Source organism: Onychomys torridus, chromosome 6 (genome assembly GCF_903995425.1).
Source record: "Onychomys torridus chromosome 6, mOncTor1.1, whole genome shotgun sequence".
NCBI classification, from domain to species: Eukaryota; Metazoa; Chordata; class Mammalia; order Rodentia; family Cricetidae; genus Onychomys; species Onychomys torridus.
This window is the reverse complement of record NC_050448.1, coordinates 127,740,273-127,847,455: the sequence shown is the minus strand read 5'-3', so window position 1 is coordinate 127,847,455 and position 107,183 is coordinate 127,740,273. Positions and strand designations below refer to the sequence as shown.

The window sequence follows — 107,183 nt, the reverse complement described above, 5'->3', positions numbered from 1 at the left end:
CATCTCTCCCTCCCCATCGCCCTGCAAGCCACCCTGTATGCACCTTCCCGTTCCTTCAAATTCATGGTCTCTTTTCTTCATCAGTTGTTATATCGTATTTGTATATTCATATAGACGGTCCTAAATATAACCTGTTCAGTCATATAATGTTACTTGTGTGTGTGTTTTCAGGGTTAACTGTTTGGCACTGCACAACCAATTGCATCCTTACTTTTCAAAGTGAGGAACCCTTTAGAAACATAAAGGGCAATGGCTGGAGACTCACTAGCTTTACGCTTGTGACCAGGATTTTACATTTTAATTCTCTAGGCTTGAGGGCTAAGTTTTACAAGCTATTTGCCTTTACCAGTTCATTTCAAAGCTTTAAGTTTGTTTCTGTATTTACTGTTGTGATATTTGTCTAATTTGAAAGGAAGCTAAAGGAACAGCTCACTGTTAGAGCACTCAGTACATTTAAGGTCCAGGTTTGAATCCCAATACCCAAACTAACAACTAACAGGTTGAGAACAGGCCCAGTTGATTTGCAGTAAATTCAACAGGTATTCATATACATATTTGCAAATCTTGGGTGTGGTACTTTGAATGTAATTGACCCCCATCAGCTCATAGGGAGTGGCACTGTTAGGAGGTGTGGCTTTGTTGGAGTAGGTGTGGCCTTGTTGGAGGAAATGTGTCTCTGTGGATGTGGGCTGTGAGTTCTCATATATGCTCAAGCCATGCCCAGTGTCTCAGACCATTTCCTCTGAAACTGTATGCCACCCAGTTAAAGGTTTTCCTTTATAAGAGTTGCTGTGGTCATGGTGTCTTTTCACAGCTATGGAAACCCTGACTAAGACATTGGGTTTCTAGTGATGTCAAATTTAGATGTCAAAACTTAACCCACCTTGGTCTCCACCCACAGCTGTCTTCCAGAAGTATTCCCCACCTTGAAGACCAGAAGCATCTCTTCATATCTGGCAGACCATCTGGTCACAAAAGCCCACCAGTTCTATCTGAAATGTGCCTCGAATTTCTCACTCCCTTTCCAGCCAATTACCTTTCATCTTGATTCTGTGGACCCCTCTGTCTCCCACTTCCTCCCTCACCCCATCTGTCTATTTGTAACACCTGAACCAAAACAAATATGCTGCAAGCAGGTCCTAGCCTGCCACCACTTGGTTTAAGAACACTGGTGGCCACCTGTCTTAGAGTACAGTCAAACTCATCCCATGCCCTCCAAAGCTTCTGGGTAGTCTGCCCGTCCACCTCCTCTCTGGCTGTCTCACCTCAGGTCCTGAGCTTCACCCGTGCACACTCCTTGTTTTCCCTAGCACTTCCTAGGTAGGATCCCTCTGTGGACTAACTCTTCCACAGATATTCATGTCTGAAATTCTTTGCACGGCTCACTGTCTCCTGTGGTGATGTGGCTCTCTCTATTCATATGAACTGTGTGGGCACCATCCTGTTGGTGAGAGGAGGTAATAGGACCTTTAAGGCCTTTGGGGAGGAGGAGTTGCTAGGGCTGAGGAGTGAGCTCAGTCAGAAAAATGTTGGCCTTGTGAGCTTGAGGACCCATGATCAATCCTTAGAACCTACACATAAGAATGTCAGGGTCGGGCGGTGGTGGCACACGCCTTTAATCCCAGCACTTGGGAGGCAGAGGCAGGCAGATCTCTGTGAGTTCGAGGCCAGCCTGGGCTACCAAGTGAGTTCCAGGAAAGGTGCAAAGGTACACAGAGAAACCCTGTCTCAAAGAAAAAACAAAACAAAACAAAACAATGAATGTCAGGCATGGCAGTTCACTTGGGGAAGTAGAAACAGGGTGGTCCTGAGCTGGATGCTCAGCCAGTCTAGCATAATTGGTGAGTTCCAGGCCAGTGAGACCCTGTCTCAAAAAAGAAGTGGATGGTTTTTCCTAAGCATTAAACATCTGAGGTGGTTCTCTGACCTCCTTGTGCACACATATACCAACACATACATGCACAAACACCACACATATACAAAAAGAAGAAGAAGAAGAAGAAGAAGAAGAAGAAGAAGAAGAAGAAGAAGAAGAAGAAGAAGAGGAGGAAGAGGAAGAGGAAGAGGAAGAGGAAGAAGTTGGGGTCTAGAGAGGTTGTTACTGGTCCTCCTACACTACGTTTTCCTGTCTCCATGTGTGATCTCTCCTACAAATTCTATGCCACTGTGCCATCTGAAATGTCCACATCAGACTCAAGCCGCCCCCAGCATCATGTAAGAAGGAGTAGCTATGAGTTACACAGCCTTGGATATTTTGTTACAGTGACAAAATACACACATAAATGCCTCACTTTCCTTGAGACTTCTTTCATGAGACATTTTGTAGCCAATAGAATTATGACATGCACCCAGTCAGTTCCTTCTTGCCTATGGAGCAGCTAAGTGCTGCCCTCCTTCACTGGTGTGCTTATTCCTCCTTGCAGGGGAATCTGCTCCTTGAGAGCAGTTTTGTCACTTGATGTCTGCAGCTGATTGTGGAACGAATGACAAAACGGTGGGAGAATGAGGTGGAGGCTTTGCCGCTGTGACACGGGCTCCTTTTCTACCCTGACCAAAGCAGTCCAAGGGAGAAAGGCTTTATTTGGCTCACGGTTCCAGGTTCCAGTCCATCATTGTGGGGTGGTCCTAGTCATATCCACAGTTGAAGGGAGAGAAAGTTGGGGCATGGCAGCTGTGGTGACACACCTCTAATCCTAGCAGGGTCAGCTAAGGTCCCATAGTAAGACCCTGTCTTTAAAAAATAAAAATAAAAAAGACAAAAAGGGCTGGAGAAATGGCTCTGTGGTTAAGAGCACTGACTGCTCTCCCAGAGGACCCAGGTTCAATTCCCAGCTCCCACATGGCAATTCACAACTGTCTGTAACTCTAAGAGCTGACACCCTCACACAGACATACATGTAGACAAAACACCAATGCACATAAAGACAATTTTTTTAAGTCAGAGTGAATGTATGTATGCCCCCCCCCACCTTGGAGGTGCTTCTCCCCACCTAAAGTAACCCAGTTAAACTCCCACAGGTGCTGGGCCCACAGGCCGACTGTATCTACGACCCGCATGAACTCTCCCCAGGTGACCACGGCAGCGGTTCTCAACCATCCTAATGCTGTGGCCCTTTACTACAGCTCCTCATGTTGTGGTGACCCCAGCCAGAACATTTTTGTTGTTACTTCTTAACTAATTTTGCTACTGTTATGAATCATATGTAAATATCTGTGTTTCGACCCCTGTGAAAGGATCCTTCGCCCCTCCAAGGAGTCGGGACCCACATGTTGAGAACCACTATTCTAGAATGTTCTGCTGACAAGCAAGTACGGCGGCACAGCGGATTCCCTCTGTGTTTTATGAAGAGAATGAAAAACTTAGCATAACCTGATGAGGCTATTGGGCAGAAATACAAAATCTCATCCTTTAAATCTCAGAATAAAGATACAATTACAGTTTAAGTGCACAGTAAGGGAAAGACGCCAGCAGTATAGTATCGTCAATGGACATGGAGAGTGGTGGGAGGCCCGGCTTCCTGGAGGAGGCTATGTTCCACAGGAGCTTATGAGAGGCTGTGGAGAGTCCCACGAACTGAAGAGGTGAGGCTACTGAAGGAGAGAGACACCAGCAGGCTCCTCTGGCCGCCTAGTGTTTCCCCTCCTGCTGAGTGGTGAGGGATGGGACAGCAAACAGCGGTCCTCAACAACAGAGGGCAACATCACCTGCCTTCCACGGCCCCTCGCCCCAGGCGAAACCAGAAGTGGTTACCTTTGTCCCTGGGTACCTACCTCTGACTTTTCTTTACCTTATGGATTTCCAAGAGATGGCGTATGGAAACCCAGGCTGTCTTCAAACTCTCCGTATAGTGAAGGCTAACTTTGAAGCCCTGGTCTTGCTTGCCTTCACCTAAGTGCTGGGATAGGGCACCACACCTAACTAATTGGTTTCATAAATGCTGTTTTTGTTTTGTGTAGTACTGCGAGTTGAACCTGGGGCCTTATATGTGTGACACAAGAGCGCGCTTTTGCGCGCGCGCATACACACACACACACACACACACACACACACACACACACATTCCTCCAGTTTGGTTTGTTGTTTTTAATGCAGTGAGGAACTGAGGGCCTCCACTTACTCAAACAGGCCTCGGCTGGGCCAGCCTTTCACAGTCAAATGCAGTTTCCCTGCAGGCCTGCGCTAACACTCACGTGCTTTTGGATGGTGGGAAAGAGCTTAGTTGATTTGCCTTCAACTAAGGAAAGGTGAGCGGTTGTGTAGATTCATGGTTTGCCTTCAACTAAGGAAAGGTGAGCGGTTGTGTAGACTCATATCCTACTACCTAAGCGTCTTTTTTCACCTATCTCTTCCGAGTTAAGGAGGAGCAACACATCCAGTGTTTTCACAGTGCCGCCCATTCCTTCAGTAGAAAGGGGAAGCTGTCAAAGGCACTGAGTTTTTATGGGCTACTAGGGCAGGTAGAGACCCCAGGGCAGCGCCGGCCGGTTGCCAGGAGGCAGCCTGGAGTGGGAGCCACCGCCCCTCTTCTTTTTGGGTGACTCTCCACCCCTCTCGAAGAGCTGCGGCGGCGGTGGGGGTTGGGGACTGGCCTGGCGTCCCGGAACAGCTGCAGCGGGCGCTGGGCCCGTCTGGAATGCGGGAGCAGGCTGCGCACCAGGACTTTTATGGAAACTTGCTGCTGGCGCGCCGCGGCCAGAGGGCTCGGGGTGGCTGGAGCGGCGTGGGCAGCGCGCAGAGCCGGACGCGCAGGAGCAGCGGGAGCAGCGGTGCGGCGCCCCGGCGGCAGGCGGGTAAGAGGGCCGGGTGGGGAGGCACGGCGGGGCTCCCGGCCGGCGGGGACTGCGCTCGGCCGGGCCGGCCTGGGCTGCGGGGGGCGCGCGCGCGGGAGGGGGGTGTCCCTGACCAGCTTCTGCTCCACCTGCATCTGAACGGCTGAGTCTGGGAGAGAGCGTCCCCAGGCACCCGAGCGTGTGTCCACTCCTCAGCCGGGGACCCTCAGGGTCCGAGCGGGTGAGTTCACTGTAGCACCCAACACGTGCCCACCGCGGTCTCCTCCAGCACTGGCTGTGGTTTTAAAGAAATTGCTGATGGGTCCCTGTGGAAACTGGGGAACCAGGGATTTATAGCTTGCCATCCCGGGTCTCCAAATTGCTCCCCATCGTCAAGACTGGGGTATACTTGGGAGTCAAGTGAAGACACCGTGTGAATAAACTGTGAGATGCTCAAGTGCAGTGTATGCATATATATGCATACACACGCGTATGTTTGTGTGTGAGAGAGTGAGAGAGTGAGTGAAAAATGATTAAGTTGAGAGATTAGGTGATTGCTCAGTGTTTCGAGCATTTTATTTTTAAGGCCACAATGTGGTCAAGGAGTTGAGCGTAGATAATGTGGTAAAAATAGCATATGGTACGCCCTCACAAAGTGATTGCCCTTGGAAAAAGACAGGCAGGCAGAGAAAAGGATCCACTGACCAAAGTGACGGACGGTCATTCCTCAGCCAAATTTTGCTTATGAGTTTATACAACAAGGGCCTATTGGGCGAGTCACAGCAGAAATATGTCTTGATGAAACGAACTCACATTTTTAGATTTGCTTGGTCACACGAAATTGAACGAACTACATACAATTTTCCCCAGTATTATTGTTTTATAGGTTAAACTGCTGCTACAAAACAATTCAAACTGCATCTCTGATTTTTTTTTTCGTTTTGGGGTGTTTGTATGAGAAAAGTACATAATTAATTTAGGGGAGTCTTGTTTTCTTGGGGGGAGGCTGAGGTATATACAGACTGATGCAGTTGGTTCCTGCTAGGCAAGCGATCCTGCCACTGAGCTGTTGCACATCCCTTTTTTGTTTTTGAGACAGGATCTTATTAGGTTGGTTATCCAGGCTAGCCTTGGACACACTGTAGTATAGACGGAACTGTGATCCCCTGTCTCAGCCTTCAGAGTAGTTGGAATTACAGGCCTGTACCCTCAGACCCAGCTCAACATTCTCTTGCCTGAAGCTTCTGAGGAATCATTTAAAGAGAAATGTGTGCAATTTTGAACTTTACCTGCAACAGTTGACTTAGAGAGCAGAATGCAAAAACGGCAACAACATTATTTTCAATCTAGTTTTCCTTCTAGCAGCTTTTGATGCAATCCGGTTTTAATAGATTTAATAGATTTCCAGTGACGCTGAGTGATGAACAATTTTTTCCTGCTTACCTTAAAATGGAATCTGTGCTATTTTAGAAATTTTGACATGTAAGGCTGATCATTGTCAAAATGTATGTCATCTTGAGAAGACTATATTTAGCATCAGCCGAGGAATGCGTTATCTGGGTTTCACTTGAAGCTTTTAGGTTAGAGCTTCATTTGTGAGCAGCATGGAAACTATGTGTGTACATTTGGGTGAGATTAACTGCAGATTTAGTTCGCTTAGAACAAAGTTTCTGAAATGATAGTCTCCATTTGTGGGGAGAGAGGTCTGTTATCTTTGAAACCCCTAAAAGAATATAAAGTATTTAAAAACCATATCAATTATAGATGCCTACAAGAATGAAGATAGGGTGACTATGAAACAGTGGAACACATGACGTACATGTACGCGTGTTCATAGAAGGCTCTCGGGGTCCTTTCTTTATGTGGCTGTACACAAAGCGTCTTGGTTTCCTTTATAACTCAGAGGGGATAGCTTGCTTCCGGCCAGCAATGGCAAGTTTCTGCTCGTGTGTCCACTCTGCGTGATCACCTGTGTACTTTCTTTCATAGTCTCTTCTGGTTTGACTAGTTACATAGTGCATACATTTGAAATTGCTACTTTTTAAATATCCACAGTATAGTGTGGCTAATCTCATGGTAGTGTTTTTATTACTATTATTTTGAGTGCTTTGATTCCATGTATGTGTGCACTGTGTGCATGCAGTGCCTACAGAGGTCAGGAGAGGGCGTCAAAACACCTAGAACTGATTCTCTGCAAGAGGGGCAAGAAGCTCCTGGTAATGTACATTTTGGTAATGGTGCTATTTTGGGGACAGAAATCAGTACGTTGCACACCCCTGGCCTGTACCTGGCTGCTGCCTGTGGCAGTGTGCTTTCTACACTTTAAAATGGGTGAATTTAAACTCAGAAATCTATGTTAATTATACATCATAATTGTATCAAAAAATAAGATGCACACATGCACATACACACACAAGGATGAAATGATGAGGAAAGCTGGGCGTAGTGGTTGACGCCTTCAATCTCAGCACTCAAGAGGCAGAAGCAGGTGGATCTCTGAGTTTGAGGCCAGCCTGGTCTGTACATTAAATTCCAGGATAGAGAGACATTGCCTCAAAAAAAAAAAAAAAAAAAAAAAAATTCTTGTAGTGTTAGGGAGTGGGGAGAGGAAGCTAACACTCGTGGACTGACTGTGTCAGTTTGTTACTCAGAGCAGGAGATGACCGTGAATTGGTAGCTAAAGCAAATCAAATGATTTTAACTGGAATTTAGAAAGCATGGGAAGGGATTTCAGCAAGGAAAGTCCCTTCTAGAACATCTACTCCTTGTTCCATTTATTTCTAGTGGTGGTTTTTTGTTTGTTTGTTTGTTTGTTTATTTGTTTTGTGGCCTCTAGAGCTTGCTCATTGTCTCAGTTCTGTTAACTCAACACAGCCTGGAGTCAGTGATCTGAGGAGAGCCTGGATTAGGTTGGCCTGTGGGAAAGTCTGGGTAATTACCCTAACTATTGAAGCAGGAGGGCCCATCCATGGTAGGCAGCATCAGCCCTAGGCAGGTGCCCCTGGGCTGAGTAAGAATGCTAGCAAAGCATAAGTCCTCAGTAGTTCCTGCCCTGACTTCCCTCAGTGAGGGTTTGTGACCTGGACAGGTAAGCCAAATTAACCCTTTCATTCCCAAATTGTTTTCAGTCAGAGTGTTTTATCACAGTAACAAAATGAAACTTAAAATGGCCATGAAAAGGAAGTACTTATTATTCTACCCAGCTACCCCACTTACTTGTTAGTCAGAATTCCAGGTCTTCCCATCCAAACTGTTTTCCATTTTAGATAGGGTAAAGAAGCCCAAACCTCTCCAGCAGATACCACAACTCCTGAATGTCCTGAAGGCAATTTCCTGTCAGGGTTTCTGATTGTGATGTTTGGTTGAGTATAAGCCTAGCCCATTTTATTTTCTATTATCATAGGTGAGTAGTTATCTTGAGGCTCCTTTGGCAGAATTACTCACATGTTGTTTAGACTGATCGTGGATTCTATTGTCCTGTTCCCTCTACCACCTGTCTACTTGCTCAAGTCTGATGTGAGCTTTTCCTGTGTCCTGAGTATCGTGAAAACACTGACAGCATTGGGGTTTGCTTACCATGGCTCCAGAGTGGTAAATACATGGTAAAAAGTATCACACCATGTAAAGGCCGGGTTACAGTTATTACAGAAGAATGTTAAAACAAGCTGCAATTGGTTTTCTGGGGGGGGGTTGGACATTCACTATTTTACTATTTTACAATATGTCCTAATTCACATTAGCTGTCAATTTGATGGCCTAGAGTCACCTGGAAAGAATATTTCCTCGCGTTAGTCTGTGGACATGTCTGTGCAAGATTGTCTTAATTGATGTAGGAGGACCCAGGGGGGCCTGGGCGGTATAAAGCTAGCTGTGATGGAGAGCTGAGACCAGAAGGCAGCAGTGTTCCCTCACAGTTTCTTCCTCCTGCCCAGCTTGAGTTCCTGCACTAATTTTCTTTAGTGACAGTGACCCGGAAGTGTAAGCTAAGTAAAAGCTTTTCCTGCCTGCATTGTTTTTGGTTAGTGTTTTATTGAAACAACAGGACCCCAGAATGGTAAGGCCTGGTTTCCTCCTTTTGAGCTGTGATGAAGAGTATGGCAGGTTTTATAGGTAGCCTCATTTTACTTTATAATTGTTCTTTTACCAAGAGAGGGTCTTAGCTATATAGTCCTTAACCAGCCTTGAACTTATGGTTCCTGCCTAAGGCTTCTGAGTGCTGAATAAGGAAGGCATGTGCTGTCCTACCTGTTTGTAATTTTTACTAATTAAATCTGAAACGGTTATATTTACATTTTTTTCTTTTTCTTATTTGAGCCAGGGTCTTGCTGTGTAGCCAAGGCTAGCCTGGAGATAATGGAAATCACCTGCCTTGGCTTCCCAGTGCGGCAGTGACAGAACTGCAGAGCCCACAGCTATCTAAATGTGTGGGGTTTTGTACAAGTGAAAAATGATGACACATTTAGTCTTAAATTTTGTGACATTCAAAACAATTTTGTTGTGTCTTTCAGAGTTAGGTTTTAACATTTATTTGTATATAGTTAAGTTTTTCATTGAAAAGTTGAGACAAGCCCATCTCAATACTGGGAGGATGAAGGAGTATTGAAAGACCAGGCCTAATCTACAAAATGAATTCAGGCCAGTCAGTGCTACAAAGTGAGACCATGCCTCCAAAATAAATAAATAAAGACAGATAAATAAATAAATAAATAAGGAAAAAAGTCAGAGGCCAGCCTGGCTGACAGAGCAAATCCCTGTATCCCTGCATCAAAGGGAGGTGGGGCCCTGAGACAAAGGATGTCCGTGGCTGCCACTGTCTGGACAGTTTTGTTCTCCTAAGGTTATTAGCAACACAATCATAGTACTAATGGACAGCTATGATTTCAAATTCTTTATGTGCGTTCTCTGCTGTTCTTGAAATGCTCTGGTCGCTTATCTAAAATGTGAAGGGGATGAAACAGAGAAAACTGAGAGGTTAAATGTAGGTCCGATGAGTCTGGAACAAGAGTTGTTAGAGATGGGGTGGGAGTGAGGTTCAGTGGTGGAGTGCATCTGTGGGAAGCCCTGAGCTTACACAGCCTAAGGAACAGTGACCACAGCCGGGCAGAGGGCTCAGTCAGTGAAGCACCGGCTGTGCAAGCATGAGGACCTGGGTTCAAATCCCCAGAGCCCATGCAGAGCCCATGGGAGCTCACATCAGTACTCCCAGCATTCCTGCAGGGAGATGGGAAGCAAAAGAAACCAGCCAATCAATCCTTGAAGCCCAAGGGCCAGGTAGTGTGGCACATGCAGCAGCCAATAAGAAAGCCATCTCAAACAAAGTAGAAAGGGAAGGCTGCCCTCTGACTGACACACAGATGCTGTGGCACAGACAAGGCTGAATTCAAACACACAAATATATACACACACAGAGCAAGATATATAAAAAGTGACGATACACCTAGTGTTGTGACTAATTCTCTGAGGATGAATTTTATGATTTGTGTGAATGGGTATATCTGTGTGAGTGCAAGTGCCAGCAGAGGCCAGAAGAGGGTGTCCTTACCCAGGAACTGAGTCACAGACAGTTGTGAGCTGCCTTATGGCTGCTGGGAATTGAACCTGGGTCCTCTGGAAGAGCAGCTGAACCATTTCTCCAGCTCACATTCTTGATAGTTCAAGGGGCTTGCTGGCATTTACATTTGGAACTACATAGGTGGCACTGTCATGCTGCTGCTGCCCCTATGTGGCAGACAACGACATTGCACCTGTCTGTTCAAACACAAAAGTCACTTTAACACTAGCATCAGATATAAAGTCCTGTGGTATTTAGTTACTGAGCATAGAAAGGAATTTAAACCAATTTCCATTTAGCATTCTAAATATAGTGAGTAGTTCTCAGTCTCAGATTTTACTTTCTAGAATGAGAATTGACTTGATTTGATAGGATGCTCTTTGCTGCAGTTTGGTGCCTCTCAAAAGGTGTTCTCAGAACCCTGTACTGCAGGGTCAATGACACCACCGTTTCCCAACTATTTTCTTCATAGATTTCAATTAAGACAACATATCATAGTAATTCAATGTAGAAGCAGATATAAGAATGTGTTTCTTATTAAGTGTTCAAAACTATAAAAAAAGACCGCTTCCCATGCTATCTTTATTTTGGAAAATAGTTACTTTCATGGTGTTTTATGGTGATAATAATGTTTGTAATTTTATTTCAGTGAACGAATAAGTATATATTTTATCATATTTGTAGATAAATGTATATAAATGAAACTTATCCAGCATCTCCAGAAACAAGCCTGTACTTGAACCCTGAGCCACAGATGTTCATACTCCTTCATGTGGAACTTCATTGTGACATCTTTATAGTATTAATGTATTTTCTGATCTCAGAACAGAAACTTTGGCTGGAGAGATGGCTCAGCAGATAAAGGTGCTCACTGCCATGCCTGGGGACCTGACTCCATGCCTGAGACCCACATGGTAGAAGAAGAGAGCTGAGGGTTGACCTTTGACCTCCAGATGTGTCCTGAGCACAGGCACGACCACAGGCATACACAAACAAGTGAATAAATGATTTCTGTGAGAGCCCTTTTTTAAATATATTTCTGTGGCATCCTGTCTAGACTTTGAAATCTATGAGAACAGATAGCTTATCCTGTTTGGCATTGTATAATAGGACCAAGGATTGATCCTAGCATGTTGTAAAAGATGCTCAGCAAACATTTCTGAATTTACATGTTTATTTTTTTTTAACAAGATCTTTTTTAAGATTTATTTATTATGTATACAGTGTTCTGCCTGCATGCCAGAAGAGGGCACCAGATCTCATTACAGATGGTTGTGAGCCATCATGTGGTTGCTGGGAATTGAACTCAGGACCTCTGGAAGAACAGCCAGTGCTCCTAACCGCTGAGCCATCTCTCCAGCTCCACATGTTTATTAATTTTTTAAAGATTTATTTATTTTATGTGTATGAATGTTTTGCCTACATGTATGTCTGTGCACCACGTACATGCCTGGTGTCTGCAGAAACCAAAAGAGGGTGTTGGATTCTTTGGAACTGGAGTTAACAGATGGTTCAAGGTAGCAATATAGGTGCAGGGAACTGAACCCAGGTCCTCTGCAGGAGCAGACAGTGCTATTAGCTGCTGAGCCCTCTCTCCAGCACCCATGTTTATCTATTTTATCTTTTAAAAATCACTATGTCTTGAAAAACAAGACAGTCATTGTCAGTGGGAGTGGGGCATGCTACAGTGTGTGGATACAGGTCAGAGGACAACTTCCTGGAATCAATGTTCTTCCCACCTTATGTGGATTCCAGGACTGGAACTCAGGTGGCCGTTACCCCCGAGTCCTCTCATGAGCCTCCACCTTAGCCAGTTTCCTCATGTCTTGGTTCTGTAATATTCATCAGCTTTAAAATTATAAAATGGGAGCCTCTTGGTACACAGCACACACGTCACGTGGTTTGTTTCCATCACTTAGCACACAACACACACATTGTTTCCATCTTCTTCTTAGCACAGAAGTTCTCAGTCTTTCCTGCCATGCTTGTTTGTGTTTGTTTTATTTTAAATCCTTATATTTAAGCCGGGTGGCGGTGGCAGTGGCGGTGGTGGCAGCACACGCCGCCTTTAATCCCAGCACTCAAGAGGCAGAGCCAGGTAGATCTCTGAGTTTGAGGCCAGCCTAGTCTACAGAGCGAGATCCAGGCCAGGCTCCAAAACTACACAGAGAAACTCTGTCTCGAAACACACACACACACACACACACACACACACACACACCCTTATATTTGTGCTGGGTGTGGTGGCACACTTTTTAATCCTAGCATTCAGGAGGCAGAGGCAGGTGGATCTCCAAGACCAGCCTACTCTACATGATGAGTTCCAGCAGAGCCAGGGCAATGTAGGAGACCCTGTATTTTTGTCTTTTTTTCATTGCTTATTTTATAACATCAAATGGACCTTAGCACCTGTTTTGAGTGGTTAACTTAGTCTTTTCCCTGGCAGGGACATGATTGGATAGGAGGGTGTCCTGCACACATCAAGTGAGCATATGCTGTAGTAACTGGGTAAGATGGAAAGTGTGTATAAGTAGAGGCATCTGAAGAATTGCTACGCTGAAATACACTCTATACAAGATACATGAAACAGACAGTTTGGTTTAAGACAAGTTGACCCCTTGTTGGAACCTGGGTATGGTTCTGTGAGGATTCATATCAGAGGTTTCTAATTTTATATGCAGAAAAATTTCAAATATAAAGGTAAAAATTATAGGCTTATAGTGTATAAGATGTTTAACAATATATATTTAAAACTTGTCAGATATACCTAGAAACCTAAGCAGATTTTAAAATCTTATACTAAAGGAGGAGAAACCATGTTTAAGAGTAACATACAGAATATCAATTTTATTCTTTAATTTTGGAAAGTACGTCATTTGTAAAGAAATGACTTTCAAAAGGTCTTGGAGGCAGGTTATTGGTTACTGAATGTATTTTTCAGGATTGAGGAAGGAAAACGTGGAGTCTGGGGTAACCTGCAAGAGGCTCAGTGAGCTGAGGACTCTTCACTCTGGCCCATAGGGCACTATGTTGCCATTACCCTCAGGGACAGACCAGAGCCAAGGAGCACAGAGAAGGACTGCATGAGAACCTGGACACAGAATCTGACTCCAGAGACAGATCCGAAGAACCACTGCTAAGCATTACTGTGGCACTTCTAAACTCTGTATACTTGCAATTGTTATACTGGACTTCCTATTAGTTAACCATTTTAGAGAAGCTATATTAAACAGGAGGCCTATAGCAGTGAGGTGACTATACTTTCATGGCATCTTGGCACCAATTGAAAAGGAATTGATAGTATGAGAATAGTGGCAGATTCTGGAGGAAAATAAACTGCTAAATGAGTACTATCAATTTATAGGATATGTATGAATAAGTATTTCTGATAAGCATGGTTATGTTGGATTAAGAAGCAGTTCCTCTGCAAAAAAAAGCAAGTTCCTCCTCGTGACATTGGCTGTAATGTACAGAAGCAGAGAAGAAGATGGCAAATGAGTCAGATTGTCACAGTACCTCACTATTGACACATGAATGTTGTACCAAAGTTGTCTGTGGTTAATGTGTGATGCTTGTAATTTGAGAAGAGGGCCCCAAAGATTGCTTTAAAAATCCTGTACAGGAAGTTTATGATGAGAATGGGAGCTGAGGGCAATAGAGACGGCTCAGCCAGCAAAGCATCTGCTGCACAGACCTAGAGGTCTGAGTTTGGACCCCTAGCTCCCACATAAAAGATGAGTGCAGTGCTCATAACACCCACAGCCCTAGCAGGGAGCTGGTGGGTCCCTGGAGTTAGTTCACTGGCTGGCCAGAATTCAGTAACAGACAGTTCAATAAGAGACTGTCTCTACTTCTAAACACAGACATGCGTGCATGTGCATACACAGGCGTGTGCACACACAAGCCCTCACACTTACATGTAGCCCCAACTCCTACCAATCCCTCAGACTTGTCAGTTTTTGCATGGGTGTTGTGAAGATTTCCATGATAGGATTTATTTTCATTGTAGTTGGAAGGTGCCTCCAGAAAGCACCTGATTCCCTGTAATCTAGGCAGGGAGCACAGAGTGTGCCAGGAACAGAAGGAAGAGCAATGCAAAACATAAATGCAGAATGCAGGTCACTAGGCGTCTGACTATACTGCCTTCTCATCCTGTCAGAGCTGGATTGGAGCCTTATGAAACTGTTCAGATAGAAAGTCGACTACTTACAAACCTGGTTCCAAGGCATTGGTTAAGAATAGGAGGATGGGGACAGTGTCTGTCTACTCAAGGTTTCATTCCTCAGCAATCCTAGAGGAAGCCCAGCATAGGGTAGATACTTAACAAGTACTAGTGTAACAAATGGAACCCTAATTTCAATGCTATCATTGAATGATGATTATCATGTTATGGGTATAGTGGCCATGCCTATAATCCCAGCATTCAGGAGGTAGACTCGAGGGGATTGAAAGTTCCAGGCCAGCCTTAGCTATGTACTGAGACCTTGTCTCAAACACAAAACAAACAGAAAAACCCTCCTGCAAATCAGCAAAGACTACAGACATTTCAGTAAAGAAGATCTGCCCGTGCAAAATGAACATATGGAAAATGTATCATGCTATCAGAGAAACGCAAATTAAGAGATAGCACTGAGCAGTACAATGATCACAGCCCAGAGCACTGGCATCAGGGGCAGAGGGAGAACCACCCAGATTCTTCTACATCACTCATGAGAGTGCAGCAACTTGTCCCACTTTGAAAGTCAGTCTGCCATTTGACTATGAAAAACACATTCTCACTTTGCCATCCGACAGTCATGACTCAGTATTCTGAAGGATTTTCAGTTTTGTCCATGTAAAAGCCTGCACATGGATGTTTAATATCATTTTTATTTACAATTACCAAAACAGACCTAGCCAGAATATTTTTCATTGGGTAAATGGACAATTATATAATGGGCTATTATTATTTAGTGGGATTAAACGTGTATACCACTTGAAAGGGACAATTTTAGAGGCTATATTACAATCAAAGTGTGTTCATATTTAAGAGTCAAATTACAGGAAATAAAAGGATGAATTTAAAGGAAATGTGACCAAGCAACCTCCATCTCTCTGGTGCTGACAGCCTCGTCTACTGAGTAAATACAGAGTACACACTTTTCAAGTGCTTCTGCAGGCTTACCAAGCTCCTCTGGGCTATACATATTCTTGAGCCTTCTAAAGGTCCTTTTCTGTACCACAGATCTTAAAGGAGCTGAAGACTATTACAACTAATTACTTATTTGAACTTCTGAAGGGACATTTATAATTTAAAAATGATATATTTCTACATAAGTATATAAATTCTGTTTATAAATTTATATTGATAAATATGTAATATATCAAAGGGAAGGTTATTGAAATTCTTCTACAATATTAACTGGTTTTTTTGTTTGTTTGTTTGAGACAAGGTCTCATTTTGTAGCCTTGGGTGACCTGGGGCTCTTTATGTAGACCCGGTTGGCCTTAACTCCAAGAGATCTGCCTGTCTCTGCTTCCCAAGTACTGTGATTAAAAGTGTTTATGCTGGGGCTGGAGAGATGCTCAATGGTTAAGAGCACTTCCAGAGGATCTAGATACAATTCCCAACACCCATATGGCAGCTCACAACTGTCTGTAACTCCAAGATCTGATACCCTCACACAGACGACATGCAGGCAAAACATCAAAGCACATAAAGATAAATAAATTAAAAAGAAAAAGGTGTGTGTGCTACCATACCCAGTAATGTTGTTATTGTTATTTTACAGGTACAAATATATATAAAGCTTCAGTCCCAAACCACATAGAGCAAACATGAATGATGTTTCACAAAAGGCAGAGGTAAGTAAATCTCAAAAGCTCTGTGTGTGTGTGTGTGTGTGTGTGTGTGTGTGTGTGTGTGTGTGTACACCGAGGAGAGGAAAAGACTTGGAAGGGGAGGTAGGAAGAGATGAACAATGTATAGTTGACTGGAGGATTGTGGGAAGGGTCGTATTTAGGTGTTTGTAATTGGTAACATCAGGATGTACAATGAAAGTTTGGTTCACACACTGTTTGGGTCAGTACTTTAGTTGAACTTCTGGAAGGCAGTGCCGTGAGTGACAAGGCTATCATATTACATAGAGTTTTAAATACATTGGTCTTAGAAATGATGCCTTCAATGTGGTTTTACTGAGGCTGGGACCTTTGGAGGTGATAATTCACTCTGAATAGGAGGACTCTTAGCATCTTCAAGCAGCTGCAGCAAAAGTCCTCTTAACTTCAGCCCTTTTCAGTTTCTTGGCTGTAGTGACTGAGAATTGAGAGATCCCCTGATGCTGACACTCAAAAGTGACAAGCTAAGAAACCTGAATGGGCCAGTGATACACAGTACATAACCGTGAACCAGATCTGTCACTGATCGGCAAGCCGCTTGAGCTTGTTAGGAGAGTTTGGCATTCTGACACTGGAGAATCTACATTCCTAGTTTTAGATGAGGAGAAGCCATTGTTCTAGTCTCAGTTTTCCCTTCTTTAGGGTTTTCCTTTTAGAGCCTATTCCACTCAGTCAGTGTGGCCACCCTGCACACTTTAGTGAGGTTTTAGGAAGTTACACATGGACAGCACAGCATGAAACATGACTCACCTTCAGCTTCGACTATCTTATCTAATAGAACAGCAATAATGCTATTTGTAATGTGGGCTTTACCTTGAAAGCCCAATCTTGTATTTCATTTCCAAATTCATATACTTTACTGAGATTGACCTTATTAATTTGTGTGGGAGGGAGTGATGTCAATCCTCAATCTGAATCTTTTTAATTAGAGCACTTTTTTTTTTTTTTTTGAGCAGAGGATCGAACCCAGGGCCTTGCGCTTGCTAGGCAAGCGCTCTACCACTGAGCTAAATCCCCAACCCCTTTAATTTTTATATTTTACTGGCCTTCAGCCTCAGTAGAATGCTACCTCTAACTGGGGTTTCATTTCCAAAGAAGTTTTGATTTAACAAAACTTCTGTTCTCATATCTACTGTAACTTCAAATTAACTTTTAGAGAACATCTAATCAGGCTGTGATAATCCAAATAAAGGTGTGAACTTGTTTCTGTTTGTTTTGATAAGTATTTGAATGCGTCTTACTCTTACCTCTGCCTAATTTCTTCTTCTTTTTAAACTTCCTTCTCTTTATTTTCATCTAATGAAGATTCTGCTTTCTTCATCTAAACCTGTCCCCAAATCCTATGTGCCAAAGCTGGGCAAGGGTGATGTAAAGGATAAGTTTGAAGCCATGCAGAAGGCCAGGGAAGAGAGAAATCAGAGGCGGTCTAGAGACGAAAAGCAAAGAAGAAAAGAACAATATATTAGAGAGAGAGAATGGAACAAGAGAAAGCAGGAGGTCATTTTATTTTATTTTGTTCTTGTGAAAACATTAATTTTCTTCTTTTTAATGGATTATCAGCACTAACATTTCAAATAAACTATAATAAAATGTTTGTCTATATTTTTAACCTAATTTAAACTGTGTATTATCAGCCCCTTCTCTGCAGTCTCCCCACTGTGCATCAGCCCCTTCTCTGCAGTCTCCCCACTGTGTGCATCAGCCCCTTCTCTGCAGTCTCCCCACTGTGTGCATCAGCCCCTTCTCTGCAGTCTCCCCACTGTGTGTATCAGCCTCCTTCTCTGCAGTCTCCCCACTGTGTGCATCAGGACCCCTATTCTACAGTCTCTCCCCACTGTGTGCATTAGCCTCCTTCTCTGCAGTGTCCCCACTGTGTGTATCAGCCCCCTTCTCTGCAGTCTTCCCACTGTGCATGGTTGACTACAGGAAAAGAAAGCTTTAACTAAATTTCATTACAATATGTTTTTATAACTATTCTCTTTTATAATTACTTGTTCTTATTTTCTTACTGTACCTCATGTATAAGTTAAAGTTCATCTGTAAGACCTATGAAAAATTATTTTTCTTATTTGAATATATTATGACTTAATACAAGAAAACACAGCATGCACAGGGCTCAGAGTTATCTGTGCTTCAGGAATCCATTAGATATCCTAGTGGGCTCTCCTGCTTCTGGGCGGCTACTCTAATATAATCTAGTCTGATGCTGGGACATGTGTTCATATTAATTTATTATTTAACTATTACATTTATTAAAATATTTATTTTATTATTATAAAATTTTTTTAAATTAATTTATTTAACTACCTAGATTAAAGAAATGCTTGCTTCTGATGATGAGGAAGAGATTTCTGCTAAAATAGAAAAGGCTTATGTCCCAAAGCTAACAGGTAAGAACCTTGAGGGATAAACATAAAAGGGACTGCAAGAGAAAGAAATAGCAAAATAGACAATATGTTTTGTGTATTCTTAGGGACGGTTAAAGGTAAATTTGATGAAATGGAGAAACACAGACAGGAAGAACAAAGGAAGAGAACGGAAGAGGAAAGAAAACGCAGACTTGAGCAGGATCTGTTGGAAAAGAGGAAAATACAGCGTGAATTAGCAAAAAGAGCCGAGCAGGTAGATGCTAAATGCTACATTGGTGTTTGTTTCTGGACCTAACAGAACAAATGAGAACTAATCGGGATGTTGCCTAATTAAGATTTTAACCCAATATAAGCTTATTAATAGTGGCTAGCCTGAAAACATTGTAAGGGAAAATATTCAGTATCAGATGCCCAGTAGTATAGGCAGAATTTGCCTACCTTAGGAGGAGGATGATATGGCTTTTGTTATAAATGATCTTACCAACTGTTTCTACATTCCTTAAACTGACTATATTCCTAACTTTCCTTGGTATCTTTGAGATTTTACAATGATATAAGACATTTTCACACATAAACTATTCATAGTCACAATGCACAATTATGGCTTTCTAATGGCAATATTTATAATTGCTACCCTTTATAAAACAGAGTTTGGTAAAAGATTGTTTATTTTATGTGTAAGACTTTTGCTTCTATGTGTGTCTGTGCACCATGTGCACCATGTGCACGCAGTGCCCACAGAGGCCAGAAAAGGTCACTGGATCCCTTGGACCTGAAGTTAGAGACAGTTCTGAGCCATCATCATGTATGTGCTAGGAACCAAACCCAGGTTGTCTGCAAGAGCAGAGGTGTCCTTAACCACTGAGTTGCCTCCCCAGCCCCTTACAGCAATATTCTGAGTGCCTTAAATCGGGACGCTGTGCTCCTTTGAGCATCCACCCTTTCTGGAGAGGAAGTGCTAAAGAAAAGTGAGCACACCCTATACTTACATGCCTAAGAATCCATTAACTTCAGTTTTGCAGATGACCTCTTCTGTGACACAAACTACTACTTATTTGGTAGCAAATGATGATATATGCCAGATTAAATGTTAAGAAGAATGAGAACTTTCCTATACTTTATGGTACCCTTATCTGAAGAAAGGATGCCATATACTTCAGTGTTGCCTCTTCTTGTTATTAAAGATGAGCTTTCATTCTGTACTGAAACTTTATAAAAAAAATAGAATTGGGGTTGGGGATTTAGCTCAGTGGTAGAGCGCTTGCCTAGCAAGCACAAGGCCCTGGGTTTGGTCCTCAGCTCCGGCAAAAAAAAAAAAAAGAAAAAAAATTATAAAATGAGAACTATTGAATTTTTAATTATTGTCATACATGATTACTATAAATATATGTTTGTAGACATGATTTAGGAATACAGTCATGTTAAAATTTTAAAGTAAATGAATAAGGCTAACATATATAACACATGGCGTCTTGCACAATATACTGTGTATGCATGCAGAATTGGTCTTCTTTCACTCTTCTATACTTCCAAAGCACTGGTATTTTCTATGCTTATGACCTATGTGAAACCCAAGAATGGAGTGGCAGGCAGTGGTTTCTCAAAAAGACCTGTGAGTGAGCTAGAGTAAAGACTGGATGCTCCAAAGATAAATGAACATGATCATGAAAAAAGTCCATAGGGCTGGGGATTTAGCTCAGTGGTAGAGCGCTTGCCGAGCAAGTGCAAGGCCCTGGATTCGATCCTCAGCTTAAAAAAAAAATAGGGTGCCACAGAACCCTGGCTAATGATGTGTTAGCCCTATAAGTTAAGGATACAACAGCAATGTAGTAATAGTAACTTCTTCTTCTTCTTATAAATGTGTAAAGTTTAATTTTAAAACGTAACTACATTTTCTACTCAAATTTAATGACTTAATGCAGTGTAGTGTAATGTTTGTTTACAGTTTACTTGTACAAATCACTATGCAAGAGGGTTCCTGAGATGGGAATGGTTAAAGTGATCACCAAGATATTACCACTTTAAGACTGTAGAATCTTACAAAGAATTAAAAAGGAATATACCTTGTGTACTAGATACCAGAATAAAAAAATGTGTGGGAAAATCCCGAGGATGCATTATCTGGCTAACTGAAGATACCCCTGATGGACAAAATTAAAGTCCATCCATTTAGGGACAGATATTGGTGAGAAACAGGATCTTGAAAAGAGGCAAGGAAAGAAATCAGGGGATGAAACAAATTTGTTTTCTATAAAGCAAAAAATAAAAAAGCTTAGAAATAGTTTTTTAATGTTAACTTGTGAAGGCCAACAGGAACTGAACTCTGAACATCTGTTCCCCTGGACTGTACTAGTAGCATAACCCCCTGAAAGAAATTCATCACTGTCCATGTTTGTTGAAAAAATACATGATTCTATCTTTTGTTGCTGTGTAGTGGTTTAAAGTGAACACAGATAAAACAATGACAACAGAGGTCTAAGCAGACAGAATGTGAAAGCCCTGTAAGTGTTCTGTCCACTTTAGCCAAGACAAGAGGCCCTGGGAGAGGTCTAGGAATAGAAACCTGGGTTAATGAATTGTTTTTCTTTCCTGCATTCTCAGGGTCTGGCTTCTCACATTTCATGGACCTTTTTTATTGAGGAATTACTTTGATTATTCATTGGAAAACAACTTATTCTGTAATTATCTTATTAGAGAGCCATTAAATTTTACTTAGTATGACACATCATTGAAAAAATTTTATTCCATTTATATGGCAAGTCAGTTTAATGAGTAATTCTGTAATAAAACAAATTATTCTGATAAAACTATTATTATTAAAATTATTAAAATATAAGGTACTTTAAATTTTATTTTTTATTTGAGACATGGTATCACTGCATGGCTCTGGCTGGCCTGGAACTTGATACATAGATGAGGCAGATGTCAAACTCACAGAGATCATCCTGGCTAAATGTTCACTCTAAGACAGTTCTTTTTTGTTTTGTTTGTTTGTTTTTCAAGCTAGGTTTGTCTGTGTGGTCCTGACTGTCCTGGAATTTACTCTGTAGACCCCGCCGGCCTTTGTGACACTTCTTTTCTGTTGTTTGTGTCCTTTTCCTGCATCCTTAAAACCACCTTTCTTTCTTTCTTTCTTTCTTTCTTTCTTTCTTTCTTTCTTTCTTTCTTTCTTTCTTTCTTTCTTTCTTTCTCTCTCTCTCTCTCTCTCTCTTTCTTTCTTTCTTTCTTTCTGTCTGTCTCTCTCTCTCTCTCTCTTTCTTTCAGCACTTGTCTAAGACACAGGCCTGCCCACCAAGCTAACCTAATGATGTTTCTTCAGAGAAATGTGCTCTAACTTTACATGATGGCCTTTTCCCAATTCAATGTGGCCAAAATAGATAGCAGAATTACCCTCTTTTCCAATCTAGCTGATATTTCTGCCACACTTTATTATTGTATCAGTTACATTTTTGCCAGATATTTTTTGATAAGAAACAGGGTCATAACCATTTGATTGCTTATGATAGATTTTTCCTTCTCCTATTGCAGGGGCAGAGGATGGAGGGGCATTTTAGTGTATCTCAGTTTAAAGTGCTACTAAATTAAAAATTGTTCCTCGTAAGCTCACAGTCAAAAGTTGAAATTTTACCAGAAGACATGGCTAAACTACTTTTCAGTTGTATGTTTAAAAGCACCAAACAGAAAATTCAATGTAATATAACGATATGAAATTCTCATTCAATAGATTGAGGACATAAACAATACGGGAACCGAATCTGCATCAGAGGTAACAGACGTTTCCTTTAATGAAACATTCACTGAAAATTACGTGATTCACAAATTATCTTGTAATCCAAGAAGGACATGCAGAGGCTTTATTTCACTCTTGATTATAAATCTCACAATAACAAAAGTCAAGAATGTTCTGTAAAGGCAAGAGCATACTCTGGCACTTTCAAACACTGCAATGTGTTTAAAGAAAAAGTATGCTTCTGCCTGCACAGTTGGGTCATGAGGACAGGGCCCATGAGGCTATGTTTCCTGAACTAACATCTGAGGCTGTTGAAAGCTGAAACTTTGAAAAGGCAGTTTCCATTCATCATTTGCCTTCTTCCCTCAGAGTCCCTAAGAGCTCAGTTCTGGTTTTCACATACCAGTGGAGAGGGTAGTGTGTATCATGTGAAGGACTGTCCAATAACCACAAAAACAGACCAATTAAGTAGCAAGGTTAAAACCCCACCAACCAATTTGATGGTGTGCCTAAAATCATACTACAAAAATTGGAAAAAAATTTTACTTTAGGAGCATGTGTTACAGTTTATAATTTTTACTTTTGAAAAAAGTTCAGAATAATGATAAATTTGTAGTAAAAACAATTAAAATCTATTTTAAGATAATGCATTTTAGCTAGGTGTAGTGGTGTATAGCTTATTCCAGTACTCAGGAGGCAGAGGCAGGTGGATCTCTGAGTTAGAGGCCAGCCTGGTCTACATAGCAAGTTCCAGGACAGCCAGGGCTATACAGAGAAACCTAACAAACAAACAAACACACAAAATTTGTTTTAAACTTTAATAGTATAAAGCCTTTACAGCTTTATCTATACTATTTTAGTACATCACTTGGTGAATATTCAATGGCTTTTCTCATTGAATACTACTTTATTAAGTACTGCAACACTTGGATAGAGAAGCAGATTGTGGAGAAATCTTGGCTGTATGTTTAAGCCAAACTATCCACCATCAAATTGGTTTGAAGTATGCTCACATGCACATTACCTTTTGGGCAATTAATGTACAGATTGTCTAAAATCAGGCAATGTTACTACAGACTTCCAAAACACAGAATGTTTCTTGAAACTGCCATCAACGGATCTCAGTAAACTTCCTTAATGCACTGTGAGTTCAGAGAAAGATGTATTTAAGAGTTAACTAGTTTAAAAATAAGGTTTTTTTTTTATCCTTCATAGCCTTGACAGCAATGTAAGTCACCACTTATGGAGGTGAAGTACCCTACCACCTACATTTTTATTAAGAAAATGGATGCTAATTGTTTATCTTATATATAGGAAGGTGATGACTCACTGCTTATAACAGTGGTGCCTGCAAAATCATACAAAAAATCTGGAAAAATAAGGAATCCTGAGGACCCGGAGAAAGAACAAAGGAATGAGAGGCTTAATCATGAAGAAGATGAAAGAATAAGATATGAAGAAGACTGCCGATCTCTCAAGGAAGCAAAATGTCTTTCATTAGTCATGGTAATTTTTTTTTTTTTTTTAATAAGAACAAATCCAAAGTTTAGTTAATAGCAACTGTCCTTTGGGTAACAAGATTGTTTTCATAGGATGATGAAACTGAGGCCAAAAAAGAATCACATTTTCCTGGAAAATTGAAATTAACTTTTGAAGAACTGGAGCGACAAAGACAAGAAAATCGTAAGAAGCAAGCCGAGGAAGAAGCGAGAAGGCGCTTAGAAGAAGAGAGGCGTGCCTTTGAGGAAGCCAGGAGGCACATGGCAAGTGTATATGTACTAGCTTTGCCTTTCACCGGGAAGCTTTGCATGAGGCTGACTGCAGCTCTCTCTACATGGGGAAAGCTCATTTCATTGTCTTATTTTTCCAAGTACTATGGCTTAGATCCAGGGCCTAGTACATGGTAAACAAATGCTCTACCACTGACCCTATTCAAATCCCAAAGGCATGGCTTTGAAACTATAGATATATTTAGATACAATATATATACCTATAACTCACCTGTATTTTCTTTGAGCTTTAACTCTGGGGAATTTTGTCCAACATGCTTTAAATTTTTATTTTAGTACTGTATACTGTATTACTATATAGATATCATTCAATGCATCTGGTTTCTCTTCATGTGTAAGTTAAGCAGTATATTTAAGGGTGTGGTTGCAGGACATTTCCAAGTCAAATTAGTCAAATTATGAATTTCATTTGAGGAGCACAGGTCTATAATTCCAGCTGCTTGAGAGGGTGATCAAGACTAGCCTTGACCACAGAGTCAGTCAGAGTTAAAGACCAACGTGGGTAACTTAGTGAGTATACTCAGTGATAGTGCACTTATCTAGCATGCATAGACTAGAGATTTAATCCCCACTAATTCTCTATGATAAAAAGAAAAGGAAGCGTGGATTCCAGTCTTATTTTGAGAATTTGAAAATGAATAGTTATCATTTCAAAGTTACCACAACTTTCTTTAGCAGCTTTCATTAATAAAGTTATGAGGATTACAGCTCACCATTTCAAAATTTCTAGACATTTATTTAAAATGTTATTACTTTTGGCCAGGTATGGTGGTGTATGCATTTAATCCCAGCATTTGAGAGTGGGGGGCAGACAGGTCTCTGTGAGTTCCAGGCCAGCCTGGTCTGTAAGTAAGAAAGACTCTGTTTCAAAATCAAATAAATAAAAGGTTACTCATTTTTAGATAATACATGCACATTTTAATATAACTGGTAATCATCTAAGTAGTTAATAATAGGTTTCAGTTAATATTTAGATGAGCAAATAATTGTGAAATGAGTTTTTATATAAAATAATACTAGATGGCAGTCTTTTATTTGATTAGTACGGAAAATCACCATAGTTCAAAGTGAGGAAATTTTATTTTTCTTTCTTTTGAAATTTTTTTGAGTCAGGGTTTTGCAATAGCTCTCTTGCTGGCTTGGAACTCACTATGTAAACCTGGCTGGCCTTGAACTCATAGAGATCTACCTGCCTCTGTGAAAGCTGGGATTAGTGTCTCAGCCTCTGCGGACACACACACACACTCTCTCTCTTTCTCTCTCTCTTTATGTACGTATCTGAGTTCTAAATACAAACCACTTAAAATTTATGACAATTAAGTCAGATGAGCCCTTTAAAATTTGTTATGCAGTCTCTTTTCAAAAGCTTGAGAAATTTTATTTAATTGAATATTTTTATTCATAACTTCTCCACATTTAATTATTTGATCATATAGGACATTGAAAAGGAAGAGCATTTGGCTAGGCATGGTGGCTTTTAATCTCAGCACTTGGGAGGATGAGGCAGGTAGATCTCTCTTGCCAGCCAGATTTACATAGTGAGTTCCAGGACAGCCAGGGCTATTTAGACCCTGTCTCAAAAAATCAAAAATAAAGATACAAAATAAAAAGGAAGAGGCTTTGGAGGTATTCTGGGAGCATAGAAACACTCTGTCAAGTTGCTAACCACATGCCTTTAACTGGCATTTCTGTCTCAATGAATCTCAACTTTAAGTAATGCATAGTTTCTTTATTAGGTAAATGAGGAGGATGAAAACCAAGATACAGGAAAAGTTTTTAAAGAATATCGTCCTGGAAAACTCAAACTGAGTTTTGAAGAAATAGAAAGGCAAAGAAGAGAAGATGAAAAAAGAAAAGCGGAGGAGGAAGCCCGAAGGAGAATTGAGGAAGAGAAGGCGGCATTTGCTGAAGCAAGGAGAAGCATGGTAAGAAGTTAACAGGATTTGGGGATTCAGCATGTGTGCGCATCATCATGTGTGCACTTGTGCAAGCTATGAAAAGCCAGCAACCACCTTGGGTGTCATCCTCAGGAATGCTGTCCTCTTTAAGACTGGAGTGGCTAGCAGTCTGAGGAATCCTGTCTCCGCCTTCTTAGTGCTGGAATTAGAGGTGTGCACTTCGTTCACATGTCTTCCGGGATTGAACTCAGATCCTCAAGCTTGTTAAGACGAGGACTTTACTGGCTGAGCTATCAAGCCCAGCCGAGGGATTCAGCTTTTAGAGGATGTAAATGAAATGATTAGACAGACTCCGAGGAACACCCTATCGTCTCTGAAATCTGTAGCAAGCATTTGAATGCCAAATAGGGTTTAAACACCAGGCACCAGTCAGCATTTTCTTCAATTGTGTTGAAGGGGTTCTGATTACCAATTCCATGCCTGGCATGAAGGGTTGGGAACTATCGTCCCTCTCTGGAAAGATATGTATTCTAGACTAGATCTGAGCGTCAAGAAAAGAAAAAGCAGGGAATTTTCCCATGTAGTTCCCTCCTTCCTGTTCCTTCTCTCCTTCCATTCCTTTCTCTGCTGCCCCTCTCTTTTTATTCTTGGCAGTTTTATCCCACTCCATTTATTTTAGATGACCAAAGCCATTTAATCATAATTAATCTAACTCTTTAAAATACACATCATTCTCTCTTATATACTAATACTTCATTTGTCACAAAAGTAAACTTTCCATGCCATGTTAATATTTGTAAAATGGCTATCTGATCAACCAGTTTACCCATACACTCAGATCAGAAACTCGGGAGCCTGAAACTTGGGCCTTCACCTTTTCATTCATGCTTAAGTGGCTATAAACTCCCATTTATTCAACCCCCTGACTTCCTGTCCCATCTTCATGCTGTAATCCATATCACTGTTGCTATTCCTTGCCTGGGACCAAGTACTAATTGCTTGCTGCCTTGCCTGTGAGTTCAGGAGAGGTCTTACTCCATGTTCATGTCTGCAGGCAGGCTACAGTTCAAATCAGATATAGAAAATGGCTCAGCTGGGTAAAGATATTACTAAGCCTGATGACCTGAGTTCATTCCTGAAGAACTGCATGCTAGGAAGAGAGGACTGACTCCTGAAAATATTTTTTGGACACCTGCATGCCCTCTCCCCAAACCCCCGTTAGATAGAGCACTAAGTATTTCCAAGTTTCATTTAATCCTGTGAGAACTGTAAAGTTGTCACAAGGTGGCTTAGAGAGATAAGTGGCTTGCCCAAGGTCACAATCAAATTAATTACGCATAAAAATGTACAAAATTATGAAAAAAAAACCGGTCTGTTAATTGTTCACATTTCCAATGAATTTCTTGTAGCATACGAAGCAATAGGCTACACCATGACACTTTTTTTCAGGTATGACATCATTTATAATCTTATTGGAAATATTCTGAAGCCTGGTTTCTGGCTTTGCTAGCTGGTATTTCTGTTGACATTGGACAAGTTACTTTTCAGTTAGTTCCTCTGGTTCCTCACATGTAAAGCAAAGATATGTATCCTAAGCTGTCTTACATGGTTACAGAGTTGGCTAAATATATGTATCTATAAGTGGACCCGGCAGTTCTAAGAATATATTAACTATTATTTCTTTAAAACATCTTGGCAGCAAAACTTCTGCACAATAAAATTATGGCTTAAGGCTTTTTTTGTTTGTTTTTCTGGTAAAAGTTCATGATGATCCAGATGTAACCAACTCATTAAGACAAGACTATGACTTAACTAAAATGTCCTATTTCAGTGACTAGATTTGGAGATTCACTTCAATCCAATTGAAATGTTCTCAAGGTGATTAAAAAACACCATTGTATAGGTTGGGGATTTAGCTCAGTGGTAGAGCGCTTGCCTAGCAAGCGCAAGGCCCTGGGTTTGATCCTCAGCTCAAAAACAAAACAAAACAAAACAAAACAAAACAAAAACAACCAACCAACCAAACAAAACAAAAACAACCAACCAAACAAACAAAACAAAAACAACAAAAACAACAACAAAAAAAACCCATCAGCGTATAAAGTTTTTTGTTCATTTAAATGGAGAATAGATGTAGATGGTCACCATTCTCCACACCAGATACCCTAGTCTTACATTTTTGATAATACTCCCTTGTTTATTGGTTTGAGTTGTGAAACAGCTTATGATTTCTGAATTTTTAGATCAACATGAAACTTTTATTCAAGAAATCTGTTTCTGAAATACTTTTTAGTATGCACAATTCTGAAAAAAAGATAAAATATTTATTTTAAATAGGTATTAGATGGTGATTCTCCAGAGATATATAAAACAGTTTCTCAAGAATCTTTGATGCCTGGAAAACTGGAGATTAATTTTGAAGAATTATTAAAACAAAAAATGGAAGAAGAAAGACGACGAACAGAGGAGGAACGGAGGCATAAACTAGAAATGGAGAAACAGGGATTTGAGCAACTGAGACAAGAAATGGGAGAGGTGAGGTGGAAGAATATTCATTTAGAGATCTAATAGTTTGTTTCCCTTATATTGTTCTATTGTGACCTTTATGTATTATTAACCACATAAGGCTATCTGACATACTCTTATGACACATGTGTGTGTGTGTGCGTGTGTGTGCGCGCATGTGTGTCTGTGTCCAACCTGGTAGAATATAGCTAGGAATGTTGCCTGAAACCAAACTGAAAACTCACTTAAAATATTGAGATCTTTTTAGTTATTGATTTGTTGTAACTAAATTGTCTGTTTCTCCTGTGTGAACCTTGTAGGTAAGTGTCCTGATGCAATGTCAAAAGATAGTAAAAACTGAGATTCAATTCCCAGTACCCACATCGGTGGCCCATAATCATCCGTTAACTCCAGTTCTAGGGGATCTGATGCCCTATTCTGACCTACACAGGGCATGTATCTGGCATATACACATCTTACAGGCAAAGCATTTATACATGTAAAAAAATAAGATCCAAAAAAATTGTAATCAATATTCTATTTAATTGTGGGCCCAAAGCACAGTAGTATTGATACTAGCAATTAAGTATGCCAAAGAAAAGTTTTTTGTGTTGTTTTGCTTTCCGAGATAGGGTTTCCTTGTGTAGCCTTGGCTCTCCTGGAACTTGCTGTGTAGACCAGGCTGGCCTTCAATTCAGAAATCCACCTTGGGAGCCTATCTGGCTGCCAAAGAGGAGTTGTACAGAGCTTCCTTTATGTGAAAGGTTGGAAGTTCTTAATTTTTTTCTTATTTGAAACTTATTTTATGCGTATGGGTGTTTTGCCTGCATGTACATGCAGCACCACATGCAATCAGTGCCAGCAGGTCAGAAAAAGATGTCAGATCTCCTGGAGCTGGAGGTAAAGGTTGTAAGCATCCATGTGGGTATTAGGTACTGAACCTAGATCCTCTAGACTAGCCAGTGCTCTCTATCACTAAGCCTTCTCTCCAAACCCAGAAATAAAACTCTTAAAACATAGTATGTATAGGATTCCGTTTGACCTGTGTCTTCCAGACATCTATTTGGCTGAGAGGGGAACTATTGTAATTTGTTGATATTCAGTATATAGAAATCTTAATCTTTTGAAGGAAGAAGAAGAAAATGCAAGTTTTGGATTGAGCAGAGAATACGAAGAATTAATCAAATTAAAAAGAAGTGGTTCTATTCAAGCTAAAAGTCTAAAAAGCAAGTTTGAAAAAATTGGACAGTTGTCTGAAAAAGAAATACAGAAAAAGATAGAAGAAGAACGAGCAAAGAGGAGAGCAATTGACCTTGAAATTAAAGAGCGAGAAGCAGAAAACTTCCATGAGGTACATTATTGTATTTGTTATAACCTTGATCTTGAGTCTTAGTATTTACAGTTCCTTATTGGTATATATGTAATAATCTGGAAACTAAATAGCAAAAGACCAGTTAGTCCAAAAGGATGAGGGAGGAATGGATAGGGTGAAAATGGGAGAAAAAAAGGTGGAATAGTAGCAAAAAGAATTTGGAAATAAGCAAAGCAGCGTGATGGTTAGGCAAGTTGTTTTGGGGACACACAAGGGTCTGACTAAAAACAAGCTATTGTGCAGTTTGCTACTTATTGCTGTGCAATTCTATGGACATAGTAAACTCAAGGTTTGCAGGGCTCTTTCCACAATGCCTTGTGATCCAAGTCATAGATGGCTCAACCTTAGCATTCTAGACTGCTGAGGCTTTCTTTGCTCCTTACCTCTTGTGTCCTATCTCTCTACACCATTGCAGACTCCATGGTTTAACCAGGCACGCTGTATCTTCAATACCTGCTTTTGTTTCTGAAATGCTTTCTGCAGGGAATGTTTTACCTAATTATCCTATGGAAATAATGTTCAGCCTTTGAGGTCAAAGCACTTTACAGGAACTGTAAAATGACCTTATAATAGAAATCTTAAATACTATTACTAAAAAATTCTAGGATCATGATGGAGGAAGTAGAAAACAGTCATAAAGGCAGGACCAAGGGCTAGGTAACAGGTAAACCCAAGTCTTGATTCTCCTTCCATCTCCTGAGCACTGGGATTACAGGCATGCACCACTACGCTTGGCAAGACCTAACTTTTAAGAAAAAACTGGGTAAGTTTTCTTCTAGATAGTTGTTGAGGACCTCACTATTGTGCCACCATCACCAGGGAAACCAGCTGATTTATCTGGTCTGGTGAGGTATTAAACTGTGTTCAGCAAAGTAAAGGGAGTGTGCCACTGGTTCTGAGCTTAGTAAGAGGCAAGCATGTGTATGTTGTAAAATTATGGGTAACAGTGGGAAGTAGCAAAATAGCCTAGTTATGATTGGAGAACACTAATATTTACTGGCCACGTGGTACAAAAAAAGTAAGTTAAGAGACCACGTCTTAAACAAAACCCCAGTCTACCAAGCAGTTGCTCTTTTGTTAGTCATTATGAAATCAGTAAGAATAAAACCAGTACACTTGCTGCTTTACTACTTCTAGCTCTTGGATGTTAGATTAGCGTTCTCAATTGTTTCCACTGAAGGATGTTTAAGTCTATTCTATCCACCCTGGATTAATGGTCATTAAGGGCCTTTAAGAACATTGGGTAAAGTGTTTACTTCCAGCGATGGACTTCCCCTCTAATTCTCCCCCATCCCCATATCCTGTTCTCCTGCTAAGAACTGTCAGTATTCCTAGGGGAGTGGTGGTGCACTCCTTTTATTCAAAGGTAGATTTATGCTTTTAATGTCTGAATTCCAGGGTAGCCAGTAGAACTTGTCTTGGGGTGGGGGTTACTAATTGTCTTCAAAACTAAGATTCCAGACTTCTTTTCGAGGTTGAATTCACCCATTGTAACCTTTGATTAAAGAATCCAATGTCAAGGTGGGTGGTGGTGGTGCACGCCTTTAATCCCAGCACTAGGCAGGTGAATCTCTGAGTTTTAGATCAACCTGTCTATAGAGAGATTTCCAGAACAGCCAAGGTTACACAGAGAAACCCCGTTAGGGGTGGGGGGGAAATCAAGAGTCCACTCTTACAGCACTTTACATCACCTATTTGGCTAACCAATTAAATGCCTTATAGTATTTTTGTCTTCTGTATCCCAAGATGGCATCAAAAGATACCACCTTCTCATCTCCACTTTCATGAAGCCTTAGGCCACCACATGCAGGTATAAAGAAAAGGATCACATTTGAGGACTCATGCATGTTAGACACTCATTCTGCCAATGGAGCTACACTCTCAGCTTGGTCTTCTAATGTATTACTGTATCCCAAGTGAACAGTTGCTTTGACATCCTGGTTATTACCTTATGACACTTGTTCCATTTATTTATTTTATTTTTAAGATTTATTTACTATATACACAGAAGAGGGTGCCAGATCTCATTACAGGTGGTTGTGAGCCACCATGCGGGTGCTGGGAATTGAACTCAGGGCCTCTGCAAGAGCAGTTGGTGCTCTTAACCTCTGAGTCATCTCTCCAGCCCCATTCATTCCATTTATAACATGACTTTCTTAGTAGGTTCCTTTCCCAGAATACCAGCCTACTTTCCCAAAGGTTCTAGGAGTGATAACTGATATTTGACTGTTTGACATTTTTTAGTCAGGAACAATTCTGCTTAGTCAAACCGCATTTTCTAAATGCAGTTTTGAGGAAGCAATGGGAAGTAGTGAACTTGCACAAACTTTTGTGCTAAATCGTAGAAAGGAAATTATATATCCTATTAGGATTCAGTTAAAACAGTAGTTAATATACTGGCTTAAGTATTCACATATTTGGTAAGATCTGTGATAATGAAAGCAAATCTCGATCATGCAGCTCAGGCTGGCCTTGATTGTTCTCACTTTCACTTCTGTGGTGTTGGGATCATGCTATGGGCCCTGTGCATACTAGGTAGGTGCAGTTCCCACAATCACAGCTATCACTGGTAAGTAGTCAACATCTAAGGGTAAATAAGCAGCAAAAAAAAAAAAAAAAAAAAGTACCTGTCAGCTATCAAGTTATCTCATGTTCTGGGATTTCCCTGGGAAACCAAGAAACTTCCAAACTGATGAAAGGATGTACATGCCCATGAGCCAAGGTTTTCTTATAGAAGTAATTAATCTATTTTGTTTCTTAATTTCCCTTTAGGTGGATATTTTACAACTGCCCCAGCCCACAATTCCCCACAGTACTATAACAAACAAGGAATTTTTTCAGAGACCAATGAAGGCTTTAATTTATGGCTGTGGATATAGCTTAATTGGTAGTATATGTAGAGTATTCAGGAAGCTCTGGCTTCAGCCCTTGACTGGAGGCCTCACATGCTGAAATGGCTTGGCAGTTAAAGGAACCTATTGCTCTTGCATAGGACTAGGTCTCTCTTCAGGGCACCCACAGAACAGTTCACTATCATGTGTAACTAACTCCAGTTCCAGAGAATGACACCCTTTTCTGGCCTCCACAGGCACTGCATACACATACAGTACTGCAGGCAAACAGCCCTACACACAAACTGTTAAAAGAAAAGCCTTAAAGGTAACCTTTGGAACTAGTCTGGTTTGATATAATCTTACCAAAGATTACAATTACACCCACACCTCTTGATAGGTAGTCCTGCCCTTTTATTTTCCTGGCTTCCAAAGTTCACCTTTAAATAGATGACTCAATTTAGTCACACTTCCCACGTATTCCAGATGCTTCTCCATTACCTTGTTTCTTTCCTTGACATAATTTACATAATTTCACTTCTAAAATGCCCAGAAGCAACAGAGTATCTTAGTTTCTTATGTAGTAGGGTGAAGAAATACTTAAGAACTTGCATTTTAAAGTTGCCACTGTATATGATACTCTGTGAAGAGGTGTGTGTACATAAAAATGCAAAATAACATTTTTACTATTAGCACTATTAAATGAAGTACTGAATGAGCTGGACACAACAGGCCAGGAGTCCAGTAAGATGCTGACCTTTGAAGTGGAACTAAAGTATTAAAAAATAATTTATAATACTTTATTTCTAATTTATAAGTATTAACCCACTTTCCCTAATGTTTATCCCTAAATATCTAAACAGCTACAGTATCACACAAAGCAAATTAAACATTAAATATTTTGTCCCTAAATATTAATGCATTAAGTTCTTGGCAAGCAACTTTTATTTATTTTTTATTTTTAAGGAAGATGATGTTGTAAAGCCTGCAAAAAAAAGTGAATCTCCCTTTACTCATAAAGTGAACATGAAAGCCAGATTTGAACAAATGGCTAAGGCAAGAGAAGAAGAAGAACAACGGAGAATTGAAGAACAAAAGTTACTACGAATGCAGTTTGAACAGAAAGAAATTGATGCAGCACTACAGAAGGTATGCATCCACATTAACAGACAGTGAGACAATTAAGAAATTGTCTTCATAGCTTTCAAGCCATTGGAATGGTTTAGAAAGTAGTTTATCAATGAAACCCAAGGCACCATGCATGCTAGCTAAATGCTCTAGCAATGAATAGTATCCTAAGCTTTTTTTTTTAATTGTCGAACTTCTATTACTAAAAATAATGACTTGATAAATGCACTTATTTTAATATAGAAAAGAGAAGATGAGGAAGAAGAAGAAGGTAGCATCATTAATGGCTCCACTACTGAAGATGAAGAGCAAACAAGATCAGGAGCTCCATGGTTCAAAAAGCCTCTAAGAAATACCTCAGTTGTAGACAGTGAGCCAGTTAGATTCACTGTTAAAGTAACAGGAGAACCCAAACCAGAAATCACATGGTGGTTTGAAGGAGAAATGCTGCAGGACGGAGAAGACTATCAGTACATTGAAAGAGGCGAAACTTACTGCCTCTATTTACCAGAAACTTTCCCAGAAGATGGAGGAGAATATATGTGTAAAGCAGTCAACAATAAAGGCTCTGCAGCAAGTACCTGTATTCTTACCATTGAAAGTAAGAATTAATTGGCTTTTGACCTTTTATTTCATTAAGAAAATAAATAGCAAAGAAAAATATCACTCTTCTTCTTCTCTTTTTTTAGTGGATGACTACTAGGCTTCCTTCTCTTCTTGGAACTCACTCTCTCAAATCTCTTGCTACATCTCTGTGGAGGGGCCATGAGGAGACCAGAGGTGCCACTCTGTTGACTTAATACCCTTCCCCAAATCTTCAAAATAGGAGCTCATCCAAAGACTGCTTTTTCTAATGCACATCATCAGGTTACCATGTTGTGCCCAGTCAAAATTCAGTTGACAGGGAAGGGAAATGTACTTATTCTGTGAGAATCTAAAACAAAAGCTTTGTATTTTCCATATTTATAACAATTATGCTTGAAATATACATTGTATGCATGAAAGAATAAGAGTCTTTACATCTAAAATTAGCCAGAGGAGAATAAAATTGGAACTGATCAGTCTTTCTCTGTAGCATGTAATTGCTGTGGATTCCAAGTCTTTATGAAGCAGATATACTGAGAAAGGTGGACCATTGCAAAGAAAAAAACCAAGGGGGATATTTTTCAGAAACTAAATTAAATTTGATGGAAACCAAAGCTTACACAGTGTTCCAAGATGATAGTTATTTAACACATGCGTTTCAAATGTGTAATGACCACACTTAAGTTTATGCTGTGACCTGCCTGAACAAATTATACTTTAACGAGAAAATATTAGTATTCCATGCAGCAACAAATGTTTTTAACATCATTGAAGGTTTTAAGACCTAGGAGGATTAGATTCAGAAAAAAAGTGATTCATTTTAAAATTCTTGCTTTAAAAATACGTCTGTAAATGTCTGGAAAGACAGTGCATGCCTTTAATCCCAAAACTTGGGAGACAAAGGCAGATGGATCTCTGTGAATTCAAGGTCAGCCTGGTCTACATAGTGAAACTGTCTCAAAACGACAAAGTCTGTAAATAATTACAACTATTTTGTGTTCTATTATTTGGTTATTTTATATTTATATTCAATTTCCTGGAAAACAATTTTATTTTACATTGTGAAACTATAATAAAGTTACCTGTGCATTAAAAGGTCTTTTTCCTTCTTTGAAAAGCTGTTCAAGAGTTATCTGCTCTTTTAAGAGTAAAGAACTTCTTATCATTACTTAATTCTTTTTAATTAAAGGCAAGCCACCACCAGTACTTTTCTCACAGTGAATCTTTAATGACAGGAATAAAAGAGAAAAATTTAACTCAGCATGCATATCAAAGACACAAAAAGACAAAAGCACTCAGTAGTCATCACTGTACATTTATTTTTTTAAATTAAGGAAACCATAAAGAATACAAAATTACAATATCATGTGCCCTTTTACATACAATGTCATTAAAGCAAAACTCTAAACCAGTTTGTAAAGTATTCAATTTACCTCAAGTCCAAGCTGCATCTCCCTAAGACACTGTTCCCATCACAGTAGCCATTTTAAGCCAATCTTCTTTTAACACACGGGTAGTTTCTGTAGAGAACACTTTTCTCAGGACGAAAATGCATTGAGCATGCATAAGAAAATATATATATTTGCAAATACATTAAAGAGTTTCTTTAGGGTATCACTGAAGAAAATAAAACCCTGGGATTTGCTTCTTTAAAGTACCAATTAAAAATTCCTCGACTAAAGCCGACTGATCAAACAAAAAAAAGGGGGGGGGGAGGGTTAATTTTGGTCAAATTATCTCTAAGTATTATGAGGATGCATTTTAAGCCAGGCAGAATTTGAAGAAATAAAAATGAGACATCTCCAGTGAGCAGTTAATTCTACATCAATATTCTAGATGACATATAACTATTTTCAGGAAGAACTGGTTGTACTGGCAAAGCATTCAAGTGAATGAAAGCTTCTGAGAGCACTCACTACTCCTATCTAAACCCACTTTAATGAATTAACTACCAGGATATTTGTTTAAGAATACACTTTACAACTAGTATCAAATCACTAGTTTAATATTAAAAGGATTCTCATTACTAAAAAACAAATACACGCATTTCTGAAACAAACATCAAAGAAAGCAAAGAATTCTAAGTTACCACTTAGAACCTGTAACTTGATTAAATATTTAAAAAGCCTGTAAACTTGTTTAATAAGTATTAAATGAGTTTAATTTCAATCTAGACATTCAACTTTTCTACCACCCTTAAAATCTGCTGGATTCAATCAACTGGCTCACCTGTTCTGCTTTCCAGTTACTTCAAGGTTAAGATTGGTGCTATTTAAATTGTTAAAGTACCAGTGAAGGTTCATGGTAATGAATTAAAACTTCTCACAAGATAGAAACAATCCTCAGTATCTATAATCATTCATCTAGATTTCCAAACCCAAACTACAACTAACCAAAACTTCACAGGTTCTAAAGAGATCTACTTTCAACATACTGACCCAACCTCTCTCTCTCTCTCTCTCTCTCCCTCTCTCTCTCTCTCTCTCTCACACACACACACACACACACACACACACACACACACACACACACACACAATATGTGTGTGTTCAATAATTTAAATTTAAACTTAACAGTTCATGGAACATTTCAGTGAATAGCACTTTAAAATGAAAAGTGATCAAGAGCAGGTACATTACACCCTATACCATATTATGTATGGGAATACATTTCATATTTCTCAATTATCATTTGCCAATTTTACCTTCTACATTGAGCCCTTCTATGGTCCATGCTCATCGGCTCACCAATGGCATACACTCAAAGGATTCCTCTTTATGGGTAACTATCTCAGGACCTGATTTTATGAGCTATGATTTGGTGCTTGCAGCATCTTCAGCACTGTGTGTGAAAATGAAGGCAGTATTTTTGAATATTTTTCTTTGTTGTAAAGATAAGCAGGAGTTTTTTAATAGGATCAGCACATTTTAGAAACTGAATAAAAACAAAACTGATATAGTGCTGCTTTAAGACAGTCATCTTAAGTCAAAATACGTACTAGTTAAACATCATTCCTAAGAACACAAACATTTTAAACTGGCAGAAAGTAAATGCAGCGTCAGTTATTAAAATACAGTAAATCAGAAACTGGTTATGCAGACTATGAAAGGTTATTTGTTACACAGTTAACATTTCACTGATGCACATGCCCTTTTCAAAACTTACTGCCAGTATTCCTTATTCTTCCTTAACAGCAAACACAAGACATGAAAACAGAACTGTCTAGGAAACTAATCCAAAATGGTCTTACTGAATTACTATACTTTAAAGCAGTAATAATAAAGGAAGAAAAGTAAAACAAAAACCCCATAGGTTTTGATGACAAAGAAAAAAATGTCCTGTCAGTAACACAAACAGGCTGTGAAGGCTGTTGAAATTTCTGACCAAATGATTTTCTAAGTCTTAACTATTTAACTGTTCTTACTGCAACACTTCTATAACTTGGAAGAGGGGGCACAAAAAGATTTGGATGTTTTTTTCAGTTATAGCAGCAATCTACTCATTTTATTTTAATGAAAAAATTAAAAAAAAACATTACCCAAAATTATAAACAGCTGCTTGAACAACTTAACAGACTTTCCACTAGAATGGTAGCATAAATAACAAAATACATTTGGGGAAGCAGTAGCAGATTGCTTTTGAGTACACAACCACAAAAACCTCACAGGGACAACATTAATGTACTGATATATTTATATATACGTCCTTAGGTTGTGCTTACCTGTTGCTTTTTGCAGCAGAACCTAAGGTGGAAGGTCTGGGAAGGCACTGTGAAGTATAAATAATTGCACTGTTTGCAATTAATAAAGATTTTAAACTTTAAATGAATCAAAATCAACAGCCTCCAATTTGTGAATTATGATACTGAATCCAACTATTTCCTTCAGTTTAATTACTAAATGCACCACTTCCCTAGGTCATCTATGCAACAACATCATGCAAAATACTGAAATTGTTCATGTCAATACCCTACACTTAACTATTAAACTTCAGACTAGACTATGTATCCATATCTAAATAAGGGCAAGGGAAGTCACTCTAAGTTACATAAAACAAACATTTCAAAACATCCACAATGAGCTGTACTGTTTTCTGTCCTATTATCTCAACATTTTTGTCTTCATATTTCTTCCTTTAAAGTATATGCAAAATAAACGGTGCTCCCCACAGATAACAGAACTGACGTATTTATAAAAAGGTGTTAAGTGCTACATTGCTTATAATTTGCAATCTGAAAAACACTTCTGTCTTACACATTTTAAGTTTTTCATATCACTATAAAAGATGCACATTTCACACTGAAAATCGGCATTTTGGGAGCACCGACAGATTAATACTATTCAACTTTGTTAATGATCAATTTTCTTTAGCTATTAGCTAAAGCACATCAAAAATACTTACCCATTAAGCTCACTTAAAAAAAAAATACAGAACTATGTATTATTCTGTTAAAAGGCAGTTATGTTTTCCCATGATATCAGCACTGTATTCCAACATAATATTCACACAAAATATAGCAATGGCATTATGTGGAACATCGACAAAAAGATACTGTTGCAGTTCATCAATTTGTCATTCTGATGTACTTACAGTGCAATGCTCCTTGAAGGAACACAATCAAGGATGATACACAGCACAGTCCTCCTCACCCCTACAGAGCTAGTTCTATACTGGCTGGATCAAACCTGCACTTCAACAGACAATGGCAAGACAGACTGTATTTGCATGTAGTCTAATAGATTAATATGCAAAGAGCCAACAAATATGCAGAGTAAAACAATGGTTTTCAACAAAATATCAGAACTTCAGCATGAATGTTAAAGAGTAATAAAATGATTCAAGTACATAAAAAATTATTTTGATTCAATGACTGGACTTGTACAATTACAAGACAAAGCTTATCTATACTGCAAAAAGAAAAAAGCTCGAACGTTTTCATACCCCAAATGTTTCAATGGCAGATGCAATGTAGCTATACTTTTGCATACTATTCACTTTTCTATCCTAAATTTAGAAAGAAACACACTATTATATACATTGAAAGAGTTGCTTTACATGAAAAAACAAAAAGCTTCTTAGAAACTACTCAAACCACTGTCTGAAAACTGTTCAAAATTAGTTATGCTGAAACAGTCTTGGAAATAAGTGAAGAACAGAAAGGTTAACTGTTGTAGCAGCAGTACAGGTCTGAAACAGTGCTCACATATAAAAGGAAATTTCACTGTTAATGCAATGGAAGTATACTAAAGATCATTGTATACACATGCAGTTTTTAATGAAACAGAAGGGGAAAAAAAATGAAGATATCAGGATTACTTGTGCTGAAATAGCCAAATACAACAGAAAAGATCCTCCAATCTACCACTATACTGCAAGGGGGAAAAACATGCCAGTGTTTAAAAACTCAGTAATTCATGGGGAAAGCTTATATATTTGTGTATATGTATCTTAATTTATTACTGCTAAGAAATTATGAATCCTTTACCCACATATCCAACTTACCGACACAGGAGGTTTCATATCATTTATTGTAAAGCACAAAACAGGCATTTTAAAAGTGAAAGTATACATTGAAAAAGTACATTTATATCACAAAGCATTGACCACATAATAGTTGCAAATACATTTGCTGGAATGTGTACATCTACACTAAAGACTAAAAACAAACCAATTTTCATTTCTACACAGAAATATTAACCTCCTATCAGTAGTGATAGATATTTTGTACATTTTCAAAATAAAAAAAAAAAAAAAAGGAGGGGAAAACACTACTTTAAACCAAAACCAAAATTAAGATCTTCATCAAGTCGTCTGCATCCATATATTTAACAAAGGTTTTTTTCCCCCACACAATGAAGCAAATACTGTATTGTCCACTTCTTATTATTGGCCCTGTGCAGAAGAGATACATAAGAGATACACAAAAAGTTAAAGAAAATCCTTTAAATGGAGCTAATTCAGGAGTGAATCCTTTAAGAAAGAAAAACTGGTTAATATAAATGATGGTGGCTTCTTGCATGATTTGCAAATCCCTGGGGGAAGAAAATTTATTTTTAAAATCAAAGGCATTATAAGAATAGCACTCAGATGCCAGAAAGCATTATTAAAAAAACCAAATCCCCAAACACACAATATCGTAGTTATACTTTACCAAGTAAAAAGTAAAACATTCCCAAACAGACAAACATGCAGAAAACATGGTTGGAGTGAAAAACAAAAACAAAAACAAACAAACAAACAAAAAATCCAAAAAACAACCAAAAAACCAAATTAGCAAGTGTATTATACCTGAGGTGCTGGAGGATGCTGCGGCATTCCTTGTGGACTTGTCTGGGCATAGTATGCTGCTTGCTGTCTATAGTATTCAGCCCAGGCTGCACTATAATCTGGCTGACCACCTGGTGGGGCCCCAGTAGGAGCAGGAACTGCTTGACCTTCAGGAAAACAGAGGAACTTTATTGCTAAACTATAATTCAAAATCTCATAGTACCTTGCTTCTTGTAATATTCCTCTCAAGCCTTTGAATAATCTTGTGTCTGCCCTTGTTGACCTAACCCCCCCCCCCCTGAATTTTAATACAAATTTCCATCCACTGTACAGCTTATAACCACAGGCATAGAGGTTCTTGTTTATCTTAAATCAGGGTTTCACCTATGCAGCACAGGCTGGCTCAGAACTTGTAATCCTCTTGCCAACTTCCCAAATGCTGGGATTACATGTGTGTATCACTGCCCCTTCAGTTACTGTTTATCTTAAGTATGCCTTAAAGAGAGAGGGAGGAGGATGAGAAAAAAGTGCAGCACACAAAGAAAAAAAAAATGCTATTTTTTATCTTGTTCACAAATTTCAGTCTTTTAGTTCACCACCCTATCCATAAAAACAAAACAAACCAAACTCACATAGCTTTAAACAAAGGCAAAGATTGACATACTCTTTGACAAGGAAGGAGAACAAACTGTTCTTTTGTTCAATTGGTCTGTGTAGCCTTGGCTGTTCTGAACTCAGAGAGATCCGTCTGCCTCTGCCTTTCCAGTGCTGGGACTAAAGGAGCATGCCACCAACATGGGGGTTTTGTTCTGGTTTGTTTGAAACTGAGACAGGGTCTCACTATCCAGCCTGTCTGGCCTCATCTTCAGAGATGTACTTGCCTCTGCCTCCTCAGCTTGAGCCACCACACCTGGCTTTTATCCATTTTGATCATCAGTTATACTACTGGTCTACACTACAATAGAGAAATACTGATATTTATAAATATTTAATATTTTATAAAGATATTTATAGAACATACACATATGTCGCAACACAAAAGACCTATTATGTTCAGAATAAAGTACAGTCTTGCTAAAAATAACATGGCAGCTGATATAGAGAAGACGACCAATGAAACATGTAAAACTCAGCTTCCAAGAGTAGTTTTGATTCTGAGAAGAGTGACCTTTTGAATTATCAAATGACAAAGATAATCATCAAATCATAGGAATACTGGACAGATTCTGTAAACAAAAACAGGCTAACTGCAGAAGACAGTTTCTTGATAGCGACATTACAATAGTTAAGTACAGAGGGTACATTATTCAATATGTTTAAAACAAACTGGTCTACAACTTACTTTTTTTTTTTTTTTGGTTTTCGAGACAGGGTTTCTCTGTGTAGCTTTGCGCCTTTCCTGGATGGAACTCGCTTTGGAGACCAGGCTGGCCTCGAACTCACAGAGATCCGCCTGGCTCTGCCTCCTGAGTGCTGGGAATAAAGGCGTGCACCACCACCGCCCAGCTACAACTTACTTTTTAATGGCTCAGGCATAAAATATAAATGAAATACATTTGGCTGAACACACTGGCCAAACCTGTGACTGGTGTCCAATTTCCCAATTTTCTGAAATGGCCAAAGCAAACACTAAAGAAAGAAGTCAAAGGGATACCTTTTGCATTCATAGCTTCAGAAAGCAGCCTCACATTGTAAAACTGCTCACAGAATAAAGGCTAGCCATGGGAACAAAAACTCAGATCTATGACTCAAACTTAAAATGGGGCGGGGGCTTGTCTGGGCAATGTAAAAACATTTCTAATATTACAGAAATTCTTATTTTCACTTCTTAGAGTTTAACATTTGGACCTTATAAGGAGATACAATTCAAAATACGTTTCAATAATTTGAAACAGGGTATTAAAAGCATGCAATATCCTTTATAAACTGTCCATGTGAGAGCAAACCTGGTTATGCACAATGACATAAGATACCGATGGACAGACATATAAAGCACTCTTCATGCTCCAGGTCTCACCTGTCCCCTGCCTTTTGCATCACCCTGCCTCCCCATGCCCCACCCTTTAGTCTCTCTACCTGGCCTATGTCTTAAAAGGACACTACCAGTTATTGACATGTAGCTTAATAGAAAGGTCACTCCATCCTTACTTGCGCAATTATCTCTTGACAGATCTGCCCTTGTTCTACAGCTACGTCTTCTGGGCTTCAAGTTATTAGTTGCCTTCAGAGTCCACCATCAGTCCTTAACCGTGTTAAGTAAGGGCTTTAAAAAATAGTTTTGTATATGGTTTATGTGTGTTCGGGCACACAAACCATGCATGTGTGTGTAGATGTCAGAAATTGTAAGTATATGCCTTCCTCAATACTAGGTCAGTTTTTTGCACCAGTGTTTTTACCCACTGAGCCATCTTGATGTCTTACAAGGGCTCTTAAAAACATTACCCACAATGGCTCCACTTACTCTCCTCCAAACAGGAATTCCCTTACCTGCAACCTCTACCACTGCATAGTCTGCTCTTCCTCAAGACTTCAAACACCTTTTCCTTCAACCTAGAATATCATCTATAAGAATCTTTGGAGTTGCCAGGCAGTGGTAGTGCACGCCTTTAATCCCAGCACTCAGGAGCCAGAGGCAGGCGGATCTCTATGAGTTCAAGGCCAGCCTGGTCTGCAAGGTACAAGGCAAGTTCCCAGACTTAACACAGAGAAACCCTGGGGGGAGAGTTGTGATAGAAGTAGTTTTTGAGTGCTATTCTCAGGAAATTCAGATGTTTTAGTAGAGGTTTGCTACTGAGATGATGACAAATTTATAGTTTATTAACAGTGTTTTTTGCTTTGAAGAGTAAAAGGTAGAATTAGGGTTCTAAATATGTGTGAATAAATTGGGCATGTTGGCACAGGCTGTAATATCAGCCCTAGGGAAGTGGAATGGAGAAAGGAGTACCAGAGTCCAAAATCATTTCAGCTACATAATAGCTTCAATCGCATGCGCAGCCTGTGAGTTATGTGAGCTTTTATCACAAAAAACCCAACAGCTCTGCTTGCTTATTAGTTTGTGAAGAAGGTACTTGGGAAAGTAAGAAAAATGGCTTTGGAGATAATTCACACACCTACACTAGTGACTGAAGCCAGAGTCCATGCATGCTAGACAAGCATGCTAATGAAATGAGCCTTCAAGATTCTTTTCTCCCCAATTTTCTTCTCCCTTCTTCCATTTCAAACACAGAAAGACTTAAAGCTGGTCAGCAAGCTCCTTGGGAACAGACTTCCAACTGAGGCTACCAGGACATGCAACTTGCATGTTTGGCTTTAAGATGTAGTGGGGATTTGAACCCAGGTCCTTAAGTACTCTTATTACTCATCTACTCACAGCCCCTAAACTGAACTTTTTGCGTTAATCACTTTATCTGTGATTATCCTGAAAGATATTGAGAACAATACATTCAAAAGAGATTATAAACATTTGTAAAAAGAACTTTTACAGGGAGAATTAGTTGTTCTATCATACAGTTGAAAATATTATTTAATACGTAACTAAATTACCTAAATAGTGTCTTTCAAGAACTATGTGACAGAAAATTGCTGTCTGTTTCGTCCACAACATTAAGGTCCCCCCAAAATTATTACAGAAAAGTACAAATGAAAAAAAGAGGCCCCCAGTCATTTACTAAAAAAGTTACTTTTGTGTCACAGAATTGTATGTAGGAAGTACTATAAAGTAAAACACTAAATCCAAAGTGAGTTAAAATGTCTATGTTCAATAAAAGCTACAATTAAGACTTTAAGCATACAGAATGAAAAATACCTAAAAAAAACTTATGTCATGTTAATTAAACAAACAACAGGACATAAACTGAGCAGACAAACTCATTCCACCCCAATTATCTACGTCAGTTAGCAGGCCTGGGTTTTGCCAAATCAATAGACACATCTGGCACATTACACACGGTGAGAACACAAACTGGAGTTAGTGTACTTCAGCCTCATCATGCTGAATTCCTTATTTAAATAAAAAAGTAGTTATTATTTCAGCGGAGTTAGGGTGGCTATCACAGAATGAGTAATACATTTAAATTCATTCTCTAAAGTATCCCAGTTGAAATAACAAATTTATTTAATCATGCCAATCACACAGAACACTCTTTTAAGGTTAAAAAAAAGAGTAAGCTAGCACATCTGCTATCTCAGGAGTAGGACACCACATCACTTCTCTCAACAGGTGTTCAAGTAGAAAACCTCTGGAATCTGAGAGCAGCTTTGTAGAAAGCTGTATCTCCATCTAGAAGCACTTTGACACAGTCACTTCGGCTGTGTGGGAAATACATTAAACAGTTGTCAAATGCAAGTTTCTTCTTAAAGGCCATCATTTTCCTTTTCAATGCATGCAGGCAAATGTTTAATATTCAAGCAATGCACTTCTTGTCACTGTGGGCTAATTTCCCGCTCATTTTAGAGTAAAACCAATGATACCACATACAACTGCTTTGCTTGGGCTTATTTCATTTAGACTACTACATAAAAGTATAGTAATAACTAAAGCCAGATATTATTTCCCAGTAAGAAAATTTCTAGTTTTAATTACTAACTTGCTGACAAATGCATTTCCTTGCCATATAAGCACTACTTATTTCCTAGAATGCCCTTAATATGCTATAAGTCCAATGATTTTTAGAATGTCACCTTTCTTGTTTCATATTAATATTATAAAGTATTAAAAACAGAAATGTCTTTTTAACCAAAATCTAGCCTTCTAATGTGTATTTACTAAATTCTTCAATTTAATTAATGAAATTAAATATACAGCATACCCATTTTCTTGTAGTACTCTTCCCAAGCTTTTGTATAATCAACCTGTCCAGCTGGAGCTGGATTCTGCTGATCTCCTTTTTAAGAAAGCAAAACAAAACAAAACAAAAAACAAAAAAACAAGATTTAAGTTTTTGAAGGCAATTTTTGTTCTGCACCACCAACATGGGTATAGCACTGCCTACTACGGAGCTGTACACTGGAGTGCACTAGTATGGGGACACACAACAGTAGGCACAGAAGAAGTGCACAGAGAAATTAGTGACATGGGCTACTAAGTAATCACACATGAAAGAAATCTAGGACATGAGGTTTCTGGCCATTGTTATATATGAAGAATTAAAAAGCTGAAATAGTTTTGAAGCATTAGAATAGAATTTGAATGTTTAAAGAAAAAGCAGTTATGTGTGGTCCTGCATGTTTATAAAAACTTTTCTAGATTGTTTTATGTTCTGTATGATTGTTTTGCCCACATGCTTATTTGTGCATTGGAGGTGTCTAGTGCTCTCAAAGGTCGGAAGGGGGAAGTGGGTCCCCTGGAATTAGTTATAGTATGAATCACCATGTGGGTGCTAGGAATCGAAGCTGGGTCTTTTGCAGGAACAAGTACTATTAACTGCCAACCACAAAACATACTTTCTAGTTCTATTTTGGAAAGGGTTATGATCGGTGACACTTAAATATAGCAATCAGTATACTCAATCTGGTTTCTAAATTCTATCCTTGAAAAAAAGAGTGAATCATTTATTGGAGCTCAGAAGACAAAGTATCTTACTGTGTTAGGTACTAAGGAAGCACCTGATGAATGTCAGAAGACACCAGAGCCACCTTGAAGATAATCCCAACCACCCAAATCTAGGACAATATAATAAAAGCAGTTAAAAAAAAGGAAAGGAAAGCTATTCCTTGTAGTAAAACAGCAACTAATGTACAATGACAGCACCAACAAAACAGTTATAGTAGTAAAATGCACCAAAAATACTAGCTAATTCATACAGTAAGTGGTGGTATCTTAAGACAAACAAAACAAAACAAAAACACAAAAACAAAACCCATGGCAGGTAGCAGTGTGACCAAGTGATCATGGTAAGTCCAAGGGAGCTAAGATGATAGCTACCTAACAAGTGAGTTATACTCTTACTGAGACATAAAAGACTAACAAACTGCTCCAGCTTGGGGAGACTTAACAGACCTAAAAAATACGTTGTCTGTTACTAGGAAGATCTTGAGGAAAACTCTGGGACAACTGGTGAGTATAAGCAAAGGCTGTGTACAGCAGTGATGTGTCAATGCTGAGTACCTGACTTCAAAGACCGTGATGGTTAGTTATGGTTTTTGGAATGAGTACATAGTATGTATGAGGATAATATGATTTCAAGTCTCCAAGTAGTTTTCAGTAGTTCTTTTTCAGAATAAATAACAGACCTATCAGGGTAATGGAATAAATAGGGGGCAAAACAGTAACTGTTTTGGTATTTTGGGCACCATTTCTCTAATTTTTATTAACCATTTCTCCAATTTTTATTAAAATTTGTTACTATTTCAAAGTGACTTAGTATGCTTACCCACAGTCACAAGTGAATCTTCAAAATCTTAGGTCTAGGGATCTAACTTAGTGATAAAGTGTTAGCATAGCCTGCACAAGGCCCTGGGTTCAATTCCCAGGACTGAAAGTAAAAGAAAGAAAATTTTGGTATGACACACGAATATATTTCATACATAAATCTAAACACAAGCTTTAGAATAGAAAATAAAAAATTTTAATTACCGTAGTTACCTTGTCCGTTAGTTTGGGTTGTAGTTGGTGCACCTGTGGGAGCTGCAGGCGGGGGCTGTGCCTGCTGTTGGTAATAGTGAGCATAATAAGCAGCCCAGGCTGCTGAGTTTGGATCTGTTCCTGCCTTAGCTAGAATTTAAAAAAAGAAAGAAAAATTTCAAAGTTTATATGTAAACTCCAAAATCAATCTTTTTCTGGGGATCCCTGGCAGACTGAAAAATTAACAACAGCAAAATGGAAACTTTCAAAAATTATCATTCTTAACACTTGGCTTTTAGTTCAGAATCTTGAGCCTCAGGTAATTTACCAGATTACAAAACTAGTGAATGGTGGAACCGGGATACGAAGGGATCATCTTTTGGCTTCAAATCCAATGGTATGTCTCTCAGTCCAATCCTTTATCTTTGCCCCCCCCCCCCCCCCAAATAAGTTTAGCTGCAAAGAGCAATACTTCCACAGGCTAATTTGTTCAAGAAACAGATTCTGTATTTCACAAAAGTCAAAATTACTGCTGTAATTCATTTTTCCATAATCTTCAGGATATCCCAAGCACATTTGATATCTCTCCTGCAAACCCATTTTTGAAACCGCGCCCCATGTGTCACAGGCTGTTGTCCAATGTCTTACCTTTTCTGCCTCTACTTCTCCAGTGCTGGGATTACATGTGTGGCCTTTGCTGTCAATGTCTTTCATTCATGATATGGACCGCTAGCTTACCCTTTTGTGTGTGTGGGAGCATGTTTGCTCATGTGCACAAATGGGTATGGAGGACAGAGATTGACTTTGGATGTTCTCCTAAATTGCTCATCTTTTTTTTAAACATAATTATTTTTCCTCTAATTATGTGTTATGTGTGTGTCTACACAATGTATAGGTTAGTGAAGAGTCTAGAAGATGGTGTTGAAACTCTTGGAAAAGGAGTTCTAAGTAGTTGTGAGCTGCCTGATCTGAGTGCTGGGAACTGAACTTTCATTCTGAAAGAGCTGTAAGTGCTTTTAACTGCTAAGCCACCTGTCTGGCACCCTTCCTCATTTTTTTGAGACAAGATTCTTCTTGAACCTAGAGCTCATTGCTGGGATTCAAGACTTGCGTCACCTCCGCCAGGCCTGGGCTATACTTCTAAGAGAAGGTGAGGGCCACCTTGAGCTACAGGCTAAGATAAGACCTTGTCTCAAAAAATGCAGAGACAGAAACATTTTTCTTAATAGATTGTGTCAGTCTTACACTGTGCCTAACACTGTTGAAACACAGCAAAGGTGACACACATAAATGTAGAATCAATAGATAATTCAAGACTGTAACCATAAGTAGTAGGCGACCAGTACAATGCATTAACAGTAGGTTAACTTCTACCTGGGTCAGGAGGAGCTGGTTGCTGCCAATGTGGATATGCATTTCCCCATCCCTGGGGAGCATATGGGGCTGGAGGACCACTGGGGAAAAAGAACAACAAAATACAAATACCACTTACCAAAAGCCAGAATCTTAAAAAGAAAAATAAGTTTTACTTATTTTAGGTGTGTTTTTTTGCCTGTGTATGTATTGCAAGTATGTACAAAAACCATACGCATGCCTGGTGTTGGAGTCGGGACCAGAGTGATGGATAGACATGAACTACCGTGAGGTGCTGGGAACTAAATCCCACCTCTCCAGCCCCCAAACCTAGAATCTTTAAGGGAAATCACAGAACCAACCAAATTTAGTACTTACTGCGGAGCTGGGCCAGGTGGTCCTGGATTGTAAGGTGCAGGGTTGTATGGTCCCATTGGAGTTCCAGGCCCTGGAGGCCCTGGAGGCCCATGAGGACCTGGAACCCCATGGGGTCCATGGGGTACAGGTGGCCCTAAAGGATTTACTGGGCCCTGCAAAAAGAAAAACCAAACTAACAAAAAAGACACTCCAAACATACAAAATACACTCGGTATAAAAAGGTCAACCTACTTTTTCATTTCTACTCTTAAATAACATGTTTAAATTTACCTTCCTCTCCTTTATGTTGCAAAAAATAAAATATCAGATTATGACAGGTAAAATTTATTAAAATGAGCACTGGCAAATTCCCTTTAGCTTTTACTCATTTTCAAACAATGCTATTTCTCATTTTTGTTTTTGTTTTAATAAGACTGCCTACTTCTTTACTTTTCTAGTGTCAGACAACCTTTCGACAATTCCGTTTCTCCAATTGTACACTGTCTAAGGAACACAACATATAACTCTCAACCTAAAGTCTCCTGAGCAAACTGTTCTGTCATAGGAATCACATTTAAACCAGTAATTTAAATTACTCTCCCCAGTTGCGCCCACTGTAACATTCTAAATAGCATGCAAATTTCCTTTACACTTGATAAAACACATCAGGACTATTTATTTATTTAAGAGACAGGGTTTCTCTGTGTAGTTTTGGTGTCTGTCCTGAATCTTGCACTGTAGACCAGGCTGGCCTCGAACTCAGAGATCAGCCTGGCTCTGCCTCCCAAGTGCTGGAATTAAAAGGTGTGTGTCACCCCTGCCTGGCAGGGTTATTTCATATAATCTTTTCACAACACTTTTACCACGTTTTCCTTTATTTGGAGATAGGGTCTTACTACCTAGCTTTTGCTAACCTTGAACTATGTAGATCAGCCTATACTCAAGAGATTGGTTTGCCTCTGCCTTCCAAGTGCTGGGATTAAAAACATGTGTTATTATACCTGGCTTCATTTCTTTTCTGATAGGCCACCCTGCAAAATCTAAAAGAATCATTATATACAAATTTCCTAAAACATGTGTTTTTTCTTTTTACAGTTAACAACTAAAGTTAACACTTAGAAAAAAATGCTTACAATTTTTAGAAATTATTTTAAGGGCTGGAGAGATGGCTCAGCAGTTAAGAGCATTGACTGCTTTTTCAAGAGGTTTTGAGTTCAATTACCAGCAACTAACTGGTGGTTCACAACCATCTATGAGATCTGGTGCCCCCTTTTGGCATTTAGGCATACCTGCAGGCAGAATGCTGTAATACATAATAATCAATTATAGGCTTTCTGGGAACTCAGCTAGGGGCTTCTAGAAGAGCAGGGCTTTTAATTGCTGTGATATCTCTACAGCTGCACAAAATGCTTCTCCAATAAATATTTCTTTTGCGTAAGAACATGCACGTACCACACAGTGAATGTGGAGGCAACTTTGGTAACTGGTCCTCTCCTGCCACCATGAGCATTCCAGGAACCACACAAGTTCTGATGGCAAATCAGTTCCTTTTTATATTAAGTCAACTCAGCAGCCTGACAAAATACCTAAACTGTATTTGGTGATCAATTTTCTCACTATTGAGGCTTACCATCATTTATTTCAATCATTTATGCTTGCTTAGTTAAGCAGCAAACCAAACTGTCAGAGTAACCTATACTGTTTCTCAACGATCCAACAGAAACCCTGACCTAGGTATAGTAGGCTAAGAAAACGATCAGATGGGCATAGCGGTGTGTGCCTCTAATTCTACTACTGAGAGGAAAAGATAGGCACACCTCTGAATTCACGGCCAGCCTAGTCTACACTGTCTCAAAAACAAAATAAGAAAATAAAAAACCAAAATGTGCTTGACCACTTTGGTGTCAACCTTTGACATTACTTAACTTACAAACATCTTCAGTTTGAACAATCAATTATTAAACTCAAGACATTTTTCAAACTTCCTTTGTGTCCACTTATAGCATTCAAGGAGAATCCTATCAGGAATTTTAAGATACTTTTATTCCTTGATAACTTCCTAACTTTGATATTCAATCTGTATGCCTAACCTCCCCCTAGGTGGTCCCACCCTTTGGGTCCTATTTAAATAACTCATCAACCCAATCGTGTTGCCCCTATATGCACCCATAGGATTATAACTTAGAAAGCCCTCACATCTAAAAATTTTGCATTGTCCATTATAAAGTCATAGTGGTCAAGTCTCTATTTGTTATACCACCAGAAAATTTCCCAAATCTGACCATGTACCAAAATCACTTGGAGTATCTTTGCTTCTTCGTTTTATTGGAGATGGGGTTTCTCTGTATAGCCCTGGCTGGCCTTGAACTCAGAGATCCACCTGCCTCTTCAAGTTCTGGGATTAAAGGCATGTGCCACCACAACCATGCAGAACAGGCTCTATCCTACCCTCATTTTATTTCTGTGTAAGGTGCATGTCTATGGAGTATGTTGTCTCCATGTGACTTGTTAGTGTGGGTGCAAGGGCACATGTGCTTGCAGAAGTCAGAATCACTGACCCCATTGTCATTCACTGACTGGCCTCAGTGAAAACAAAGCTCATTAATTTTGCTGGGCTACGTGGCCAAGGAGGACCAGAAGAACCATCAAATTAGCCTATATTTCTAATCTCTGATGATAGGCAGTCAGTCCCAAAGCCAGAGATTATAAATTACTTCAGTAGAATGGGAGATTAAACATTTTAACTCACTGGACTGACTAAGCAGGGAGGGGTAGTTTGGGCCTTGGAAATACTGAATTCTTGTAACTAGTTAAGTTCTTCAACTACTGTTAACTCGAACACTAGCTCTGATCCAGGGACACTCACTAGGCACACTCAAATGGGAGGTGGCTCTTAAGACTTGTAATTGCATACTTAATCAAGTTACTCATATTTCTGGACATCTTTCCTATGGTGTTACATGCACATGTGCTACATCTCCAAACTTGTATATTTCCCCACAGTACAGGTGAATTAAACGCCAGGAACTATGTTAAATGAGAACTTTAAAGTATACTCACCCCAATCTTCTCTTCTATGAGTTGCCGAGCATAGTCTATTTGCTGTGGAGTGCCACGAATTGTAAATAACTTCATATTGGGATCTGCATTAGGTGGAGGATTTCTCTGAAGCTCTATTCTTGCACCAGACTGCTGGCTTATGCTTTTTATGGTTTCACCTCCTAAAATCAAAAGATACTAAGTTTTCCACAGTTCAAAGGATGTAAGAAATAAATTTTAAAAAAGTACCTATTAAGTTTGGCCATTAAATAAAGTTTGGTAGTGTTCCATTGGACAATACTTGTTAGGATTTTCTGCTCATTCTGTTCTTCCATCTACAACTCATACCAAATACATTAAAATCTATTTAAATATATACACACACCCTAGCTTGGGTAGAACAGAAAATATTCAGGAAGCAGCTTTTGTAAGTAACAAAAAAATTAACCTAAATACAAAAGGAAAAAAAAAGCCATTTCAACTTTTCTTTGATAATTAACTGCTGGTCCCCTTTCCCTAGAATCAAATGAAACACAAACTGCATTTTTAACATACAGATTGTTCTTGTTTTAGTTGCCAAGTAAGATCCCTTTCCTACTAAAAAACTTCCAAAAATAAAAATAAAGTGACACTATTTGTTTATAACAAAGTGTCAAGAAAAACCAGTTATAGTAAACAATGAATTTAAAATTCATTACCTTTTCCAATTATCAATCCAGTTTTCCCAGTTGGCACAATGAAATTAAATTCCTGTAGTCCACCAGGTGGTCCCATATTCCAGTTGCCTTGACCTCTACCTCGTCCTCGACCACCAGGTCCAGGTCCACCAGGATTACCAGCCTAAGGAAGGAAAATTAAAAAACAAAATGAACAAAGAAACTCTAATAAAATTACTAGGTTTGTTTCCCAACTTTCATACTTCTCAGCAACCGAGTTAAAAGATAAGTTAGCTGACAAAAATATCCAATTAAGCAGTAATTTTCATTTACTCATTTGCTTGTTCATTTATTTGTTTATTTATTTATTTCCCAGCAGGGTTTCTCTGTGTGTAGCACTGGCTATCTCCTCACAGAATTGTGACATGTATTTAAAAAGGCTCCCTAGCTGTGATCTCTGTGAACACTCTTCATCTGCCCCTGCTGTTCCCTGTGAGCCTGCGCCTCCCCTTCATGAACACTTGTCCCTGTGCTGTCTTGCCTGTGACTCTGACACAGCATTGACATCATTTTCCTGCAGGGTTTGTGGCTACCCTAAGATGTTTACCGTAAAGCAATGTAAATGTTTTGTCATTTTAATAAATCAACAGATTCTGATGTAATATGGAGGAGCATTTTTCACGTAAACAGAAAATGTTAATTTCCTCTCAAACCTGAACGCTCCGCAGAAGGTCTGTGATGATCTCTGCAGCATGCTGACACCTGTCTGGAGGTCCTGTTATCTGTGCTATCCTATCAGGTGTTGTTCCATCGTCTAAAAAAAAAAAAAAAAAAAAAAAAAAATCAATGAACTATGACAAACCAATTATGAGCCAAGGTTAACAGCTATCAATTCTCAGAACATTTCCTTACTTACCTGGCTTAAACTGAATCCGAACACCAGCATCATTTTGTATTTTTTTGATCATTTCTCCATTTCTTCCTATTACAATGCCAACAGCAAATCTTGGAATGGGGACCTTAAGCAAGTAAAAGATGAAGTATATCAAAAAAACATTTCTCAAAAGTTCATCTTCGGGGTTGGGGATTTAGCTCAATGGTAGAGCGCTTGCCTAGCAAGCGCAAGGTCCTGGGTTCGATCCTCAGCTCCAAAAAACAAAAAAAACAAAAACAAAAAAAACTTCATCACACCATAAAAAGTAAATACAGTATATGATCATGTCAAATAGTAACAAGATAAAAAATACCCCAAGGAAGAAATTGAGAAAAGGGACATATAATGTTATGAGAAGTCCACCCAACTCAGAACACTACTGCACTCACAGATTAGGACACAACCACTCCTGATTCAGTATGTTTACTTACATCTATCCCTTCATTTCCTCCTATTCTTGAGCCATACTCATTCCGCACTTCTCTGAAACCACCTTGATCACGAATTAACTCTAATACCATTTCCTTGGCTTGCTAAAATAGAAAGTTGTCCAATTTAGAAAAATTCTCAAAACATTTTAATGCTTATTTTGTCTACACCCTCAGCAGTTTTATATGTAAATGACAAAGTGAGGTTTACCTGAACTTTGTATGGGTCACCGGTAATCCTAAGAGGTTTATCAGCACCAGTATTTTGAGGCCCATCTTGAATCATTACCATTTTAACACCAGCCCGTTCCTATTAAAACCATGAAAATAATACAAGTTAACAAAAAATAGTAAGTGGCTTTAAAAGACTTATAACTTTTGCAATATAATAGTACCTGAAGTTGTTTAATAGTCTCTCCCCCTTTTCCAATAACAAGTCCCGCCTTGCTAGCTGGAATCATGATTTCCTGAACTGCATTTCCAGGTCCATCACCATGATGAAAGCCAGGGGCTGGTCTTCCCTTTTCAACAATCTGGTCCAGTAATCTTTTTGCTGATCTGTTAACAAATTAATATTCAAATGAAAATGTGTACCATAACCAACCATACCTAAAACTGCAATGTAAACAGTCAAGCAGTTTGTTCCTAATCAGGTATGTGTTATACAGCAGTTCAATTTGGATGTACTTCCACGTTGAGAGGCAAGAAAGAAAGCAAAGACAAAAGCAATGTGAAAGGAACAGTAATGAAGTGACCCTAAGAAAAATAGACAGTAATTTAGTTATAGGGATGATGTCTTGAAATAGGAAGAAATGGTCTGAGGCAAATGAATACAATGGAAACTGTTACATTTCAGTGTAGGATGAGGTAATCATTTCTCACAGCTTCTTAAGTTTTCAACAAATAAGCTTTCAAGTGGGTGTAGTGGCTTGAATCCATGAGCCCAACAAAACACTTTCTTTCTAAGCCGTTTTCCTTGGTCATAGTGTTTTGCCACAGAACAGAAGTAATCAAGACACTGAGTGGTGCTGGGCAGTGGTGGCACACACCTTTGGGAGGCCGATAGGTGGATCTCTGTGAAGTCAGCCTGGCATACAGAGGGAGTTCCAGAACAGGCAAGGCTACACAGTGAAACCCTGTCTCGAAAAACCAAACCAAACCAAACCAACCAAACAAACCCAGGACAAAAAAGATAATTAAAGAAGATTTGGGTAGCATTTTAAGTGACATCATTCAACTTATTTGTATGCAAGCCAATTCAGGTTTTAGTAATTTTCTTGGGTCTGTGCACACAACTCATGTAATGTGTGTAGGCCAAATTACAACCAGCAGTGCCATTCTGCATAATATGCACCCTTTGAGACAGATCTTCTCAATGGCTTTGAACCCATCAAATAGCGTAGGCTGGCTATCAAGCTCCCCAAACCTGCTGTTCCCAACACCCGAGCAATGAGAGTACAAGCTCCTATTATTACCAGGCCAAGTATTTTAGTTTTAGCTCTTAGGCTCAAGCTCAGTTCTTCCTACTGGAACAGCAAAAGCATCTGGATGTCTGAGTTACCACCTCAGTCCCTATTCTGAACAATTTTCTGTGTCGTAGAGGTTAGATGATGAACCCTATTCAAAAAAGGCATGATACAGAAACTTCAAAATGAAACTTTCAAGGCCACCAGCCGAAGCTGGTGCAGAAGTAATGAAAACAAAGTTTAGTCTTTACATCATTACTTTAGGTAGACTTAACATTTTTAAACTTACTGGACAGATTCAGGTGTTCCGGTCAGCATACAAGACCTTTCTGGAAGGCCACCACTATCTACAATTAAAAAGCAAAGTTTAGGTCAAGAATAGATTTAAAAGTAGCATCATCATGTTTAGAAACTTAAAGAATACTAAAGTTTTCTTGCCACTCAAAAAACTTCAAGGGCTGGATAAAGGAGTCTGGGGACAAAACAACAACAAAATACACAAACACACACACACAAACAAAAGAATGTTACCAGGAGCTATCTGTATTTTGCACCCAGATTCCTGCTGTATGCGTGAGATCTGTTCGCCTCCTCTGCCAATTACTAGGTAAGGGGGAGAAAGAGAAAAGTTACTATTTAGTCTAAATTTCAGAAGTATGGTTTATGTTTCGAAAATTTAAAAATGGTGTTACTTACTAAATCCAACCATTCCATCTGGAACTTTGTACTCTTCTGTCATTACAGACCTGCTAAGAAGTAACAACAGAAACTGACATTTTCTTCAAGGAAAGATAATGTATGCTTTTACAGAAAAGGTAATTTAATAAAACCAATCTTAACGTCTCATAATAGCTCAAACTCAGGTTCTTAAGGGAGGCAGCATGTCTAAGCGAGCAAGAAAGTGAACTGATGATCTGTGAAAGAGTTCGGAGTGAGTGCCACTTTATCATTCATTTTACCTTGTTTTTTCTAAAATATGTCAGTTGCAACCTATTTTCTGAATTATCAGTTTCTACTTGAAAAGATGATTCTATATCATCTTCCCAACAGAACAGAAATAAACTATACACACAAAATTGTATGTAGACATTTCCAATATAAACTTGGTTGGCTGCAAACACAATTCAACTAAGACTAAAAAACAAACAAAACAACTTCGACTATACCTTTGCTGCTGATGCATCGGAGGTAACTGTGCTCCAAAAGCTAAAAAACAAATTCAAACAAAAATTCAAATCAAGTTTACTTAAATATTGTAAATTCCTTCCTTGATGCATACATTGGAGAGAATAAAAAATTTCAGACTATTCAAATCATCACTGATGGTGGCAAGAGAGCCAAGAAAGGGGCAACTACACTACCAATGACGCACAAAACACTTTTCTTTCCAGTGGCACATGCATATGTTAAATTATGTATATAATTCAGTGTTTATACATACGTGGCCACAATGAAAAGAGAATCACTATTTTAAAAAGAAAAAGGCATACATCTGTAAGCAAATTCTGACTGGACATTATTAACACCTACCCTGTTGGGTGTGGCAAGGCACACCTTTAATCCCAATACCAGGGGAAACAGAAGCAGGTGAATCTCTGTGAGGTCAAGGCCAGTCAGGGTTACTACTATGCCTGGCTCAAAAAACATAAAAATTCCCTAAAACAAAACCCTACAACCCATTCAAAAGTAGGAGCAACTGGCCGGAAAGTGGCTCAAGTGGTAAGAGCACATAATGCTCTTGTGGTTCCCAGCAGCCATGCTATCTATCTTCTGGCCCCTGGGTATCTGCACACAAGTGGTGCACATAAACTCACATAGATGTGCACATATATACATAATTTTATATATAAATAAATACACAAATAATTTTAAAAATAGCAACAAAACCTCAGCTTAAAATACTTACAGTCATTTTGGGGAGCAACTTTCTTAGCATCTGGTTGATCTGCAAAATTAAATGTCTTTTACTTTTTGTCGATTAAAAACAAAGCTCCCCCCAAGCAAAAAGCCAATGTTTATTAAAATACCTGATAATGGTTTACCACTTGAATCACAACTGCCACAATTCAACCTGACCCAAAATTCTAAAACAAAAACCCAAAAACAAACAAACAAAAAATCCAAAAAACAAAAAACAACCCACAAAACCTGAATTCTTTCATTTTCTTTTTGTTTAAACAATGCACAGACACTTTAAATATTTTAGAACATAAGACAAAGTAGCTAAATGCTGGTGAATACCATATGCTAAAAGCTAATGATGCTTCTTCTACTGTAAGAACTGACAATTGGGATAACTATATAAAAATCTGACATATCAAAAGATGAGTACATCTGATCACAAAGCTTTACCAAAAAGGAAAGCTTGTTTTACAAGACAGTTTCAATCTAAACTGCTCTATTATTCCCAAATGAAAACATTTCACTACATGACTTTAGCAAGAAACAAAACAAAACAATAAACCTCAAAGCAACTACATGATTGCCTATCTCAAATACACAAAACTCACATTAGAACAGACAGCCTGTAGCTCAAAGCACTGTTATTATTCTCCCCACTTCAAGGCTTTTGTGTAGCAAAAATTTAGACACATAAACCAAGAGAGAGTTGTGTCCACTTAAGAATCCACTGGTTCGTTCATTTCACGGTTACATACTAAACACAGGTAATAAATAAAAATTCCTGCCTTTAAAAGGAGAGGGCATTCCCTCCCAGTGTGTTGTACTGCTCGGATTTGTCCAAGAGCCATCTACACATAAAATAAAAAGAATACATTACACACAACATCTGAAGCATCATTAGCTCATTTTTCTTGCATATTAAAAACCTCACTTGCAAATATAAACACATGTACACACAACATCTGAAGCATCATTAGCTCATTTTTCTTGCATATTAATAACCTCACTTGCAAATACAAACACACTTAAAAGGAAACTAAGTATTTCCACTCAGGGCTACAAATACATTTCTATATGCTCAATCAGAATCCTTTATAAAAAGGGCAAAAACAGTGTCAAAATTTACACACACACACCAGAACAGAAACAAAAAGTACACACTTCTAAGTGTCAATTTCTTTAAAAGTAAAAAGCACTATAAATCCACCGTTTTAATCCATGTTTAAAGTTAAATCTGAAACACAAAACAAAGCACTAAAATAATATAAAAATGGGAACCCTGCAGCAAACCTTAGCCTTTAAAGTGAATTTTCAAGTAAATGAATGAAACAGCATATCAAAGACTCATGCATAATTGAGAAAACTCAGGAAAGTGTTTCCTAAACAATTTATACTTCGTTTATTTTTAGCACTAACAAGGTATCTGTGCAAACTCAGGGAAACCATAACCCTAAAACAGGGAAAAAAAAAAAATGAACTCTTCTATTACAATACTTTCTGCTAGACTCAAATTATACCTACCTTTTCTTCTGAGACCAATATACAGTAATATTCTGATAAGTAACTTCAATAAATAAGATTGAAAAATCCTATCAATTGAACCCTTGGGAGAGAACTATATTTCTGGCTATAACTTACCTCCATCTTCTAAGGGTCTCTTTTGTCCCCCATAACCATAGTCATTTGAATTCAATGATGTACCAGCATCACCCCCAATTTTTGCTGCAATCTTAAAAAAACAAAAATCATCAGAAAGGTTACTATACTAACATGTTTATGTACTACTTAACACTAAATTTCCTACAACACACTGTTCTTTTTTAAATACATTATAAACATTCACTTGTTAAGATTAATTCAAACCACCATTAGTACCTTAAGGAGCTAACAATCATGGTCTGGTATTAAGTTCATGATACATCTCCATATAAAACTTAAAAAAAAAAAAATTAACAAAGTAATCACCAGGGCATCTCTAGGAGAGAAGCAAGCTTTGAGGAAAATCTCGATCCTAATTCTATCTTCTCCATGTCACATTACCTCATTCAAAGGATACATATGGTTAGTGGGACAATTCTGAGATGCTAAAACACTATGCTGCTAAATAAGATGGTTAGCAGTCAAATTACACGTGGTTACATGAAACAGGGCTACTACAAATTTGCAACTTCTGTAAAATAGGCACTGGATACAAAAATGTACAACAAACAGGAAGAATGTAAACCATCTCAAAGAAACTATATTCAACACATACCAAAATATAACTGAGTATTTGGAGTTAAAGTATATAGTTTATATTTCTCTGAGCAATGTTCTTTATAATAGATGCAGAAAACTGGGCAGTGGTGGTGCAAGCCTTTAATCCCAACACTCCAGAGGCAGAGGCAGGCTGATCTCTGTCAGTCTGAGGTCAGCCTGGTCTACAAGACAGGATCTAAGAAAGCCAGGGCTGCCAGACAGAGAAACCTAGTCTTGAAAAACTAAAAAAAGGCTGGACGTGGCAGTGGCACTACCTTTAATCCCAGCACTAGGGAGGCAGAGGCAGGCGGATCTCTGTGAGTTCAAGGCCAGCCTGGGCTACAGAGTGAGTTCCAGGAAAGGCTCCAAAGCTACACAGAAGAATCCTGTCTCAAAACAAAAAACAAAGACAAGACCACAAAAGGAAAAAAATAAAAATAAAAAACCAAAATTCTGAAGACTGGTATTTCTAAGACACTGATGCGGAGCTAACCCAATTATCAGTTTATTATATCCAGGAAACTGGGGGAGGGTAAGGGTCTCAGGCCTTAGATCAAAATGGATCTCTGTTAAGTCAGTATGGACCATATCCTATATGTCAACTTATACCTCCCAGGTTATTAGATTTTCCTCTTGTCTACAATCTAATGTTCCTAAGTCTACAGTGGTACAGTGTTGATCAATGTCACTAATCACCTGTCATTTCCCCACTAAAAGCCTATTTCATGTGTGGGTCTCTAATCAATCCATCCCTCCCACCCCCGTTTTTCTAGACAGGGTTTCTCTGTGTAGCTTTGGAACCTGTCTTGAGCCTTGATTTGTAGACCAGGATGGCCTTGAACTCAGAGATCCACCTGGCTCTGTCTGCCTCCCAAGTGCTAGTATTAAAGGTGTGTGCCACCACCACCCAGCCTAATCTCTTCTAAGCATACCTGTAAACCAATCTTTCCTACCCTTTGATCTCAAAATACAGCATTTATAAACCTTACCTTAGGGATTTAAGTGTACTGTCTGGGACTGACAGGTACTGATGTTAAAAGGAAGTAGTCCGGTAACAGAGAAGATACTGACTTAGAGGAAAATGGTGTAGACTGCGACTACTCTCTACAGTTAGCTTTTATAAACATCTATAAGAAAGTACACTTAGGCATATTCCATCCCTGGACTAGCTCTACAACTATCCAAAAGTAAATCAAAGTTAGTACTTCGTTCATTGAAAAGAGCAAAGCTTTAAAAAACTAAAAATATGGTCTCACTCTGTAGCTCAGGCTAGCCCTTCTTGTCCCAACTTCTCAATTGTTGGAATTATGACCTCTACCAACAATAAATTTTTAGTAAGCATATATTAAGTGTGGGTAATCTCTTTGATTTTAATCCACAGGTATAATTCAAGCTTCCCACTTAGATTTTTGCACTTTCTTACTGCAAACGAAACCTGCGCTTATCACCTTCCTCGCTGACCCATCCTTACACATTTTGGAGTTGAAGGACTCTCAAAAGATAATGACCTGAAAATATCCATACTTCCCTTAGTCGTCTGAAGCTGGAGGCACAAATCTACTTCTAGTGCTTTCTGGAGTTGTGTCTTTGTTAAATTTCCTCAAGCATTCTGAGTTTTGATCATCACAACTTCACAAATGGGAAACTTCACAACACCTCCCTTATAGGATAGCTACGAAGATTATGTGAACCGACTCTGAATGTTTAGCACATCCTAACATATACCATACTCTCACTAATTCATCATAACATGCAATTCACTCAGGAGGCAGAGGCAGGTGGACTTCTGAGTTCAAGGCCAGCCTGCTCTACAAGGCTACACAGAGAAACTCTGTCTTGGGATGGGTAAGTGTGTTGGAAAATTAACAATGTTTTTTATCCATCCTCAAAGACACAGTTGTACTATAATTATTAAAAATGTGCTTCCGACAGTCATACTAGTACAGGCCTCCAATTCCACATTCAGGAAGCTTAGGCCCAAACAATGACTTTTCCTCAGAAAAGTCTCGGAGGGTAACAGGATAGCAAGGACACCTCTGTATCTCTAGGAGTCACCATAGCCACAGACCCTACACCCTAAAAGAAAAGTATTTTCCAAACAAAATCTTAGCTGGGCATGAGTGGCACACACCTTTAACTGCAAAGGCAGAGGCAGGCCTGGTCTACACAGTGAGACCTTCATCTTCTTACTATCATAACACACTAAGGATATTTACTGATTCAGCTGTACCTTACACAAGGCAAGGTCCCGAAGGAGTTACTGCATACTCAGAACATTGCAAATCCAGGGGAGATAGACATTACAGTAGACTTATCACAAGCAATGCTTGCTAGCAACCAAAGCTGCTTCATTTTGAATCTAGCTGTAGTTTTTCTCATTTTCAATCCTATGCTCCAGGTGACTTAACTCTTGGGCTGTCATTCCAGAAACACCCAACCTTTGGTACAGGCTGTTGCTGCTTTTCTATCCTGGCCAAACTCTCACTCCCCAATATTTACATAACTGTCATGTTTATTTTCTTACTAATCAAAGCATTAGCTATTCTGTTCATTGGCAAGTGATTCCTGGATTATCTAACACCTTAGAAAACAATATGTATTACATGCTTAAAAAAAAAAATGTTCCAGAGCTAAGTGAGTGGAGCATACCTGTAAGCACTAAGGAGGCCTAGGCAGGATGCCTTAAATCCCGGGCCAGTCTGTGCTTTAAAAACCCTGCATCAAAACATTCTTCTCAGAGGCCGGGTAAAGAGACTCTAAGCCTGCCCACCCTCATTTGACTCAATTTGACTACATGGTGTGAGGGTCAACTCCCCCAAGTTATCTTCTGACTTCTACACACACAACATGACACTCATTGAGCACTCTCCATGAATAAAAACCTAAACAAATATGTACTAGATAGTTAAACATGCTAGGTGAGTAAGAGAGACTAGTAAATCTCCCCAACACGTGGTTTGCTACATCACCGTAGATCTGATAAACTTTGACCAGTAATCTTTCAGTCCTGAGGGGAGAAAATTAGGAAATAAACTAATGTAGAAAAAACCGACTTTAATAACCACTTGCTTAACACTATTATAAAATGTCTAACAACTACAATACAGTGCCATAAGAAGATTTAAGCTTACATACAAATTCCGTAACATACTTTTGAGACAAGCAGTCCTTTAGTGGTCAGGGCTGGCCGCAAACTCTAGAGATCTGCCTGCCTCTGCTGGGACTAAAACCGACCTCCATCGTGCCCGGCAAGGCAACATTAAACATTCTTAAGCTACAAAGAAACCACAGGGCTACCCGAGAACATACAAATTCAGATTTGAAAAGTAAATTTTTTCGAATAGAAGCGCTTTTGTTTTTCAACTCTTTCCTCTGGGTAAGTGGTGCCTTCAGGGCAACAGTACGCCCCTACGTAACACAAAGAGGTCGCAGGTTTCGATTGGGGAGAGGCAGATTCAAACCGAGAGCTCAGGCAGCAGGGGCCCGAGGCCATTTTGAGAAGGAAGAAAGGATTGGTGGAATGACACACAAATCCCGCCCCGAGGAAGGACGCCCGGGAGGTCTCCCTGGTAAACGGGAAGGTGAACGCTACCTTACGGGGAGCGAGAGCTCGGCCGAGCGGGAAGCGGTGAGCACCGCCGGGAAGGCGACCGAGCTCCGGACCCTGCCACACTGCCGCGTACCACGACGAGCACTTTGCAAAATGGAGAGACTCGAGGGGAACGGGGCTCCGCGTGCTTCGCGGAGGCCGCGGTGCGGAAGTGGAAGCCCCGCGGCCACCGCTGGGGAGTGCGCGTGGGGAGGCAGGCTCAGCCCAGACCGCAAAGCCGGGCTCGGCCTCCAGGGGCTGGGACCCCCGTGACAGATGGCCGTCCCAGGCCGCAGCCCGGAGGCCAGCAGGGCCTAGTCCAGCGGAGGCGCTCGGGAAGCCGCCGCGCGCTGCACGCTTACCTGCCGGGCTCTCTGCAGGGCATCTTTGAAAGCGTCGTTCACGCCGCCGCCGCCGCCGCCAGCTGAGCCAGACGAGGGCGGAGGCACTGTTGAATAGTCGGCCATGCCCACGCTACAGCCGCCGCTGCGTTTCCTCGCGGAGGTCCCCGCTCAGCTAACTGCTAAGAAAGAAAGAAAATGGCGGCCGTCGAGGCGCTATCACATTCTTGTGCGACCATCGTGCCGTAAAGGGGCGGCGACTAGGAGGCGGAAATCCCGCGATGTTTCAGAGCTAACGCGCCGCGGGGCGGGGGAGGCGGGGCGCGTGCGGAGACGGGACGCCAGGTAGAGACTATCTCGCGAGACTTGGCGAAGATTCTGCGAGAGTAGGGCTTACCTTGGCGCCTGGCCTCCGCGCGTTGGAGGGTTATTGTTCCCTCGCGCTGGCCGTGCGGGCTGCCCCCGCTGCGGCGCTGGCGGCGCGGGCTGCCCCCGTTGTGGCGCTGGCTCCTGGGTTGGGGACACCTGGAGGGCCGAAGCGTAACCGAGACCCGTGGCTGGCCCACCGCCTCGGAGCTCGTGTCCTTTTCCTGTTTCCGTAGTGAGGGGCTTGACGCCGCCGGGCGTGGACGTCACGCAACAGTGTCGCGCGAGCGCGCGGCCGCAGAGCCCGAGGGCCGCGCGGGTGTCCGCGGCGACGCTGCGGAACCGTCTGCGGCCCGGCGGGAGCCCAGCATCCTTCGGGGTGCTGAGCTGCCGCCGCCTGGGACTCGCAGATACCGGGTCACACGTGGGCATGAGCTCAGACCGCGCGCGGGCCCCTAGTTCTCGAGCTGATTTCTACCTACCGAGTGTCTATGTAAAACTATGTGGGTGAGCCGATGGTGAAGCTATGACCGCCCTTTGTCCTTTAAAAACGTGAGTGTTGTGAAGTGCGGTGTTAGACACCTGGTGGTGTGTGGTTTGGGCCAAGCTGGCTGTGTCCCTTAGAGTGAACCGTGTGGTGTTCTTGACCCAAATTGACTTGACTTCGTTTTCCCCACCCCCTGCGGGTACTCAGATATAGTTTTCTGGATTCGATGATTTGGGGAAGTAGTTTCTAATATTTACTTTATGTGCCAATAACTACTCATTTCTCCAGACCGTTCCTGAGCTTGCCTAAGACGGTCGGCCTAATGCTAACAAGTACACACGTTAGCTAAGGAAGAATGGCGTTTTGTATGGTATTTCCCCTCCCCTCAGTCTAAGAAGCATTTTTCTTATCACCAGCTTTAGAATGAGAGGAATATATACTTCACCTTCCTGATAACCGGAAACTAATGTGCCCATTACTTCAAGACCAGTTATAGATCAGTTGAGTCACGTGCTTACAGATAAAACCGGTGATTTTCTTTTCACCAGCTCTGTCTCAGCCATTTTATAGCTCAACTCATCCTTTTTACGTGTGTTCTTAGTTATCTCAGAATGTTCGTGGATTTGGAAAAACAGTAAAGATATTGGGCTACAGATTTAATCATACCAGGGTGTAAAAACTCTTGAAAGAGTTGCTAAAAATTTTTTTCAGTCGTATTTTAAGAAAGTTTGCCCAGCAAATATATTCACCAGTAATTATTTATTTCATTAATTAGGTTTATCTCAATTAAATGTTCTGATTAAAATAAGAGTATTATTTACTCTCTTCCAACTTAATCCATATATACCATCATTTAGTTTTTTTTCTAAATATTGAAAGGGCCTCCGTTTCTAATTTTTGAAAACATATGTACTGGAAATGTGGATATTTAGGAATCGAATATGTTGGAAACAGTGTAGACTAAGATTTTTTAACCTCTGCTGTTGAGATTTTGAACTGGATAATTCCTTCCTGTGTACTTTGAGTGCTACACTATTTAGCAGCATCGTTAGCCTATACTTGCCCCTAATGCCAATCACATCCCTCCCATGCACCACCAGTTGTGATAACTGAAAACATCTTCAGACATTGAAAAGCAAAGCTATTTGGTCTCTGAGAGCCATCGGTTTCTTTGACTTGTGTCCCTGCCTTTTCTCTGGGCACCGGGAAGACCTTACTGACTACACTGCCAATGTATGTTCTAAGGTCAGCTACTTTTTTACCTCTGCTGCTTCCAGCCTGGCCCAAGTTAACATTACTGTGTTCCAGACCAAAATGGCGACACTTTAGTTTTGATCTTTCCTGTATATTTCTGTGATTCATTTTTTTAAAAAGTAAGGAATTCGTGGAGCTGGAGAGATGGATCAACAGTTAAGATCACTGGCTGCTCTTCTGGAGGACCAGGGTTTAGTTCCTCCCACCCATTTGGTAATTACAACATCTGTAATTACAGACCCAGGGGAACTAACACCCTCTTCTAACCTCAGTGAGCACCAGACACACACATGATACGTACACATACAAACAAAACACTTGAACATGTATAAAAAAAATCTTTAAAAAAAATTAGGAAACTTTGTACAGATACATATATAATATATAAGGATTCAAAAGTAATGTACCCAGTGTAGAGGAATACCATCCAAGGACTATACTATATCTGCCTTTTTATAGCTAAAGTGTCTCTTCTTCCTGACTATTGTAATCCATCATTTCATGATTTCTTGAAAACAGTTCTCACCAAATACCTCCAATTACACTTTAAACCCTTTTCCCTAGAAAAGCTCCATGTAACTAGTTTCTCTATACATTTCTTCCTCTTCCTCCTACTTTTCTTCCTCCAGCTTTTTGTCCACTTTGCTATCCAAGAGTTTCCTGCCTCGGTCTTTATTCTTGCTTTTTCCTCTGCTGGGTGTTCTGTAGCCCTTGGCATGCAGGATTGGACTGCCTCATCCGGCCTCACGTCTTGGACCACTCTGATGGCTCTTGTCGTGGCATTCTGCAACCACTAACATACTACCATGCCTTACCGCATTTGTCTGTGTTCTTTGCTTTTTTCTCTTAAATTAGAATGTAAACTGGAGAGCAATGACTTATCAGTTCCTAGTACTATGTTGACAGTCTGGTTATTTGTTGAGTAAATGTTGACCCAAAACTACATTTTTAGTTCATTTTTTGATCTTGGGGTATCTGTGCCTCAGATTTCTCGCCTACTTGGTGATCACCCTCAGAAGAATTTCTGAACTCTTTAGTAATCATATAGTACTATGTAAATGGGAGTTGGTACTATAAAATATGTTAATTCTTCTGGTATTCTCAAGATCAGGAAGGAATTCCATGGATTATAGTACACTTTAAATAGCTATGTTCAAATAATCTTGGTAAAATTCAGGATACATATAGATTGGCTCATCAGATAAGAGCTCTTGGTGCATTGGTCTGAAGATGAATTCAGATCCACAGAACCCACATAAAAAGTTGGGCATAGTCACTCACAGGCCCCTAAAACCATATCTCAGAGGTGGGAGAGACAGGATCACAAGGCTTGTTGGCTACCCAGCCTACTTCTAGATTGCTTGTCTCAAGAGAGTAAGGCAGAGAGCAGTAGAGCACAATACCAGATGCCCTCTTCTGACCTCTGCATGTGTGCATTTATACACATGTGCATGTATGCAGAATTTTAAATTAAAAGTTAAATACAACAGGGCAGAAAAAGAGCACTTTAATAACCAGTGTCTGAAACTGGAGGTAGCCCAGTGTAGTAGAAAAGAATCTGATCTTGGTCCTAATATAGTGAATCTAGATTCAATAAGCCCTTTCATATACAGAGAAGTTTTGTTCTGGGGTAATGTGTTTTTGTTTGTTTCCTGTTTGTTTGAGACACAGTCTCACTATGTTAGGTAGGTGTGGCTAGTCAGGAACTCAGTATATAGACCAGGCTACCCTGAATTCATCCTATGAAAGCTGCCAATTGAGTTCCTTGCTCCTTTAGTTCTGAACCACTTTTGAGTTAAAGCTGCCTAATTCATGATTCACTATCTGCTTATGTAAATTAAAATTTTAAAGTGCCAAAGAGCTTTTCTTCTATCCATGTTGAAGATCAAAAGCAGGGCCTTCTGTGCAAACAGCTACTTTTATCACTGAGCTATATCCATATAGTGTGCCAAAGTTTATTGTCAATCAGAATCTTACCAGTTTTCTAATTTAAGGTAGAGTAGTAGTTTTTCTTTATTGCAGAAATATTTTAATACAATAAGTACAGTTATAAAGTCACATTCCTAATACATTATGTTCAAACTATTAAAAATATCATTTTGACATTTTCATACATGTATTTTGATCATATTGCTCGGAGTTATACGTATTTATTCAACATCTAGGATTTGAACATTTGGTTCTTAAAGATGAGTTCTAGCTGTACTGCTTAAGGAGGCAGCATGTAACTAAATCTTTTTTTTATCTGAACTTTATATGAAAATATTTTTTAAATGCCATAATATTTGAGTCTAGAAAGAACAGGCAATTTAAGAGAAGATTTTAAAATGATTATAAAACTTTAATTTTAAAAAAGGACTTTCCCAAAGGTTCATGCCTTAATATTTAGGTAACTATGAGTTCACAAAGGCTTGCTTTTGTAATCAGGACCTCTATTTTTACTTTATAACATTTCCTCCTGGAAATAGATTTAGAAAACTGAAGATCTTAACCAGAGAAAAAACCCTTAAGAAAAGATGGGTGTGTGTGAGGTTTAAAACTCACTTGGGAAAACAGTTTTGTTTTTAGTAGAATTTTATTTCTCTGATGACATTTCCATTTCAATTTATAGCTCTGATCATTCTGGAATTTGCCTTCTGATTCTCTTATGATTTTATATTGTTTTATATTAACAAATGATTTCAATTTGAAAATGTATTTAAAGAGACATACTTGAGAGGAAAATGGAATTAAACTTTTTATACAAAGCATCTGAAGTTACTGTTTCCTGTTATTTATCATAGTCATTTCTTCAGCCATTTTGCCTACTTGTAGCAACTAAGGATATAAATACTTTCCTTCAGAATAGAATGGTAGTCTTTATTGTCATTTTTATTTTTTCTTTTCAAGACAGGATCTTGTGTAGTCCAGGCTGACCTTGAGATTGATAAGATTGATATCTAGTAGGTACTCAGTAATATTTTTAATTTATTCATAAAAGAGCTGGGCATTGTGCTGGAGTCTGGGCATGCAGAGTAAACAGTAAAAATGTCATCTTCATGAAGATACTCTTACTCTACAATGTCAGTGAATCATGAGTCATTTTGTGGATTCTCTATTTCCTTTCATACAGGTATTTCCGTCAGTCCAAGTAGTAACAGTCTGTAGTTCAGTAGACAGTGGATTGAAACATTGGGATGGGAAAAGCCTAATGATCAGATAGATCATTCATCTCGCGTAAACACTTGTCTCCTAGTTACAATATTTAAAATAATTTCGTCACTGCTCATTGTTGTCATCTCAATTCTTAGGCTCTGTTTTTAATCCTGAGTAAAGAGCTCTGTCCTGGCCAAGTCACAAGTGGGGATTTCCTGTCAGGTCATGCTGGCCCCAAACTCTACATGCTAAAGCTCTAGTACTTCATTTATGGTCCTGTTGTCTCGAGTATGAACTTCTTTGGGCATTGTTTTTGTTTTAGTCAGTTGGGGGTTATAAACAGAACCAAAGCATATATGTAATGAACTTGACTTTCCCTTTAAACATCTTAGTATCTTTGATGAGTATCAGTTGTGCCCACCTTTGTTGAGCCCAGAAACCAGCATCTGATACCCTTCCTAATCTGCACATTTAGCTTAGAAAATTGTGCAGAATCTATTTAAAATTTCCCATTTGACTCTTGATATACACATCTTACTTTAGGTCCTATAGTTAACCATTTCTGGTCATCCATTCAACAAAAGTTCATCAGTGTGTTGTGCAACAGTTTTGTTCCGGCATAGAAAGTGGGATGGGGGGGAGGAAGGACGAGGGAGGAGGGAAATCCATCTGGGAGATTGCAGCCCAGTGGAGAAGGCATTCATTTATACAGTAATAAGTGATAGCTGATTTTGGGTGCCAAATGTGGATTAGGTGCCTACCCTCATTCAGGGTCCACAACAGCACAGTCCTCAGATGCTTCCCTCAAAGCAGAAATTATTAAGCTATGTGGATGGTTTCTGGAGTAAAGGATAACACACTTGCTTTATATATAACAAATACTGTGTTAAAAGCATACCATTTGGTACAGGGTTTGTAATATTGCTGTTGCTCAGAATTCTTGTATTTTTTAAAGCTGGTCATGGGTCATTGGTAGTGACTCATCATTATACATTTAAGCCTCATTTCTTGCCAATTCTGTATTTATGAATCTGCCTTCTTCACAAAATTTATTTTTAGCCTCAGATCAATACCCAAGATGGTTTTGGGTAATTTGAAGATGCACATATACAGAGTAGCAATGTGAATCTAATGAACCAGCTAAAGTTGAACAAGTAGGGCTTTACGTTCTTTAAAAAAAAAAAAATTAGCCATCAGTGTTGGCGCATACCTTTAATCCCAGCACTGGGGAGGCAGAGCCAGGCAGATCTCTGAGTTCGAGGCCAGCCTGGTCTACAGAGTGAGACTCCAGGACAGGCACTGAAACTACATACAGAAACTCTGTCTGGAAAAACAAACAAACAAACAAAAATATTTACTTAATTTGTGTGCATGCACATGTGCCAGAGGTTAAAATGGAGTCCTTCCCTCTTACTCTCTTTTTTTCTTTTACTTTTTTGAACTGTGACCCCTTACTGAACCTGGAGCTTGCTGTGGAAGCCAGACTAGCTGGCCGGTGAGCATCAGCTATGGGAAGTAGCACAGGGATTAAAGATGCACACAGCCTCGCTGCCGTTGTGTGAGTGCTGGGGATCTGAGCTCAGGTCCTCATGCTTGCACAGCACTTGAGCTAGCTATCCAACCCAAGGTCCTTTGCATTCTTGTTTTATCTCTAAGTATGAGGTTGTCATATATAACTAATGGAGAAAATGTTAGGTAAGTTCATTCCAGCATGACTTACACTGCTATTGGCTATGAGTGAATGTCAGTAAATCAACAATATAAAATAGGGATATTTAAGTAGGAGTACATATAAAAAAGAGGCTGTGTAATGGGGTGGTTATGAAAATATGACCAGAGGCTAGCAGGAACCTGTATTTCCTTTGGGGATAATGACTCAGAATTTGCTAACTCAGCATCTGCAGCAGTGTTACAGAAAGCAAATTTGATTTGGGGGAAATGGCTAGTCATTTATGTTCAGGATTGATGGGTTAGGCCAAAATTTGCCTGTGAAGCAGTCCTTCTCAGCCTTTTATTGTAGATGTAACTGTTAAATAAGAAACAGAACAATTGCAGAGTTAAAAACCACGAGGTCAGAGCAAGAGTGGAAAACCTTACCCTTCACTGCTTCTGCTGTTCTTCCTCTCCGCCAGAGACCTACTTCTGTGTGTCCTGTCTTTTTTATAGACTTTCTGTACTGTTTTCTCATTGGTTGTAAACCCAGCCACATGATCTCCTCGTCACTGCCTGTTTGTACAGACCTCCAGGTCTTCTATGGTTGGTATTGAGATTAAAGGCGTGTGTCTCCATGCTGGCTGTGTCCTTGAACACAGAGATCCTGCCTAGCTCTGCCTCCCAAGTGCTGGGATTAAAGGCGTGCATCACCACCGCCCAGCTTCTGCTCTGGCTTGCTCTGACCTCAGGGCAACTTTATTAACATACACATAAAATCACATTTCAATACAAATAAAATATCACTGTATTTTATAACACACTACCTTTTGAGAATAGCCCAGCTTATATCCCAAATACCTACATACATATATATATGTATGTATGTATATGTGTGTGTGTGTGTATGTGTGTGTGTGTGTGTGTGTGTGTGTATCCCCTCTGACAGGCATGCCCAGACTGATAGTTTATAATATAAAGTATATTTTTAAAAACTTTTGCAAAATTTAGGGGGGTTTTGTTTGTTTTTAGTTTTGTTTAGTGCTTTTTAAAAGACTGCCCTGTCCCTTCATGAGAAATAACTTGTACATAGTAAGAGACAGCAAACATTTTCTTGTTAGTGGCCAGTCAGTAAATATTTTAGGCATTATCAGCCATCTAGTCCTGGCTTTAACTGCTCAACTCTACCATTATTTGGTGAAAGCAAGGATAATAAGTACCTTATATATTTACAGTAGAAACCTCTTGTGAGCCAGTGACTGTGCCTTCTATACGGTTGTCCACAGACAACCATTTCATCCAGTGGAGTCTCATAAGTATTGTATTGATATGCTGACTTGGTCCAGATAACCAAAAAGACTGTTAATTTTTTTATTACATTCATTTATGTGGTGTATGTTTATATGCATGGGGCCCATAGCATGAATGTTGGAGTTTTGTGGGAGTACTGTTTCTTCTCTCGTGTGAGTTCTGGTGATTGAATTCAGGCCGGCAGCCTTGGTAGCAAGCACCTTTACCTACTGAGCCATCTTTTAGACAAAAACCAGAAGTTTGAGCTCATTGTATTTGGAATTAAGCAATCAATTATCCAGTTTTATAGTAGCTGGTGAAGACCATAGCATAGGTTTGCTCATTTATATGAATATCATAATGCTTATTTTGGTAGCTGTCAATAAATCTTTGAAGTCTCCTAGTGGCATCAGTTTAATTATGCCTGCATGGACGTAATGTAATTTGTAGTAAAATTTGGTACTGATTTAAATTAAAGTATTTTACAGTTGTAAATACATAGCAAGCTAAACATCCTGCAGGTCAGTCAGTTGGTCACAGTGTTGGCCGAGACCTCTGTGTTCCCATGGGCAACCCATCTCCATCTGCCTCTCTTCCTGTCTTAGACATTCCTGTCGTTGTACTACACAGTTCTCTCTCTCTTGGTTTTACAGGACAGAGTTTCATTGTGTAGCCCTGGCTGTTCTGGAACTCAACTCTGTAGACCAGGCTGGCCTTGAACTCAGAGATGCCCCTGCCTCTGTCTCCTGAGTGCTGGCGCCACCACTGCTCTGTGAAGCTACAGTTCTCACTTTGTGCACAGCCACTTAATTCCTTCTCTGCCTGTTTGAGAGGGGAAATATTCTAGAACTGAAGAAAGTAAAAACCACACCAGTGTGTTTCCTAGTGTTAATTTACTTTGAACATCATGCAAGTATTTCTTGCTTAAGCATATGAAGTTTGCTTGATTTTGACTTGGTTCTTTGTTGTGTTTTATTTTGTTTCATTTGTGATTTTGTCTTCTCCCTCACCCCCATTCCCCTTTGCCTTGAACTGACAGAACCCAGGACCTTGTTCTTGCTAGACAAGTACTCTACCACTGAGTTAAATCCCCAACCCGAGCATGTGTAAATACAGTCATTACCACTACCTAAAGACAAAGCCCTGGGTTTTGCTTTAAACAAATGATATGAAACATCTACCTAAGGATGGCAGGCTGTCTGAAGAGATGCTGTGTAAGTGTGGATATACACTGATTACAAAGGTTTAGCCCCCCCAAAATATATGAAGTATCTTGTTGATAATTGTATGTGGATTACATGTTACAGTGATCTTTTAACATACAGTGTTATAAGCACATATCAGTGTATAAAGACATTTAAAATTATCTAGAAATCTCAGTTTCTTTTGGCCACCTAAGTTGGTGTTTAAAATAAGTGTAAAAACAAAACCAAAAATGTGTGTGTGTGTGGTAAATGTGGATGTCTTTCTCTATCACTCCCTTATGTTTTAAGACAGAGAATCTCACTGAACCTGGAGCTGGGCGCTAGCTGTTTTAGGTAGGCTGACTGGCAAGCAAGCACCCAGAATCTGCTCTGCAACCCCTCCCACACTCCCCAGCTTACAGATACATGCCACTGGCTTTTATGTGGGTGCTGGGGATCTATCTGCACAGCACTTTACCCACTGAATCCCGCCCTGTGGCCCCAGGAACTCGATTTATAATGTGGATCACTTATAAGATGCTAGAACTCCTTTTGTTTTGAAGTTCCTAGTAAACTTTTGGTAACTTCCTATAAAAGAGAGTAATAAAGAAGGGGAAATTGTATTAGGAAACATTTAAATGTCACAGTTTGAATACAATCTGTACTCCCCAAAAGAAAAATAAATTTGGGGCTGGAGAGATGGCTCAATGGTTGAGAACACTGACTGCTCTTCCAGAGAACCCTGGTTCAATTCCCAGCACCCACATGGCAGCTCAAAACTAACTCCAGGCCTTCTGACACCCTCACACAGACATACATGCAAGTGAAACACCAATGCACATAAAGTAAAAATAAAATAAAAATTTAAATTAAAAAAGGAAAATAAATTTATTCCCATTAAAGAAATTTTTGAAGCAGGAAATATTCCTGATTACTGTTGCCCCATAACTAGTAGATTTTGTTTGTGTCTCTACATAGCCCTGGCTGTCCTGGAACTCAGCTATTTAGATCAGGCTGGCCTCAGACGCACAGAGATCCGGCCTCCCCATCCTGAGTGCTGGGATTAAAGGTGTATGCCACCGTTCCTGAGTACTCTATTATTTAGTAAGCTTCTTAAAACAATTTTATTTTTACCTTGTTTTTAAAAGGCTTGTTCTTTAAAATTTTTTAAATTTTACTATGTGCCTTTTTTGAAGATAATTAAATCAATCAATGTATATATTCTATTACACTTTGTATAGGGCAGCATTTCTCAACCTGTGGGTCATGACCCCTTTTACAGGGGTTACCTAAAACTATTGGAAAACACAGATTTACATTATGATTTACATTTGATTTACATTATGATTCTTAGCAGTATCAAAATTACATTTATGGAATAGCAATGAAAATAATCATGGTTGGGTCACTACAACATGAGGAACTGTATTAAAGGGTTTCAGCATTAGGAAGATTGAGAACCACTCTCATAAGGAAAGTATTATAAAATTGAGCAATATCATAGTATTAAAGACTAAAAATTTTGGGAGTTACATAGCTATGGTGGTAGATGACTGGAAATTTTAGACAAAAGAGATGTAGTCCCTGGAGAACTGCTCCTGATAAAATTCTGTCTCCTGTTAACTGTTACAGGTTTGTTTTATAAGTGCTTTTTGGGTGGCTAAAGAATATTAATAAAACTTTTATAAAAATCAATTTGTCAAGAAAACCAAAAAATAATTTCACAGGCTTCAAAATAAATTGTCATTTAATATTTGAATGGCCCAACAATTGAACAGAATTTGCTTTCTTTTTCTTTTTTCAGCTCTGGGGATAGAAGCTAGAGCCTCTTCTATGCTATGCAGGCTACTTGACCTAGCACTTAAAAAGCACATTTATGTTTGTGTACATGTGTGGGTGTGTGCCACCACGTGTTTGTGGGAGTCAGAGAACAGCTTGCAGGAGTTTGCTCTCCATAGTGTGGGTCCTGGGGATTGAGACAGGTTTTCAGGCTCAGCAGCAAGTGCTTGTGCCCGAAAAGCCAGTTAGCTGGCCTTAAAGTAGCATTTTTTAATATTACTTTATTTTATTTTTATTTGTGTTTTAATTTTACACATCAGCCATGGGTTCCTCTGTCCTCCCCCCACTCCTGCCCCCACCCCTCCTTCCCCCCATCCACTCCCCTCCATTCCCATCTCCTCCAGGGCCAAGACTCCCCTGGGGATTCATTTAAACCTGGTGGATTCAGTGCAGGCAGGTCCAGTACCCTCCTTCCAGGCTGAGCAAAGTGTCCCTGTGTAAGCCCAAGGTTCCAAAGAGCCATCTCATGCACTAAGGACAGGTCCCGGTCCCACAGCGTGGATGCCTCCCAAACAGTTCAAGCTATTCAATTGTCTCACTTATCCAGAGGGCCTGATCCAGCTGGGGGCTCCACAGCCTTTGGTTCATAATCCATGTGCTTCCATTTGTTTGGCTATTTGTCCCTGTGCTTTTCCAATCTTAGTCTCAACAATTCACGCTCTTACAGTCCCTCCTCTTTCTTGACAATTGGACACCTGGAGCTCCACCTGGGGCCTGGCTGAGGCTCTCTGCATCCACTTCCATCAGTTATTGGATGAGAGATCCAGCTCGACTGTTAGGGTGTTTGGCCATCTGATCATCAGACTACGTCAGATCAGGCTTTCTCTCGACCATTGCCAGCAGTCTACAGAGAAGTAGCAATTTTAAAACAAGGTTGATGTTTTATTTAATTACTTATTTGTGGGGTGTGTGTGTGTGTGTGTGTGTGTGTGTGTGCGCGCGCGCGCGCGCGTCCTGAAGAGGATGTCAGATTCCTTGATGCTGTAGTTACAGCTGGTTGTGAGCTGACTAATGTAGGTGGTGGGAAAGAAACTCAGGTCTTCTAGAAGACAGAAGTTCTCTTAACCACAGAGCCCCCTCTCCAGCCCCTGAAGTAGAAGTACCTTTTGAAGTTGTCAAAATAACATTGAGACTTTGAAGAATGACCATTCTTTTTTTTTTTTAAACCTGACCAGTCTCTTTCTCTGTGGAGTAACATTGTGATCTTTTCACCTGGATTTTTTTCCTGATAGAAATTTTAAGCCTTCTCTCTTCCCGCTCTTTCAGAATTTATCAGAATTTCAAGTCATTGCTCACATTCTCTTCTTCCTCCTATTTTTTTCCAAAAGATTGAGCCCAGGGCCTTCTACCATGGAGCTATATCCCTAGCCCTTATACTCTGAAGCCTTTTCGAGGCCATCTAGTCAGCCCAAAGGGAGAATAACAGTATCTGTGAAAATAGTATCTCACTTCCATGGTTTTCTCATTCTTTTAAATATTTTTTTTTAAAAATATTTATTATTTATTATCTAGCAACTACATGGTGGCTCACAACCATTTAAGATTTATTTATTTTTAATCACGATGTGAATCTATGTGTAGATATGTGACAAATGAGTGCATCTGCCTGTAGATACCAGAGACATCAGATTCCCCTGGTGTTATGGTCAGCAGCTATAAGTCACCCAGCATTGGTGCTGGGAATCATTGACCTCAGGCCCTCTGCGAGAGAGTAGTTTGTGCTCTTAACCATGGAGCCATCTCTCCAGCCCCTGTTTTCTAATTCTTAGGTCATTCTGATGAGGCAGAAAATGTTAGCCATTGTATAAATGAGGGACTCAGAACCTAGATAGATACATGGTTTTTCTAGAACTCACATTGGAGACTAAGTGGCAAGGCTAAGTATACAGAGCCAACTCCTTTCCAAGTTTCTTTTTTTAAGAATTTTTTATTTTTATTTTACTTTATTTCTATTTGGTTGTTTTTCTACACAGGGTTTCTCTGTGTACCAGCCCTGTCTGTCCTGGAACTTGATTTGTAGACCAGGCTGGCCTTGAACTCAGAGAGACCTGGCCACCTCAGTCTGCTAAGTGCTAGGGTTAAAGGCATGTGCTACCATGTCCAGCTTAATTTTTATTTCTATGCATATGAGTGCTTTGCCTAAATGTATGTGTGTGCACCACATGTGTGCAGTACACAGAGGTCAGAAGAAAGTGTTGAATTCCCTGGACCTGGAGTTACAAGTGGTTGTGAGCTATCATGTGGGTACTGGAAACTGAATCTAGGTCTTCTGCAAGAGCAACAAGTTCTGTTAACCACAAAGCTGTCTCTCTAGACCCTCATTTCAAATTGTATGCTCTTGTATATTGCAGTTATCTCACAACCCATATAACAACAGTATTTTTAAAAAATTATGTTCGTGAGTATTTTGCCTGCATGTATGTATGTGCACTACATTCATGTCTGGTGCCCATGGAAGTCAAAAGGAAGGCATTGGATACCCTGGAACTGGAGATGTGGATGATTGTGAGCCACCATGTAGGCTCTGGAAATCCAACTTGGGTTCTTTGAAAGAGCAAATACTCCTAACCACTGAGCCATTTCTCCAGCCCCAGCGGAGCAGTATTTCTCTGGTGATTAATTGAATTGCTTACTTGTTTTGTACCACACTTTATTGAACTTAATTGTCAACTCTAGACTTAAAATGTTTATATTTGTGGAAAGATGAGAATGAAATACAGTTCTTCCAGAATTATACATTTCTTCTCGACATGGGTGATTTTGTCATTGTGTGAATGTCAGTGTGTCAACACAAAATGCCTGTGATGTTACTAGGTGATAAAATCTTACGTAGTTGCTGTGGTCTGTGTGATTCTATCTGTTGACTGAAGCATCCTTGATGCATGACACCCAGACAGCAGAATGAAAGAAGTCAGTGAGCACTGCTTGCCAGGCTGTCTGTCTTTCCAAAAGTGTCACAGTGAGCCTGGGCCCTTCAAAAAGTGGGATACCCAGTCTTCAATTAAAAATGCCAACCCATCTTAGTACAGTCCTGTGCTAGGCCAGAGAACCAAGAGAGCCTTTATTAGATGGAGTATAACCCTCTCCCTAGTATCTCAGTAACATTGTTTCCTCTGACACTCCCGGTTTATTTATTGTATACTCCCCATGGGAGTGTGCAGAGCACCGGTGGTGTATGTTCTGTAGCACTGGGAACAATGGAAAACACAACGAGCATTTGAAGTATTTGCTAAGCAGCTCATATCTTACGGGAAATGTAGACTTTTAACAATTATTCTTTTTTGTTTTTGTTTTTCAAGTCAAAGTTTTCTTGTAATAGCTCTGGCTGTCCCGGAACTCAACTTTGTAGACCAGGCTGACCTCAAACTCACAAAGATCTGCCTGCCTCTGCCTTCCAAGTGCTGGGATTAGAGGCGTGCACCACCACCACCTGGCCAATTACTTTTTTTTTTTCCCTGCTGGTGCTGGGAATTGAACCTAACAACAACCACATTTTTAAAGAAATTTGGAGTACCTGCCAAATTCTATAAACAAATGTTCATTAGATGTTGCTAACAAGGACTCCAGACTACTTCAATAACCTAAAGAAGGGCATTTGTAAATAAGGAGAAGTTAGGATTTCTAGAATAGTTTACTTTTTTTAGATGGATTGCCTAACCTGCTAGCATGCACGCACACACATACACACACACACAGTGAATCTCTTTAAAATTTTGATTTTTCCAGCTGGGCAGTGGTAGCACACTCCTTTAATCCCAGCACTTCAGAGGCAGAGGCAGGTGAATCTCTGTGAGTTTGAGGTCAGCCTGGTCTACAGAGGGAGTTCCAGGACAGCCAAGGCTGTTAAACGGAGAAACCTTATCTTGAAAAACCAAATAAATAAATAATTTAAAATTTGTTTTTTTCCTTTAAAATAAAGCTGTAAGTATAATCATGGCAGAAGTTATTGATATTTTAGCCATTATGAAAGTCTGAAGGTTGAAAATTTGGAGTCTGAGTTTCAAACTTAACAGTTCTCTTAGTGTTTATGGGCTTTTAAGGAAAGTATAAAATGTACATGTAAGATATAGTCATTATTAGATGGCTAGTAGTTTTGATTTTATAGAAGACTTTAGATACCCCCCAAAATGGGTGAAATAGCAGAAGACACAGCCCAGAGTTCTTTTTTATGCTAATATTGAAACAATGTCTACTTAAGTATTGTTATCATACCAGCTGGGCATCATGGCCCCTGCCTGAAATTCCAACCTTCAGGAGGCTGAGGCAGCAGGATCATTGAGTTCAGAGCCCACTTACATTACGGAGGGAAACTCTATCTTAAAAACAAAACAAAAACTTTTGAAAGAATATCATAGCTTGTTGTTAGACCATAGTTATAGAAAAGCTTTATGGAAATTTCTCTCGTTTAAATACCAGACGTGTGCACACAAATAGCATAGATAGCAGAGATCATACGAAAGCATTTTTATTCTAAACTGCCATTATATAATTGCTGTTATCAGAAAGGCTTGGAGGAGTTCCTCTGTGTAGGAAGAGAATGGAATTCAGATATACAAATCTGGAAAGGGTCCTTGGCTTGCGGCATGATGCATGGGGAATGTCCGACTCCTTGAAGGGTCAGTGAAAGCGGACTGATACTGTCGCAGAGTGGTTTGTGCAGTTTATATGTCATAAATTTCAGTGTTCTCAAGAGTTTTTATTTTGGGGGGTTTTGGGGAGGTTGGTTAAGACAGGCCCTGGATGCCCTGGAACTCGCTCTGTAGACCAGGCTGGCCTCCAGCTCACAGAGATCCAGCTGCCTCTGCCTCCCGGGCCTGGGGTTAGTCTGTGCCACCACACCGGCTTCATCTGTAGCTTCCTTCTGCTTGTCTTCTAACCAGGAAGGACAACTCTGAAGGGATCCGTCATGACTGAGCTGTGTGGAGGATAGACAGAAATCAAGGCTGGGAAGATCCTCTGTCTCCAGAATCAGTCATACATATTTTGAGAATATGTATTTCTATGACCCCACCTACTCAGGAGGTTGAGGAGCAAGGAGTTTGACTTGGGGGCTTCTGTTGTTGTTTTGAGGCATGGTTTCATGTAGCCTACAATGGTTTCAAACTTGCTATGTAACCCAAGACTGGATTTGAACCCCTGATTGTCCTGCCTCTGTCTCCCAAGTGCTGGGATTACAGGTGTGTACCACATCTGACTGACTCTAGGACCCTGAGACCAGACTGGGTAACACAAACCCCTGCTTATAAATCAATAAATCAGCTTTAAAGTATGATGAATACTACCTGTGTAAAGTGCTTAATGATTTTGACTTTTTAGACAGGGTCTCACTGTTGTAGCCTTGACTAGCTTAGAAACTAGCTGTGTAGATCAGGCTCACCTCAAACTTAGAAATCTGCCTGCCTCATTCCTTGGAATGTTAGGATCAAAGGTGTACACCATCACCATCATGGTTTTATTTCTAACAAATTCAAGGTGTGTAAGCATTATTTTAACAGGAATATTTAGAAAGAGCAAAAGATAACCTCGTTTGCATTTATATGTGTGTAATTTTATAAGTAAGAGTATTACACATGGCATGATTGTTTTCTGAAAGAAAGTTGTTGATCTTCATATAATAAAATCATAAAAGTAGCTAACACCTTTAATCTTCACGGCGTTGATGATATTTAAATACACTGCACATCATATTTAATCCTCATGGTAGCTCTACAAAGTTGATATTGATATTAACCCCAATTGACAGATAAGGAAACTGAGACACAGAGTTTAGATCCCAGGCTATACAACTGGTAAGTGGTATTATCAGAATTTGAATCCAGAAAGTCTTGACTCCAGAATCTGTGCTTTAAACAACTATTTTAAACCATTGTAGATAGTCCTTAGTGCCACCTTGTATTTCCTTCCTTCCTTCCTTCCTTCCTTCCTTCCGTCCATCCGTCCCCTGGGGATTAAACCCAGGGTTTTTTCATTCATGGGAGACAAGCATTTTACCACTCACTGAGACCTACACCATTCTTTTTTTCTTTCCTTTTTCCCCCCCTTAAGTTTAGTTTTGCCATGTAGCCCAGGATGCTTTGCAACTCATTCTATATCCCAGGCTATTCTAAAGCTCAATAGTAATTGTCCTGCCCTTAGCCTGCCAAGTTCTGAAATTACAATACACAGCCATACCTGGCTACCTTGGCAGATTTAATGACTATTGGACATACTTAGATTTGAGATTAGGTATTCAGCCATCAGAAGCACTAGGAACACAGTATAAAAGAGCCTAAAATTGCTTATTCTTGGGTAGGAAGTGTGGGGAACTGGAAGTCATGATTTTCTGATACAAATTCATTATGAGAAACAGGACTGAACATGACCTGGTACTAGGTAATTTGTTCTCAAGTATTTGAGATTATCTGGATTAATTAATAATTTATTGAGGCAGGGTTTCTCTCTGTGCCCAGACTGGCCTCAAACTTGCTATCCTCCTTCCTCTGCCTTCTTAGTGACCTAATTTGAAATTAATGTCTTCTAAGTAATCCTAGAAGTCAGCCTAGTCCTGCTAGTCTCTGTGATCTACCATAAACTGAGACTGATTTGTGACTTAGAAAAAAAAGTTAGTGTTTTCCTCTGTAGCTCAGGCTGGCCTCTAGCTCACTGTGTGTGTACCTAGGCTGACCTTCAGCTGCCTCAGTCTCGAGTGCTGGGGTTTGGGCATGAACCTTCCCAACAGCTGAAGCTTGTTTCTGTTTCGTAGAAGAAGATGGGGTCAGTGGACTGATGTGTTACATTTCTATGTTTTTGGGGTTTGTTATCTTCTGTGTACAAACACTTTTTCTATGGTTATCAAAACATAATACCCCAAGCAAGGAGGCGTCATAAAAGACAGAGTGGCATTCCCCTTAACATGCTGTTGTGCACAGAAACTTGGTTGCTGTTAACCTGATAAAACAATCACATTCGAGCTTTTTGACAGACTTGGAAAATTAATTCATGCTGAGTACTGAAATTACTGGTGTGAGACATCTGGCCTCGCTATTTTTAATAAATAAAATAAATGGTGTGTTACTAGTTAATAGTAAAATAAAAATCTTAAGTGCAAGCCCATATTTAATACTTGGATAAGAATCTGTTAACCTTTCATTTGAAGGGGAAAAGTATGTCAATTCCAATTGTAGTTTCTCTTCTTTTTGTATTCTCTCCCATAGCTACACACCTCTAGAAGCAAGTGACTTTTGATACTGACTTCTCCCAGATTCTTTGGATTTGAAAAAAGTCTTTTGGTATTGATATTTGTTGATAGACTAAAAAACATGAGCTAGCTCACTAAACTGGCTGTAGGAGGCCAAGTGTGAGCCATTTCCAGCAGCAGGGTGCTGGGGGAGGGACCTTGAGAGCTAGGACGTCATGGCTGTGAGCAAAAGCGCAGCCTTCCCAAGTGCTGAGTCATCAAAGTGTTGACAAGGAGGGGCAGCCCCATCCCATCAGGTTTTCAGGATGTTCTTAGCAGGTGTGTCCATTTTCTTTCCCTTCTAACTGAACCCCCCTCAAGTTTCCAGACCCAGGGGTTTTAAGTACAGTACCAACTGGGTGCATTTCTTTAGACACTGTCTTAGTCACCTGTCTTTTCAGTATCCTTCAGAAATGGTGGCTGGAGTATGGCTCAGTGGTGGAAGGCTTGCTTCTTAGTTCAGTACTCACCTAGAAATGGGAACATTTGAGAAAAGATTGGAAACCCATACAAGAGAGAAAAGAGTTATATACATTCAAAATACTCTCATGTTTATTCAAGATACATTGTAGGAGAAAGCATCATGTGGCATATAAATATAAAAGTGATTTAAACTTTGTTAATTAAAAAATTACAGCAAATAGCAACAAATGTTTTTAAAAGAATCAAAATAAAATACACTAATAGTAACAGGGAATACAAAAAGAGGGAGAATTTTCCCCCATGTTTTCAAAAATCCTTGTCAGTAAGTACATATTTAAAATAAGGGAAAGTGTGTTTTAAAGCAGTAGTTACCTTGTCTGTACATATCCAGATTTTAAGTTGATCCAGGTGTTTGGCTCTGAACTGAGCACGCTGAAATCTGATCCTTTCCCAACCTCAGGCAGTAGGAAGACAGAGACCCTCCGAATGGGATATTCTGGGTCACTCCTGGTAATGAACACAGGCAGTGAGCTTTTACAAATAATGAATTTTTAAATATTACCAAAAACTAGTTAAAATCACTCTCAAGTCGTTTATGTTAAAATACTGCTTTTCAATTTTATTGTATTATTGTAGCCTTTGTACCGTGTGAAACTTCAGATAGTGACCTCCTCGCCTTTCAGATTGTAGACGTTGGAATATTGAAAATGACCCAAGTTATTTGAAGACTTTAAATTTAAACACCTAATATTTTAGTTCTGCTTATTTTACAGCTGGGTAGCTTGAAGTTGAAATTGGAATACCTACAGTAAGCTCAAGGCTTTTCTATCTGTATAGTTACTTTAAGATGGGTTACCTAATGGCTATAATTATTTCTGTTGCCTTTTTACCTCTAATGGATAAATACGTCTGTAGTTATGACATTCTGTGCTGAAATACTGCTTTGCTAAATCCACAGGAAATAAAATGGTAGAGCCAGAGGAAAGGGAAGAGTTAATCATGGAGGAGGAGGGACGCAGCTCAGTCCTTTGCCTAGAGGCCGCTGGGAAAGTGACGTCCTGTAGCATTTGCTGTTCTAGAAAGTACGGAGACACGTAGTGAAATGGGAGGGTCCAGAGGGAGGCCGGCTCTCTGTGGTGTCTATTTATCCGTAAGTGAGCTGCTGGGGAAGGAATTGAATAGAGACGCTGCCTGCTGCCTCCGGACAGCTGAGTCGGCTCGCGGATTGCGTTAACTTCTAAGATAGCCGGCTTGTTTTATTTTCCCAGAGTCATTGTCTTGCTAAGACTGGGGACACTCTTTTCTTTTACAAAGGGAAAGCTAAGTTCATTTCAAGGCATTCGAAATGGGAAAGGACTATTATTGCATTTTGGGAATTGAAAAAGGAGCTACAGATGAAGATATCAAAAAGGCTTACCGAAAACAAGCCCTCAAATTTCATCCGGACAAGAATAAATCCCCTCAAGCAGAGGAAAAATTTAAAGAGGTCGCAGAAGCGTATGAAGTACTGAGTGATCCTAAAAAGAGGGAGATCTATGATCAGTTTGGGGAAGAAGGTAAGCTGCACGTTTCTGTTCCTTTAGCTCTGAATCTTACCTTTTTCCTCTCTCAGTCTTCTGGTTACCATTACAGTAGATTGTCAGACATACCTAAAATAAAAAGAAAAATAACAGATTAAAACCAAGGTCTAATTCTGGATCATTTGAGTGAGCTATGAATGAAATGTTCATGTTTGTCTTTGGGGTTTTTAAAAAATAATATTGTGTTATACATACTCTACTGTTAGACTTAGTTTTAGCGTCTTATATTTTTTAAAGAAACCTTAAATTCCTGTGCCAAGGAATGACTTGTTTAAAAGTCTTATGCAACCTGTTTTGTTTTTTTAATGGATTTTGGGGGGGGCCAAAATTAATAGAATCTTCAGTTATTTAAAATCTTAAGACCGGCAGTTCAAGTTCTGGGTCATTTATATTTTATTCAGAAAAACAAGAAGGTTTTTGCCTTTTTAGAGCAACACTAATTGAGACTGAACAAGACGGAGTCGTGTGTCTTAGCCGCAGAAGGCACGGGCGTTAGGCTTCTAGTTGTTTTTGGCAATCTGCCTAGAGAAGAGCGAGTTTTCCTGATGTCATGAAATACCAGAGCAAGTTTCTCAGCTTAATTGTAAATAGCGATTGTGTGCCAGGAGAAAAATCTCGGAATTTTTTTTAACCTAAAATGGCCACCTAGTTAGAACAATGACTGATTTTTTTTTAGTTAATTTTTCCTTTCAGAAATCTTACTGTCTTCGTTGAAGAGGTGCCGGCCTCCCTTTTCCCTCAGCCATCCTTTTTTGTCTTGCCTCCTGAGACCAGTACTCAGAGAGCTCAGTCAATGGGAGCCCCTTGAGAGTCTCCCTTATCACTGTGGACCTTACCCAGGTTCGCCCTGCATCTCCATGAAATGTGGACATACAGTAGGACTTTTACATTGTCCATTAGCAGCCACAGCAATGCTGTAATTCATGTGAGTTTGGGGTTTTCAAATCTTAAAATTGGGGCAAACGTACTCTTTCATTGCTTTTCCCCAAATGTCTTCCGAGTCACTGTGGCTATGGAAACAGTCTTGTTTTCCCTTTGTTTATAGCATTTAAACATCAGATTTCCTAATTCGAAGTGCCCACTCACTTTGCATTAAGCAAACTAAATTGGCAGTTCAGTGCAGTCGTGTGGAGGTTTTTCCTCGTGCTTTATTCTCTTGAACAGAGCACCGAGAATTCAGGTTTGTGCTGCTACCTTTGGTAGTGGTGCGGGTGGATCTGCAGGGCCAGGTTCTTACAAATCGAGTAACTGAAAACAACAAGTAGTGGACAGTTCGGCCTTTCTGCTCCCACTGATGCCTTGATGGGACTGCCTCAGGAGCGAGCAGGATCTTCAGACGTCACCAGGACTCTGGCCTCTCTTGAGAAGGTGGGGAGGTTCCCTGAATTGCCGCAAAAGCAGCTTCAGTAAAGGCAGGTGGCTTGGTTCCTTCCATCTGTGGACTGCCCAGGTGCATCTCTGTTCCGACTGAGCCATAGGAGTCAGGTTTATTAAATGTGTGTGACTTTAGAGATTTCAAGTCACCAAATGGTACACTTAATTCTTTAAGTTCTCTTGACAGTGTTTTCTTGAGTAATTCCCCGGTCACATTACTTCGTTTTTTACTGATCATTCATTACCAGTGACTTAAACTTTACAAAATCTAAATCACGATTGTCTATATCCCCTGAATCTTTTTTTTTTTTTTTTTTAAATTCTTGGTGTTCTTAGCCCAGATAAGTGCTGTGAGCAAGAGAAGGAGCGTGAGGCAGGGTTCTTATCTTACAGCACCGCAGTGCATTATTCAGAGGTCCTGTGCACTTACAAGCTATTTGAAAATACAGGAGAAGGAAATTGTTAAGCTTTTAGGATTCTTCCTTCACAGGAAAGTGGTTCATTTATTTACCTTTTGGTAGAATAGCATGCAGTTGCTTTAAAACCCTGTAGGGTGGGAGTGTAGCTCAGTGTCATAGCATTTGCGAAGTGTGTGGGAACCCCTGCTCTCAAGCCTCAGCACCTTCCCCGCAGAAGTCTCCTGTAGGCACACTGTGTGAGAATATGGGGTTCTCTTCTCTTCCACTTTTCTCATTGCCTGTGCTTCCGGGCCTGAGTCCACAGGCCTCTCCAGTGGTGAGAAAACACTGAACTCTGAGATGGTGGAACCCCCAAGCTACTAGACAGCACACCCTCCCCGTTCCATTGTTACTCTTGGAGCTAGGAGAGCAGAAATAAGAGTATGTACTGGGAAGTATATGAGCTAATGCTGAATGTCTGTGTTTAGGAATTAAGAGAACTATTAATCTTGTTTGCTCATGCTGTGAAATTCTTTTTAACACTTGAAATTTAGAATGCTTTTTTTTTTTAAATGAATTAAATAGCCATGTTTTAAAGTTACTATGTTATCTAGTAGTTCTATTCCTAGGAATCTATAAAAGAGAAAAACAAAACAAAACATCTGCTCATACAAAGACATGTGCCTGATTGTTGAGGCAGCACCAGTGAGGGCCCTGCATCAAAACAGCCCCAAAGTGACTCAGTTTAGTAAGTGGCTAAACAAAGAGTGTATATCCCAGGGGCACCTTTTAGCAGCTAAGAGACCCATTTAATGGAATATATCACAACTGGATGAACCTTGAAAAATGCTGGGTGAAAGCCCAGATATACCAGACAGAATTATGCAATTCAGTTTCTGTGAGATGTCTGGAAAAGACAGCTTTCGAGAGAGATAGCCGAGCTGGCTTGCCTGGGCTGGAGGGAGAGACAGGCACGCTGTGAGAAGCAGAGGACTGCAGAACGGTGGCATGTACCACAGATGGTGGGGACAGTTGTAAACCTTTGCAAGTTCATTACAGTTGAACTGCATAGCAGTCAGCTTTGCAGTGTAATCCACGTGTGAATAATAGATCCGTTTTCTCCACAACTGAAACATTGGAAAACAACATGGAACTACAGAAATTTAAGACTGGATTCTAACATATTCTCTGCCCTAAAGTTTTAGGCTTGGCTAAGTGGACGTGAAGAGAAGTTTGTATTAAACAGCTCTTTTTCTCTGTTGGGCCACAGAGATGGCTCAGTGGGTAAAGGTGCTTGTAGACCCGAGTTCAATCCCTGGGACCCCTGTGGTGGAAAGAGGGAACTGCCTTTTGAAAGTCATCCTCTGACCTCTACATGCTTACCATGACATCAGACAGACTGACTAACCACAAGTAAATGCAACTTTAAATGTAAAATGAATAAATAAAAATTTCTCTCAAAACACACCTTAGAAGGTTCTGTTTTTGTTTTTGTTTTTTTAACAATTTTTTCTTTATTTACTTTGCCTGTTGATTACTGCTTACTCACTAATTTTCTTTGGATGCTAAAAGCAGTTTTATGTCTTCAAACTTAAGTACTTGGTATATTGACATTCATGTGGTTTGCTGTTCTCTTTAATGCAGTTAGTCAGCCGCACTTCTTTGTTTTCTATGTTCTAAAGACACATATGTTACTCAGCTTCTTGTGAGTTGAACTGTTGAAGGTTCTTTTTCTACAACTCTGAACTCTTACTACAAATCAAAGCATTTACACCCTCCATCTCCTTAAAGCAAGAGTTAGCAAGACCTATCATTCCCCCAAATCTAATTCTTGTCTTGTGTTTCTTCTTTTCGTGATTTTTGTCAGATAACAAATAGAAGTCATGGCTGTGAATAGTGTCCACAAAATGTATTTGCTTTGCATATTAAATTGGCTAGTTGATTTAAAGCTCAGGCAGAAGTGGAATTAGAGTCCATTCCCTGACTAGACGGTGTCTAGAAAACATTTCAAAGCAGAGAGAATCCAGCTGGATGCTGTTGTTGCAGTGTACAGGATGAAGGTTGACTAGCAAATGATGTACTTATTAGACAGCAAGAAGTTCATGTCATATTACAGCGGCATTTTGGTAGGATTTTCTCATTGTTAAAGTAGCTTTATTCTTTATCTGACCTACATAGTTGACCGTTCTATGTCTAGGAAAATCTCAAGGCTGAATTTTTGTCGGCTCTGATGAGTAAGTCACTTCAGCTGTGTAAATTTTCTCACAGACTGTAATACTGACTGAATTACCATTTTTGGGAGCAAAGGAAGAGGTTTTAGGGAAAAGCCAAACCTATGATGTAATCCTGAAAATGTTGTTCTTTCTTTTCTGTTATGTGCCCAAAGCATTTAGATCTTTGCCTTTTAGAGAGCTAAGGGTAGGAGAGCTCATTTACCCAACTGGTAGATTATTATATTTTATGAAATCCGTGGGAAGGCGGGTACAATCATTGAAGTAACTTAAGTACTCGTTTAGTTACCTTGTTATGACTTTAAGTTCTAGACTTCCTCTATCATCTGAGAAAGTCTGTCATTAACCATTTCACATTTGGAGTTACAATTGTAGTAACAAAAGTTGTCAAAGGAAGAACCGAATGAGCTGCGTGTTGCCCTCCCCAGCCCAGCTTTGCCACTCTCCACTTCCATAAGGAAACCCACCTACTGTTTGGATTTACCATTCCTATGCCCTCTACCCCTGAGCGTGTGTGTGTGTGTGTGTGTGTGTGTGTGTGTGTCCTTTAATAATAGAAGCCAACTATATAGCAAGATATGGAAATGAAGTCTCCTTGGAGTTTACAGTGATTAAATCTCATGTTGTATGTGTTATTTTGCTTTTGCTTTGTCTTTAGGCTGATCCTTAAAACACCTTCTTTAGTTTCAACTTAGGAGGACTTTAAGAATTAGTTGATTTTCCTCATTCGGTAGACTGGAGTGCCTGTCATTTTTAACCCCATATGCATGAGCAATGCAAAAATTAAAAACATACTTTCCTTGCCCTCAAATTACTCAGTTCTGGATATAAGAATCTTCCAGTTTAAACTAGGTTTTCCTAGTTCTGTAATCTTCATTTCCAGCCTTACTTTTTGGTCAGGAATTCCTCTAAGGCTCCTCCAGAAGCTTCATTATAATGATAGAAATCTTTGCCAAGATTGGCCTCCTAAAACATCATGATATTGTTTTGTGGGTTTTAGTTGGATCTTCCTTTGGGATGTGGTAGAAAATGCTATGTCAAATATATATAATCTTTGTCAGCCACATGTTACTTTGTTGAACCTTTGGGCAAAAGGTCACAGTACTGCTGAGAGGCAGAAATAACTGGTATGGATTACATGCTAAAAAGATCTGAGGCTCTGGTTTTAATGCTTTGAATCAGTATGCGATAAGGTATAGACCTAAGAAGTCTAACTATCGAAGATGATAATAATTAGTGTTCACAGAAACATTTTCCATACTGTTCTCTTTATTAGAACTTTTTCCCTTGCTGCTAAGAAATAGTTCTGTTTAGTTCTTGAACAGTAAAAGACCTGGCTGGGGGCTGGAAAAGATGGCCGAGCAGTTAAGAGCCTTGCTGTTCTGTCCGAGGACCTGAGCTCATTTCCCAGCACCCATGTCAGGAGGCTCACAACCATCTATAACTCTAGCTGCAGGGGATTTGATGCCTCTCTGGCCTTCATGGGCACCTACACTCATGTGTGCAGACACACATGCCTACATAGAGTTAAAAGTAATAAAAATCTTTTAAAAACAGCAAAAGATAGAATAAAGCTACTTAGTAGGGATATGATATTACTTACTGTAGATTATATTAATTAGTTATAATGGCACTTAAGGATCTAGATTCTTTGTTTAATTATTAAATTGCTTTCAATAGATGTCTTTAAAACTCTTCAATTTGTAATGCAGTATTCTGGAATACTTTTGAGGTAAAGAATATCAGTTTCCTTTTATTTTTCATATTTATTATAAAACAGATTCAAGAAGAAATTATTAAAGCTAAGAATTTGGAGGAATGATTTGCAAGCTAAACCTTTAACTTAGGGTGGCTCTTCAGAAGCTGTGTGACCATGCTGTTTAATTATAATGTTTCTGACCATAAGTGATAGTCAAAGGTTATTAGCAGTAAAGCTAGCAATTGGTCAACTGTCTAGAGTTACAGCCCTTTTCCTGATCATGTTATCTCTTCACCAGGGTTGAAAGGAGGAGCAGGAGGCACCGATGGACAGGGAGGCACCTTCAGGTATACCTTCCATGGTGACCCTCATGCCACATTTGCAGCCTTTTTTGGGGGTTCCAATCCCTTTGAAATCTTCTTTGGAAGACGGATGGGTGGAGGTCGAGATTCTGAAGAAATGGAAATAGATGGAGATCCCTTCAGTGCCTTTGGATTCAGCATGAACGGTTATCCAAGAGACAGGAATTCTGTGGGACCCTCCCGTCTCAAACAAGACCCTCCCGTTATCCATGAACTTAGAGTGTCGCTTGAAGAGATCTATAGCGGCTGCACCAAGCGGATGAAGATTTCTCGGAAAAGATTAAACCCTGACGGAAGGAGTTATAGATCCGAGGACAAAATTCTCACCATTGAGATTAAAAAGGGGTGGAAAGAAGGCACCAAAATTACTTTCCCGAGGGAAGGTGACGAAACACCAAATAGTATCCCAGCGGACATTGTTTTTATTATTAAAGACAAAGAGCATCCCAAATTTAAAAGAGATGGATCAAATATAGTCTATACCGCTAAAATCAGTTTACGGGAGGTAAGTAGAGCTGTGTGCTGTGGATTACTGACAGGGACTGTCTGAGCAGGAGCCTGCTTTTCTCCAGCACTCTGCTCCAGTGTTCTTTCTCAGACCAATTCTCTAGAAGTGCTGCTATTGCGTCTCTTATGGATGACATCATAGTTTCTAAACTTAACTGTCAGTTTTCAGTGCAGGCTTGATCAGCTACTCCATTGCCCCGTGTTGGATTAGCTCTACTCTGGTTTTCAGCTGTGCTCTGTGAGATCTGCATTGGAAATCCCACCTCTTTAATCCATTTATACCAGTGGTCTTCAAACTTTGTAATAGGTTGCTGCAACCTTTTAATACAGTTCTTCATGTTGTGGTGACTCCCAACCACAAAATCATTTTTGTTGCTACATTATAGCTAACTTTGATACTGTTATGAATCTTAATGTAAATATTTGTGTTTTTTAGTGGTCTCAGGAGATCCCTGTGAAAGGTCCTTCTGCCCCCCCCCCCAAGGGGTTGTGATCCACAGGTTGAGAACCAGTTGTTTATATAGTTCTGAAATGATTAGTTTGGAGTAAGATTTATATAACAAGTATTAAAATATAACAAGTATATACATGATGTATAATACCACTACTTTACTATAGCCCTCAAGTCCTTATTTGTACTGCTTCTCAAATTCAGTTGTAACCCATGATGTGGGGTCATGTCCCTGTTTAAATTCTTAAATAGCTCAATATATCCCTACCATATATTTCAAAGTGGCTTAAAAGGTAGAAATCTGGCTTCCACCCCCAAATATATTTTCCTTTTCCTGAATATGCTGTTATTACTCTGTATAGTTCTCTGTGTGTCCGAGCTACCCTCTGTGATCTCTCAGCCTTCACTGGAGCAGACCTGGTTTAGTTTAGGCACTTGGGAGTTCCAGTCAGTGAGGAGATGATCCATGTGCCCTGTCAGTCAGAGAGACCTCTACCATACCTTTCTGTTCATGCTCTGCTCTGTTGAAGTCACTAATTCATGTGTATGTTTCTGAGTTCCTTGTGCATTTCTGGAGGGGAAGTCTTGGTTCATGGTCCCTCAGTGGTTCCCCAAGAACTATGTGGCATCTAATACACACTCCCAGGTCTTGCTCCTCCCTTTGTTCAGTTCAGTTCTGAGTTATTCATTTTCTCCCTTCACATTCCTGCACTTTGAGTGTTGATAGCCTCAAACTGTTTACTTCCCAGGGCACTCTGAAAGACATCCATGGCTTCTCTTTTCTTTCTTTTCCTTCTTCTCTCTCTGGTATCATTTGATTATGCTTCTCTTGAACAGATTTTCTAGAACAGGAAAAAGATTTTAAAACTATTGTAATCCTTTTGGATGTTAAAATATCACCTTCATGGTATTATTCTTTACCACCCAGCAAGATCTTATATTGTCCAGTTTGGGAGTTTATTAACTTCGTTTTATTTGGTCCACTTTAGGCATTGTGTGGCTGCTCAATTAATGTGCCAACGATGGATGGAAGAAACATACCTATGTCAATCAGTGATATTGTGAAACCTGGGATGAGGAGAAGAATTATTGGATATGGGCTGCCGTTTCCAAAAAACCCTGACCAACGTGGTGACCTGCTAATAGAGTTTGATGTGTCCTTCCCAGATGCCATATCTTCATCATCCAAAGAGATCCTTAGGAAGCATCTCCCTGCCTCATAGAATGAGAAGAACCTTGCTACCCGTATTTTGATAAGACACTGAAAATATAAAAGGAATGGCAGTGGACTGATGTGACTTCTGTATAAAGATGTGTAAACTCTTCTGAGGGTTCATTAAATTGCATGGATAGAGACAGGTCAAATAGGCAAAGTGGATTTTTATAGCAGAGCTGAAGAAAAAACCTCACTCACTGTATTGTATTTCATTTCTCTCAAATCAGAAACTTTTAGTATTTCATTTATAAGTGACAGCTGGTTTTGTGGCCAGTAGCTATACTTCTAGTAAAGTACTAGATCACCCAAGTACTTTATTGTGTGTGTCTTTAAATGAGCAATGTGATAGACTCCCTTAGTAGAAATTACAATCCCTACCTGGACATAATATGTGGAGGAGAATACAAGTCGAAGTCACGTGGAAATGCCGTCTAGGTCACCTTCAGAATGCTCTTTTGGGCTGGTACCAGTGAAAGGATGCACTGATGCATATGCTTTACCATTGCAACTTCTCAAGGATGCTGTTGCGTTTCTTAAGAGCATGGTTGTAATGTTCTTAAAGCAGCCCTTTTCATAAAAAGAAAATGAGTGACAGTTCACCTCCTGGGAACCCCGTAGCCCGAGTTACTGATGTTGTAGCAGCAGACCGTTTTTTAATGACCACCTGTACTTTTATGCAAGCTTGACTAAATATCTTGAACTGAATACAATACGCTCATTTTGATGTTCATTAGATTACGATGATTGTTTAATAACATTTGTTTTTAGAGAAAATACTGTTACTTGGCATTAATTTTCCATTTACAGTCTCTGCTATATACCTTACATAATTTCCCGAAGAACAGTGAGCTGCCACTGTAGGGTTAAACAGAATATGGACAGAATAGGCGCTGCTGCTCCTCACGGGTCATGTTGCTACTAGTTGTTATGCATATAAATATCTTACTTTTTCTTGTATATAGATTGTGTTTCTTAGGTGTTTTAATTTTTTAAATATATTTACATTTAAAAATTATTCTGTCTTCTGTTTTATGTCTATCAAAAGTGATGTGATGAGTTAATTTTTTTTTTCTTGTAAAACAACTTTCAGAATGTTACATAAACATATATGGTATACTGGGCCCTATAACCTTTTCAGTAGAATGTAAAGTGATTTAGAAATTCGGTGTAAGCGTAAGAAGCATATACCTTGAAATCTTGTGGTGTTATTGAAATAGAGTTCTCATAGGATAAAATTCATGCTAACCTTCCTCCCTGTTTTGTTGGTGCTGGTGACCGAATGCAGAACCTCCTGCACGGAGTGCCTCTGACATGGAACTGTGCCATCACCGCCATCTGATTCCCACGAAAAGCCTGTGCCTCTCCCCGTTCTTCCCCCTCAGCTCCTGGAACACTAATCTGCTTTCCGTGATGGATCTTTCTGTCCTAAGTATGTCATATAAGCAGACTCAATCAACATGTGGCTCTTTCATGTGACTTCATTCACTTAACACAACATTGTTTTCAAGGTCCACTCTGCCCTCTGTCACTGTGTCCCTTTTCATGGCAGATCATGTACTTGGGTGGAATACCATTTGTTTACCTCTCCATTGGTATTTTAGACATTTGGGTTATATCTATTCAGTGGCTTGTATGAATAATGATTCTATGAACATCTGTGAGCAAATATTTGTATGGGCAGAACTGACTACATTCTCTGGGGTACATACTCGAGAGTAGAATTGTTGAAAATAGTTACATACATTAATTGCAAATGGAAAATTAAAGAATGCCAGAGAGTTGAGGTAATCAGTGTCTCTATGAACAGCATGGAAATTCTCTTACAAATGTAAAGAGCTAAAGTCTTGGGGTAATGGTTGTAGTTCACATTCTAAACCCACAATATTTAACTATTGGGTTGATTGTGTTTATTTTGTCTGTTGTGAGGTAGGGTCTTGTTGTGTAGCCCTGGCTGATGTGGTACTCCTGTGAGGCTCGGCTGGTTTAAAGTTTATGACAGTCTTTCTTCCTGCCTCACAGAGTGCTGGAATGACAGGCATGCACTGCTCACATATCTGCCTTGAACCAACAGTTATTACAATCTTATTGAGTAAACGTTTTCTCCAAGGAAAATAGTTTATAAACACGAGCAATCTTTCAGGGAAATGTTTTTTAGTAGACAGTTATTCCAGTAGTAAAATAATGTACATAGCTATTGGGTTTGGGGGTGTGATTCAATGGTAGAATAAAAACATAATGCTTCAGAATGTAATAAGTGCCCAATTTCTATTTGTTAAATGTTGAATTAATAGTAATAGTAAAGTGTTAATTTTTTCTGATTTAAATTATCAGAGTACTTTTGATTTTTTTTTTTTTTTCAAGACAGGGTTTCTCTATGTAGCTTTGCACCTTTCCTGGAACTCACTCTGTAGTCCAGGCTGCCCTGGAACTCACACAGGTCCGCCTGCCTCTGCCTCCTGAGTGCTGGGATTAAAGGCGTGCACCACCACCACCTCCCTGCGAGTACTTTTGATTTTAAAAATGTTCCTTTTAGGGGCTAGAAAGAGGGCTTAGAGGTTAAGAGAACTTGATGCTCTTTGCAAGGGGACCTTGTTCAGTTCCCAGCATTCACATGGTGACTTACAACGATCTGTAACTCCAGTTCTGGGGACACCCTCTTCTGGTCTCTGGGAACCAGGCATTCAAGTGGTGCATCAACATACACGCAGGCAAAACACACACAACTTTGTTAAAATCTTTAAGAAATGTTTAATTTACTAGTCCTTGTGTAGCTAAAATAATTTTACAGTGTAACAAATCCAGGAAAGCTACTTATTAAAGATGTTGTTCAAAACAAAACAAACAAACAACATATCAGAAGCGAACTTCTGCCCTCCGGGGTTCTCCCATTGTGCTGTAAGCCTGTATTTAAGACCTCCTTCCTCCTTCAATAAACGGCATTCGGCATTAAAAAAAAAAAAAAAAGGAGCTCAAGATCATGATGGGGAAACCCACAGAGACAGCTGACTGGTACTAGCTGGAGCTCACTGACTCTGGACTGACAGCCCGGGAACCTACATGGGACCAAACTAGGCCCGCTGAATGTGGGTGACAGTTGTGTGGCTTGATCTATTTGTGGGGTCCCTGGCAGTGGGACCAGGACTTACCCCAGGTGCATGAACTGGCTTTTTGGAGCCCATTCCCTGTGGTGGGATACCTTGCTCAGCCTTGATTGGCGGGCTTGGGGGGGGGGAGGCAGGGAGGCTTGGTCCTGCCTCAACTTAGTATGCCAGACTTTGTTGACTACGGTGGGAGGCCTTACCCACTCTGAGGAGTGGATGCAGGTAGAGTGGGAGGGAGGTGGGAGAAGGGGAGGGAGGGGGAACTGGGGTATGTAAAATGGAAAACATTTTAATAAATAAAAAAAAAGAAAGAAAATGTGGGTGGGAGCTATAACTTGAGCTTGCCTGGGGTTGACCCCAGCACCACATAAGACTGGGTGTGGCCATGCACATCTGCAATCCTAGCACTCCAGAGTCTGAGGCAGGAGGATCAAGAGTTCCAGGCTGGGACTGGAGAGAGGACTCGGCAGATGAGTTTCGTAAAATTGACACTGGGAATAAAACTAGAGAGTTCGTTTGCCTGTGTTTCAAATATCCTTTAACCTCTTATTAAAACCTCTTTTAGGTTTTTTAAAAATTAAACTTGTTCTTTGACGATTTCATAAATGTCTATAATGTTTTTCGATTAGTGTCATCGTACCCCTCATCTCCCTCCTGCCCCTGCTAAGGCTCCTTCTCCTTACAGATCCATTTCCCATGTTTATGTCATGTTTTGCTTTGAGAATCACTGGATTTAACCAGGGCTGTCTGTGTGACGATGGATTTGGAGCTCTCTGCTAGAGTCTGGTGGGCTTCACCGTGTGCACATAACTAAAGATAATGACTCCTGATCTCCCAGAATCCATCAGTAGCCAATGGTTCAGCAGGTAGGCACCCTAGCCCCGTTCAAAATTGACTATGAACAATGCCAGTCTTGGGCAGGCCCAGTAAAGGTGGCCATAGCTGCTGTGGGTTCATGGTGGCAACAGCTGTGTTGTGCCCAGAAGATGGCACTTTATAACCCTTCCTGTTGTCTTATGTTCTTTTTCCCTCTGTCCTGTAATGTTCACTGAGTCTTAGAGGGCACAGTCTACCTCTCCTGGTGAGCATGCAATTGTCAGTTATCCTCAGCACCTTGAGCAGCCGAAATCACTGTTCGCCACAGAGAGGCTTCTCTGACCAAGGCATTTGGCTGTGGATGTAAGCACATGCTCACAAGGTAGTTTGACACTGTGTCAGTTCAACTAAACAAGCAGCATGTTCTCTCTCTGGGCCTCTGACTCCCTCAGCCATGTGTTTTCACTAGGTTCCAGTGCCGGACATTGAGTTTTTTGTTTTTTTTTTTAATTTACTTTTTTGAGACAGGGTCTTATTCTGTAGTTAGCCATGAACTTATGATCCACCAACCTCTGCCTCAGTCCTGGGAGATCAGATGTATGCCACGATGGCAAGCTTAGATATAGAAACACAAACATTATGGTTATGTTACAATAGCCCACAGTCTTCAGTGCAGTAACGTGCTGTGCAGATGTGTACCCAGCCTGGCTGCCTAGTAGGGAATCCATCCCAATTTACACAAATACACACTGATGTTAGCACTTCAAAGTTGCCTAGAGGGAGAGGTCTCAGAGTGTGTTAAGCTGCCTTAGTTACTCTTCCACTGCCATGATGAGATGCCATGATTAAGGTAACTTACAGAAGGAAGAGTTTATTTGGGGCTAGCGGTTTCAGAGGATTGGAGTTCATTGCCATCATGGCAGGTCACAAAGCTTCAGGCAGGTAGGCAGGTATGGCACTGGAGCAGTAGCTGAAAGTTCACATCTTGATCCACTAGCATGAGGCAGAGAGCTAGCTGGGAATGGATGGCCTTTGAAACCTCAAAGCCTGACCCCAGTGGCACACCTCCTTCAACAAGGCCACACCTCCTAGTTTCCTAAACAGTTCTATCAGCTGGGGACCACGTCTCCAAACATCTGAATCTGTAGGGACCATCCTCTTTCAAACCACCACACAAGCCATACTTGCTTGTATGTACAGTGGCATTCTGAGGGGTTTTGTTGGTTTTGTTTTATAACTTTGTTAGTAGGAACACAATTTCATGCTATTTAGTTCCTTTCACTACATGTTGGTATTAGTTTAAATGTTGAATTGCAGATACACATTTTCTTCTATACAAATGGCAATATGAAATTATCTGATACCTTTTTTTTCTTGTGTTGGGCATTGAACTCAAGATCTCAAGCATCCTAAGCAAGTGATCTATCAGTGAGCTACATCCAATGCCCAAATTATCTGAATTTTTTAGCCCATGAAAAGTTTATCTATGAGCAATATCAAGCAGGAAGGTAACAACTCAGAGTTTCCCCAGGAAGTGCCTGAAACCAAGCAGGCTCTCTAGCTCCTCTCTGACAGAGAAAAGAATACAAACTCAGAGTTTTTCTCAAACTACAAAGACTCAGACCAGACCAGCTTCCTGAAAGAAGCAGAAACCTCCCGAGCTGCCTGGAAGAGGTTTAGACCAGCTGAAGCACCTGGAAAGGACACACTCCAACCTGTGCTCCAGGTTCCCTGCTTTTATGAGCTGTCACCCATGCTTGGTGGGCTTTGCTGATGCAGCTACTTTGAGTCATTTCTTCTCCTGTAAGTAAGCCCTCACCCATATTCCTGTAAATAACCCCAATAAAACTCACTAGTTCACCAAGTTGAACTTTGCTGGTACCCGTACTTCATTCTGTTGAGGGATCCCTATCTGGGGTGAGTGTGTGTGTGTTTTGCACACAACATAAGGATATAAATATAACAATGTAATGTGCATTACCATGCCTTTAATGCCAGTGCTTGGGAAACAGAGTCAGGCAGAATTTTCATATTAATTTTATGGTCACCACCAGTGACCACCAATGTAGTATAAGGAAAAATATGTCTCCTGAAGTTGTTACCTTCAGTGTTTTCTTTATTACTATTTCATGTATCCATCTATGCATGTGTGGGCATGCATGTGCCATGGTGGTTTGCAGAAGCCATTTCTCTCCTTCCACCACGTGGGTCCTGGGGATTGAACTCAGATCACCAGGTTTGGCCACAAGTAATTTTACCCATGAAGTTATCTTGCTGGCCCTACATTCAGTGGTTTTCATTAGCGTTTTGCTTAGTATTTATACACTGGGATTCAGAGGCCATTAGGTAAGTGTCCTCCTTATCAACACTATTTCAGTACAGTACAGTGTACTTCTGGGATCTAAGTAAATGGGCTAAATGCATCTGTCTCCAAGGCAACAGTGAAGAAATAGTCCGATAACAGTTCAAAGAAAAATTAAAAAATTTGGAGCTGGCATTGATGGTCTATGCCTGCTGTCTCAGCACTTTCGAGGCTGAGACAGAAGGATTGTGAGTTTGAGGCTAGCCTGAGCTGCATAGTGAGACCCTGACTTCAACAAGCAAGCAAACAATAAAGACAAAAGAACATAATTAAAGATTAAAAACATATTAGAAAATGTATTTATATTAAGTGGTGTGTATGTGTGTATTACTTGTCCCCTAAAGTGACAGGAATATACTTTGAGAAAAACTACTTTTCTTTCACAAATTGGCTGCACATATTTGGCATAAGGTATAGTTGCTAAGTCCTTGTACATAATGAACATCGTAAAGAAGTGTGCTTTTCTTTTTCTCATTCAGAGCAAGGGAGGAGATTGTGGTTTCATTTTTTACATAGTACCTCTTTTACAGACACAAGAAACTGTAACAGGGTCCAACTCAGTTACTAACACCAGCTACTGTTATTCATCTCTCTTTGTTTGAAAGGGATTGAATTAAAATCCTAGTTTTAGACCTCAGTTGCTAGAATTTTTTTGTTCATTATTAATTTAACATTTATTTTTACTTCTTTTAAATTGTGTGTGCATGTGTAAGAAAGAGAGAGAGAGGGTATGAGGGTGTGTGTGTGTGTGTGTGTGTGTGTGTGTGTGTGTGTGTGTTGGCTACTTTTATGTTAACTTGACACAGGTTAGAGTCATTTGAAAGATGGGAACCTCAATTGAGATGTCTCCCTAAGATCAGGCTGCTGGCAAGCCTGTAGGGCATTTTCTTAATTAGTGATTGATGGGGGAGGGCCCAGCCAGTGGTGGGTGATGCCATCCTTGGGCTGGTAAGTCCTGGGTTCTATAAGAAAACAGGCTGAGTAAGCCATGAGGAGCAAGCCAGTCATCAGTTCCCCTCCATGGCCTCTGCATCAGCTCCAGGCTCCAGGTTCCTGACTTCCTCTGAGGAAGAACTGTGGTGTGGAAGTCCACCACGTGTGTTCCACAGATGGACTGATAGGATGAGTGTGGTGCCTACTGGTTGTCAGCTTGACTATATCTGGAATGAACTATAATCTAAGAAATGGAGGGCACACTTGTGATCCAGATCTTGAGGCTGAGTGACACATGCCATTAGTCTAGACCTTGAGGCTGGAAAGCACATCTTTAATCTGGGCCATACCTTCTGTTGGACTACTATATAAGGACGGTGGAAGAAGGAAGGGTGTTCTTTGCCTGCTTGCCCTCACCTCTGTCAGCCCATCATCCCTCTTTCAAGGTCCCAATAGACCAGCTGAGACACCCAGCCTCGTGGGACTGAGTAGCTCCTAGATCTTGGATTTTCCATTCACAACTAGTGATTGCTGGACTGCAGCCCGTAAGTTATTCCAATGAATTCCTATGTGTGCTGGGATGCAGCCTGTAAGTTATTCCAATGAATTCCTGTGTGTGTTGGGATGCAGCCTTGGCTCTGGTTCTGGTCCTGAGGTGGGGAAAGGGCATCAGTGCAAGGAAAAATCTAACCACCAAGTGGATTGACCTCAGAATTGCCCCAAGAGCTTAAGCTATCTTTAATTATACTTAAACAGAGTTTTTCTTTACCGAGGTTACATGAACAGCTTTATTATTGGCTTCTATTGTTGACTTTAAGAAATACATCATAATTTAAGGAATATATTATAATCATTATGAAAGCCTCCACTGTTCCCTCTTATGCTTCCCCAAATACACTTTCCCACCCCCAACATAACCTTATTCTAGATATATAATACATCATCTTTGCAGCCTTAACTAATTATCAAGCCAGACACATCTGTTGTTGGTTGGTCTTTGGTCTTTTTGGGGGGCCAGCCGCCTAGCTCCCAAATAAATACAACACATGAGGGCTTATTCTTAATTACAAATGCCTGGCCTTAGCTTGGCTTAGTTTCTTGCCAGCTTTCCTTAAGTTATCCTGACTACCTTTTGCCTCTGGGCTTTTCTCATTCTCTTATTTCTGTAAATCTCACTCTTACTCTGTGGCTTGCTGTGTAGCTGGGTGGCTGGCCCCTGGAGTGTTCCTCCTCTGGCTCCTAGATCTCCTCACTCCTCTACCTCTTTCTCCCCACCCCCCAAATTTCTCCCTCTCTCTCTAATCTCTGCCTGCCAGCCCTGCTTACCCTTTCTCCTGCCTTGCTCTTGGCCAGTTCTTTATTTGATCATCAGGTGTTTTAGGCACAGTAACACAGCTTCACAGAGTTAAATGCAACATAAGCAAAAGTAACACACCCGGCTCAATGGTTAAGAGCACTGGTTGCTCCTCCAGAGGTCCTGAGTTCGATTCCCAGCACCCACATGATGACTAATAACCACCTATAATGGGATTGGTGCCCTCTTCTGTCATCCAGGCATACATGCAAATAGACCACTCATATACATAATTAAATTTTAAAAAAGTAACACACCTTAAAATTGTATTCCACAACCCACATCTTGCTCTCCCAGCACTTCTGTCAGCTGGCAGGGACTTGTGGTTACAAAGTTAAAAAGTAATAGATAAGGGCAACAATATTGAAACCCAGACAATTCTTTCATGTCTGCAAGATATGTTTTTGTACAGTCCCCTTTTCTAAAGAGGATCCCACGTCTCAATCTCTGTAAAAGTCAGACCTTGATACAGCACTCTTCCCATCTTACTACACCCCACTTCCTCCACCAATATAAGCTCCTGTGTATGGTAAAGATGGATCTATCCATCCCACGTTTTACATTGCTTGTTTCCAGTTGGAGCATACCAGATCCTATCACTGATTCTCTCTACTTGGTGTCCAGGGAGCTTACTCTCAACAACTGGCACTATGTGTATTCTTGAGGTTCAGATGACCTATTTTCACAGTGTAGGGGAAGCTAGGCCAGTGGTGATGCCTGCTACCCCAGGACTTGAGAGATGGAGGCAGGGGGATCAAGGAGTTCAAAATGAGCCTTGGCTACAGAGTGGGTTAGAGGCTAGCCTGGGTTTGTACAGGACTCTGACTCAAAGCACAGAAACAGACAAAAAGCCAAAGTGCAGTGAAACATGTCATAAAAGATAGATGGGGTGCAGAACCTATGTTTGCTTCAGAGAGGATCATGTAATCTTGGAGTATGCTGTTCATTTGCTTATGTGCATCTATTATGCAATAATAATTTGTATTTTTTGTGTTTATTCTTGAGACAGGCTCTTGTGTAGCCCAGGCTAGCTTTAAACCCCTGATCTTCCTGTCTTCGCTTCTCAAGTGCTTAGGTCACAGGTGTGTGCCACCATACCTAACACTAATGTTTCTTAATCATATACTATGTGCTGGAGGCTCTGTCACCAGATCTGTAAATCCTCATATAACATCTCTCAAAAACTGTTAGCTCAGAGAGATGAAGTCTCAAGATTATAGTGCATGGTTTAAGTAACAGCATGATGACTGAGCAAGTTTCTGAATCTATCATGTTTCATTGTTTTTAAATGTGTGTGTGTGTGTGTATGTGTGTGTGTGTGTGTGTGTGTGTGTGTGTGTACATAGGTGCCCTCAGAGACCAGAGGATGTCAGATCCCCAGGAGCTGTAATAACAGTAAGCTGCCCAATGTGGAGTCTGGGAAGCCATCCTCTGGAAGAGCAGCAAGCGCTCTTAATGGCTGGGCCATCTCTTCACCCCCTTATTTTACTGTTTTGAGGCAGGGTCTCACTATGTGCTCAGTCTGGTTAAAATTCTACTGCCAGCCTCCTCCAAGTACTGGAATTGCAGGGATGTGCCTCTGTGCCTGACTGAAAGCCATGTTCCTAATTAGTATCCTGAGAAATTTCCTCAATAAAATAACCATGGATAATACTAAAAACGAACAGCTGTGTGTTGGTTAGGCACTATTCTCTTATCTCTGATAATTTTCTTCTAAAAAAAGTGACTGGGTGGCTGGAGAGATGGCTCAGCAGTACAGAGCATTTGCTGCTCTTATGGGGGACATGTCTTTGGTTCTCAGCACCCACATAATGGCTCACAAGTATCTGTAACTCTAGTTCTGATGGTGTTAGAGAGCATCCAACACCCTATTCTTGCCCCCACCCTACCACTATGCACATATGTGGTACGAAGACATACATGCAAGGAAGCAGTCATACATAAAATACAATCAAACAAACAACAACAACAACAAAAAACCAAACAAGTGTAGACTGAAGTTTTCCTGTGTCCTGCCTGGTCCTGCAGCTGCTCAGTCCCAAGTAAACACACAGAAGCTTATATTAATTACAAACTGTATGGCCTATGGCTCAGGCTTTTTGCTAGCTAGCTCTTCCATCTTAAATTAACCAATTTCTATTCATCTATATGTTGCCACATGGCCATGGGGTTACTGGTCTGCTGGCACCTTGTTGCTTCTTGGACAGCTGGATGGAGTCTGCCTGACTCCATCTGTCATCTCTGTCTTCAGTTTGATTGTACCACCTAACTTTATTCTGTCTCACCATTGGTCAAACAGCTTTATTTATCAACCAATGAGAGCAACACATACTCACAGCGTACAGAAAGACAAGCCACGGCAACCAAGTACTCACTATTTCATTTTTTTTTCTGTGCCTGACTTTAGAGCAGAGAGTAGGGTGTCCCTTAGGAATCCATTTGGACCTTTGAATTGTCTCTACCCCATGAAAATCACCATTGTCCTCACTCTGATTGACAGACCCAAGCTGAGCTCTGACACCACCAAAATTACTGCAAAATCTGAATTATGTTACCTTGAACCACTGAGGTTTCAAAGATTCATTTTCAGTTCAAATTCTAATTTTAAAAGCTTATTGGGTAAATTCACTGTTCTAAAATTAATTACCAAATATGGCAAAAATATTTTTGTTTACTACTACAATTTTTCCAATGCAAGTATGGAAGAGTTGGGGTGATGGTGTATGCCTGTAACCCCTGCATTTGGGAGGTGGAGTTCAAGGCCAGCATAGGCTACAGATAAAGACCCTGAAAGAACAACAAGATTAAGCACAACAAAACCTCAACAGAAAATACAGTGAGACATATTTGGCTGCATTTGAGAACTTAGCCATTTATATTTATTTCAAGTTTAAAGCGGAATCGTTGAAGAAAACCACCTCTTCCCACTTCACTCTCAACACCTCTCAGTCACTGGCAGTCTGGTCCTTTTTTCTAGTAAAGGGAGAGGGGGTTAGCCACATTTCGTTTAAAACATGGGGGTATTGCTACTTTTGAGAGACAGGGTCTTACAGTGTAATTCTGGCTGACCTGGGACTTGCTATGTAGACCAGGGAGACCTCCAACTTATGGCAATCCTCCTGCCTCTGCTTCTCAAGTGCTGGGATTGCAGATGTACACTACTGTAACCGCCCTCAGATTTCACATTTGAAACATTATGATATAGTGGCTAAAGAAATTCTCCTCATGACTGTTCATCATTCTTTTTCTGTCATGGCTGTATCTTGTCCTCACGATTCACTGCAATGGGACTGGTGATGTAGCTTGGTGGGCAGAGTGCTTGCATGGTATTCATGAAACCAAGGGTTAAATCTCCACCACTGCACACACCAGGCATGGCTTATGCCTGAAATCTCAGCTTTTGGGAGGTGGAGATAGGTGGATCAAAATTTTGAGGTTATCCTCAGCTCTATGGTCACCTTGAGGCCAGCAGGTATATGGAAGACTGTGTCAAAAATAAATTAAAAATCACTATATAGGCATAGTAGGTAGCCATCCCAGCCTTGGCCTGGAAGTTCCAACCCCCATTGAGGCTTCGGTAATGGTCACGCCCAGAAGGCGGGGCTAAGGGAGGACGTGGAAGACCCAGGATGGAGAGGAGAGGGCTCTCTTGGCTCTGGGACCCTGGACGCTGGAGGTAGACCGAGCAGAGTTCTCCAGATAACACTGCCAGACTGCGCCATACCTTTGGCAGACCTTACAACCTATCCCTTCATTTGTAAGTTACCCCACAAAATAAACCTCCCTTTTAACTGCGTGGAGTGGCCTTAATAATTTCACCAATATATAGGTTATGTTTAGAATCATTAGTTCTTTTTACTGAAAATGTTTTATCTCCATGTGTGTATATGTATGTGTGTGTGTGTGTGTGTGTGTGTGTGTGTGTGTGTGTGTGTCCATGTCCACATACGGGTGCTGGTTCATGTATGAGTACATGCACATATGTGTAGGTCAAAGGGCAACCTCTGATGCTGGTCCTACCTTTCACAAGCTTGAGACAGAGGCCCTGTTTTCACTGTGAAGTTCCTGGAATTCTCCCTCCCGTCTTGTTGTGAGATGTGCTGGAATCACGCTGTGTGCTATCATTGCATTCAGCTTCATGTGTGTACTGGGATTCAAATTCAAGTATTCATGCTTGCCCAGTGTTTTTTGCCGGAGTCTGCAGTCTTTACAGTAGACAGGGAAACAACTGGGATGAGGTAAAAATGGAACTCAGTTCAGCTGACCTGGTCAGCCATCATCACTGCTCAAACTTCTAGAGTCAGACACTAGGTTATTTATTCTAGCCTTATTAAGCACAGCACAATTTTGGAAAAAGTTTTCTAATAACAATTAACTCAGTCCCATGAGTATAAGAAAGCTTAAGATATGCTTACATTGAAATTCCTTACAAAGTACATCCGGCTTCTTTTACAAAAACGGGTACTGTTAATGCAGAGATAGTGGCCCAAGAAAAGGATCCAGGGGGAAGAACTGAGGTGAACATAAGGCCTGTGGGACTCAGGGTTGGCCTGGCCCTAAGAGAACACAGAAGTCACCGAGGCTGTTGTAAAGCACAGGTGACATCTCTCATAAGGATGGGTTTATAGCCTAGAAGTGACGCTCAAGATTAAGGGGGAAGGGTCTGGAATAAACAAAATACAAATTCTGGGGGATACGGGTGAAGCCTGGCTCTACAGATAGCAAAGGACCACCAGGTTATAAACTGCATCCTTTCCCAGCACGCCAGGAGGACAGGTAAACATCTGCTTCCCTGAAGAGATAAGCCCCCGTGTTTAACCTCCCCTGGCTTCTCCAGTGCTTATCTGTGTGACAAGGACCCCTTGCCCTCTACATTTCACCCTCTTATCCATCTCCCCAGTCCTTCAATGAAAATGCTCATTTTACTTGATCTACTGTTTGGGGTTTTCATAAAGGAAACTGTTTGCCTGACTCTGGGGCATCCAATACTTGTGTATCAACCAGTTAATGTTTCTATTTTCAATTTTGTGTCCGATCCTGAATGGCTGAAATATGTTTCCCCTGAGGATGTCTGTCTTTTCCTATGTCTGTTATGATAGGACACATTGTATTAAAGCAGCTTACCCTTTGGGCTCGTGAGATAGCTCAGCTGATAAAAACACTTGCCAACAAGCTTAATGACTGGAATTGCACCCAATGATCCCATAAGGAGAGAATCAACTCTTGCAAGTTTTCCTCTGATCTCCACATTCCTGTCCCACACCTGTGCATGCACACACATGTGTACGTGCTCACACACGTTTTTAAAAAGCAGTTTGTGGGGCTGGAGAGATGGCTCAGAGGTTAAGAACACTGACTGCTCTTCCAGAGGTCCTGAGTTCAATCCCCAGCAACCACATGGTGGCTCATAACCATCTGTAACAAGATCTGGCGCCCTCTTCTGTGTACACAATAAATAAATAAATCTTTAAAAAAAAAAAAAAGTAGTCTGCTGTTAAAATTTGTTCTTGCCCCTAATGGTTTTTTTTTTTTTTTTTTTGCCATAATCTTGGAGATGCAGAGTAATTAGACTCCATGTCACAGCATTTTCTCTAAAGATGTAGTTTTCGTTTGTTTGTTTGTTTTACTCTTTACTCTTTGGGGGGCCTGCCACCTGTGGAATATTCCTTTGCACAGAGTAAATATATGTCACTGTGATTGCTTTAATAAACTGACGGGCCAATAGTTGAACAGAATAAGGTTAGGCAGGAGAGCCAAACAGAGAATGCTGGTTGGGGGTGGGGGAAGAAGGGTGGAGTCTGAAGAGTCACAAGCAGATGCAGAGAGACGCAAGATGGGCATGCTGTTCTGAGAAAAGGCACCAAGCCATGTGGCAAAGCATAGATAAGAAATATGGGTTCATTTAAATGTAAGAGTTCACTAATAACAAGCCTGAGCTATTGGCTGAGCATTTATAATTCATATTAAGCCTCTATGTGGATACTTGGAAGTGACTTGCAGGACAGAAACTTCTGCCAACAGCAACCCAGCTCCCAAATAATCACATGGAGACTTATTATTTTGTTTTGTCTTTTTGAGACAGGGTTTCTCTGTATAGCTTTGGAGCCTGCCCTGGAACTCACTCTGTAGACCAGGCTGGCCTCAAACTCACAGAGATCCACCTGCCTCTGCTTCCTTCCTGAGTGCTGGGATTAAAGGTGTGTGCCACTACTACTGCCCGGCAGAGACTTATTCTTTTTTTTTTTTTTTTTTTTTTTTTTTTTTTTTTACTTTTTCTTATGACTTCCTGGCCTTAGCTTGGCTTGTTTCTAGCCAGCTTTTCTTGTATTTTTGGTTGTGAGCCTAGCCTTTAATGGCTGAGCCATCTCTCCAGCCCTAGCCAGCTTTTCTTAAATTATCCCATCTACCTTTTGCCTC

General features: G+C 40.1%; 3 protein-coding genes across 25 annotated transcripts; 2 read left to right on the top strand and 1 right to left on the bottom strand.

The window, feature by feature from the left end:
- Positions 1 to 4,513: 4,513 nt before the first annotated feature.
- On the top strand, positions 4,514 to 35,323 carry Nexn (nexilin F-actin binding protein). 5 transcript variants are annotated; one of them, XM_036191089.1, is made up of 14 exons: positions 4,514 to 4,791; positions 16,093 to 16,165; positions 17,504 to 17,695; positions 18,510 to 18,588; positions 18,672 to 18,820; positions 22,292 to 22,333; positions 23,612 to 23,803; positions 23,890 to 24,060; positions 25,824 to 26,012; positions 28,323 to 28,520; positions 29,620 to 29,841; positions 33,660 to 33,842; positions 34,065 to 34,422; positions 34,511 to 35,323. In XM_036191089.1, exons 2-14 carry the CDS (start codon positions 16,139 to 16,141, stop codon positions 34,522 to 34,524), a joined length of 2,016 nt encoding a protein of 671 aa, XP_036046982.1. In that variant the 5' UTR covers positions 4,514 to 4,791; positions 16,093 to 16,138; the 3' UTR covers positions 34,525 to 35,323. The 5 variants fall into 5 exon arrangements, with proteins under 5 accessions (XP_036046982.1, XP_036046985.1, XP_036046986.1 ...); XM_036191091.1 differs by lacking the exon at positions 4,514 to 4,791 and adding an exon at positions 4,948 to 5,011; XM_036191090.1 differs by lacking the exon at positions 4,514 to 4,791 and adding an exon at positions 11,186 to 11,334.
- Positions 35,324 to 35,701: 378 nt separating this feature from the next.
- Positions 35,702 to 64,124, bottom strand: Fubp1 (far upstream element binding protein 1). Of its 17 annotated transcripts, none has more exons than XM_036189763.1 (23): positions 63,560 to 63,801; positions 59,009 to 59,099; positions 57,375 to 57,413; positions 56,635 to 56,674; positions 56,165 to 56,217; positions 56,000 to 56,071; positions 55,758 to 55,815; positions 54,398 to 54,560; positions 54,214 to 54,312; positions 54,006 to 54,107; positions 53,557 to 53,659; positions 53,354 to 53,454; positions 52,683 to 52,824; positions 52,006 to 52,166; positions 48,967 to 49,118; positions 48,610 to 48,689; positions 47,257 to 47,385; positions 45,482 to 45,556; positions 40,695 to 40,840; positions 38,997 to 39,096; positions 38,128 to 38,174; positions 37,111 to 37,247; positions 35,702 to 35,926 (listed from the first exon to the last, which is right to left on the bottom strand). In XM_036189763.1, the coding sequence occupies exons 1-20, from the start codon at positions 63,662 to 63,664 to the stop codon at positions 39,058 to 39,060; spliced, it is 1,950 nt and encodes a 649-aa protein (XP_036045656.1). In that variant the 5' UTR covers positions 63,665 to 63,801; the 3' UTR covers positions 35,702 to 35,926; positions 37,111 to 37,247; positions 38,128 to 38,174; positions 38,997 to 39,057. The 17 variants fall into 17 exon arrangements, with proteins under 17 accessions (XP_036045656.1, XP_036045658.1, XP_036045643.1 ...); XM_036189765.1 differs by having other exon boundaries at positions 56,165 to 56,214; XM_036189750.1 differs by adding an exon at positions 58,156 to 58,218 and having other exon boundaries at positions 37,111 to 40,438; positions 47,248 to 47,385; positions 63,560 to 63,802.
- Dnajb4 (DnaJ heat shock protein family (Hsp40) member B4) lies at positions 63,895 to 94,524 on the top strand. 3 transcript variants are annotated; one of them, XM_036189770.1, is made up of 4 exons: positions 63,895 to 64,456; positions 83,697 to 83,938; positions 89,963 to 90,531; positions 91,974 to 94,524. In XM_036189770.1, the coding sequence occupies exons 2-4, from the start codon at positions 83,728 to 83,730 to the stop codon at positions 92,205 to 92,207; spliced, it is 1,014 nt and encodes a 337-aa protein (XP_036045663.1). In that variant the 5' UTR covers positions 63,895 to 64,456; positions 83,697 to 83,727; the 3' UTR covers positions 92,208 to 94,524. The 3 variants fall into 3 exon arrangements, with proteins under 3 accessions (XP_036045663.1, XP_036045662.1, XP_036045661.1); XM_036189769.1 differs by having other exon boundaries at positions 83,651 to 83,938; XM_036189768.1 differs by having other exon boundaries at positions 83,341 to 83,938.
- The last annotated feature ends 12,659 nt before the right edge of the window (positions 94,525 to 107,183 follow it).

Bases quoted from the DNA above. Each gene is read 5' to 3' on its own strand.
- Nexn (XM_036191089.1), top strand. From the start codon at position 16,139: ATGAATGATGTTTCACAAAAGGCAGAG. The intron at 18,821-22,291 runs GTAGATGCTAAA...CTCATTCAATAG, and splicing joins TAGCAAAAAGAGCCGAGCAG to ATTGAGGACATAAACAATAC. The intron at 24,061-25,823 runs GCAAGTGTATAT...TTTCTTTATTAG, and splicing joins AGGAAGCCAGGAGGCACATG to GTAAATGAGGAGGATGAAAA.
- Fubp1 (XM_036189749.1), bottom strand. From the start codon at position 63,664: ATGGCCGACTATTCAACAGTGCCTCCGCCCTCGTCTGGCTCAGCTGGC. The intron at 58,219-59,008 runs GTAAGTTATAGC...TTTTATGTGTAG, and splicing joins GAGACCCTTAGAAGATGGAG to ATGGCTCTTGGACAAATCCG. The intron at 56,072-56,164 runs GTAAGTAACACC...CCCCTTACCTAG, and splicing joins AGATGGAATGGTTGGATTTA to TAATTGGCAGAGGAGGCGAA.
- Dnajb4 (XM_036189770.1), top strand. From the start codon at position 83,728: ATGGGAAAGGACTATTATTGCATTTTGGGAATTGAAAAAGGAGCTACA. The intron at 83,939-89,962 runs GTAAGCTGCACG...TCTCTTCACCAG, and splicing joins TGATCAGTTTGGGGAAGAAG to GGTTGAAAGGAGGAGCAGGA. The intron at 90,532-91,973 runs GTAAGTAGAGCT...GGTCCACTTTAG, and splicing joins CTAAAATCAGTTTACGGGAG to GCATTGTGTGGCTGCTCAAT.